The 136,469-nt window shown below is 38.3% G+C and overlaps 1 protein-coding gene and 1 long non-coding RNA gene across 4 annotated transcripts; one reads left to right on the forward strand and one right to left on the reverse strand.

Moving 5' to 3' along the window:
• Window positions 1–24,979: 24,979 nt before the first annotated feature.
• On the forward strand, window positions 24,980–32,362 carry LOC127467612 (uncharacterized). The gene is made up of 2 exons (XR_007903219.1): window positions 24,980–27,750; window positions 29,821–32,362. It is a non-coding gene; the product is annotated as an uncharacterized LOC127467612 (long non-coding RNA).
• An 18,140-nt stretch (window positions 32,363–50,502) lies between these two features.
• Window positions 50,503–96,325, reverse strand: NDFIP2 (Nedd4 family interacting protein 2). Of its 3 annotated transcripts, none has more exons than XM_051779744.1 (9): window positions 96,188–96,325; window positions 77,235–77,391; window positions 75,687–75,814; window positions 71,865–71,924; window positions 68,969–69,056; window positions 60,476–60,600; window positions 57,367–57,433; window positions 53,980–54,085; window positions 50,503–52,056 (listed from the first exon to the last, which is right to left on the reverse strand). In XM_051779744.1, the coding sequence occupies exons 1-8, from the start codon at window positions 96,221–96,223 to the stop codon at window positions 53,982–53,984; spliced, it is 765 nt and encodes a 254-aa protein (XP_051635704.1). In that variant the 5' UTR covers window positions 96,224–96,325; the 3' UTR covers window positions 50,503–52,056; window positions 53,980–53,981. The 3 variants fall into 3 exon arrangements, with proteins under 3 accessions (XP_051635704.1, XP_051635705.1, XP_051635706.1); XM_051779745.1 differs by having other exon boundaries at window positions 50,503–52,060; XM_051779746.1 differs by lacking the exon at window positions 71,865–71,924.
• Between the last annotated feature and the right edge of the window lie 40,144 nt (window positions 96,326–136,469).

A 136,469-nucleotide genomic window follows, 5' to 3' on the forward strand; every position in this document is an offset into this window, starting at 1 on the left:
TGCCTTCTTCATTTCAGTTGCATGCTCACTCTCTCCATTATTAAGCTAACATAGTCCTTAGGGACTGTCTTCAATTATTTTGATGCTTACCTCTGGCAGCATGTTAAAAAGCAAAACATCAGAGTTATATAGATAATAAGTTAATAGATATGAGTTACCAGCTTCGTGGGAAATACTTCACCCTTATAAAAAAAAAAAAGGCAATATTGTTTGGCTTGATTTAGTATAGCTTTGGTAAGCTGAATAAATCATTTGCAGCTGGCTTACCCCTGCACATGCTCGGGGGGTGAGGAACACATGCGTGTTATCAATTCATTATTTATGCTGCAGTCCGTTACCACTTATGTGCTGGACAGCGACATCACTGTCTACTCTACATCTGAGGGTATAACAGTAATGGTAATAGATATCAAGCTGTTGGGAAGAAAGCAAAAGCTAGACTGTGGTTGGATTAACATTTGATTGCCTAAACAGTACAGCTTTGAAAGCATGGGAAAATTCGCCTAGTGAGCAAGCTGGATTTTTTTTAAAAAAACATAAAGCCTGCCAAGCTCCCAAACCTAAGGGGAAAAAAGAGCTTGTGGAGAACTTTAATTAAAGTAAATGGAGAAATCTCCCCTCCTTCTTCTGACAAGAACATAAATATGCTATTTTGACCCTGTACTCAAACCGGCTCTATTTCTCTACCCCAAGAAAAGGTTAAGCAAGAAATTTTCACAAGCGTTTTAAAGTCTTTCAGTTCTTATTTCCCTTTTTTTTTTCTTTTGCCTGTTATGGTGAAGAGGAGAAAGTCTGTTCAAGTGAATACTGGCCCAAATTGTTCCAGAAGACCTAGTGTTTCTCATAAATATGCACATGTACCAAGTGTTTACTCAGTTTAGTCTACTTTGGAGGCAATATGTTGTTTTCTCCCACTCCTTGCTGTATGGATAGAGACTGTTGAAGTGACTGTACTAAGGATGCCCTCTACTGAGAAAAAAAGGATAGGAGTCTAAATATGAGAGCTACAGAGAATCTTCACTAGCCAATACAAGTAAAAGAAGACTGCTTGTTTTCAGGTGTAGAGAACAATAAGCTTTATTTCATTTTTCAGTTTGAGAACAGTTCTGATGAGGGTGTGGACAGACTGGGCCAGAGAACTACAGGTTATGACTATACTAGCAAATCAACCTGGGCCTAGGAATGTTCCCAAACAATTTGGCTTGATATTGTCCCTGTTCAGATGCTAGAAGGGTCTCCACACATCTTTGGATGACATCAGTTAGCAGCTGCCCAAACAAATTCTGAGCATGGTTTGGCAGTTGGCACAGCCCAGTGTCCATCTTGAGTAGGGTGGAGCTGGTCACCTCATTTTGGGTGTCCAAGGCACTTAAATATTATAGATAGACATTGCTCTACACTATCTGCAATCATGTCAGAAAATGATTCTAGGCAGATTTAACTTATCAGTATAGACGTAGTCTTAGAAAACAGGGATACGGGGAGCCTGACAAGATCACTTGCTTCTTGCAGTGGGATAGGTCTTGCATGACAAATGCTCGGTGCACCTGACAGATGTTTGTCCATATAGTTCTCAAAAACCTCTAGGGACAGAGATCACATAATCAGCACTGGTTGATCATTTAATTCATAATCATACTTAGTTTTATTCAAATCCAACCTAAATACACCCTACAGCAATGTTAAGCAGCTAGTGCTTTCCTATCCTATTAGTCTTTCATTGACTAATGAAAGACTAAGTTTCTTTTGTCTTTTCAGATACAATTCAATTATTTGGGATTATTTGAGATGACAATATATGGTTTCATTGTTTTCTTCTTAAGATTAAAAACACTCAATTATTTTAAAGTTACTTATCTGCAATGGTTTGCAGATCTCTAATATCACATACATGTATGAGATATTTAAGTCACCATATTGACAAGTAACAGAGCATAAAAAAATTCAGTCAGTAAACTGACTCACCCTCTGCTGTCAACGTAAAGACATATACAGCCCCTGAGGCTGGGTCATCTCGTGCAAAAACAGCTAACCGAAGTATGATGAGTATGTTCTGAAAATACCTCTTTCTTTCCACTGACAGCAGAATGAGTCCAGCTTTACTATTCCTACCAAAATGCTTTACAGAGAATTTCTAAAACAAGAGCTGGAGAAAGAAGGGTGATCTATTATCACTTTATGTGCCAAAAAGTCTATCAGCAAATCCTGAACTCTTGATAAAACCACACCTATGACATATTGTTGTAATAGCCACCACAGGCACATAGACAGATAGCTTCCTGACAGTATGAATAATTTTATTCTTGCTCATAAGTTTTCATGTTCAATAGTTCTATTGCAATCAGCTAACACACGGGCTGCAGACATTTATGGGAAAGCAGTAATGCTCTGTATGCTGGGCATGAGGATCTGATCACCACAGTATTTGTGTTCAGAGGAGTCTCCTGAGGGAAAAACTAACATTCTGTCTGAATGTGGTCTACCTGGTCTTTTATTATTGTGCTCTAGGTGACATACAAAGTGCAGGACAGTACCAACCATTTATGAATGTGCCCTCAAAAGTGACTTTTTGACTCACTGTAAGAACTGTCTTCCTGGAGCCTGAATATCTTCTACAGTAATAAGGAAAACATTTGCAATGGAAAGCAAAGCAATTTTTTTTGCCAGAAGGAATGCAGTACTGGGAAAATTATTTTTCAAATTATGTTACCCACATGCATTATTTACTAAGTTTTCTTCACCCTATCAAAAGTAAGCCCTGTTTTACTCCTAATTTCTGTGTCAAAAGTGGCCCACTCCTCCTTTAATGTAGGAGGAGGGGGCCCACCAGCATTTTTTCACTGACATAGTCTGTGTCAGTGAACAGGGGACTCTCCTGAGTCCCCTCCCTTTTCAATGGTCTTTGAGGTTTTTCCATGTCTTTTGATGCCAGACAAGATGGAGTCAGACAGGCAAATGCTTCCCATCACTTGATGTCCTAGCCACTGTTATCCGAACTCCTTTGAAGCTGGGAACCTGAAGCTCTTATCTGTGCCATTGTCTCACCTTTCCTGTTAACTTCTGCAGCCTTTCCTTCTACAGCTTCCTTTGCCTTTGCAGAGCATTCAGACTGGCACCAGTATGAGACAAAGCAGAACCACACAGAGCCCCTGAAAGACTGCACAGTTTTCCAGCATTGCCACAGAGGCGAGTTCAGGACATGGAGGAACACTGCATTTTTTAAGAGAGTCTGCCCAAAATATCACAAGAAAGTGATTTCTTAGTGACTATGACAAATCACACAGGGTGCATGTTGGATGTCATTCCCTGATTTCAACAATGAGTGCCTAGAAGCTGCAACACAATGGTGTGAGACTGCAGGTCCCCAGAGGTGGAGGCATCCTCCTGCTAGAGTCACTGGTGACAAGGAGCCCTTAGATACTAAGTTCAGGTATCTGGGATTTTTTCTGTGGAAGGATATTCTGTAATCTAAAAGTTACATGTCTAAAAATGAATGAAATCAGTGTTATGTTCTTACTTCAACAGTGCCGATTTTTCTGTACGACATTCTCACCATGTGACACAGAAATCTTCAGAGTTGCTTGAACAGTTGGTTACCTGGTAAGGCAGCTAGGATCAAGATTTAAGTAGATATTTTGCACAGATTAGTTTGAAATTACTTAATAAAGTGCCTAAATTAAGAGATTAGTTTCCCTTGCATTCCTGTATTGTCAGTGGAGAAAGCTAGAGAGGCTCTCCAAAATAGTGCCTAGAAAATATCTCTCTCTAAAGTAGTATTTTTTTGTAATGATAATATAAAAAAAATACAGGTAGGACAATATTTGCAAACAGAGGTAATATCTGTTATTTTATCAACTGATGTGGGTAGAAGAATTAGACAAGCAACTAAAGCTTTGACATCTGGATTTGAAATTGAATAATATATCACTGTTAACACTTTTGGTATGTTAACACTTTTGGTATGCAAAGGAAAAAATTATCAATATGAATTGTACTGAAAAGGAAGGCATCCTTAAGAAAATATATTGTCAAGAAAAGAAGGACTGGTTGTAATTGCTGGATTTTTTTGTTTTGTCTTAACAACTTTCAGTTTTGTTTCAATGGTTTCACATAGTAACTTAAAAAAAAAAGAACAGGCTTCTTATTATTTTTTCATAGTACTAGTATTTTTCTAGTGAAAGCTGCAATCTCAGCTTTTTCTGGTTAGGACTGGAACATATACAGAGAAATAACAGTCATCTCAGAAAAGGACCATATGAATATTCATATTTTTGTTTGGTAGAATAACAAAAAAGAACAGAGAATGGAAAAGTGAAAACAGTTCCAAAAGAAATAAATAATCCAATTAAGAGGTTTTTTGCAAAATAACCAATCAAGCTTCTGAAAGAAGAGTTTTGGATCAATATAAAATACTTCAATTCCCAATGAAAGGTCTCATTTGTAGTTTAGATAACTTCATGTCCATTTTTTAACTTTTTTTATCTTTTTCTTGTGGTTTCTTTAATTTAAGTCACTACTTAAATTACAATACTGCTTTAAAATGAAAAATTAAAAGAAAAAATTGTAAATATGCCAAAAAACCTATAGGTGGTCCCCTGATAGTCTGATAAGTTTATACCAGAGATTACCATTTTAATTTATATTGTGTGATTGTTTTTATTCTTTATAGGTAGTCTGTTTTAAACTCTCATGTCAACAGTCTTTTGCCATCTCTGTGTTTCTAGAAAATCCTGCCTTAAAAAAATCCTGGTTTGTGTGCAGGGCTCTTTGAAATTGTAGCCATACATATGACCTGCTAGAAGTCTTTTCATGGAACTATTTTGGACAGAGAAAGGTGATTAATCAAAAATGAAATATTTCTCAGAAATTACATGAGGCCAACAAAGTTGTGAAGAATCACACATGGGTTTCATAAACTGCTAATTCTGAAAGTCTCCACCCAAAAGCTGACTGTTCCCATCCTTTCGCTTGGCTTGCTGATAAGCCACTGAGTAGAGTGCTGAGGAGCTAAGCCTGAAGGCTGCCAGCCTTTGATCAGCACACGTGGTAGACAAGTAAACAACACTGTGAAATATATTATTCTCAAAGACTGATGCCTGCACCCGGTGCCACAGGGTGAACATGCTGCTAGCAGTGTGCACCCAGCAGTGCGCTCCCAGCAGTGTTGTTCAGCTTTAGCCTCTCTGGAGAAGACGGTGTCCGCTTTTCATAGTGTTACTAAGTTATTTCTGAGCCCCTTGTTTTTGCATATTCCCTAAAACACTATTTGCTGAACACATGCTGACCAATAAGTCCAGAAAATCCCTGGCACTTCAGAGAAAAGCTGGGATTGCAATGGAGAGCATTATTTTGCAAAACTGTCCAAATGCCAGCAAGACATTCATTGTTTAGACAAGAAAGATGGCAACACAAGGACTACCTTAAATGACCTCTCTTAAGTGGAGTATTTGCTTATGTCACACCAGAACATCAGTAGATCTTAAAAACAAGGGGAATATCATTAATTTTAAACTGAACAGATGCACAGGCTAATACAAGGTCAGAAACAAAAACACTGACACTGTAAGTAAAATCCAAGCTAAAGAAATGACATTTATAAAAGTGAGGCATCTTTCAAAGTTGGTTTTATACCCATATGGGGAATTTATACAGCGGATGTGAACAATATATTTAGAAATCAACATCATTCATCACACTTTGAGAGGAAGGTCCTCCCCACATTCGGTGTTAAAGTAAAATCCCAACAACACATGATCAAAACTGAGTTTCTAGATTGGCCATTGTGAAGTTCCCTTTCTGCAAAATCAGAGGATGATTAATTTCTCTACAAATCAGAGAGTAAATAAAGGAGACCAAAAAAATGAGCCATTGTAGAGAGAATAGATAGACTTATTCAATTGTATAGACACAGAACAACCAATAAATGTAGAAAAAGATAATATGGTCTGCAAAGTAAATTTTTTGCCATATATCATTGACATAAAATATTTTTCTATCCTTGGAGACATAGCAGCATGTTTGTCTATATTAAATGTTATGTTCTGGAAAAATAAGCCACCATCTGGCTGGTATCTGGTAACAAGCTTTTTCAATGAAAATAAAGTAAATGTTCTGATGATAAGACAACTAGTAGGGTCTAAGTAAATAGCATTTTTTTTCCCTTGGGAAAGACAATTGAGGACCATAACTGGTGAATCTGAAGTTTTGGAAGAAGACAGGGATATTCTGCTAAACAAAATTAAAATTTCATAATAAACAAAACAGAAATTCCATCAAACAACAACAACATTTTGGGCAAGAACCCAATAAAGGATGATGGAAATCCTCTGTTAACCTGGTTACTTGGTTTGTGCTTCCTATCCAGCCAATAAATGTGTGCCAAGTACAAAATCAGACACACCATCAGTTACCTCTTCCTCCAGAGGGGATGCAGAAAGGAAACCCAGGTAGTTTATAAGTTTGTTGAATTGTCAGTGATAATTAATAGTTATTGTTATTTCTGTATTTCATAAGGAATAAAAAATATGAAGAAGCAGGAATGTAGGAAACACATTTATAACACAGTAGATTCATCACTTTCACTGCCAGTAGAACAGCTTGCAAACAATTTTCACTCAGGAGTGACTAATTCACTTTCAAACAGCTTAAATCATTCAGTCTTCTCCAGATAGTGACTCAGGATTTTATTGATCTTGCTGTATACTGTAGCATTTAAACATGGGCTACCCTTCAACTAAACACCCAATTAAAGTTTTCATACTCACTACATTTTTTTTAATGGAAGTTCCCATGCTTCTCCCCATGACCAAAGATCCATAAGCACTTTTCTTTTTTCCCTTCTTTTTTCAGATCACAAAGTTTTCAGTGCTCTTAGAAGAAAAACAGAAGTATCTTAATGAAAATATCAGATAATACCTGTCATTTTGCCAGTCAAGGACTCACACTGTAAAACTGTTACACTAAGCAAGTTGAAAACACTTACAAGAATGGAGATAGGCTTTAACTCTATTCATCCATGCTGTTTGCAAGCAGAAAATTATTCTGATATTTCAAAGAGGTTGGGGGGGGTGAAAGAAGTCAAGACAGATTTTCGCACCAATTTTAGTTTGATTTTTCTTTTCAGAATGAAATAATGTAAACTGCAGTTTTTATAATTCTGCAAGAAGTTTCCTGGAAATAGGTGTGCACTTAGGTTTGATGAAACAGTCATTAGTAGAAAGGGAAAAAAAAAAAAAAGAAAAATATTTCAACCTCCAAAATTAAGAGAAGCATATCCATGAAGGTTTTACTGAATTGTGGTCTAACTCTGTCACCATCAGTTAATCAATATTAGTACTATTTATTTTTTCGGTTATCATAGCACAGGACAGCAAATGCTCTAGGAATTGTAGAAAGCAAGTACAACTAATCAGTTATTAACCAATGTTATTGTGTCTAAAACTGAGCCGGAGATAAACATGTATTAGAAAATTCCATGTTGGAGCTGCTAATGTGTAGACTTTAGTATTAAGCATAATACTAATCTGTGACAGAAGAAACCATGAGTATGTATATTTTTAGAGCTATAGGAACGGTTTGAACTCAATCTGACTAGACTATATCAAAAATACTCTCAGAAAGGATGTTTCTCAAGTTACTTTTAAACTCATGATGTTAATGATTTAAGTCAAGCTGGTGAGATGCTATATTTCAGGGCATAACAAATGAAATATTTAGTGTATGACATTGTGTTCTCTTTCAAGCAAAGATGTCTGATGGTAAGAAAAAATAATTTCTGGTTTTGAGAATTACATTTTTGGTGGAAAAAAAAGAGAGAAGATGAAAGAAAATGAAAAAGGAAAGTTGAGTTAAAAAATCCATGAGCATCTGTAATATATTTTTAATGTAAAAAACTTATTTCTCGACCCTCTGGTCAGGTTACCGTGTTTTGCACCTACTAGTCAAAGTGTAAAAAAAAGGCAAAGGGATCAGTCAGAGACTTCACTGTTTGAGATGAGAATACAGTTTACGTGAACAGTAAATATGTTGGAAGGGGAATTCTGGAGGCTCAATTCTGGTTCTTTGTATTAAACAACGGAAACATTTGAAATGTGGACTTGTCTTTCTCGATTTAATTAATTTTCATACAGTGTATAAAAACCCAGTGCAGTGCAAGAGTTCCCAGTGAATGTAGTTATCAGAGAATCAGTCTTTTTTCACTAGTTGAATTTTAAAGAATTTTGCAAATCAAACATACCTTCCAGGTAACATTTTCTATTTCTCTGCTCGCACTTCAGAGATGCAAGTCTAAGCCTTAAGGTAGGTGTTCAAAGTACTGCTTTGATAGGACAGAAATTATTTTTTCAGCTTTTTCTGGCATACATTAAAAAAGAAAAGTAGTCATGCAGCATAGGAGGAACATAAAGTAATAAAGAACAGTGGGGTGTGTAGTGCACACTGTATTTTAAGATCAAATTTTATGCAAGAAACATTGTTTTGACAACGGACAATAAAGAAGTTTGCAAAACCATTAATATGAATTAATGCTGAAACTTATATATGTAAGACAAACTATGCTTGGTGTGGTCTCAGAAATCACGTTCAGCAATAGCTCAGTTACTTTTACAACAGGAGTGTGAGGGAAGCAGGCGCTTTGTACTTGGAGCATAGCTGCAAATACATGAATAGGTCAAACAAAACATAAACTATATTTGCAGAAACTTATGGAACTTGACCAAGAATAATGTCCAAACAGTACTTATTATTTAGTACTATTTGGTTTAGAAGAGAAAGTGTATTTCCTGACTCAAGAAAGGTAGAAGCTGAAGAGAACATAATTCAGTTTTCTTCCCAGCATGTGGTCACTCAGCTTTTACTGAGAAGTTGCTGTTAAACAAGTCTCAATAACTCTCCAAGAAACTCATTTACTTCACAATTAACTTCTGAACAAGATAATGGGGTGATGGGAACTGGAGGAGTGGATGGACCACCATCTGTGTCAAGTGACAGGGCACAGCCACTTTCATTGTAATCAGATGATAGGTTCTGCCCCAGAATCATTCCTTGAGATGCAGTGGGAAGATCAGTAACAGGTAACTGATCCATGCCACAGTATTTCTTAGGAAGAGGGAAGCTGTAGGGTCCCATAGCCCCCAAGGTCTGGATGACTTGAGGCAGGGGTCGGCACAGGAGGTAATGGAGTCCTAAAGAACCTTACCCTTCCTCATCCTCACCCCAGATACAATAGCATCAGAAATAGTGGTTATAAATTTCTGAGACAGAAGTCAATATAGCAAGTGTATTTATACATTCACAGGAGAGAGGATAAAGAACTTGAGTATTATTCTTTGCCATTATTTTCCTTTGATGTGTTATATGCATACATATTTGTTGATGTCCAAAGTTTGCAGGGCATGCACAATTTCCTTAACATATAAACTCATTGCCAAGGAATGTTGTTATATTCAAATGAATTTGGTAAACTTGGATTCTGCATTCATTTGTTACTATTTCCCTTTTGTTTTCTTTATCTGTAACAGAATTACTGATTTGAGTAGTTCTGATGGTGTCATTTATCATTTTGAGCATCTTTGTGTGTTTCAACCCTCTGTGATGACTGTTCTCAGTGTTCATTCACTGAGGTTAAAGAACTTCAGTCATATTCGCATCCTAATGTTCATGTAACATTCAAATATTTGGATTTAGGCCTTGAGGCTGCAATGTAATGGACACAATGCAATGGCGTTTGATTGTTTCAGAGTTTACCCAAGAAATAAAAATGAAAGGCACAATTTTATGGGTTTTTTTTTTGTTTGGTTTGGGTTTTCGGGAGGTGTTGTTTGGTTGGTTATTTTTTATACTTTGTTTATCTCTGCAAGGAGATCAAATGGGTTAACTCACCTGCTGTTGTTTGGTGAAAATGGGAAGATCAGTTCCTACAGTTCCTTTGCCACTACCGCAGTTTTATGAATGTGTTGTCATTTAAGGGATTTATTTTTTTTTACCTGTAGACAAATATATCGTACACGTGAATGATTTGTTTGGTATAGTATAAGAACATATGTACTGTGATTTTCTTGAGGACAATAATTCCAAGCCTGTGGAATAGTGTTGCAATTTAGGAGTATTTCAACCTTGATTAATATTTGTTTCTTTTTTAAAAAAAATTTATTCACTTTTCTTGTAAATAAACCCTAGAATAGTTTTTGTCAAAATTTATATTAACATTTTTCAGATCTTGCAAATAAAGGCAAAAATTTCTACTCCCCCAGGTAAGTCTTAGAAAGAAAGGAAAGAGAAGGGAAAGGAAGGGAAAGGCACAACATTTTTATTTTAGGAGCTTTCTTTGGTACAATTTCTGTGTAGCTTGGAAAAAATTGAGAAATTGAAGGGTAAAGGACACCATTCTTATCCCTGCTTCCAAGTCAGTTTTTGTTGTTTATTCATTGATAATCTAATAGAAAAGGAATGCACACTGCAGTTAGCTGGGTCCAGTTCAGCTCCACTAAAAGCTCTAAAAGGTCTTTTGATGAAAGAAAGATGCTAAATAGCATTTCTGTTCTGTTTTCAGTTTTCTGTCAGTGTGCTAACCACCCAGCATCTCCCTCCTTCTATCAGCATGCAAGACATTGCTAATCTCTAGGCACTGCCCAAGCAGCATATGGGCAGTGTCATTGTATCAAATGAAAGTAATCATTGGTTTGATGAAACCTCATTTTTCATTTTCTTCTCCAAGGGGTTTGGGCAATGTTTGAGTGCCTATCCTCCTCAGTTTGAGTCCCAAACTGCTTTAGATGACAGACAGACACCCATTTCCTAGCAACAGCAGTCTGAGTGTTTGCAGGTGAATCAAACCAGGAACTGAAGGAGATTTCAAGGGTTTAGAGGCTTAGTGAATTTTAGGTGTCTACAGGATGAAGCAAAACTGGAAACTGAGTGACTTTTAGGGACCTACATCACAGCATAGGCAGGGTTTTGCATACCGGATCCCACTCCACATTTTTATCATCCAGTATCTTAAATGAAGCGAGTCAACCACCTACAGCAGCAGGCTGATTTCATTGTTCTTCCACCTTTTGTGTCTCCTTAACAGAGAGTCTTCACCAGCTTTTGAGCTGAGAAACACACTCGTAAATGCCTAAATAGATTTTATGCAACTGCATTTACAGACTAAAGTTCAACAATCTGGGCCTTCAACACTCAGAATGTAGCCTGTGTAATTGTGTTTCTTTTCCCATGATTGTGAACCAATGATTATTTCAAAGTCTCAAGCTGACTCCAAATGGAATTACTGTGAAGCATTCCCTCAGAACTTGACAACAGCATTTACCTTATTTGACACATTTTAGTGCTGTTGCAAAAGTTGACAACACAAGAGTGGGAGGCAGGGGACGAGGGGGAGAAAGACATCCCAGGGAATGAGCAGCAAGTGCTTGCACAAACCTTTCTTTCAGTTCTTGTGAAGTGAGATAAATGCTCAAACTGCAGACATACTGTACAGAGCAGGAGCCAAAGGATGCTACCTGGATTGACAGCTCCAGAAACCATCAGCACTGGATCCTCCCAGCAATTACCAGCTCGGAAATGTCCTTCCATTGATTGTGATGGACGTAAACCAGCTCTCTCAATAATGAGAGAACAGAGGGAGGAAGAGGGAGACAGCAGGACAGAAACAGTATCAAACACTGGGACCAGCTGTAGCTTGCAGGTCACACTTCCATGTCAACAAAAAAATGTTATTTAATATTTACCAGATACCGAAGTAATTCATTACAAGGTATAAGTGGATCTATAATGTCTGAGATCGCCCACTAAAGATAACTGGATGTATCGCGTTTCCAGTGCAGCAACTTAAATGGGAAACAAAATAGCCTGAGTCTCATAGGGAAGGCACTTATTCATTCTCTGCAATAGCAGGGTTCCCATGCTGATCAGCCTCTGCCATGTGGTTTAGGAAATCTTCATGCCAGAACATTTGTATGCATGAAGAACAGTGCTAAAGCTGGACAGTGCCAGCCTGTCAGAATTCAGCTGATGTGAGTATCTGATCAATTGTAGGCAGCTGCCTTGATCCAATCTACAGCCTGTATAGGACAAAATTACTGTGAATCACCAACTGAGAGTGGAAGAGCTTGATTATTGTTTAACCATAGAGACAAACTGGAAATAAGTGGTTCACTGCTGATGGGTTCCTGTAAAAATACCTTCTTTTGCCCGCAGACAGTCTTCAAATGGACACCAGGCTTCTGGCCTGTCAGAGAGGCAGAGTCACAGAAAGCCACCTGCGCTCATATGCTGTACTCACTTTGCACAGCTTCAAGATTTTGTAACAGAAAAAAAAACCTTTAAAATACACAGTACAGAGGGTAGTCCTACACAGACTCTATAGAGAGATGAAATTATGCCACATATTCCAAAGTATAGATGAAAACAAAAAAGTTTGGAAATGGCTTTTAATTTCTAGCTTATTACTTTTTAGCATATCTAACTCAATTTATCTGTGTCAATTATATCTAAAAAAACCTAATGAATATTAATTCAACCCAAAGAGTCATCCAGCAATGGTAATGACTGACATTTCTGTTCCCTGTCTTCTGATTGTCTGCATCCCAGTTGGACTCCAGCACGGTTGACATTGCCTCAAGAAAAGAGAAATGCTCAGGTAGCAACTGTGGAGCAAGACAGTTCTGACAGGAACTGCAATACTTTCCCCTGTATTGTCCCTTCAGAACTGTCCCTTCCCACTGCAAGTATGAAAAGGTAGTAAGCTAGCAAGTTATGAACATTCCCATAGTTATTATGCTATAACTAACTCATACAATATAGAAGAGTGTTTCTACAGTATAGTATTGCACAGGATTTCCTTAATAATTGCTTCAGGATCTATCCAGGACTGTTGTGCAAAAGCTGTAATTATGCCTCTAGAAAACTGAGTAATTGTAAGAGGTTTTAAATAACACAATTAAGTGTTTAATATAATAAAATTTATCAAGGTCAGAGGTCTCATCACAGAGTGATGAGAAAGTACAAGCAGTGTTCTTTTTGACACAACATTCTTCCTAGCACTGCACAGCATTAGGTATGTGGGCTTTCCGGAGAATCTTTTTGTACACTATAAAGGGTTTGTGTCGTGGTTTGAGAGCCCCAAAATCCAATTCTCGAGTCCAAGCCCCCCTCCCACATCTCAACCCAGTGTGAGATGGGTTTTCCAGGCACAACATAAGACTCAATATGGAGGAAAAGGGAATTATATTACAATCACTGTACAAATAAATATTACAATACATCATATACATAATCTTAACTATCTCTCCTATAATAAATCAGTATTTACAATGGATCAGGTCTCTTCTCCCTCCAATAAAAGCCCGGAAGAGAAAAAGAAAGATCCTTTCCACTTTCAGAGCAGCAGCCTCTCTTCTTCCATGCAGCAGCTGTAGCTGGACTCTTGTAGATGGATCTCCTTCCATTACACACAAGGGGGTCTCCTCTCCCCCCTCTCTTCCATGGACTGCGATATCAGGGACAAGCTCACGTCACCACGTCATATCACGAAGTGCAGGGGTCTTCATGACGGTCCCTTTCCTCAGGGGATTCAAGCTCCCTTGCAGAGCTCCCGTGCTCTGTCTCAGGCTGCTAGCTTAGCAGCAACAGCGGCGGGGGGGAGGCAATGTCACCCCTCCACATTCCATCTGGCCGTCCTGGTCCAGCTTTCCAGGACACTTGAGCTTCTCAGCTCCTCTCTTTGGTGCATGCTGCACTCTAAGACTCCTCTCAAGCCGGGCTCCATCTCCCTTATCCTAGGAGGGATCTCAAAGGGATTTTGGGGGATTTGGTTCAGTTCTTACACCAACCCTCTCTATAGAGTTTAGTCTTCGCTCTCTCTCTCTTCATTGGAGATCTCTGTGTCTTCCCTCCTTGGCTGCAATGCCTATTTGCTGCTCCTTATCTCCTTCTGGCTGTTTGCCACTGTTTTCCGTCCACTGCTGCTCTGTTGCCACTCTCAGTGTCTCCTGCTGCTGCTCACAGGGGAGAAACTCCCCCCAGCTCTTGGCTACAGATACCTGACCCAGTCTAACACCATTCCAGGTTCCCACAGCCCCCCAGCCGGGGCTGGGAGGTGCCCAGCCCTCAGTGGGACTCTGGGCCCCTTCTCCTCGTGGCCTCAGAACATGGCCATTCTTCTCCAACAACTACAACTACTACCTTCTTTTCCAGTCTGGTTGTTCATATGCTTATATTTAGCAGGAGCACTCATTGGCTCAACCCCAAGGGTCACCACCCCCTGGGGGTTACCATTTTTAAAACTCCAGGGGGAAAACTTTTTTCCCCCACCAAAGTGTGCAAAACTTCCCCTGATTTCCCTCTTTTTTTTTTTTTTTTTGGTTAGAATCTTAGAGGCACGTTTGCTGCTGCAGCAAACACAAGACTCAAGCTTGTGCACAGCCTCCTTTGCACATTGAGGGTGTCAGTGCTTTCTGCAGGCTCAGCTTTCATTCAAGGCTGGCCTCCAATGAGGTTTTGTACCTAGATGCCTGCCTTCTAATTCCTCCCATTCCACTTCCCCTCTCTGCCTCCTTCCATTACTATTATCCTCCTTCAAAATTTCCTTTCCACCTAGTAACCCTCATTTCTTCTATCACAGCTTTCTAGCTCCCCACCCTGTTTATCATTTCTGGGGTATATCATCTATTTCCTTCATATATTTTTTCTTCATTTGAACATCCATGATGCAAATACAACTGTAGAAGATTTTGAGATTCTCCAAGACATTGGAACTTTGTAATTAGAAGTCAAGTTTTCCCAAGACAAATACCTCTCAAGGTAGTGAATTCCACAAGTCATCATTCCCAAGTCTAATTAATGTGTAAAATTAACAAATGGTACTGCATACTCAGTGTGGATCCCAAGCCCTCACTTTATACTTTCACTCCCCTTCTGTCATTCTCCCATTCCAGAGTCCACAGTGTTTTTAATTGAAGCACTAAAGATGTATGACTCCATGACTCTTTTGGGAATACTGATTAAATGCAGCACTCACATGCCACAATACCAGAACTTCCATCACACTGCAGAAGTGGGTTCATGTGCCCTACTGCAGGTGCCCAAATCTTAGAGGAAAAAGAACAAGTCTGAATACAGCAGACAGAAAGAGGCCAAAAATCCCCTCAGCATTTAATCAAAACCTCTCATCTGACCCCAAAACATTTATTTTTCCCCCACAATGTTCCTTCAATACATTTTAAAATTATGCATTTCTACTGAGAATAAGGTTCAGTGCTGACAGTTGGAAAGTCTGGTACAGCTTTTCCCTCTGTACTCATCCAGTCAGCTGGAAAAGCACTGCCAGAATAATTTGCTTAGAATGAAGAGGGAGAAGGACATGCCTGTTCTGGTTTTCATTTTCCATTCTTTTTTCATTATGTTTAAGAGCTCTCTCATTTTTCCAAGGGCAGTATCAAGGCCTGTCAATACACATCTATCTGAAACTGGAACCCTAAAAAGCAAGAAGTGATGGATACACAGCCAGTAAAATTTCAAGTTCCCTTCTGATAAAATTCCATCTTTCAACATTTTTTAAGAGTTAGTTTTGCACTGGAGTGAAGGAGAGGTGGCAACGAACATTCCCTGATGTATTGTCAAACAAAACAACCTCTCTAGCAAAACGGTTTGTTTGAATTCAGTTTCATGTAAATTTGAAATATTTATGCCCTTTTTTTTAGAAGCAGACAGCATTGCCCTGCATTTTTGTACTGCCCATTATACTTAACAATACCCTCTCAGGGTAATGTACCTGCCCAGCTGTATTTAACAGAAACCAGTTCAGCCCCAACATAAAAAAATTCTGCCCTAGAAGTCAGATATATTAATTAGTTAATAAGTGAAGGGCTGAAGGAACAAACTTGACAAGAAACTTCCAAGTGATGTTGTCAGGACAGCGACTTGTCTCAGCATGATCCCAGCAAAAGAAAACACCAGGGAGAGAGAAAACTCCCTGCCTAACACACAAGGGTTGGATATAGCCAAAGCTTTCAGCACAACAGAGGAGCAGAGCAGAGCAGGACTTTGCCCTGCCTGAAGCAGATGTGAACTTTTGATCATTAAAAAGAAAAAGAAGGATGACTGACAACTGATGAAATCAATTTCCTTTATCAGAGCTGGAGGTCTCACAATTAGCAAAGCTTAGGGCAATTACCGGACTTAACGCTCTTCCCTTTTAAGTTGTGTGGGTTAGTTTAGGTATTGCTTTACATTACTGTATTACTCCAGCACTTTTCAGCCTGAAATGACTTTTTGGCTGTGTGCTGAGATCTTTGTCCTGCAAGCCAATCTGTGCAGTCAGACCAGAGAAGATTTTGCACAGGCAAGGAACTTTGTTGGAGATAGAGCTCCCCAAGATGAGGGTGTTGGGATGCCATGGTGGAAAGGGACTGTGGAGGAAGCCAGTTGCTACCCAGGAAAGTAAGTGACAACTGAAAGAAAGGATAAATCCTTGAATTCAAAAAGGCAAGAAGAGATTTTTAATTGACAAACAAAAAGAAGAAGGGATTGATTTTAACACCGCTGACACGTGAGAGTGCAGAACACCACTGCATAAAATTAGGAGCAGCTCTAAAAGACGTAAGAAAGTCTATCATGGGGAAATCTGTTACGAGATTTGGGACTGTCATTCCTGTTCAAGCTTCTCCATGCAAAAAAAAAAAAAAAAACCCAAACAAAAAAACCCCAAAATACAACCCACAAACAAACAAAAACCAAAACAACAAAACAAACCAACCTACCAAACAAACAAACAAAACCAAACAAAAATCAACTCAAATTGATCTTTATTTGTCTTTTTTTGAAAGACAAAAGCATAAACAGGTGATGTGTCATTCTGTGTAATTCACGTATTTCAACATTTTGAAATAATATATGATATTATTTGTACTGTTTGTGTCCTCACAGCATCCAAATCACCTCAGAGGCACACTGTGCTATGCACGTTGTAGAAGCCAGTCCCACGTGTCATGTCCCTGCACACACACACACACACATGCACATGCACATTCACATACACACACACATAAACACACACACATTTCTAGTCAAAATAAACACAACAGACAAAAGGTCTGAAGAGAAACCACTAATACAGAGCCAAAATGTCCTTGTTTGCAGTGAGGCAGCATGTTGATGGTAATTCCATCCTGACATACCATGCTCAGCTCCACCAGGATCCTTTACCAGATCTCAATCCACTAATGAATTTGGGAAGCCAGGTCTTTTCTTCAAAACTGAACCCTCCTTCCTTCCTTCCTTTCAAGAGATGGACTGGGAGGACTTTCCAGTTCTGTTCAGTAACACGATATTTAAGGCTCAGTTCTGATTTGTGGGAAGTGGAGGAATAAAAGGAAAGAAAGCTCTGCCTTGTCTCCAGCATGTTTGTTTCATGCCACTGTCAAAACCCTGCACAAATGGAGACACAGGTGAGCCCAGCTCACTTGGCAAGTAGTTTGGAAGTGCCCACGTTAGGTGATGCAGTGTCCAAACACCTGCCTTTTCCCATGAGTCCACATCACAGCCTTTCTGGTTTCTTAACCCCACAAGAAATTGTGGAAACAAAAAACTTCCTTGTTTCACATGGTGTTGTAAATACAAATACATGAAAGACATAAGATGCTTGGATCCCATATTAAGAGAGTCATCCTTCTGTTCTGCAAGAATTGTTTTAGCAAAAAGCATCTCTCTGTTACCAATTTCAAGATGGACTTCTTTAAAGTGCCAAAATGTGTGTACAAATGTATTTTAGGAGAAAATTTGATACACATTGTCCTTTAAAAAGGACAGATCCTTCTCTGTGTTGAGTTTTTTAAAACATCCTTAAAAAACAACAACCTGCTCTTCACCACTGCCACCTCCAGACTCTTACCCAGAGCCCCACTATGTGCCTAACTAATCAAAGTGTTGTGTTATGATTGCCATAGCGACTACAATCCAAGAGTTGCCTTGACATTTCATGTTCTGCTGATTTCAAAATGCTTTCTTTTTGCCAAGGAAAACTTTTCACAATTTTCAATTTTTTTACTACGCACTGTTCCCTCCACTTACAAAATAAACATTTAAGAAAAAAATCAGCAGAAACTGCCTTGATTCTAACCACATATTTTGCTAATTGCTTTTATTCTTCTCTTGAGTAATTTTAAAGGTTTCTGATGCTGTACACTAAAAAGTTTATACTTTATTTTGCAGGTAAATTGATGATTATGCACTACTGTGCAGGGCCACCATGCATGGCCAGGAGCCACCTCCAGCTCCAGGGTGCAAGGGCTGCTGCCCACCCCTATCCAGCCTCCTTACAGGGATACACCAAACCCTTCCTTACCCTCTGAGGCACTCAAATCTAGCCATCTTACTTTGTTGTCTCCCACTTTTGCTGGAAGACAATTCTTTCAGCTCTCAGCTTTATCAATCATGCATATTTCTTATGGAACTTTAAGGTTGTTGCCACTTCTCCTGTCTTTTGAGAAAGTGAGGAGACAAGATAGTAGAGAATGTGATTAAATATGCAGGTTTGCTCCTGCCCTAAAAGAGGGAAGGTTGTGCTTTGCAAAGCACCTGGTTGGTGTGGAAGGCCCCAGGAAGTGCTTTGGGGAAGCCAAATCGGGTGGAAGACCATGATCTCCTGCCATAGGGTTTAGCATCTGAAATGGTTATTTTTCATGTACAGACAAGGAGAAGAAAGTGCCACACAGATTTTAAGTACATATAGATGAGCTCTGCTAACTGATAATTCATTTCACTGCTACTCATTTCACAAACAAGAATTTTTTTAAGCTGGTCACTCCCTTTCTTTTCCAAAAAGAGGGAAGGTCATAGCTTTCCTTTGAGCAGCCTGGGACATGTGAGAAAGCACCTTCTCTGCAGCCTTTAAAAATGCTTGCCCCTAAGATGCTTTCCCATCTTAGCCTGCACTTGAGAATGTCTCAGATAGACCGGTGCCAGGAAGGTGTGGCTACAGACCTGCTGGGGCATGGAGATGTGTACAAGACATATCAAAAAGAAATTGATTCAAAATACCAGTAGGTTGGATCATCTGCAGCTTGGCCAAGGTAGGAGACGCAGGATATATGTGTGTGCGCACAGGCACACGTGTGTATGTGTGTGTGTGTTGAAGGGAATTTGACAATGGTAAAAAATAAGGTTAAAACTCAGAGACGTTTGAGCTGAGAAGGATTAGGGTCTAAAATGAAAGGTTCAAATCACATTTTTACAATTTTTCTTTAATTACGAGATATGATGACAAATTCAAATTAACAACCCTTACCTGAAAAGTATGTATATTTAACAGGAGGAAGAAGGAAAAAACCCTTCAGAAGCATCAAAATACCTTCAGAAGCAGTCAGCTTCCTGCCTTATGTTTTTGAAATCCAGCTGATGGTTCACAGAACAGATCTCAAATATGTATATATATAATCCCCACAGCTAAAAGTCATCTACTTTAAAAGACAAGTGTTTGCTCACACGAGGAACATTGTACTCAAGCATTCTGACTTTGTGATCCATATGGATTTCATCAACTTGTTTGCCAGGAATTTGGGAAAAACAAACCTTACTCATGTTTCTTAGAGAAATTAATCCAGTTCGTGGCCTGCACAAAAAGAAATACAGATTGGGAAAAAAAAGCCCAGGGCATTCCTGGAACTGGAAAGTCAGAGAGACAAAATAATTGATCCACTTTTAATATGTGAAATGAGTGACTTGCAGTGGCATCTCCATCAGCACTGGAAGTACATGGTTTCAGCTTAGAAGGTGATTTCATGTCCCAGCCCATAAAGGACCCCCAAATGTGAAGTGCTTTCACAAGCCCTCCTAGAACCAGGCATTCCCACTGCTCTGAGAGCAGCATTTACCTTCAAGTCTCAGGTTCTCATTTCTGCTCTTCCTTTCACTTGAGAATCACTGAAATATTTTCTGGATGGTCCCTGGGTTGTGACATAGGTAGAATTACATGTACTTTCTACACTATGAAGCAGATTTAAAAGGGGTACTGGTACCAGCACAGACTCAAACCTCATCTTTTCAACCCCCTGCCCAGTCTCCTGGTCACTGCACAATCAGTATATCCCTTCTCTCCTGACGTCACTTGGGTCTCAGGATTCCTGCTGTCTTCATGTAGTCATGGACAAACTTCAAGAGAAAACTGGAGGCTTTCCCACCTCCCCAGCCTTGATCCAGAGCACCATTCAAGGATGTTTTTTGAAGACATCTCAGTTTCTCTGGCACCTGGGTTTTCTACTTCCCAAGACAAAATTATTCAGGAAAGGTTGCTCCTCCTGTACGCTTAAATGAACAGAAAACCTAAGAGCTTGCCACTGTGATGATACAAGAAGAAGAAGGCTAACAAATACTAGAGAAAAGAGTTCCTGAAAGAACAAGAGGAAGCTTCCAAGTCCAACCATTGCATGAGTTTTCTCCTTGTGTGTGTCCTTTCATGATACAGATCTACCCCAGGAGATGCAAATGACTTGTTCTTCCAAACCTAGGCACCTACCGCTACCTAAAATGTACTTCAGATGACTTTGTGGTATTCTGACTACGTGCTTCTTCTATGTCTTTGAGGGGTTTACTTCACATAAAACCTTTTTTTTCCCCCAAGCTCCTTAACTTTCATGTTTCTTCCAATATTTCTAAGCAGAAAAAAAAATAAAACCTGTTTGTCTGATTTGCTGTTACATGTTTAGGTGGAGAGAAGAAAAGAGACAACTTAAAATGTGAATTTTTTCAATTATCTTAGACCTTCAAATTAAACATGGGGTATATAATCCACTAGAGGTACATGTGCCTGGAGACCAACCTTTGGGAACTAAAGTTAGATGAGATGAGATCTTTTCCAAATTACCCTGTAACTTGCCTTGGTATTTCTGTTTGTGTGTAAAGAACTTACTTGTATAACCCTAGATTTGATTTTCCAAGCTTGATGAAAATGTATGGACCTCTATGTAATTTATCAGTATTTTGTTTTCCATATCACAAAGAACGGGTGGCATCTGGAAGATGTGTTAACATACATTGCTACTGCAAATAGAAACACTTATCTTCAATGACACTTGCATTAAAAGTACACTCTGATGCAGGAAATATAAATTCTGATTCATTCTTAAAGCAAATAATTATGCAGATTAATCTCTATACTGCCCAAATTTATATAGTCAGTTTAAAATTAATGCATTGCAAATCTTTATGGTTGTGACATTATAGGATGCTATCTCATCAACTTTTAAAGGAAGCTGTTTTACTGCTCTGCAAGGGGTTTGTTACATTGAATTAATGTTGCATTAGCACCCTTTTAGTAAGTCAAATTGCATTATTCATTCATATAGCATTCTTGGCAAGCCTCAAAAAGCATTTTTAATACTCAGGAACTGTGAAACTGTGCCAGACAGTGATTTGATGTTTAAAACAGGAGTAGGCACCTTGTATCAAAATTGCAGCAGAGGTAAAACAAAATACAAAAACCCCACCCCCACCCCCCAAAAAAAAAAAAAAAAAAAAAAAAAGTCATTAGGTTCTTAGGCTTAAAACACCTACTTTTGGTAAATGTTTCTACAAACCCCTGCATCCTGAACAGAGTAGAGTAATTTACCCTTTTCTTCACATGTTACTGTGAAAAATATGTTGTGAAACCACAATTATTCTTCAAAAAATGCTGAGAAAAATCCGTTCTTAGGAAATGAACCTGATGCATTTTAATGGAGTGTGGGGGACCTGCACAGCCTGGTGTTGGTAGGGAGTCCCCTTCTGTCGCCAGCAGCATCTCCTCCGTCCCTTTCTCTGAGCAGTGTAAATGGACCAAATCACATGAGCAAATCCATGGCTACCCCTGTTTAGCATTCAGATGATGGCACTTGGCTTGCTTTTCTCATGGCAACAACCTCCCTCAGATGCATTCAACTCCTTGGCTGTACATCTTTCAATGACTCTTCAGGTGGCTCATGGATAGATGCTAAGAAAGTAAAAGTTCTGCACATCATGGGTTAATCTTTATGCCAATGATGACTGTATCTGTTTACTTTTTAAACAAATGCCTGATATACAGTGCAACTGGCTGAGTGCACAGCCAAAAACAGACCACAGGAAATCTCTTTGACAGCCAGGAAGGCAGAATTCTTACCATGGGTCTGCATTACAGTTAAAAAAAAATAATTTAAGTTAAAAATAAAAAGGATGTGATATCTCACAGAGAAAAGCGGATGCTACAAAAAAACCCACCACAAAAGGCTGGTTTCTAAGAGACATCTATTAATAGCACAGGCATAAATAACTTTTTCCATTTTATCTGAAGTATTATTGTGGTTTTTTACTTCAGTGGAATTAAAGATGACTCTGTAATACCAAGCAAATACACCAGCCTAATATAAAATGTTCACTGGAGATAAGAAAACACACTAGGTTATTTATTGCTATATTTTTATATTTTGTTTCTGTTCTCCTATGATCTGTGTTAACACAGGCATTAAACTGACAGCTTAGGGTCACAATACACTCTACAGTATTGAAGGCCGGTCATGTATAAGGGAGTATCAAATTGTTCATTTAGAGCAAGTTACAGGTTTTGATTAATGCAGTTCTTCAGGGTCTAGCTCCATCCATAAAGATAAAATGCTTACTGGGTTTTTAAAAAATTAGTAGATAGATAAACTGTGTGCACTCCTGTTTTCTTAAGGTGTAAAACATCTGCAGCAGACATCAGGGTTGATTCTACTTCCAGTTACGGTGGTGTAACAAGAGTTGCTTCACAGACGGTAGAGGAATTTCAGCAGTAAATGAAAAAAGAATAAGGCTCATTGTGCTTTTACTTTTGTTTCATGTAGGCAAGGGGGGAGAAAATTGATTTTAGTCCCAATCTCATACATGTCACTGATGCATTTTCAACCCTTGGAGAATTGGTGAATGTGGGAATACAAGCTCTAATACAAAACACTTGGCCTGTTTTCAGTTCCTAACACATACTCCAGAGTTCATGTTATGGTTATCAGAAAGAATCTATGAAAAATGAAGCTGCACACAACTGCAGACCATCAGCGTGGCTTAACCTCGTCAGGCAGGGATGAAGCAGGAAGTGCTTTGTGACACTGACTGGCAGAAATACAAACTGATGAAGAAAACACGCGGCAGGAAAGAGGGTCTTAGACAGTGAGTTAGAGCTGAGGACATTAACTACAACTATACTCTGCCAGGGCCAAGATCAGAGGAGCTTGACATACTTGTTAAAGGTTTCATCAAAAGGATTAGTTCCAGCAGCTTTTTTTAACCTTTCCTACAGCACAATTTACCCAAAGGTGGCCAAGGGCAACAAGGGTTGCCTTGTGAGATAACATTTTTAATTGTACAAATGCCATTCTTGATGTCATAATCCCGAAGTTAATGTAGTTGCAGGTCCTGAACAGATGTGGTGTAGGCAGCCCTGTCGTACAGAGAAGTGGCCACACAGACAGTGAAAATGACCACAGTTCAGTGAGGAATTAAGCAACCACCCTGGGGGTTTTCCTACGTTTCCCCTATGCACTTTTGCACTCTATTAAACATTCTTTGCCCATATGTAAAGCAAACAAATAAACAAAAATATCATTCATACAATGTATTACCAATTATCAACAGTCAAGTATAGCCACTGCCTAGTGGCACAACTCTTGGACAGGGTGAGGCGATCTGTGAACGGAGGAAAGAAAAAGGGGAAGAGCCAGAAAGCATCTGGATACCGCCATGCTAAATCTTAAGCCTTGTTGTACTTTAGCAGTACTGATGAATAAAAAATAAGTTTCAAAAGTAGAACTTTATCTTCTGTTAAATTCAAATACACCTGTTAGATTTTATCAGAGATCACATTTTTCACATGGGGAGAATTTTTCAGTGGGTTTCTGGATGATGTGTTCTATTCCTTAAAAAACAAACAAACAAACAAACAAAAAAACCCCAACCAACAAACAAACCCTTAAATGTTCACACCACACAGTTCAGAGGTAAAAGTTTTCTTCACTTTTAAACAGAGCAAATGGTATGCTCCATGTGCTAAGCTCTTGACTATATCACCAATTCCCAAGCAGAAAAGCATCTCATTAATGTGATACAAACGTGCAAGGATTGCAGTTCAGTTAAGCAAATTAATCTGGGCAAATTTTATATGGGACCAGATTGAATATTTCTTCAAAAATCTGCAGCATGGGGCAGAGCAGTTCAGAGACATTCACATCAGAGTGGGAATGTTCAAAAAGCAGCAGACGATGACACCCTCTAAGAATAGGCAATCTCATTTTGGTTGTCAGAATTTGGGTTGTGTGTTATTAGGAGGTGCATCAAGTTGAGTTATTGTCACATAGGATTTAGAAAGGCTGCAGAAAATCAACAGCAGGTCATATTCTTGTTCTATATGTCATCTGTGTGCCTACAAAAGAGGATTTGCTCCCCTTAGATGTGGCAATTGTGATCCAGCATCTTCTGCCCTTAGAGCTCAGTGTTATCAGAGGTAATTCTGTGCCTCACAAGACTGAAGGGTATCTCACCATGGATCCACATTTCTGTGCTAATGGCCACAATCTTGTACCTCACATATGACTGAGAAGTTAAAAGATCATGGGGTGATGCTTTGATTATCAAGGACATGATTTCAATTTTGGACTACTAGGTTATTAAATCCTGTCTTGAACCATTTTGGTTCTACATACCAGTTGGACCTTAAAATCTTAGGCCATGTCCAAACTTAGATAGCGTGGTACTAATGCAGTTTACTCTTGCAAGGCATTGCACAGAATACGTCTCTTTATGAAACATGACTACATAGTCATTAGGGTTGAAATTTCCACACAATTCCCATCCTGAACTGCTCTGCATCATTACATCTTGCCGCATTTGGCAATGAAAACCTAGTATTTGCAAAAAATATGTGAAAAGAGGATTATTCTTCCTGAATACTGGATAAGATAGGAATAAAGAGGAAAATGATCATACGAGGAAAGGATTACTTAGTGCGGTAGAGCCAAGTTACTCAAGAAAACAGACAGAACTGCAAAGGGAAGGGGTTATTTCAAATAGGATTTTGGGGAAAACTAACAGGTGCTGTGGAGCACTCAGGTCAGATGAAGACATCTGCTAGAGATGTCAAGAGCACAAAGGTAACTCTGTGTCTGGGAGCAGAGGGTGGGATAAAAATGACAACTGAACAGGAAATGTGAAAAACTGGGACTGCAGAGGTACATCCCAGCAAAGCAACAGGGTGTCAGATGACAGAGTAAAATACAAACAGACACACAAAACTGTGAATGCAGACACTTGTGAGAAGCCTGGGGGAAAAAAAAAAAGAAATTAAAAAGAGAAAAGAGGAACAGGTGCACTAGAATGTCTGGCACTGAGCGACGATGGTGACATAAAAGCATTTCTGAAATGTGACAGGGTGGTAATATTAAGGCAGAGTGTCCTTCCATCAGTCTTTGTAAGTGAATGAGATGTCTTTTGAGACATTCTCTAGCTCTTACACACGATACAGACTTGAGTCAAAACTGCTGGCTGATCTATGGGCTGCATTACATAGGAGATCTGATAGGATGTTCTCAATGACTCTGTGACTAAAATATAGAAATGAACCAATATAAAATGTAACAGATGGATAGATCAGCTTACAGAGATGAAGGAATTTATATCAGCAGTTCTCTGAGATTTTAAGTTATTGAAAGTTGATCTTTTTCCTTTAACAAATATGTGACTTCATTTAGTTAAATTATGGTAAAGCACAGTGAAACATATGTATTCATTCATTTAAAAGAGTTAAAAAATAAACTGCCAGAGTTTTTATGCAATATACTTTCTTTTAACAGAACTCTTTCAGTTAATTGCATGTTTGATCATCAACATCTTGTCTTTTGCAAGTAAATACTCCCACGTAAGAAATTCAAATGAGGCACTTCTGAGCATAGAAGTTTTCAACTACTTTCAGTTTATTTACCTAGGTTATTCCACATGTTCAAGATTGTCTTTCTCACAACAGAACTTAGAAATAACCTGTGTGATGAACTTTAATAAAAGGCAATAAAACCAGCCAACAATGTAAATGGAAAGCAAACACATAAGACCAGTAGCATTGTATGACACAATAGGATTTAGGAAACAGCTCTCATCAAAACACTCGATTAGGCTATTCTTTAAAAAACATCTATACCTAGGCCATGTGCAAATTCACACTCTGTCTCTAAGAAAATTGTTTCTACAACAGGTGAGCACAGTTTTGCTCCTGGCTTCTCTGCAAATAAGTGTTTATAAGGATGATCCATTTCCACCAATTCTGTGGCAAAAATTCCCATTCGTGGTAGTGGTACAGGACAAGGTAACCACCCAAACACTACAGAGGTGTCCCAGACATCTCAGCCCAGAGGCAGGAGTACCTCCTTTCTGCGGGTGATTCTTGTTCTTTCCATTGCCCACACAGGCAAAGCAAAGGTGCTTTCAAATTTAGATACTTCTTTTGATTTCTGGTGCACTTAGGCTGCAAGTTATCAGTTTCTCAGGTTTTGAGTTTTAGGGGCTAAAAGCAAGGTCTAGAAGAGCTATGGAGTCTATCCCCTGTGCGAATAGAAATGGTACTACAGGATAGGTAGAAAAGTTCATAACTCAGGTACTAAAACACAACAAAGTGAGTCACTTGCCCAAGGCTGGCATAGACTCAGATGGTGGAATCTGTTACTTAAGAACTGGAAGTCCTCTAACCCCTGCAGCCTGGAATTCATGGCAGGTAATACAAGTGAACTCTGGTAAGGACTCTAAAAGAGACCACAGGCTAAGCTCCATGTGGCCATACAGAGCAGCTACCAGGACACTGCTTTTCTACATCTCTAAAGACAAATCTGGATTTCAAATTCTCCATCTAGACACCACGTCTCCTTGGAGGGTCCCAACTGTTTCTATAGCTTTTTTAGTTAAACTTTCTTTGATACCTAAACATCTTTCTCCTAAGCACAGCCACAACAGTCTAAGAGTTGATGGTGTCAAGCAAGCTGGCCTTTAATTCACATCTCGAGACAGGCAATTCACAGATTACCAATTCCTCTACCTGCAAAGGCTATCCTTGGAGCTCATTTTGTGCCACACCTTTCTACATCTCTATAAACAAAGTAGGCACTGAAGTCTGAAAGACAGTATGCATCCCTCCATGTGGAATTCATCGCCAAGAACCCTGTCTTGGATGACTGCTATTAAACCAGCCATTTCTCACAAGTGGCAGTCAAAAAAGGAAAGAAAGGCCTCATATTTCTGACATAGCCAGAGAATACTTTAACCCTGGTTCCTGTGTTCTTCTGGCCTTTATGACAACAGTTGCACTAAGGTGCATCCAGCTCTGGGAGTTGTTTCATAGCTGTGACCCTGATCAGCACTAGGCATTTCTCTGGAACCTTAAAGTTGGTGTTTCATTTTCAGAAGTAGTGCCTAAACCACACTATCTCATAAGTATTTCTTAAAAGCTAGCAAAGTTTTTCCACTCTGTGCTGCCTTCTGTGGATCTGCTTTCTGGCACTTTCTCTCCTTGTGGTTTGATTTCACTACTGGTAAAGACATAGATTCTTCTAATCTAAAGTCAGCAGTCAGAAAGATGAATGTGTAATCCAAGCTGGCCCTCTAGGCTCCCTCTACGGTAAGCAAAGAGGAATTGGTGTTTCCACACAGAGTCACAGCCCTTGCCAGAACAACCCTATCTCAAATGCCAGGCTGGATCCACTTTTTAAAGGAACTTACAAAGGAAACAAGGTAAAATGAAACTGTGAAATATGGTACCAGTTACAAAAGTTTCCTGGTTTCTACTCAACAACACTAAAAGATTTTTGAAGGCTTTACCTAAATCTTTAACACCAAGTAGATGTAAATCAGTCCGTTCCTATGACTGTAGAAGCTGAATACATAATCTTCCAACACAAAGCTATATAAGGCTTTCCAGTCCCAAACAATGAGTATTAGAAATGGCAAGAGCCCATGTGAGAGAGCGAGCCGAGCACTGACAATGTTTGAAGTCGAGCTGAAAATACAGCCCCTTTCCAGATCCCAAACAAGGCAGGTAACAAATGCAGATGGTTATAGGGGATACAGTGGCAGGGATGCACAAACACATGCACAGCAAGACACAACACTATACCATCAATTTTTTCTCATGCTGCCTTCTACTTCCTTTCAGTGTATTTCCTGGAATTTCTTACAATTCTTTAGCTATTATACATTCATCCTGAAAGATGTTTTACCAAGTTCACAAATTCACATCAGACTGGGCTTGGCTGCCTGGTTTCCAGGTTTGTGTCATGTAACTCATTAACTCAAATGACTTTTCATCAGTCCTTATTGAGTAATGCAGTGCCCATTCAGACTTCTGTTATAACCCCTGTATTTGCACATTCTTAGCACAGTGTTAAAATTTCCCCCTAGTCCAGAGTCATGAGTTCAGTCATTCCCCAATCTTGTATGAGACAGACTGCTGCTTTAACTCTCCTTCCTTTGCAGCAGCAGTAGGAATGAGACTTCAGTGCCTAGAGGTCAGTATTAGGAAATGCATTCTGTAACTTCAGAGCAGGTTCATCTTTCTTCAACTGATCTTGTTTCTTTACGTAAACTAAACCAAAATTTGTTTAACCTCTTATTCAGAAACATCTAGTGGCAGATTTCCATGGCCTCCTAGTCTTGTTTAGCATTTAGCCACCCCTTCTGTCAGAAAAGCTTTTGGTCAAAATCATCTCCTCTCCAGTTTAATGAAATAACTGAAATTATTTATTTTCCCAACAGACCTGAAAATAAGATGAATTTCCTCCTTTTTGAGGTTAAGTTTAAATGCTATAATCACCCTCCAATCTTCCATTGCATCTTCTTATGTTATGCTGGGAATCAGCAACTAGTTTTGGTGAGTAAAAACTGTCATGTATTAAAGGTGGAAGCACCATCCAGCTTTTAAAGAAGTCCCATGTGTTGCTTTTTGCAGTGGAATGTTTTGAGGAACCATTGCAAGTGTTTCTGTATTAACCTGAGCATTCTCTGGGTGCCTTGACTTTCGGCTGAGAAATACCTTTGTTTGCTTATGGAGGATTTAGCTCATCTAAATGTTAAGCATTTAACATATAGTCAGCTAGCCTAAATTACTGCTTGGGCTACTCCTGAATGAAGGGAGAGAAGAATCCATGGAAAGAGAAAAGAATCCTCATTTCAGACCATTCCTCTTGTGGGATGAATCCATCATCCCTGACCACAGAGGAACCTTAAAGGATGAGTTTAACTTGGAGTGAGAGAGACCTGAACTGTAGCAACTAACTCTAGGATCACAAATTTTGCTTTTACATGTCTACTTCAGGAAAAAAAAATTGTAGTTTTCAAGTGCAGATTTTTCAGGAGACATGATAAGAAAGTTTTTACCACTTTTCAATCAACGTCCTATGTGATGCTGTAGGACATCAGCAATACAGCTTGATCTTACCCAAAGTGTGTTGAGGCCCCCATCTGTTTAAGGACTGGTTTTGCACAACTTTGCAAGTAGCCAGAAAATAAACCTTTTAATTGGCTCTGGCCTGGTGGAGTCCATAAGGTTAGAAAATGTTTGACCATACTGGTACACGGCTTGCTTATTATAGTCTACAAAAAAAAAAAAAAAAGAAAAAAAAAAAGGATATTCTCCTGGCTGATGTTCAGATACACTTCCTGGCACTGCACCCTGCAATTTAATTTAGTGTGAAACTGTACCTTAAAGCCTCAGTCTATCTCTGAATAAAGACTAGGGGATATGGTTTTGTAGCAGCACCAAGAGTTTCTTTCTTTCTTTTTTTTTTCTTTCTTTTTTCTTCTTAGTACTGAATGCAGAGAGGAAAAGGCAGGCAGATGCGTGTCATAAATAAACTCAAAGCGAACAAAGAACAGATGTCCTGAGGAACTTGCTGTCTCAGTATTTGGAGCACAAAGAAATGAAGTAAGCACAGCCCTTCATAGAGGAAGTCCTTCACTTCCTCAAGAAGTTTGAACATGCTGAGAAAGCAAAACAATTTCACAAGGCCAGAGAATATAGGCTTCTAATCCTGTGAAAGTAGTATATGCTCTGTCACAAACCCAGAGTCAACAGAGCTTTCCTTTAACACAGGTACAGCATAGTTAAACCATGGCCCTAATAGTAATAAGGTTGTTATCACTTAAGAATTCTATTAGAAAGTGTCAGGAGGTTTTTTGGCAGGATTAAAGCAGAAATTAGAAAAAATTATCTTGCTTTCTCCTTTTTTCTCCCTTAGCTAAATCAGTGTATTATAACATAGACGGATCTTAACATTCTTCAGGCCTAGGCAACAGCATGAGCACGAGGAAAACTCATAAGCATTTTAGAGCAATGTCTGCTTTAAAACTTCTGATTCATGGAAATTCATGTACTGTAAAAAAACAGAAAAACAGCATGAAAAAATATGCAGAACTCACTACACTTTGCAAAGAAAGGTTGGTAGGATCTGCTCTATTTACTCTGTGTTAAATGTAATTGTTTTATTTCCCCTTCATCAAACCCCCTAGTAGCAGACCTGTGAATGAATGCAACATTAGTGACACAGAGCGGAGCCAGACATCTCTCTGCTCCTGGGGCTGTGCCACTCAGCACAGGGGCTGTAGGCCAGCAGCAGCGGGGCAATGAGGAGACAACAGCTGAGAAGGGAGGGAGTTGGAGGAAGAAACCACTCCAAGGAGCACAGCTCTGGCCACAAATATTTACTGATAAGTGTTGCTGGAGTGATGATGGTCTAGGAACATAAGGAAGAATCTGGAAGGAGACATCTTATCTTTTATTGGTCGTAACCACTGAAGAAAAAAATAAAGACAAGATTTCATGACCTAAAGTTGAGCTACTATATCTGGAATTTGTCTATTTTTTTCAGCAGTATCAGTGTGCCTAAATAAAAGACATTGCTTCTCCCTGCAGCTAGGTCATGGTTCGTATGTATTTCCAGATCAGTGGTTTTCACTATTACATTTCTAATCCAGCTTTCCAGAAAGCTGCTGGAAAAATAAAAGCTCCCTCCAATCACAAGTTGGAGGGAGATGCAAATAAATAAATAGACTGGAAAATTGTTATAAGCCTAAGAATCACATGGTTCTTGCCAGTTGTAGTTACTGAATGCAGGCATATACCTGTTTTGACAGCTCTAAGTTTTAGCATGTGCTGAGGAAAAGAAAAAGAAGCGAGGTGGTAGCTGAAGTTCCCTGCTCACCTGTCATGGTGTCACAGCAATTGACAGGCTGGAACGCAGACAGAACCGGATTCCACTTCCAACTATGGTGGAAGATGGCCAGGAGGGACAGTAAGGACATAGGATGTTCAGTGCACAGCAGAGCCATGACTCTGAGGTGTGAGGCTGGCACCAGTGTTACAGGCAGCACCTCCCCTTGCACCATATGTAGGAGCTCTGTTCTTATTTTCACTGGACTGACACTCAGGTTTGTCACCACATCCCACTTTTGATCTTGTCCTTATCTTGCCTTCCCTCTGCATCTGTTTCTGTGCTCCTCTGCACTTCCTTGCTCCGCTGCACTGCCAGAAGCCCCTGCCCAGCTCTGCTCTTGTCCCTCTGTCTCTTCCTGGGATGTCCTGCCCAGAGTCTTGTTAGCTCCTGCTCCGCTCAGCCGAGATGAGAGCTGTTGGGCCCACCCAGAGCTCCTTCCCCACCAGCATGGCAGCAAACTGTCCCCAAGGTACCTGTTGTTGTGACAGAGGATGGAGAAAGATGGCTTCTCATCTGCAGGGGATGGCTCCTCCCAGCCACAGTCCTGCTTACCCCTCAACCTATGCATTGCCAATAGTGGTGGGAGGCTGCAACCAGCAAAGGGAGACCCATTGATCGAAAACATATTAGACCATGGACACCTAATTCCAATCGGACGCTTTTTGTCTATGCAGCCCAGATTTTCTCACAGACAAAGATTCTCTCACATCACCATGAGCAGGGAGCATTGTGCTGCAGCAGGGAGATGATGTGGGGGATCATGGGGACCAATTCATCCCTCTGCGTACAACACAAGAGGCAGGAACATGCTTCAGTTTTGTAATATGCCCAAGGAGAAACTCAGGAACCGTAGTATTCTGAAAAATCACATCTATAACTATGTGACCCTTTTTTCCCTTATTCAAAACTCTGTATCATCTTTTCCCCATACACACGTCTTCTTATGTATTGTCACAGATGAAATGACAGTATTTGCCCTACGAATGCCACAGAGAAAAGCTACAAATAGTGTTTATTCTTAGAACATTTTTCTATTTCTCCTGGTAGAATTTAAAAATTTTTCTGCAATTAGATTTCAAAGAGTTAACTTACCATGTAAAAAAAAATAATAAAATAAAAGCTTACAGCTCCTGAGATAGTATCAGCCCATTAAACATAGGTAAGAATATGAGAGGCAAAGAGAAGGGAACAGATATTATATATGTAAGGAAAATTAAAACTCAGGATGTTGGGTGTGGGGAGAATGTGCTTTGAAGTACAAAAGTTCCATTGTTAATGTGGGACAAAACCTCCCCAGTATGGGACAGAGATAAAAAGGAGGGAGTTTCTAACAGATCAAGGTCAACCAAGATATATGAATAACATAAATGCTATTAATCTCGTACAGCATGAATCAGAGAATTGCAGCAGGGTATAGCTGTGTGGCGGAGTTCATGGCATGAGTGTTTTATGCCACTTTGTATTAGATAATGAGCGTATTCATCACAGACTCCTACACATCATCCAAACTGGCAGAGAGGGAGCTTTAAGGAGCTTGAGAGAACAAATCAAAGAGCTGGATCTAAAGCTCAGAAAGGTAATAGGGATGTTCAAATACTGCCCCAAGTTTACATATTTGCAGGCATTCATACAATCTGACTCTGCAGGAAATAGCGTGAGAAAGAAGCTGTTAGTTGGATAGCTTGCTGCTTATTGCTGCTTATTATTTATGACGCTGCCTCTGTTATAACAGCTGATTTTACCAATTAAAAAAAGCCATAGAGCCATACAGGAAAAGACACCACCACATAAAGTCTTTTTTTTTTTTTTTTTTTTTTTTTAATTCCCATGGTTGCGGATTCAGACACATAAAGAGAATCAATTTTCATCTTGGAGGGTTTAATCTAAACATTGTTGGGAAGCAAGGGACTGAGCCATATTGGAGTCAAGAAGTACATAACCAGATGTAATTCTGATTACACATGTTGCATTTCCACACATTTTAGTCTCCTGAAATTCCAGAGACACGTGTTCCACAGGAGAAGCTTAAGGAATAATTTATCTTGGGAAGGAAGGAAATGAAAATGTATACAAGTGTGTATATAATTCTGACAACAATCTGCAACCAGATTGTTTCCAGTGGTTTGCACTTCTATTTATTTATTCTAAATAAACATTTTAACTCAATGACATGGATCTATGTAGCATGGTTTTCCTGATTGTTATGCTTTCAGATTTTTGAAAGAAAGTCGAAATACAGTTGGGACCAAATTAAAATTCCAGAACCGACTAATTCTTTCTCTCTGAGGACAGCAGGGTTTTCTCAGCATGAACCTAGACTTGCATTCAATTCTACATTTTGGTGCCATGTAATCAATGGAAAAGGGCAAGCTCCATAATGGGGCCAGCTCTCTACAATGAGCACATCCAAACCTAAAAAAAGAGATTTTGAAATAGGGGCTGGTTGTTTGTATGCAGTAGCATCTAGAGGCTGTGCTGCATTTGGAGGTTTTCTGTGGTACTCTATATATGCGTATATATACTTACACATATAAATAGATACTCTGTGTGCATACGTGCACGCATGCATTGTACATGTACATTCATACAATATAAATTGCTTCTCTACCTGATCTTTAGGAGATATGTTATTTGAGCTTAGTGAAGGGAAGTTGGAGCAGGGGAGAGGGGGGAACAGAAAGAGAAGAAAGAGCTGGAATGGTTCAAGGTAAACCACCCCTCAGCAAGTATCTCAAGACTGCTCAAAGGCAATGCCAGTATTATTATCATGAAAAATATCTCCAGCTAACTTACAAAATGGTCTTGAGCAGGACAGGAAGAACAACAGGAGATCAAAGGAAAAGCAGTAGATTGGTTTCAAAACTATCAGCAGAGTCAGCAATTTGTGTAGGGAAAATCAGGCAAAGGCACAGGGCAAGACTCAGATCACAAAATTCTCCTTGAGGTTACCAATGTCCAAGTAGCCAAAGGATACTGAAAATCTATAGTGGAGAGTAGCATCAAAGCCTGAGGATCCTAACTCCAACAGAGCTTCCCTGGTGAACCTGGGAGCTTCCAGAGCCCCTTGTCTTGAGCACACTCCTCTCTGTGAAGAGGCACCCATCTTCCACATAAGCTCTGCAAGCTCCTGCTTCATGTCCTGCAGACTTTATCTATACTACTGAATATAACAGACCCGGGAAGGCAAAATGCTCTGCTTCTTGAAATAGGAGCATGCTGCACCCAGAGTCCCTTCTGAGTGTAGCTGTCATGCCCTGTGTGCACAATGTCTCTGAAGAAGGCATTTCAGGCTTCACCTACAAGCCCACCTAATGAGCCCGTGGTACACAGAAGTACCTTGCCACTGTACTACTCTGGCCCCTGGACACCTTACTTGGCAGGACAGGACATCAAGAGTGTGAGTTGGAGGAGAAGGAGTAGGCAGGGGCAGAGGAAACTCTACAGGCTCATCTTCATGGCATTCAGCTGAGAGGGGAGAGCTAGAAATATGAGACCCAGCTTACATAGTTTTTTACTCAGTGCATGTCTTAGATAAGACCTATCCCCAGTCTCTCTCCATTCCCTGAAAATTGCCAGCTACATTAAACAGGTACCCTAAGGCAGCTGGGCTGCTCTAGTATGGGCAGACTGAGGCAGGCTCCATTTCCACAGAGAGAGGAAGCACCATGAGAGGAAGCACAGAAAATGGCACATTTGCATGAATAACTGAAGTGTGTCAGAACATCTTCTTTCCAGATATGAAGAATTAAAATACAAATGCTTCACTTCTGACAGCAGCCCCACAAAGCTGGGAAGGCAGCAGAGAACAGTTCCACCTTCACTCCTACCCCACCATACAGACATTCAGACGGCATAAGAACAAACAAACAAAAATGGTAATATTCATAGTTGCATGGAGTTGTGAATGTAACGTTGGGGTTTTTTTCAGTGTAATTGCTACATTCCATTTATTTGGGCTTGTGCGATTAAAAAAACACCTCTCAGAAGCTTTTACCTCATAGTTAAATACAATGGTGAAGCAGTTAACATAGTTTTATGCATCACCGTGTTGGCATGGGGTTTTTATCTTTTATTGGCACCATTTTATGCCTGGAGACAATAGGAGATTGTTCTCGCTGTGTGTAAAAAGATCTTGTTCTGGCAAGTAGGGTTCTCCCAGTCAACAAGTTTAGAATCCTTGGTAAGGGAGATATACCGTGTTGGGACTGGCCTGCTAAGCAACTCCTCACCACAGCAATCACTTTGCCATTAACTGCTCACGGGGCTGCTGCAGCACTGAGCCTGTGCTTGCAGCCAAAGGAGGGTGAGGTGAAGGAAGGAGTACCAAACCCACAACCAACTGCTCTGCTGTTACTACAGAGACAGGGCAAAAGAGTTGATTGATCTTCTCTAGACATAACCTATACCATAAGTTCTAGAAACTATGTGGCAAGAGCAAAATATGTGTGCTTAGAAGCCATTTTCTTTGCTAAAAACCACAAAATCCATATAAAAACAAAGGTTCTGATTCCCTGCTTTGAGTGCTCTTGTGTGCCCCAATATAAAAGATGTACAGTATTTTCTTTTTTTATTCATCTTTTACTGGTTGTATAAATAGTGCAATACACAATTACAGCAGTCAGACGCATTAGGGATAAGAAGGTATTTACATCAGAGATGTACATACAAGATTATGTGAGAATGGTAAACTTTTATCTCCATCTTTAAATAAATATTATGTTTCATCCACACCCAAAGTCTTGAAAGAAAGCTGTTTTAGTGAAAACAAATTACTTCCTGGACAATTGTTCAATTTTTTTGATGACGTTGCTGAGAAATTTAGATTCTGTACTGTAGAATGCAGCTTACAAATTTGATCAGCCAGATAATCCACCTCAAAATCACCCAGACACTGGAGTTTATTTGCAGTCATACCACAACATTTGGCTGGCCTGGTATTTCAGTTTCTCATTTGTAGAGGCTGGAAAGTGATTTGGTTGCTACCAGGTTTGTCAGCAATTAGGAATACAAGCAGGAGCAATGGCAGCCTCTGCTGTATATTTCATGAGTGCCCACAGCTCAACCCTTCTGCAAAACATGCTCAGATCTCAGATTATATTGGAAAATAAAGTCTTTAGCAGTTGGAGCTGCAGTCAGCTTTCAAAATGTTTACCCAGTGTAAGGCACTGCAAAAGTGATTACAAATCCAACCAAACCCCCGGGCTCCACAACGATATGAACCGCCCAGAAGGTCAGAGATGAACAGAGATCCTATAGCCATGACTGTTTTCCAGATGAACCGAAATTCATCATCTTGCGGTAGACAGAAAATGAAAAGCTATCTCTTTGCCCTGCAGGGATCAACCTGCAGCTGCATTTCCCTCGCTGCCTTTTCTCTACAAGGCCCAGTGAGTTACAGATGTGTCAATAAATTCCTTGGGTTTTTTCATTTTACTTAAGTCTAGGAAGTAAGCCACTGAAAAAAACTAAAAGGCATTTTGCAAAGCAAAATGGATCTTAGGAGCAGTGTTCTCAACAACACTAAACCAAACTAAGCAAGTTGTTTCAGGGCAAACAAAACGTTCAAGTGGCTGCGCTTCAGCATCATTTGCAAAATGAAGGCAGTAGTGCTTTTATTCAACAGCTTGCAGGCAGGATTTGGGAGATACTGGTTTGGGATATGGAATCCTCAGCAGTCATCTCTTGGGAGAGGATCCTGCCTGCCCTGACAAAGCAGCCCTGCTCTACCAAGCTCTGCTCTTGGAGCTGTTCCACTCCTTTGTATAAAGTAATTACTTAAATATACATTGAACAAAGAGAGAGGGAAATTACTTTAAGGCCTATCAGTTAGGGCGCTCTGTTGGGAGGTAAAGCAAACCAGTAAATAATTCATTAATGATGTTGCTATGTCAGTGACCTAATAAATCTTTATTGGGGAAGAAAAAAGTTGTCATCAAGGACTGGAAAAGTAGCCCCCAGACACCTTGTCACATGGGAGTACTGTTTTGGTGCAGGGTAACTGTCATGTTTCAAATGGATATGGATTAAAAAATCCCCTGCAGGTGAAATGAGAATTGAATACTCCCCAGACAGGTGTTCTAGTGACAGAACTTTTGGACAAAGTGGGAGGTGAGGTTTGTTTGTCTCAGAGGCTTGAAAAGGTTCATATCTTAAAAGAAAATAATTACAACCTAAGGCTTTTAAGGAACTCAAGTCAGACCACATACCACATCTTTAATAAATTAAATAAACTTAGGGCTGAACTGCAGAGTTCCTGAGCTAATTGTTTTAAAAGCATCCTCCCTGCTTTATTTGGAGGCTCTGGATTCCAGGCAGGGTGCCTCTGGGTCCCACCAATGTCTATCACAGCTCCTTTGTTTCCTGGCACCACAGCCCAGAAAAAGCTGGAGGTGCCAGCTGGGCGGGCAGACGGCCTGAGAGCAACTTAAGACACCACAAAAACTAATAATAAACTCCCACATTTCCTGATATATAAGAAAGGAAGAAGACCGAGATGCTTGACAGTGCCACATTACAGGCCCCAAGTCTTGCTGAAGCAGGAACTGGGAAATGCAGCTTAATAAACCAAGTTTCATCAGGAGTAATGACCATGTCTGTCAAGGAACTTTGTGCCCACAATATCTGCAGCTTTGAACCCCAGTCAAGCAGAGTAGGCTTGCTAAAAAAAGTAAGCTAATGCAACACAAAGTATGTTGTTGGAGGACTTAGACACTTCTGCTGTAAAAAGTGGTGAGATGGTGCCCTGAGAAGAGCTCCTTGTCCCACCTCTTCCTGGCCATGGAGAAGCTTCCCTCTGCCTTCCAGAGCCTGAAAACTTTGCCCTCTGTTCTCACTTGAGAAAAATGCCCATTTTATCTTTTCCATTTGTTTTAAGTTGTTTTTAAACAGGAGAGGCTTAAAATGCAGGCTGTGCAATAGCATACAATACAGTTAATTTCTCTCACCATCTAATGTTAACAACATATGGAGACCGGCCTGTGCTGCCAAGGACATAAATCTATCCTTGCCTCCTGGTTTGTTCACTGAATCTCAATTTTTTATTACTGTACATTCCTCTCCAGGACTTCACCAAAACACCTGGTGTGGACCTTCCACAAGAATGAGTCTCACCCTTTTCAGAGAAGGGACTTCTCTTCCCACCACCCCAAGAAAACATCCCATCCCACATCAATTTTCTTTTCCCCAAATTCATATTCCTGTTTCCATTGATAAAGTACACTCCATTAATAAAATTGATTCATGTTTACAGTGTTATACAAATGTCTACAATGGTTTTTTAATGTTGTTTGACTTGTGGGTAACTTTAGAGCTCCTGATGTCAAGGGACATTAGCATTACCAGGAGTAAAACAAATGGCAGGCAGGTATTGTGCCAGCTTCTGCATCATTTTGCCAGCTGACCTCACTCCTGACCCACCAGTTGGCTGCTGTTCCCTTCCCAGGCCAAACTATGCAGCAGTTTTGAGATGCATACAAATAAACTATCCAACATGCTGAATTAACCAATGTTTGAATCTGAGTTTCAGGATTAAGATACTTTTACAAACCTTGAATTTCACTGCAACCAAATTTTGGCATTTCAAGAACACTTGCTCAACTGGATATCAATCTTGTAGCTTTTATTAGTTACTGTAGAGAAATAGGAGCTGAAATATTGAGATGCAAACTGTAAGGACAATTTCATACAGAGTTGTAGAAAGGTCTAAAGATCAGCTCACTGGAAAACCACAGGAACAGGGAGCGACACTGCAGACTTGAAATGGGCATTTTTCTTTCACTTTCCAAGTACAACTTCAAGACAAAAATAGATTTTTTTTTCTTCCTCCCTGCATACAGCATTAAACAGTGTATGCAGGTACCACAGACATGAAGGATGGACTCTGCTTGCAACCGACGTGCATTTCGTCTCTCACAAAGCCTGTATGTGAACACTAAAATGGAACCAAATCTGAGATGTGAAACCCACATCTGCCTCAGGTGAAAGCAGATGTTAATTGATGTTTGCTTTTTCTCCTCTTTATGTATCCTGTCTCTTTACAACTTACATAATGTACATATTTCATCTTCACTGTAGCAGTATGAATATTTTTCAAGTCTGTCAGAGATGGAGGACTAAGCTGTCATCAGTATAGACCATGAACTCCTTTCTGTTCAAAGCAAAAGTTATGTAATTAAAGTTAACTGGTGGCATTTTCTTTAAAAAGCCTTTGCTAACTGTCTGTGGGACAAATCTGACTGGAGTTGTCCATAGAAGTTCACTCAGGACTATTTTCAAAAAAAGTACCTGGCTTCATAACCTTGAGCAAAAATTCTCTTTCTCAGTATTTACTGGAATATCATATGATGAACTGAATTATTCCTTATAAACTTCTTCTGACATATTGTCTTATATTGTATGAAGTCACCTGGATTTCAAAGAATGTGTGAAGTTACCTCTTCACTTTTTCAATCATTTCTGTTGATTATTTTGATCTAGGCTTGGGGCTTCTCCCCAGTTCTAGTTCTTAATCTCATTTTCAGGAACACATTAAGCCTAATCAACATGCAAAAAGTATTATTTCAAGGAAGTGTCTTTTCTTTTTATGGACAAATTAATCTAGAGTTCCTTATGTCTGTAGAAAAACTTCAGAAAAACTTCCTGGGAGCAGTAGGTAGAAGAGGAAGGGCATCTTATGCCCCATGGAGACAGATGCTGGAGTCTCTCCTTGCAAAGCGCAACATGCCAGATCCTAACCCATTGCATTTTTTGTGCTTGGACACACTACACTTTTCACAAGCAGTGAAAGAAAGGACACTGTACGCTGCAAACTCTATTTTGTCACTATGTCAACAACAGTATGGGCCCCAGCATCTAGCAAGAGCTGTTTGCATTGGACCTGAGAAGTTTCTCATCAGCCAGGATAGACAGTACACACCACCAGTTTCACAAGGTCACTGTTTGTTTTGGTGTTGATACAGCAAGGTGCAGAAACAGGGTGTCCAGTTGCTGTATTCCTCAGCTAGCGAGTTCGGGTCAAGCTCTTGCTGCCTCAGTTAGGCCCCACGAAAGGGGACGGGGAGGATGGCATGGCCATAGGGCAGAGAGCATCCCTCCCATCCCCGCTGTTTGCTAATGTGGAAAGGAGTCTCACAAATTGGTCACTCATTAAAAGTTTATATAGATGAATTGAGGAAGCCTCCTCTCAGTAGAATAATGATAAAGCAAAAAAAAGAAAAAAGGTTTTTATGGAGCCTTCTGGGTGGGCACAACCACCACGGCTGAAGGTGAAGCCTAGGTGAAGCATTACCTTCCAGATACCCATCCAGCCACTCAGAGAGCAGCCAGTTATCCTTTATGTTTGTTTGTGTCAACAGCTTTGTCACCCTTTCCATATATCTTGACAGAAATCCAAAGAAAGAAAACATGACTAAAATATTAAAACAGGTCACATTTTCTGTGTTTGTTCTTTAATCAAAGACACTGATTGAGATTTTTTAAAAAACAGATGAAACTTCAGTCCTAGAAAGAGAAGTCTCTCTTTTAAACTCCCCCACTCTTCAAGAGCAAGGGGACCACTTACAAATGCCAAGAGACTATATGCTAACATTGGCAGGATTTGAGGCCTTACAGCTTGTGAAACCACGAAGTGTGGTCTCTCTGTCTGGGCAGGGAGAGTGTATTCAGTAACACACCTTCCTTTTATAGTTGTTTGGAACCGAGGATATTTTCAGAGTTTGCTGCAACTTCCTTCCTTTGTATGGAAACTTGCCTGCCAGAAGATGGGATGTGGAGTGGAGGGGGGAGCAGGGAGGCACTCCTACATCATACAGGATGACAATTAAATATTAACATACACCTTCTGCTACCTGCCTGGAAATCACACAGTCACAGTATTTTAATTTGTATAGCAGTGGTAAGTGCAAGTTTGAGCTCAAGTCGTGTTATACTCTCCAGTTCCTCAGTGGCCACAGTCATACACTCCTCAAATCCTTCATCTTACTGCATTGTTTTGGATCACTTCTCATTTCATACAAGAAATCGAAATGTTTAGGCTTGACTTTCCAATTCACTAGAAAATCTTGCTTATTTTGGAGCAACCGAATCAGTTTACCAGACCTGAGAGGGAATCTACACTACTTCTTAAACAATATGGAGGCTTCTTACAAGCTTTATTTGATTGAGCTTGCAGCTAAGTAAATTCATGGCATCATGAAAACAGGTTTTAAGGTTATGCCACATTGCTCAGTGAAGGTGTCATGGATTGAACGCAAGTACTGGAGCCCCAATCTTCCGCACAGAGGTGCTGTTAGGTTGTTCTCTGTTGCTATTTTGCTGAGTAAGTTCCCTCCCCATTGACTGAACCTGGATGCAATTCGGGCAAGAAATTACTCCAGAGGAGGCTCCCAACAGGCAATATGACTAATACTGCATCAGGTTTGACTCTCATTCTTCTTCTACTGTCTCAGTTCTCCAAACACTATCTCAGAAGCCTTGGAACCATTTGAGCACATATATGAAGTATGGATGCAATCAGTCTGCTGCAGGTCTGCCAGATCTGTGCAGATGGAAGCCATTCTGCACCACTGGCCTGCGTGTCAAGGATCCCTTTCTTTCTGTAGCAGCAGAGCACTGAGTGTCCCAGGTTGTCTCAGAAAATTTGCTTAATTTGTGTCAGTGCAAGTCCCTAAGCCCCATCTAGAAAGTGCTGCCTAGCTGTGGAGTAGCAGTCCTGCAGCAGGATTGTAATTCTTCATGCCAAGTGTCTAAGACTCAGAACTGGTAAAGCTCTCGCTATCACAGCAGGAGGAGTCAAGAATCAAATGGAGCTGTAGGCCTCGGAGTACTTGGGAAACTTCTCAAAATCACTCAAGTAGCAATTAATCCCAAAATAACTAGAAAGACTGTTCATAAACTACATAATTGAGCTGGGAACATGACAGTCATTTTGACTAGCAGCTTGCTGTGTGGCATACTTAACACACCTTGCCAGCTCTATCATGAAAACATACAGCCCCCACAAGCCATACCAAAAAGGAGCCTCACCATGTAAATTGGTTTCTTTGGTCTTTGTAAAGAACTTAGCTACTTTAATCACAACAAATACCAAAATACTGGGAGAATGAGTCCCACAGCTCAATGGTATGTTTTGTGAAAAAAATTCGACATCTACATACTTGGTCCATTATGTCCCAACACTTCTTGGATCAGAAGGAGTGAACAGCTGATCCTTATTTTCTTATGAAACATAGTCCGTAGGAAAACAGGATTTCACAAAGCCCAAACCATTCCATTCAAAACACCACAGACTTAAGTCTATTGCCAAATACAAGGCAGGATCCGGAGGGAACCCATGGGACTGTCAACTCTGGAAGTCGTGGTATCCTCAGCCATAGGACAGATGGTCCCAAAGGGCAGGAACACTGGAAGCTGGGGAAAATTGCACAGCTGAATTTCACAGAAAGAAATAAACGAGGAACTCTTCAGCAAGCTCCATTGTGACCAAAAGCTATTGTTTTCTTCCTGCAGGGCATGTTTTTATAAGGTACTGAAAAGTGCAGTTTGCAGTTCCAATACTTTTCAACACTGATTCCGTTGACTCCATTTTGGACATACGGTTTTGGGTGGAAAAAAACATCATTTGAAGATGCATTTCTTGGTCTGACTACAGAGTAATCCTTGGTGACTAACTAGACTAGATGACAAATGTGAACTTTTAAGCAAACAAAATTAGATTACATGAGTCCCTCAGCAAATGATCCAGGTACTTAAACAATCAGTTAGTCTGAAATAGGAATCACAGAATACCCAGATGCCATGTACTGAGGAAGAGGCCTTGTGGGGGAGATAATTTTAGGAATGATTCAGAGTACTCACAGCATCCAGTGCCCTTAGTGTTAAGATGCTTAAACAAGTTGGCAAGAAATAGTGGAAGACCCACCATATCTTTTCAGTGTTGGAAATGTGAGCAATTCATTAGAGGTCGGACACTTTCTCTCGAAATGCTTTCTCCCCTTTGTCACTTGACAGCAGAGCAGTTTGCAGGGCTGCTCAGTAGCTCAGAGACCCAAGTTACACCCCTGTTCATGCCAGGATTCACCTGTCAGGGGAGAGTTTGGTACACCAAGGTGTTGTGGAAGAAGGCCCTGAGCATGTGCCTCATCAAAACTCGGTCAGTGATGACAACGAACGAGGATAATGAAACACTGGGAGAAGTCACTCAAGACACATGGGAAATTATTGTGCTCTGGGGTTCTTAAGACCCATCTGACAAAGTCTTAAGCAATGTAGTCTGAATTCAAAACTGGCCCTGCTTTAAACAGAAGCTTGCACCAGATAACCTCCTGTGGTTCCCTTCAACCCGAATACCTGACTGTGCACTTTGTGTGGAAACTACTGGTCCAAAGGAAAGTATGTAAGAAGGTGTTGAAACCTGGAGTTGGGATACCCGGGAAAGGCGATTTTTATTTACACCAAATGTAGAAATAAACCTGAAAGCAGGATTTCAGCTTCAACCTGTTGTATAACCAAGTAATACACCTAAAACGGGTCTCATAAAGGAACTTAAGTGCAATATACATCAGTCTGAGACTAATTTCTTACTATCATGAAAAAAGAAGGTAACTTTTCCAAACTCAACCCTAAATCAAAGCTCTTAGCAGTGTGGTTGCCGTGACTAAACAGATCAGCACAGACCTGGCAGCCAAAGAAGACCAGTACAGGTGTCAGGCTGTGGGATTCACCAATTCACCAAACAGATAAGCTGCCTCTGGATAGCTGAGAGTTAATTGTATGGTATTTCTCATTTGAAAAACAATTCTGTACTAATTAGAAGTACAAATACTACTGGATTGCATCCTATGCATTTCACAAGCCCCAAATCTGGATTAAATCACACACATGAGCTGTTTAATCACTTTTGTAACACAGATGGTCTATAATGAGCAGCTCTAAAAAAGATGGGGAGTGGGGACTGTATACTAAACACTGCACAAAGCATTAGCACAGGCAACAAAAACAGAATAAGAAAATATCAAAGGAAATAAAGACAGAAAAATTGCCATTATCACTGCAATTAACAATTTGGGACTGAGATGCAGAAGTAATAAATGGTCTGCTGAAACTTCTAAAGCAAACCAAAAGCAAACTTCACTAGATTTATTTTTCAAAAATACCTCCCACACTATTTTTTCTCTTGATATCATAACTGAAATGTATACTGCATGTACTTAAAACACAGTAAATCACTTTACAGGCATGGACCACAGAGAGATCAAATTCTATATATAGTACTTATATAGCACAGATACAATCATGAGCAAGACTCTATAAAATCTGCAGAGAAAAACCAACAAACAAAAAAGGTGTGTGATAACATTTAAAAACAGCTTGTTGTCAGAAACCTTTAAAGGTTATCTAGTCCAAACACCCTGCAATAAGCATAGACATCTGCAATTAGATCAGCTTTCTCAGAGCTCTGTCCAACCTGGCCTTTAATGTTTCCATATATTGGGCATCTACCTCTCCAGGCAACATGTTCCAGTATTTCACCATCTTCATAATAAAAAAATTTCTTCCTTATATCTAGTCTAAATCTAATCTTGTTCAATTTAAAACTGTTACCCCTTGTTCTATTGCAACAGGTCTTGCTAAAAGATTTGCCCCCTGTCTTTCCTGTAGGCCTTTTTAAGGTACTGGAAGGTCACTATAACGTCTCCCTGAAGCCTTCCCTTCTCCAAGCTGAACAATCCCAGCTCTCTCAGCTTTTCCTCACAGGAGAATGCTCCATCCCTCCAATCATCTTTATGGTCCTCCTGTGGACTCACTCCAACAAGTCAATGTCCTTCCTTCCTTTGCTAGGGTCCCCAGAGCTGGATGCAGTGCTCCAGTGAAGTCTCACCAGAGCAGAGTAGAGGGTCAGAATCACCTTCCTCACCCTGGTGGCCACTCTGCTTTTGGCGCAGCCCAGGACACAGGTGGTTTTCTGGGCTGCAAGTGCTCATTGCTGGGTCACATCCAGCCTCTCATCCACCAGCACCTCCAAATCCTTCCTGCAGGATGTTCTCAACTCCTTCACCCCTCAGCCTATACTGCTGAATACTGGAGGTTGCCCCAGTCCAGGTACAGGACCTTGTATAGTCATCTGACTTTCTGAAAGCAAAAAGCAAATAAAGAACAATGTATCTTCCCATATTATCAAGTTATTAATTTTTATTTTACAGAATCAACAGAGTTGCAGGATCTTCTTGTATTATACATCTTTGGGAGAATTGAGGTACACAAGAATCGTTATTATCCTGTATCACACATACTGCTCAGATTTAACACATATACCCAGTCTTAAGAACTGTACTGGCTTCATGACATCCCACTGAAGAGCATAATCATGGAGGTAAAAAGAAAATCCCAACAGTACTTTACCCAAGACATTTCTCAGCAAATGACAAGTGCACAAAATTTCAAGCTAATTATTATCATAGAGTAGATAGCTTCTTCAACTTTCAAAATAATTAGTTTTCTTTGTAGGGAATTTTTTTTTTTTTGCTTTATTTCTTGGGTGTACCTCCTCTATCAATTTGATTCTTAAATTCTTATTGCTCTTGAAACCTCCCCAAGTAATTTTCAGGTTTTCAGTTCAAAGATGCACAACCCTTTAAGGACAACCAAATTAAGTAACAGCCTTTGAGAACTGTAATACTCACACTTTAGCTGTCTACATCCTCCATTCACATTAAATGTGAACATCAAAGTTAGAAACAAGTAAAAAAACACTGCAACATAAAAATTTTAACATGGTACTTGAATTTTTTTACTCACTGAAAAACAATCTATTAGACACTATTACTAAGAACTATTATTGTTCTGACTATGATCCCCCTCCAGCTGTTGCTGTTACTGGATAGATAACATTTCTAGTAAGCAGCAGTTTCTCTTTAAAAAGTGCAAATTTTATGAGTAATTCCTAAGCAGTCAGTCACAAATCTTAGTAACCCCTTTGCACAGAGGTCTGCTCAGGATATTAGCAGACCTGAGCAGACCTCAGGAACAAGTGTTAATGAATGCATCACATTCATCTATGAGATTTTAAAAAGCATGCTGGGAGGGAACACACCTTTTTCAACCCTAAACTTGTGTAGGTACCACACTAAAAAGGGTAGAAAAGGTACTCAACATCATGAGATTTGTGGCAAAATACAAAGTTGACAACACTGATTTCTTCATTAATGTAAATTTCAGTGTTGAAAGAGCCGAGAAGGCTGCATATGCCACATAGATTGTACAAAGACAGGGTTGCAGATTGCATTCTTGCTGGCAAGGCAGAATAACATGGAGAGGCGTTTCCCGTGAGGCCACCTAGGCTAACAACTGCTGGCCAAGTACTGTAGTTGACAGCCAGCTGGGACCTCCTTCTCCCTGTCCAAAGATGGAGTTTGCTGTTTCAGTTGTCTCAGAAAGAAAACCTGAGGGTCCCTTTCACAGATTACACAGGTACACAAAGTGGCTGGTCAACTGGGGAAGAAGGGGATGAGGACTGCACTCAGATGTACTCTGGTCATCTTACCAGAAACATCTGCTATGACTGCTGTTGCAAACCCAGGGTTAAAGGTCCAAGCAGTCCTTCTCCCCTTTTTTCCTCTTTCTCCCTTCACAGTGAATCTCTGCTGAATATGTAGCAATCTCAGCTTGAATCTATGACATATCCAGAGCACACTGCATCATTATGAAGGAGGAATTAGGCAGAGAACTGAGCCAAGTCATATGTAACCTGCCAAGTCCAACAGGTCACGTCAGCTTTCAGTCAATTCAGAAACATATTAACTCCTGAATGTGTAAACTAACAAGTTTCATAACCACAGGATTATGTGCCCACATTATGATGAATACCAGCAGAACTGATGCGCCTTTACTACAAAATAAAGAACTGCAAAAAACCAACAAACACAACATCAAACCCCCAAAAACTCTGACTTCTCAGGGGAAAAATAGCAGCACTTGAGAATCCAAAGTACAGTAACACTACAACTGACTGATAACTATTTAGAATAGAAATTCCTGGTTTTTGTTTAACCACAGTGAGACTACGCTCAAAGTAACAGTTTCTAAGTTGGGATCTGATTCACATTTCAGATAGAAATGGTTTATTGATTTAATCTGCAGAAATTATTTCCATTGTTCTGTGTATACAGAGAAGTGAATTGATAGTGTTGTCTTCAGAAGTTCCTTGTTTAAAGAGGTACAGAGCTAAATTTAGTCCATAAAAAACAATTTGTCATTCTTTAAGATGAAAATCCCCATAAAAACCTCCTATGAAAATTCTATGAAAAAAAGATAGTGTCAAATTAGTTAATTAGAAGTCAAAGAATCAAAGAATTATAGAATCATATATAGTTTGAGTTGGAAGGGAGCTTAAAGACCATCTAGTTCTGACCGTCCTGCCGTAGCCAGGGACACCTTCCACTAGACCAGATTACTCAAAGTCCCATCCAACCTGGCTTTGAACACTTCCAGGGGTGGGGCATCCACAGCTTCTCTGGGCAACCTGTTCCAGCGCCTCACCACCCTCACAGAATTTCTTCCTAATATCTAACTGAAACCTGTTCTCTCTCTTACAGTTTGAAGTCATCATCCCATGTCCTATTACTACACACTCTTGTAAAAAGTACCCATCCAGTTCTCCTGTAGGCCTGCTTGAAGTAAGCAATGGTCTCGCAGGTGCTCATGCTACCACTTACATGATGATTCACACTGGCTTTATTCCAGTAACACTTCCACCAGTAAGACCTGCAGACTTTGCTCTAACACCCGCACAAAATACACCCAAGACCTCAGACCCCAGGAGAAAGCTCTCACCAGCTGCATACAATAAGAGAAGTGGACTGATCAGAAATGGTACTGCAATCATATTAAACGAAAAGACTCAGTTAATGAATGCATCCAACTGAAGCACACTTTATAGTTATTTAACTCATAGACAGCCTACAGCAGCAGGAGTCCATGTGTAACTGGGCATTTGGGAGTCATGGGACTACACCAACCTAGAAAACTAAGAAGGACTGGCATCTGTGCAGCTATGTATAATGAAGAATCAATGAACAACTTCTCATAGTACAACAAGGATACCCCCACAAACACACAGTTTCTTTGATCACAAGAAAAATTAAGAGTGAACACTAAAAGTAAAAACATGGGGATAACTGTGACCATCCCTCAGTATGAAAGAACCAAATAATATTACTTTTTTTTTGAACAGACACCATTCTGGTTTACACATTAAAAAAAGGAACAATAGCTGGAGAGCTGATGCTGTTTGCAATACTTCAAAGCCTCACTGCGTGCCAGTTTCCTCACACAGAAAATATACCACAGGTAAAAATCCAGGAAAACTCACTTTGTTTCATTTTAAAAGGGTTGTGGAGGTGAAGGCAATTATGTATCAGGGAAACATTTCAAGATCATCTTAAAGGTCTTTTCCAACCTAAATGGTTCTACGATTCTATTCAGACTCATATGCAAGACAAATTCTGCCATCATTTTAATTCCACTTGTACACACAATGCTTACAACAGGTGGATGGCACAGTTATGTATTTTAAGCATTTTCAGTTGTCTGAAAGCCATTGATTTTAAAAGTTCGCTTACCTGTAAAATATGGATTTATGAGGACACAAACCATCACTGCACAGCACAGAAAAACCTCTTCGGAATTGCTAAGTGCTTTATTTATTAACTGCAGTCAACATGCAGTAGAGAAGCCTTCTGCCTATCCTTGCTGGATGTATAGCCAGTGGACAGAGAAAGGAGAAGGGATGTGGAACTGGAAAGCATATGCTAATTAGAGGATATACAGATGGTAAAAGTATCCTCAGAATTATATAAAAAAAGGTAAATATCTCGGGATGGTGGAAAAAAACAATGTACACAGAAGAAACAATACACTGGACTCCACTGTTTCTGGGCGGAATGTGCACATATGCTAATCATGTTTTAGCATGATAGGAATATCTCTTTTCCTTATTGAGAGATATTTGTTTCCATACCAGAGGTTATTCACCTTCTCTTCAAAAGTCCAGGAAGGTATAGTTACTCCATGAGATGAACTTTTTTGCTTAAGTGAACAAAGCAAACAACAACACAGGAGGAACTAATGTAGAGTATTATGGGAAAACATTCTCAAAATGTGGAAGAGATTAAAAGGTTTCTGATGTTACGGTAGCACATGAATAAAGCCACTTTTCCTCACCTGCTGTCATTGTTCAAAGGGAGGGAAGCAGATACAGAAAGAGTAGGGTGTTGAAATCAGGTTAAAAGGTGTTGCAGGATGAGGACTGTGTCCATACTCTAGGATGAGACAGCAAAGCGGAAGCTTGGAGACAACCTCTGCTCTGTAAGAAGACTGAAGTGTGAGTCATGGATCATTTCTGAAATGGCCCACAGGCTATCTAAATCATATTTAAGATGTCAATCTTCCTGTGGTGTCTACATCAATAAAAGTAGGTGACAAAACTAGAAAAATTATTATAATGCCTGTTGCTCAAATAAAATGGAATTTTCTCTCCTCACTTCCCCTCCTTCAGCTGTTTTTGCCCCAAGTTTCAAAGCCTTATTTATTTGCATTGATACAAAATCTGTTTACAGTCAACTTCACTGTGATACTGGAGCTTCTCCCCCTGCCCCCAACAAGACACAAAGAAAAGCTGGCCAGGTGTCTCTAAACCACAGAGCCAGCTGCTCCAAACCGAGCTCACAGGAAATAGCAAGGAAAATATGCAGCATTTGACACATCTGGAATAGATTGCAGAGTCTTTGAAAACAGTGTCCCAGTTCCCTTCCTCCTGCTGATGAGATTTCAGGCTTCCAAACTGCTGCATCAACCAGAAAGGATTAGATAACATGTACGTTTTTAACTCTACATATTCTTTCTGTCCAAATGACAATTTTTCCAAGGTAGTACACGAAATATCTGTATAAAGCTTTCTGTAGAGTGCAGTGGACCAAACAGAAATAATTCTATCAGAAGTCTGCTACTTAATAATATGGGAAAATTGATATAGTTGGAAGATAGTACTAGTTGATATTGGTAAGCACAGAAAATGAGGCGATACTGCATGCCTTGCAGAGTCACATTAACTTCTTAAAAGAAACATCCTAACAGTTTCTTCACATAAAATATGAGATGAGAAAGAGAAGAGAGGATTGGTCAGCACCTATTTTGCCAAGTAATTTTTCTATAATTACATGTTGACACAAATACTGCAGTGTGTATTTTTCAACATGAAGTACACAAAAAATCCCCAAAAACATTGTCTTAAATAGCAAAACAAAGCAATGCTTTATTATCCATTTCTTTTTCATCTGGACAGTGAATGCAAAGTAACAGAGAAAAACAGATAAGTTTAGAAGGAAATCCCAATAGGATACTGAATGTAATACTTAACTTTCTTCTTTCCCTAGAGAAGTAGAGGTGCCCCTAAAATTTTAGTCACTATCTGTATCTCTGAAAGATTAGGAAAATAATGTGACCAGTTTACATACATATATTTTAAACATTCATTATAGATACAAAAGTCAATACAGAACTAGCTTAACACAACAAACCCCACTGGTTTTAATGTTAGTAATAAAAAGGTAGAATTCTAATATAAAAAGAAAAACTGCAGGAAAGTATTTGTATTTTTTCCCCTCAAAGGTGCAACCAACAACCAATGCATTTTTGCAACTGAGATTCCAGTTGTACAAAGGACTGAGAGATGTATTCTCCTACTTAATGAGACGCATAAATTTCATAAACTTTAAAAGAAACCACACATGCATGAACAGTAGACAGTACCCCTTAAAGAGATGATATTTATAAGAAAGTAATGGTATACCTTAAATGAATACTGGGAGAGGTGCAACACACATTTTCTACTTTCAGAGCTTTGAAATATTTTTTCCTCTCATAGATTATTTCCCAAATTACCTTGCATTTAAACTAGTTTATTCTTATGAAATGGCAAAGTATTTACTCTAAACAAGCATTATAAGATAGCGATATGATTTTTTTTTTGAGAAGCCCTCAGTGTGGATGTTGTATTTATACTGAACTCAAGAATGCAAACCTCCCAAATTACATCTAATAATAACTATACCCTTAATAGCCAATTAACAAAAAATATGTATATAGCTCTAAGATTAAACAAAATTTAGAGAATATGCTGTTACAAAATATATTTTGACATATTTCCTAAGAAGCAATTCCAACAGTCATTTATGTAGAGTTATTTACAGGGAACTCAAAGTCTATAATTTTTGAGCAAACCAGTATGTTGTTTTGAATTTGATAAAATACTGGTGAATACGAGTTTGTGACAACAAGGAACTTTGGGGTTTAGTAAACTTAAAAATGTTCTATACAATCATTAGATGAATCTAAATTATATAAAAAAAAAAATTGTCTGAACTGGTTAATCTGAATCATTTAATGCATTTCATTGTACTCAAAAGTTCAGATCACCAAGTCAGTGGTACATAGAAGCTGTGAAACAAGTTACCACTTAAATCTTTCAGACACAACAAGCACAGATTGAGTCTGACTGTACCTAATCTATACTTACAGATAGTTTGTTCTTACTTCAATATTATCTTTTTAATAAGCACATATACAAATGTGCTAAAAAAAAAGGCAGCAATAATAAATATTTACTAGAATGACCAGAACCGGTATTTGAGCATAAAGCATCCTGTCATTCATTCTTAAAGCCATATCTTCACTAATTTGTCTTCCTGTTTTAGTAGTCTTCTGTCTTATTAACTTGGAGGGTTACACATCATCTGGAAGTTTCACACCAGCACTGGAAAGGAATGTCTGTTCGATGCTGTTTAGAGATAAAGAAAGAGTTGTACTTCAGTTCACCACCAGGATCCACTAGAATAGCATTGCTAAGTGACTAGCAAACCTGAACTTCAGCAAAACAGCAGCCTACCTACTCCCCCATGTCAAGATGGGAGAAAAAACCCAAAACTTTACTGTTATTTTGTTATGATTTCAAAAGAATAACTGAGAATATTTTCTAACTGTATTTGTTATTTATTAAAACTAATAGTCACTGTAGAGGAGTCACTGTAGATGAAGCTACCTGTCTGTGCAAGATAAAGGACATTATAGTGTGATAGCCATTAATTTGAACTTCCTGTTTCAGTACTTAAGATGCTTCAAAAACATAATATTTATAAATATTATAAATATTGTAAATATTGTAAATATCAGCTCTACAAACACTCCACAGATCTTATCAGCCCACAACCCATACATCTCAGTGGTGGTGACAGGTAAAGGAAAAACTCAAAGCCACTGAACTTAGATAGGACAACTCATTAACTTCAGTTTATGCTGGATTAAAGACTGTTTTGTCCCAAAGCAGAATTTTAACCGCAGAAGAGCAAGGAATCCCAGAGGACATTTTCCTACACTCTCATTATTCTCTTCAAGCTATAGTTCTCAAAGACCGTTTAGTCCCAACAACTGTTTTTTAAAAGTAGCATTTTAAAACTTTATTGTACTGAAAGTTAACAGATATTTTCAGCCTTGTCTCTACAAATTTCAGTATTCTGAAGAGATTATACACAGCACTAAGAAGTCATATGTAACTATTGCAAGAAGGAAATACTTCCATGTAGTTGCTAATTTAGATTGGTTACTAAAAGGCAATATATGCCTCAGTTAATTAACTTACTACATAATTTTGACAAAATGGTACATGAAAGAGAAATATTATGCTATAGTTAACAGATTTTTCCATGATCAAGTGCATATTGTATAGCACAGATACTCATCATTACCTGTTTTTAAATATATATCACTGTCTTATATAAAAGGAATAAAATGAACTAGGTTTTTTTAGACTTATACAGTCCTTTTTTTTTTTTACATGCTTCAATGTGTTGTTGGTTAATTACTATTGATCCTGTGATCAATCCTGAAGAAAATTTACACAAACTTTTTTTTTTTTTTTTTACAGCAAACATAGCTTCTCAGGTAAGTCAAAACAGTCTTTAAGCATTTTACAAAGTGCAGAGCAATGAAAATGCTGTAGTACTTATTTCTAAGCTTAAATTTATCTCATCATGCAATTTAAATAAAAAAAGTTGAACATAAATAAAGACCCCTGGTTGAAGTTACATAGTGAAGTCCAATAAATCCACTTAACAGATAAAAAGTATTAAAAAAAAAAAAAAGTGGATATGTGCCAGACTGATTAGTCAGCTACCTGAAGGATACATAAAGCACATTGTTGCATACACAATAATCATACTTGTACATGACTGTCGTAATCCAGTCGTGTAAAGAGAGACAATGCTCATCTATTGTTTGCATGTTCAAACCCATGTCAATCAGATTTAATATGCAAGCAGATTAGTGCTTCCAAACTTGCTGACAACAGGTTGACTACTAAAGCCAGTTTTCCAACACAAAGGACAGTATCCTGACAGGCAGCAGATACTGTTTCTTGCTTCGGAAAAAAAAAAGTGTTCCTCTTCATTTTTGTTACTGAACATTAGTTCAAGGGAGGACTGGAGGCAACAAGATGCATTATTTACTTACAAATAAGAGACTTCACGTACCTCCGAGTCCATGAAGGATATATGCAGTATTCATGACAAATGTTAAAAAACATGTAATTGCTGTTTTGTTTATTTATTTTTAATATTTCATTCATTTTAATATTTAAATATTTTGTTTATTTATTTTTAATATTTCATTCATCTCCATTTTCCTGGGAAAGATAAAAGATGCTTACCTTCAGTACAAGAAAAAAAATCTTGTTCTGTGAGCAGCTGCCATGCTTTCAGACATATTTCTGACTTTAAGATAATTAACAAAGCCTCGAAAGAACAAGAGGAGTCCTGAAAGTGTAGAAAATGCACAAAATAAAGTATATTAACATTAGTACACACTATCCATGTTATTTTTTAACATAATTTTTTTAAACCTAGATTATACAAAGTAAAGCAAGGCCTTTATGTATCGTTCACAAATTCAACAAAAAAGTCAGCTTTTATCTTGTGATGAGGATTCAGTTTTATGGAAAATTTTCCAGAAATTTTACAGTTATTCTGGGTTCAACTATCATCTGCTAAAAAGACTGTATGAAAATACTTAGAATGAAGAAAAAAACCCTGAAAAACAAAAGGATATGATTTGCACATTCTTTTCAATTAGAATTCTCAAAATAAATTACTAGTGTGTTAGAAGACTACCTGAACCACAAAATGTACCTCCAGACATGTGTAAGATAAACATCTTGCAAGTCAAAAGAGTTTAAAAAAAAGAAGACAGAAGGTAGGGATTGCTCTAGAAGCAAGCCAGTACTAAGATATGGTAGATTATGACTTGAGATTTAACCATTCAGGAAAAAACACTTCTCCAAGAGGAAGAAGAACAACTTCAGAGAAAATTACTCAAAATGTGTTAAGACAACATTTTTTCTTAACTCCACATTTACAATTGTTTTAAAATACTTACATTTAACTGCATTTGAAAGCAAATTTCAGCTAAGAAATGTACACAGAGAAGTTCATTTGCAACAACAGTATCTTGGAGATATATGCCTATGTGTATAGATACACATATGTATTAAGATTCCAAAAGTTCAAAGGAAAATTCAAACTGAGGTTTAACAAGTTTAGCAAAGGATTTAATTCTTTCCTCTTTCCTACATGATGCTATTTCTTTCTGCTGTCCTGGATGAGCCCCTGATTTTCTGCTATGATAATTTCTTTTGTAAATGCTTTTTGCTTGCGATTTTTTTAACTTTCCTTTTGGTTGTTTTTTTTAAGCCAAAGTTTCATTAGGACAGACAGAGAAACAATAAAATGACAGAGAATGATCTGCTAACTAGGGGAACTTGACCTAAGCCAGACATGTTTCTGTGATTAAGGTGAATTCTGCACAGAGAGGAAAGCCGTAAGATGTGGATCACAAGTCTACTGGAAAAGCTGCTGCCCAGACATTACCAGAGGTAGTCCCACATTCAACTGAAAAGCAGCTGAAACAGCAAAATGAGGGCAGGCCGCTCTTAAGGTGTTTGATAGCATATTTTCTGCATTACACATGCTGGAAAACCAGTCCAAGTTCAACCCATATTTTATATTTCTCTCTTTAGGGAAGGAAAAAAAACCATCCCACTTTACACTGTGTTCCTCAAAAAGAAACACTGGCTAACATTTAAATTTGAAAATTTGAATTGTCTCTCTCCAATTTGTTCACTGTACATGACAGCTCCTAGGAAATCGACCACTTCGCTTTTCTGTGACATGTTAGCAGATTTGGTCAGATTTTGAAAGAAGGAAAGGGAATAGAAACCGATGGGTGAACACCAGAAGAGAGGAGATGGCAGTAGGTGGGCTCAAGTATGTCAAAGGGCTATAAAAAAAGACTACAACTCATTCACTTCTGAAGAGATGCTGGACATGCTACTTCACGTGGTCTAATGGAAAATTTATCCGAACCAACAAAACGCAGATCTGGCTGGCAGTGTTCCCATGGCATGATAATAACTCCTTCATGTCCTGCTAACTAGCTTTGTTGGGTCAAATCCTTCTATGGTGTTCCAGCAATCTTGGTATATCCACTTTATCACTTTAAAAACATTGTTGGTGTATTTCATGCAAAACATTTGTAAGACAAGGGAACACTGACTGCTGGATGAATACCTTTTATTACAAAGTATATCCTAAACTTCATGATTTAAAAAAAAAAAAAATCCTCAAACACTTTAGACTGAAAAAAAGGCTTTCCCAAATTAAAGTGAGCTTCTTTCTGAACATGTGCTGCAAAAGACTAGTGAAAAGAAGAGCTATAGCTTTTTCCATAGACATGGTGGGGGAAGGTGTTGGGAAAGAACACACTATTTTCGTCCTAGTGGAAAAAAAGTGTCAAACCTCAATCTCAGGCACCACAAGGTTTGCTTTTAATCAAAGTCTTAACTGGAGATGTTTGTGTCTGCAAAGAGTCATTTCACTTCCTACTTCAACACAATCACCTCAAACAATATGAAAGCGTTCAAGGGACTGATGCTGTGATGTGTTGAATATTTGCAGTTTCTACATATTTCAAGCTATAAAGTGCACAACAGTAGAGTAAGGTGAGTATTAGAAAGTTTGATGAATGGCCTCAAACACTACTAAAAAGGCAGATAACGGTAATGTCCTTTAAGACTTCTGGCATTTCTTTCAAGATAAATAAGGAGTCATAAACATTCAAAATCTCAGTGTTGGTTGTTTTGTTTTTCTTTTTTAATTTACTCAGCATTTCATTCTAACATTCACTATTAGCCATTTAAGTCAATTGACTCAAAGGGAAGAGTGCCACCTACTGAATCAGCAACAGTTTACTGTGCTTCCAGAGCTGGAAACAGAAAATAAAACAGATAGTAGCATTCATTTCTGTAAAAGAAAATAACTTCAGATGCCATATTCAAATTACAAAATCCACAATAGGAGAAAAGGTATAGTGCTTGGGGTTTGGTATATCCTCACTAAAAACAGAGAGAAAAGCAGAATTTGATGCACATAAGACTTTGAACACGAGAAGACAGACCTCTTAAGAGAAAGCTGACATCATGGGAGCACTGTGATCAGCAAGCATGAAGCCATTCTCTCATCCTACTGAGAAATTACTGATGCAGTATGCATTTCAAAGGACTTGAAAAGGACATTTTGTGACCTGTGCACAAAATATCAAACTCCACCTTCCTGAGATCAGTCACAATTCTTAAAATTTAATACTTGACATACAGGTTTATACATTTAAGTATATATCGCTCACTTTTCTCTATGTACTCTACATAAAAAACAAAATTTTGTTACACAGTTCTGCACCCCTAGATCAGCAGAAGCAGCTTAAAAAGCATAAATTACAAGTCTCAGTTATATACATAATCACTTATGCAGAGCAAAATTTTTTGAATTGAAGGTTATTTGAATAGTCCGCAGTTCACATAATAACACCACTATGGTAACCAATAACCTTATGAATACTATGGAAATAAAAACAACACACAAAACTATCAGCAGGTAAAGAAAAACACATAGCTAAACATGTTACAGAACTCTTACTTACAATGACATGATTCATCTTTGAATACTTCCACATCAAAACATAAATGAATTCAATTGCCACTTACCAAGTACAAGAAATATCCACCAAAGCCAGTACTGTCCATTGAAATATCCAGTAAAATAATCTGAAAACTGAAATTCATACGAGGCTTAGCAGCAGTAAGACAGATGACTAAGACACATTTAACACACTACACAAATACATAAACCATGGAGGAAAGAGCAAATTTAAATAAAAGGCATCCTGCTAAAATGCAAAACTGGTATTTGTGCAGCAGTTTAATACACAAAGAACTCATCCAGCATCAGTTGGTCTGTGGCAAAGCTATTTAAAATGTCTAAAAAACGCGTGTTTGTGTGTGTGTGTATATAAAAGAATATATATATGAAAAAAAACCTTGTATTACTTGCTAGTCATGTTACATTTTCTGTTAAAATGAATTGCCACTTGTTGATTTTCTTCTTTTACTCCCAGTGCCTACCATCCCAAACACATTACAGCAGCCTGCTGCTTTAGATATTAACACGAAAAGCCACATTAGTTTAATCTTATCAGACAGGGATGTTCTTCTGACCCCTCAAAAGAAGAGCTTTTGACCTTCTGTATACCCCCTACTGTTAATCGCTGCCAAGAATACCAGCCCCATAAAGACCCCCAACTCATTAAAGTCTTTTCATTTTCAAACCAGCATTCAGTTCCCAGCAGTGAGCTGAACACAACTAAATGAACCTTGAAGTGGCATTTCAGCTGTTCCTGTTAGTGACCATGGTAGACAGTTTTGTCCTCCCTGTGATGTGCGAGGCAGCTGGAGGGCAGGGTGTGATGGTATTGGAGACAGGTATCTGTGCCTTTACCAGACTCCAGACTTCACGCTTCACTGATAAAAAGGCTAATCAAATGTCTCCGAAACTCACATAACGAGTAGAAAAGGAGAGATGTGTGAAAAGTTGCCAGAAGGAATAAAATAATCTACTTAGTAGCTCTGTACATTTTTCATATGCTTCCATTCTGATATCATTCAGTATGTTTACTGCATCCTGCCAGAGTGCTTCCTATTTGCCATTTCTAGGACACTTCAGTATATCAACCAAGAAGTGGGGGGGGGAAAAAAAGGAGGGGGGGGGGAAGAAAGAGTGGATACTGGGCCACATATGCAACGAGATAAAAATCCAAGATATTTTAAAAACTCTAGATATAGCTGGTTTTTTCTTCAATTAATGCACATGTTTTCCCTAGAATAAAGCCAGATCATGTGAATTATTTGAGGGTTTGATCCTGTATTGTATTCATTTCTATCATCAATCCAATAAAAAAATATGAATAAAGAGAACTATTAAGTTCAATTAAGGAGTTGGTATTCACATTATCCCCATATAAATACTCAATTCCCGGGATTTTGATAACAACATTAATTCCATCTTACTTGATAACCAGTATTTTCAATTCTCTCTTTCTCTCTCTATATACACACACACACATATATGATGATCTCGAAGGTCTTTTTCAACCTGGTTGATTCTATGATATATATATATATCAATACATTTTTTTAAAAATTACAACTTCATTTAGTTGGAAAGAAGATTTACTGTAACAATCAAATACTGGTCTATGTGCATTACTCTCACACTCTCTGCGGGCAGAATCAGCTATGGTTGCAGAATTTCCCCAACAGCAAAACTGTGCTTTTATTCTCCAGGCTCTCTCCATCCATGCCACACCCAGTAAAAACTGATAGAGAGAGTATACGTGAACTCAGGTTGTTTAGTCACTATAACGTTTTGTACTACTGAACCTGAGTGAGAAAGGGCAATACAAGCCTTTGGAGGAGTTTGAAACAAAGGAACAAAGTCACTTTGTGCACATATGCTTGCTTGCGTGTCACCATTAAAACAACTGTCGACATACACCTCATCAGCTTTCTGCTATTGTCTCTAGGAAGGGAGACAACACAGGAAAACGGTAATCTTCACTATGAGAAAAAAACATTATAAAACATTATATAAAAAACCCTATTTAATTACAGTCTAGAACACAGTAACTCTTCAGGAAGTTTAGCACATATTAATTTTTGTGTTTGTTATGAGCACATGTTCAAGCAGAGAGGAATAAGAAAACTGACACAATGAGCAAGTTCTGCCCTCTGATTAGTATGCTTCAAGGCAAGCTAGAATATCCCCATGAATAGTTGAAAAATTCATGTCTTTTCTTTCCATTAAGATAAATTCCATCTGAATTCCAACAAACACACCAGAATTACATCTGGTCCAGTAGCATTCCCCTGCTCCAAAGGACCAAAAAGGAAATTAAAAAAAAAAACTCCAAGAAGGATGCAGTACATGTCCTGGAAGGACCACATAATCTCTCTACTATCTTCGTACTATCGTGCTAAGACCAAATCAACTTCAGTTACTAACACACACAAAGGGGAAAAAAAAATTAAAAAAAAAAAAAAATTCATCACTGGCAGAACATAAAAGATAACTAAGTTATCCAAGATCTCTTTCTTCATTAAAAGGGATGAGATTTTAAATGTTGTGTCTCAGATACGCAGAATTCAGGCTCAGAAAGAATCATTACATTTCGTCTAGCATCCACTTAGTCAGCTAAGTAACTTCCATTTGGCTAATGCACCTTCCAGAAAAGTATCTAGTCTTGCAGTGAAAATATCAAGAAACCCAACATGTAAGATGGTAAAAATGTGACTAACTTCAGATTTAATTTTTACTTGATTTGATGGGTATCTTACAAGGAATAGAAGAATCAAATGTAAGGAAGAAATGTTTTGTGATATTCCTTCCCAAAGGCCAAGACATTTATAAATCTTTCATATAGGACGCTATAATACCAGTGATATTTTAGGTACTTGCTCCACTTCCTCTAGACTTTTAAATATTTGTGCAAAGAATGAGTCATTCTGCATTTATTTTAGTGGAAATGTGAACATCAAATGCTATGTCAGGTAAAAATAGATTAAGCTTCATCTTTAGTAAGCATATATTATATAGCAAGTAAATTCTCTCTAAAGACAAAGTTAGGAAAATTCTAGGCACTCTGTTAAGCACTAGCATTTAACATACTGTTTTTTAATTCTCTTATCATATAGCCTTGAATAAATTGTGATGGGTTTGTTCTACAAACAGAGTCTGTACACTGTGAATCAAGAAACGTACCCGTACAATGAGAATCCATTTGATCAGGGAGAGACCAAATCCACAGATTGCACCATACCTTCCAGCTATAGTATTTGTTATACAGAAGGATAAACAAAATCCAATCCAGTTGAAAATAAACGCCACTATAAAATAAAAGAAACAGTAGCTTATGTTAATCTGTATAGCTAAGCAAACAGACTTAACAGTAATTTCACTTTTAAACTACTAAGGACATGCTTACACAGTTAATTCCCTTCCAGTAATTCAGGCTTTCAGAGATTGACTTTGAACCCAGACATTCCCCAAGGTGTAGTCACTTAACGACAAAGCAAATGGTAAACAGGCTGGAACCTACTGCTTTACACAAGAGAAAATGCCAACATAAAATAAAGCATTACATTGCTACACACACCTAACCAGACTACACTAGAGATGAAGGGCAAATTCACACAAAGAATTTTAACATACAAGATTCAAATTAAAACAAAGAAAAAAACCCTCACTACATTTTTATAACCAAAAATATAGTTACATGCACACATACGTGCATGTACCAAGGCTGTATATTCAGCTTTATTCAGTTTGGATCAAATGAAATAAAAGTATTCACTCTTGCCCTGTTTAATAGCGCAGAAATGAAGATAAGGTGAGAAGCTGATGTTTCATGGGTGACTGTCTTCTCCTTTAGATCTATATTCAAGCATAAGATATAAGAAGCCTTAGAAGTTCTACACAGAAGCTCAAGAAATCAAGGAACCAAAAAGAATATTGAGCATAACTACCACTATTGCTCCAATTAACAATTTTATACAACTCCCAGCAGTTTAATAACTTGAAGTTTCATATCTGCACATGTACTTGGCAATCAACATCATCATCATCTGTATCAACTTCAGTTTGCACGTATTACATCAAGGTGTGGGAATTCACAATTAGGGTAATGTCCCAGCTCTGGGAGTCAGTGAGGGCATCTGAAAAGAAAACGACCAAACAGAAGAACTGCAGGAGCTGTTGTAAGAAGACAACTCAGGAGAGTTCTGGAGAGAACAAGACACTGGAAAATTAAAAATCGTAGGGAACTCCACAGTAAACACAAAAACCACAGAAGAAGAAAGTAGGAATGGAAGAGGGGCAAAGGGGAACAAAACCCCTGCATACAAATCCTTAATGTTTTAAATCCCCAAACTTAGCCACATAAAATTCAGACATTAAATCACTACAGGAAAAAAAGTCTGTCTTTTCAGTTAAAGTTTGAATGCAGAATACTAAGAACAGAAAACTGCTCAGTAGTTTTCTTTAAGTAAATTTTGAAGCATAATCTATAAACAACCACTATTTTTATAATTTAAAATCTTGTTACAACTCCTCCAACAATCCATGTGAAGATGGCATGATTTGCCCACAAATGCAGAATTAGTCTGTAAAACTGCAGTGGAATTCCATGAACTGTAAAGACACTGAAGTTCCAAGAGAAGTTTTAGAAGACTTCACATCAACACAGTCATGTAGTACAAGTGAGAAAACATCTTGCTTTGGTCAGAGCCACAGGCAATAGATGGTGGCGATGAGAATTCTTACTTTTATACTAATTACTAATCTTAAAAAAAAAAAAAAGGAGGGAGGGAAAACCAACAACAACAACTTTAAATAAATGCTGATCCAAATTGGTATTAAAAAAAAAAAAACTACAGAGCAAAATTGTGACCCTAACGTTTACCTATCTTTCCAAAACACAGATAAAGTACTTATATTTGAGAAAGCCTGATTACGCTGTTTTAAAAATAGGATTTCCCTATTTTAAGCAAGCTCTCCAAACGTTATTGAATGCACCCTCTGTTCTTGTCTCAGCACAAGAGTTCACTGCTCTTTCTCCCCACTACTCAAGCTACAAAGGGTGACTGTGATTATGGTTCCAAAGACATGTATGTTAAAAAGGACAGAAGACAGATGTCCTTCAAATGGACTACACAGACTAAAGAATATGTACAATTTTAATAGTTATATAACTAATAATAAGTTATAATAGTTACATATTAAATATTCTATATATTTAATAGTTATATATTAAAAAATCTATAGTAGCTGAACTCATTTGTACATGCCTTATAAAAATTAGAGATTTCCCAATCATAAATACATGAGGGGAGAAAATTAGTTCTTACAATCTAAGTCAAACACAATGACAATTTTACTCTCCTTTCAACTTGAGCTAAAGGAATATTCAAAATAGAATCTACAGCCACTGGAGAAGTATTTGATGGATATTTAACACTCAGTTATTTGCCCAGCTCTTGAAAGAAGAGGCATCAGCCTGTTCCAATGTTGTTCAGAGTAAGTTTTTTTCTCCTTTAATCAGTGTGCTGTTCCATCAAGTTATATAAGCAGCCAACATAAGCAGACAAGACAAACTACACGAAAGTTGCAGACTATGGAAGTTCAAACATCCCAGTAAAAGTGAGGCATACGGCAAAGAAAAATCTCATTATTTAAGTTTTTATTTGTAACCATCTGCTAGAAAAACTGTACAGTAAGGACCTATTCAAAATTCCCTGTCTTCAGCAGCATAAGGAATGTTACTTTCACCTCTGTAAAACTCAGACAATACATTAGGGAGATTCTCCCAACACTGCCTTGCTGTTGCATCATTTTAACAAACTTAAGATTGGCAACAATAATATCTACATGTTTCCAGTCTTTCCCATTACTTCTCCCTCACAATCCACATCCTGTTGCTACTCCAAAAATCATCCTCCTTGTCTCATTCTGGTTGCAAAAGACACTATTTGCATTCAGAAATGCATCTCCTGCTTCTGAGTAGACTGAAATTCCTTCCAATTACTTTTCTCTACATCAAGATTAACCTCATTTGCCTATCTGTATATCTTTTTCCATCATGTGTATCCATGTGTATCTTCTGCCAGCCATGTAAATTCTCTGAGCTTTACCGCTTACACTGCACCTGGTAAGAGTTACTACAGTTAATTCCTGTCTCAACTGATCATTAATTCTTGCAGTTAAAGTTGTTCATCATTTTCATCCCTATGTTGCTATAGAGAAGCTACGGCACAAGTTTCCCTTACCAAGTTGAGAGAGAAAATAGACTCTAGAGGACAGTGACTAGTAAAAGGAGCTACCTATTAATTTCTCTAAAATTACCAACTTGTTTCTCTATCTACTAGGAACAACTAAGTTGTACAGCTGTAACAAATGTTTGACATTATTTGTCTGCAACCACTCACTTTGTGAAATGTAAATGACACTGCTCAGTTGTTAAAGAGATGACCTCATCCTTCATATCACTTCAGCTCCCATGAGATTCCCGCACAGACAATATACCTGCTGTGACACTAACACATGCTACCATAAGGAAAGCCATTCTTAACAACATAAAGCCTAATGAGCTGCTACAACCACATCATGGTTTTATCTAAAAAAAGCATTCTTAACTTCTGTTAGCCCATCGTCTTCCTGAAGCCAGGTTCTGTGTGCATCTTCTAGACACCCACTGCAAAACACACCACTCTGCAACAAGAATGGTTTCTTATCCCAAGAGTGATTACATTCCTACTTGAGCCCAACTTTGAACTACTGTTGACTTTCCATTAATGAATTTCAGACATTTACATGAAACTCAGGTTGACTGCACTGGCATCATGATTTCAGTATCTTCCTTTGATACTCTACCACCATACAGACAAGTGAGACTGATAAATGTATCATTTTTGAGTGTCACTCCTGAAGTGACACCGATAGGAGAGAGTAAATCTATATCAATGTAATTGACATAAGAAGAATATAAACAATAGTGTTATTTCCTCATGACCACAAAACTCATGATGAAACACAGGTAAGTTGGATTTTTGGGAGGAGGGTTGCACTAAAGGCTTCTTTTAATAAAAAGTCGTCTTGATATCCAATGCAGCACTCATATTTATGCTGTATTTCCCTTTAAGGTTTTCAGCCAAAATACAAAGCATAAGAGTTTTGAGTTGTACATATTGAAATTCATCAGGAGATGAAACAATGTCAAGCATACTACACCAAATCTGCTTTTCCCCCAGTTGTTCTTGCACTTCACTTGCTGATCTTTTTTACTCAGCTTTCCATAGCCACACAGTTATCACCTACCTTAAGTTTGTATTCAGCATCATGAAAAGAAGCCAGCAAAACTAGTCTGAGGACTTATGCTGGTTCCAAATTTTATCCATGGCTAAAGATTATATTATAAGATTATAATGGTAATTACATATTCAAAAAGCAACCATGCTCAGTTATATTCTTTATTCCACAATTTGTCCAATTGCTTATTATTTGAATATATAGCAAACACCAAAGATCTTAATGCTTCATAGCTGGCCTAGACTTACTAAGTATACTGCAACAATATATAATACTCTCCAGATCTTCATTCACCACTAGAAATTATTCTTCCCATTCCTGCACAGAATTTATTCCATTCTTCAACTGTAACATGTTTTTGATTCTTCCTGAGGGCTCACCTACATATTGATGATGATCACTAGAAGTAGTGGCTATCAGCTTCCACAGATAACAGACAATTTTTTTTTCTACTTAGCGATTAATGTTCAGAAACTTTCCTAGTCAATTTATTCCTATTGCTTCATTACCCTTATTGGTAAGTTTGGCTTAATGCCCAACTAGAAGCTTCCTCATTCCAATTATTTTGTATTGTATCCAGTGCATATGGAGAAACTATAAGTCAAATTCTTTCTACAGTAAGAGATGTTAGGTGATTGTGTATGAAGGTCAGCCAGGCTCTCCTAATAACCAGAGAGAAATAAGCACTCACAGAACAGTTCCTTTATCTCCTTCCAACATCCAAAATTTTAGTCAAGTGACTTCTCCTCAGTTTCTCTTGCATGACTAAGGGAAACCTGCATAACGTTTGGGATGTAGACATATAGAAGTCAGGTCTCCTTAATTCACACAGAGGAATCCTCCCACAGGATATTTAACCACACTTCCCGCTCCTCAGGAAGCATACACCAGGAGGCTATGTTCACCCTAAGCTTGTGCAACAACTCTGCCTTCCATCTTGGGCCCTCTTGAAACCCTCAACATAGGTATCCTAGTAGTGTGAAGTTTGTTTCAAGCATCTAATAGCTTTGAAAACTGTATGAACATTAGTTTACAAAATCTCGGTATGATTATTATCTGTTCCAATATAGCATCTAGGGCAACATGTACATTTACATTTCCCCATGAAAGACCTTATTGGTATGAGTTGTATACAGTGCTTAAATTGCCCAGATGCTCAAAAAGAACAAATCAGACCTCTGTATGAGAACTTCGACTTCGGTTGCATGACTGACCAATTTTCTCCATTTCTTCCTCCTTATTAACCCATCTGTGGAGTTCAAATTAATATTAATTTTTCCTACATTACAGGGACAACCCAAAACTCCCTTACATGGTTTCCAAGAATCCGGATGAGCTCTGCAATTCTTCTTGGGGCCCACAGGAAAAAAGGTTGGTTGATATTTCTAAAGCATTCCTTAAATATAAAAGACAACCATATAAGACCTTTATTAATATCCAAAAGGAGCTCCTTCAGATAATGTACCAGGATGAGCCTATCAGACATAATTCAAAAAACTTCCACTAAAGGTAGATTAAGCATGAAAACAAACCCTTTGGTCATGACAGTTACTTGTACTATCACAATTACATCTGTGTTCAAAACGGAAAGAAAGAGCTCAGAAATTCCTCTCTTTTGTTGTGCATACAAAAAAAATTACTCCGAGAAACTCATCTATTAATCATTTCCTCTGGCATTCTGGAAAGTTTCTACTATGCTCTATAAGGCACAGGTCACTTAAAAATACATAATATAAAAAATATATGAAGTGGTCTGATAGCGAACTTTTTTTGCATTTTGCATTCACAGTAAAATGAATATATTCACTAAAATATTTATTTACATCAAAATGAGAAACTGACAGACACCAGCCCTGACCATTAGAGAGGAGTCTCACCAACATAACCAAACTTCAGAGCAACAACAACGAATAATTGATCATAATACAATTTTACCACATATTACAAATAAAATGGGTTGTTTTCCACGTTTTAACAGCAAGTTTCTGAATCAAGTAGAAAAAACCCCAGCTGTTCGCACAAAGGACTTTTATTCTTTAGAGTATATTGTCTCATTCTCTTTAGTTATGCTAAACAGAACAGTACTTTATAACTTAGATGGGAAACAGGTTTTTAACTCACATGCACTGGCTCCTAAAACAAATAAAAAACCAAAAAAAACCAACAAACAGACCTGTCCACTAGATGGCCTCTAGACAGCAATTTTATGCAACTTGGGCAGCTACCACTAGATGGTGGCTACATATCAGTAAGTGGTTGCAATACGCAGGTAAGCTCAGTAAGAAGTTTATCTTACTATATTTCACTTGAATAAAATGAAATTAAAGAATATTAACTTACTGTTATACTTAAAGGCATCTCACCCTCCTCCCAAACCCTGAGATCTTTCCACCAACGCTGTACTTGACAGTCAGCAGAGAAGGTGGGAGTACACATCTGGAACAAGCCATTTGTTCATGCTCCTCTCACTAGAGAACAGTTCCTGATCCAGTTCTCCTACATTTTAGCTAAGTGAGGGAACTTATTTGGGGCTCCCTGTGATCTGCCACCCCTACTCACAGCATTTAAACATACTCCACCCTGAAAAAAACCAAAAAAAGATAGCCTTACTGTAAATTTCATTTTAATTCCTGCTCTCGTAATTCTACATACATCAACGTTATGGAGACTTTTATCTCCTTATTGGAAGGATATGAATATACTATCTGCTATTTACAATATACCCTCATTATGTTGAGCCCATTTTTCATCTAGTTCTCCAACTTTCCTAAGAAAAACTACTGAAAATCAGTATTACAGGTCTAACTGCCATGAGTTTTTTGTGAACTCCTCATACTATGAGAACAGACAAAAAGCAAACTTTATCCATTTCCATATGTGAGTGAAGTTTGCAGTAACAGTCTCAGAATAATCAAGACAAAGTACGATCTACAGAGTATTTTTGTCAAAAGTGTAAAATTAGTGCTCTCTGCAGTCAGACTCAGCTAAACATTGATTTGAAGAGAAAGCTGCCAGTTTATCCATGTAGACATCTGCATTCTTGAAGGTAGACACAAGGTTCTCGACATGTAGATTTGGACAACTGTGACTTTAAGGACCTAAGACACATTAAAGCCAACAATTCCCTTGACCTCCAACTGCAGTGCTAATGAAGGCCTGAACCAGGATTTAAGAGCAAGACCAAGTTCACACAATACAGAACCTAAACGGGTTAAATACAAAAAGTAATAGCACATAGGAAAGCAAGGGGGGAGGGAAATAAAGGAAAAATAAAAATGAAGTCATACCTCCCTTTGCCCCAAGAATATATCCTCTCTGTGGTCCAACTACAGAAAGAGGTCAGTCTACAAAATCCACTTTGTTAACCTATAAATGTATTTATAGATTTGCTATGTGAGGCAGACACATATTTTTATCCTGAGATGCAAACACCACATTGTCCCAGTACATCATATGCCAAACATGAAAAAAAACTTTCATGAAAGCTTTGTAACCTGCATCTGTAACAGTTAAACAGAGAGATTGCAAAAAACATTACAGAAAAAAGAACTAATATGAGATGGGTTGAAAGACATAAAGGAGATTTCAGTGGATAATCAATCAGCTTTCATCCTGATGAATTCTAAAAAGAACATATAGATCCTCAAGACCAAGATTCCATCCAGGCTATCAAGCACATTTATTTCAGAAAGGGAAAATATCCTTACAAATCAGAAGGAAATAAGCAATTGGACAAAACAGAGGTAGCTTTTTTCTAGAAATAACTTCTAGTTGCTAAATCTAACTTTGCTTAATGCATCATGTAAGTTACAAGACATGCACACGCAGTATCGAACGAAGTGCTACAGCAGGGCTGCTTGCAATCAGAGGTTACCTGAAGACTGTGCATTTTATATGCCACTGGTTAGTTCAACCTGAAAATGAGTATGGTTGGATTTCTTCCAAAAATCCACCATATGGATGGATGGCTATTTAACTCACTATGCTAACACCAGCAACTTTTATACAGCACATCACCACTCTCAATTTTTTTCTAGTTAAAAATCAATTGCAAGATTTCTGTGATCTAGCCTCTAATTCAAGTTAGTGGTCCAACTAAAAGATGACAGAATTTCACAATTCACAGGTAACAGTGCAGCCTTGCTAGGCTTCCAAGTATTTACTATGATTTTGCTTTGTCCCCTTATCTGTCACTGATGCCACAAAAAAAAAAAAAAAGAAGAAACATATTTGCTACATCTGGAACACAAAGTGTTTATATCTGGGTACAGGTAGAAAAATGTGTTCATTACAGTACATTAATGCAATTTATCACAGCTCTCTTTAATATTCCACAGAAAAAAGGTACAATTAAGATATACCTCAGTAGGTCTGGGATACAAGATAACTTACTGAAAAATGCCAACATGAAGATGCCATCATTGCCCACTCTAAGCTGATCTGCATCACTGAAATCATCCCGTGGTGGATACTCTTCTTCCTGGATTTACAGGTTAGTGATAATTTAGTGAAAAGTTTAGAATAACTATCTATAGGAGAAAGTATTAATCATGTTTCTAAAGCTAGAAGAAAATTGACATTTCTGTAACATGTCCACATCAAGGAAGTTTAAAAGAAAAATAATTTATAACTATAAAACAAGTCTTATTTGTTGCTAATATTGACAAAGTCCAAACTGTCTGTAAAATTTTCTGTAGAAGATACGTACATATTGCCTATTCATCTTAAGTGAAGCTAAAAGTTATTTCAGATTAGTACTTTGACAGTCAAAACCAACATAAATCTTTTTTTTAACTGTAACTGTCTTGATATGTAGCCAAGTTATTAAATATTTTTTTTAAAAGTCATCACATAGTACAGTCTATATATTTCTTGCCATAAAAATCTTCTAATGCTTCCCTAAATAAAGAATAAAAGTTTTAGAAATAAATTGCTGATGCAACAGCACGGCACTAAACAATTTTACAGCCCACACAAAAACATAAGCAACGCAAAGAAAACCTCTAGGGTCACTAGAGGGCGCAAGCATCTTAGAAGTGTCTAAAAGTCTTCCGAACTCAAAAAGCACATTACTTAAGCCAAACAAAAGAGAACAGAGATGTCAGTCAAAATGATTCAAAGATTTCTCCCATTGTGTTAACATACTGGGTCATAAAATACTGAAAGTAAGAATTTGTTTTGTTTCTCAGGACTCGATTTTCAACAGAACTTGGCAGACATTACATATGTCAGTTCTACGCACAGGTGAAACATTGCTCTGACTGCAGACTGACAAATGTAAAAGTTTGCACAATAACAGCACCTACTGAAGAGAGTCTACTGAAAACTAAGACAAATTATACAACGTTTTTATATTTAAATGAGTAACATTAGAACAATGCAAGATGACACAAGTTAAATAATGCTGTCAGTAGCAGCAGTAATATGGTTTAAACAGAAGCACAAGTAATATTCTTTTCTTATTTTTTGCTCAAATTAACATTATTTATTAGAACTGAGACAAGAAATTACCTATAAAAACAAATGAAATCAAGAGAGATAAATTCAAGTGAAATTTACTTGTCTATTTCACCCAGAAGCACTTACTACTGAAATAACATTCATGACTAAAATTCAGGGCATTAAACAATCACAGTGATCTAAAGCTCTGCCAAGTGATCCCCATGTTCCCTTTTGTCAACAGAGCAAAATAATTTACCAGAGTATAGAGATTAAGTAAAAAATGTCCTACAACAACCTGTAACAACTCAAGGCAATCAGCTTTACCCTGAGTAACGTGGCTGTGAAATTCCAGCTGTGCTCTGTATTTCAGATTAATTAATGAAGACACTGCATCAGGTAACTTACTTTAAAAACACTGCTATTCACATAGACAATTCCAATGAAAGCACAACAAGCTAGCTGAACAACAATCTTAAGGGACTATAATTCAACAGTACATAATTTCAGATGTCCCTAAATGGTCATCATAAGTGACTATGAAAGCTTTAGTTTATTTAGCTCAACTTTGCTGTAGCTACAAGACTGATGGGGGGGAAGGGAAGGAGAGGATGGGCTGAAAAGGCATTAAACAAAGAGCTGCATTTGAATGTGTTTATATCTGAAATGCATGCCACAAAATTTCCTTTTTTAAGTCAGGACAACAAAAAATATTTTCAGTTTTCATTTCACAATGTCTACAAAACTCCATATATAATAATTCTGGACTTTTTTCTAAACTGTCTGCCAATTACTGTACTTCATACTGGCATTTCCAAAACAATTTGTGAATTATACTCCATGCAAAAAGCTGCCTCAGAGATAAGAAAATTTTGCTCAACTACGGTAACAAGTTAAGCAGTTTGCTCTGTATGCACAGGCTTCTTTAAGGCTTACACATATGAGAAACACAGGTCAATACGCAGCCCACAAATATAAGAGCAGACATTTGCAAGTAGGCACTGTTGTATTAAGTGGAAACAAGTTGTAATTTATCACATTCCATGTCAAAAGGGAGCAGTAAACTGAGTCCTATTTACTGTCTCCAAAAACTAGCATACGAAAATTATCAGAACATTTCAGAAATTAAATACTTTCCCGTGCTTAAATCACATTCAGCCTATACCCACATCACTTGAGACTATGAGGTTTCATGAGCAGTCCTGCACACAGAAAACACTACCTGACCACTGCTCAAGTCCCACTAATACTGGCTGTCTTTCACAGTGCTCTCATTTGATCTAGCTGGTGTCAACTGCCCGAGTCTTTCTTCAACATATAGTTGTTTGTCACCATGCACTCACAAATGAAAATGGGTAATGAAGAATTACTGTCCTCTCTGCTGATGCTTAGAGCTAAACATAATTTAATAAAATACTTCTATTTTTTTATGTGCCTTTTTATCAATGAGATTGCATATTTTACATTTTTTTCTTCTTAATGAGAAGAATGTAACACAACACACAAATCTATATGGTATGTAACACTGTTTCATATTGCAGTATTTCTTGCTTTCTAAATAAGCTGACGTGTACAAACAGAATCTGGTATGGCATATAGTGAGACAACCACCTTTAATCAAGTAAAGAACCACTAAATTGATATAAGTCTTCCCAATGCAATGTTTACAGCAAAAAACTTCTACGAAAGGGTCAAATTACTTAATAAACCCCATAAATGATACCTTGAACATACAAAACAATATGGAGAAATTAACAGTAGGGGGGAAAAGTGAATGAATCCCAGAAGCATTTGTTTGCCAGCAGGAAAATTCATAGCGAAGTCTAAACTAGAGAGAACTATACCATACCTCTGGACGACTGAGGAATATTTCATCAAAGAGACTCCTAGATTCCCTAAACTGGGCGTGCTAAGCATGTAAAAACAGAAAAACGTAAGACAAATGCAACTGAAAAGCATTAAGTAAAAGCCATTCATTGCAACGTACAAACAAGTCATTTAACTGTTAGCAATACTTTTGTCCATTTAAACTGACCTTTCAAAACTGACTTTGATAATTTGAAAAGGAAAACCCGGGATAACTAATGCTATCGCTACTGATGACACAAAGCTGGTACAATTTCTTTGATACAATGAGACATTTGGGAGCATTTGAAAGGAATACACGATCTCTTCCTGTAAGATAAGCTACACAAAGAACTATAAAAACAAGTGCTGAAACTTTCAGTAAAGGTTTAGATTGTTCATATTATATGAATATATTATCTATGATATCTGTGAATGCAGGGCCTATGATGAAGTATATAATATGATCACATTAAGATTTTTTTAAGATCCTTACATGATTTGGGGGGAAAAATACAAAAGTTGGATATTAAATGTGCTGCCCTTTCAAGCCATTTTCCTCTTTTTTGCTCAGTGAGTAGATTTGTAACATTCTTCACTGGACACTTTGGACTATACCATGAAAATTATCAGCTTCATGTATCACTCAAAGCAACAAAATGACATTTAAGTTTTTCCAACTGTTCACATTATTGCAGTAAAGAAGCAATATATCCTCAGTTTACAAGGAGGAAACCAGAGCAACAGAATACTGCAGAGCTCAGATTTGTAAGAGCATTAATTTCATAAGGCTGAAAATAAAAACTGAAAAATCTACATTGTATCATTTGTGTATGTTTTACAAAGTCTGTAATGTACAGGTCAGATACTGTCTGCAGTTGTTACTTGTGAAAGTGAGAAAACAACTATGTAACAGTAGTGCACAGTTTAAGTCACTTATCTGTTATTCCGCAGGTATTCAGAACTAAATCCTTCCCCTAAAGATGGCGAGCCACCACTCTAACCATAACAAGACCCTTCTTTCTTATTCCAGCCATCTGCCAGTATAAGACAGTTTTATTATACAGTCTTAGTCCATTTCAGTGTAAGTCCAGAGTTATTAAATAAGGCAGGGATTTTCTGGCAGTATCACATGGTAAGGAAATTAAAATGGTAATAATTAAAACTGCACTTGCACATAATTTTAATATCATCAACAAAACTGAAATTCAGTTTCAGTATTTCCTATTTTTTCCCCAAATCCCAACTTTGTGACCTTAATACTCTTTCTTTGATATAGCCTGTGTGTGTGTGCATGCACTTGCTTAAAAAAAAAAAAAAAAAAAAAAAAAAGAAAAGGAGCTCTTCAGCAGCCAGCAAGAATGTGACTTTCAGATACACTGTGCAGACTAAACTACTGATACTAACTTAGTAATGTCATTAGTCTAGAACTTTTTACTCAGTTTCTAGTTTGGGGGAATGATAGTGTGTTCTTACGGATTTTTCATAAGCAAGTGAAATTCTTGTGGTGTCAGCACGCAGTTCTTGAATGTCAAGTTCTACTGTATGTTCTAGCAAAGCAGACTGTGTAAAAGTTTACTTCTAACTCCATCACCGTATCCAACTCTCCTAGAGCCTCTTAACTCTAGACTTCTTTTCTCTCCCTACTCCTCTTTTCTCACACACCAGCTTCAGTTCCTTTCCCAGTACCACACTTTAGCCCCACTCGGTCCTTTTCTCCACCAATCCTTTTCCCTTCTGTTTCTCATTTAAATCTCTGTACTCTGTCCATACCACTGCTCTCCATTCATCCTTGCCTCTTCTTATTTTGACTTAGACCATCCTCTCTGATCGCTGCCTGTGTCCACTTTGAGCCAGTTACCTCCTTACTCAACTAAAACCAATTTCCCACAACACATTAGTTTCAGAGGGTTGGTCAGCTATTGCCCTTCTCTTCACCTACCATTGATGACAACTGAATCAAGTGGTTTTCCCCTTCAATTCTAACTGAAGGGCAAGAATAATAAAACTACTTCAGAGCACACCAGAAATTGCTATTTCTCAGTTCCAATGTTTTCACCAAAAACAGTCAAAGCAGCCATAAGGTGCATCTACTTTTAGTTCTGTAATCCCACTCTGACACAAAACATTTGAGAATGCTCTCTGGGAACAGCACATCTGAAGTCCCATCCCCTTCAGAGCTATGAGCAGCCTCAACTTTTTCATGCAAGACAATCTCCACACATTCACCAAATTTGAAGCCATATGTATCAACTGAGGAAACTCACTTTTCAAAAATTTGTTGTTTGACCAAAACCAGGCAGACTGTCTGAAGAAGGGTAAAAGATGTTTCTGTCACACTGACCTGAACTTTTAAGAAAGAGTTCTCCAAAGTAAAAATAAAAAAGCTTAAAATTACAAGATAAAAAAAAACATTTTTTCTTTGTTTTTTTTTTTTGCTTAGCTTTATTTTTTAAATTGGCTGAACCCCAGGTTGAGTTGTCAAGAAAGATTCCTTGTATGTCTGAAATTTGTGCTTCATAGGACTCTAGACATATGAAGTTAAAAGCAACAAGAATCTTGCGAGAGCTGCACATCCTGTCTGCCGCACCACAGGTACTCTAGAAGTTAGGTGTGGGTTGCTAATGTTCCAAGTTTGTAACTTCAGATTGAGGGTTTCACTCAGACCAGTATTTCACCAAATATTTTACTTATGTATTGAACAGTAAGGAAGGACAGACTACATAGCAGTTAAAATGTTACAGCTGGAGATCATCAGCTCACCGCTGAAACGTGGCAAGCAGCCATTCAGATCTCCCTGGTTCCCTACCGCATTTAGTAAAACAGATTTGTGGGACACCTTCACTGACCATGTTACACAAATCCACTTTTAGCTTTAGCTGTGCATACCTTGAAGTGAATGAGTGTTGTGCACTGAGTACTGTGCTGCAGTCAAGAAAGGAACTCACCCTCCTGCTGGGTGAGCAGAGGGTTTTTTCCAGTCACGAGCACTCTGTAGCCAGTAAGATTTTAAATATATATCAAACGTAATCACATTCGATCTCAAGGAGATTTTTAGTGAAAGCACTAGAAGCCTTATTTGGGTATCATATATTATGGTCAATACTACCGAGCAGCACAATTTCCACATTTCAAATCTTAAGAGAAAAGAAGAAATTTGCTTACAAAACTAACACCTATTACTAATTGCAGATATCAGTTTTCTGTGTTGAAGATTGTACTCTAAATAAGGTTAATTCTTTCAAAACTATAAACACCGAATACATGCCTATTACTTAATTTACTGTTTACGATAACTCGTGGTGTATGGTTTTTTTGTTTGGTTTTAAGAACTTGGAGCATTTCTTTGAACTTGCATGGAACAAACAACAGGGACCTTTCCTTTTAAAAAAGATCTACATCATTTAGGGTCTTGCCCCTTCCACACTGTTGGAATTAGCCCTTCCTCTCTAAAGGTCTTTGGTCATTTTTTTTACCATACAAAACACTAAATGTCAACAATAACTCTACAAAGTAACATTAGCAGTGGATACCTCATTAAAAGTTGACAAATTACTGGATAAACTATTAAAACAGGGTAAAATTTGGCTTTTAAAGTTGTTTGGACAACAGCTACATCTCAGAAGAAGGTGAATATGATATGCTTTTCACAGTACTTTACAACTAACTTACACTGTCTATACAAAACCTAAGCATCCAAAATATTTAAGTCATCAGCTCACTGTTATTTTAGTAATAGGTCATAATATGGGCTCAATTGTTATAAATAATTAACTATCTTAACATGTTTCACAAAACTGAAATAAAGCAGAACTATATCACTTACTCGTTGGGCAACTTCTGCTGCAGCAGCTGCCATTGCTGCAGCTTTGGCCTTCTCTGCTTCATCATAAGTAGGAAGAGAGGTAGCTACACTGTATGGAGGTGGTACAGGATAAAATTCATTTTGTGTTTCTGTTCAAAATAAAGAAGTTATGTAGTTATGTATTCTTAAAACAGAAGGATGTCAAGAATATTAACTTTTACATGCACATTCATCCTTGAAGTATTTTTTTTTTACAGAGACTGAAATTCATGATATTTGCATTTCAAATAAGTTCGGGGGGTTTTAAATACTTTCATAAAAAGTAGTGCAGCTTGATGGTACTTTTAGCTGCTACTCAAGACAGAAATTTTAACATAGATGCTGGCAAAAAATTTATGAACAAAAATCATACTATGTCAGTTATATCCCTGGGCATTCCAACCAAAGGCTTTTTATCAAATCATACAAAAGACATGCACACAAACATCCTAAAAAAAAGAGCCTTTAAATATCAATATCAATGTTACTTCAGTCTAGTAAAAATCACGCTGTATTCTTATCAGTGTGGCCTTGTTGCTAATTCCAGTTGCTCTGTGAAAATCAGTTTTTCCAATTTCAACACATTCTTTTAAAAATGTTCCTTCCATCAAAATGGACCACAGACTTCATTCTTCTATGTTGCAAGAGCAAAATATCATCACAAAGAATTATTTACAACATTAATTAAAAAATACTCAAAATACACCTTGATCTTCCTCCTACAGCCAGCAGTAGCTTGTAACAAGATTGCTTAGGAGGTAAAGATTTGTCAGCACAGGTCACATGGTCAACAGATTTGTCAGCACAGCAACACAAGGATGTTATATATAGGGATAATTCCGCACAGCTATGTATTATATTTGCAAATACTGTCTCAAAGGACAGGGACAGGAAACTGCTCTTTTAACCAACATTAAAAACATTAGGCTGGCTATTACTTCTAAAATATTTATTTGGCACATGGGAGACACAAATCCATGCAACTTTACTAAAACAGGAACTCGGATGTAGCCTGTTTTTAAGTCTCCCATATCCCAAAGAAAAGTGACAATCTCACTGAGAAAGGGAGCAGTGAACAAATGGATAAAGAGACTCCTGTTCCTCATTTTTCATGAGAAGTTTTACCAAGAGCCTTTAAACAAAAATTAACCTTTTCACGGCAATATTTTCATGGAACAATGTTACATACTTAGAAGTTTGAGGGTTTTGTTTATAAAGAGGTAATGAAAAGTGCTAATGAGGTCTAATAATGGAGCACTACTCAAAGATGTAGATTAAATGTGGAACAGAACTAGAGCAGACTTAAATAAAACCTATTATACTAATTAATGAATATCCATTAGTCTAGCAATTTAGAACAATCAGTGTAATTTAGAAGTGTGCTTCTTCTGAATAAACCACAGGACTGTGCATGAAAGGATATCTTTTTACTGTGATTGTGTGCTTAGGAAAAAAAAACATGTACCAGTTTGAACCAAGTACTGATTCACACGCGCCCCTCCCTGACAAGCTGTTATGTGAGTAAAATACCTGAAGCTGCAGCTGCTTCCACAGCTATGCTACAGTAAGGTGGAGGGGAAGTATCTGCTTCAGATAAGGCTGCTGTCTGGGAAGTCTGCGTAGTCTCTGTAGACGTCGAGGGCTGCTCAGCTGCTGAAGATTCTGGTGGGTCATCCTCATTGTGAAGCTTAGAAGAAAAACAAAAATTTCAGAATTTCAGAGGCATTCAGGGAATACTTTCCACGACAACCTAATACATGCAGAAGCATGTTCAAAGAGAGAAGATTACTCTCATCAACAAAACAAAAAATATTTACAAACCAGCATGTGACTACTTCAAGTAGTCCAGCTAAATTCTTTTAAGCAAACAGCTAAAGATAGTCTTAACTGCCTTGCTTTCCCCCCCGCCCCCAGAAACGTATTTCTTCTCATCAGAGATGTTCAGAGAGTCTTAAAAATCTGGAGTTTTTCAATGTTTACTATAATGGAAAATACTATTATATGACTATTTTAACACCATTACATTTTTGTTCCTAAATACATTCATAAAATGTCTTAACCCATTTTAAAACAAAACAGGTGAGAAATATTATCATTTATTGTATTGATCTAGAAGAAATAAAAATTTAAGACACATTTCTAGTTCTGTAACTGGGATTTTCATTCTCTTACAACTTGTCAAAGAGCTCCTCCATGCAAATTCTAAGACTTTTCAAAACATTCTGCTTTTCTTTACACCCTGAAAACAATCTTTTCCCTATAAAACTTTAAGCTGCTGGTTGGTTTGTTTGTTTTATTAAGATGAAGTTTTATAAGGACATGCCCAGTTAAGCATATACAGAAATAAAAATTTGGATAAGCAAGAATGTTGATTAAAACTGTGGAATTCAGATCCAGCAACTAATATCTTTTCTTAAAGAAGGTCTTTTTGATTTGTAGTGCTTAAAATATGAATCAAACTTTTTAAAAGAGTGTTAGAATTAAACAAAAAAATGATAGTTCCTAGTAGTGCAAACTACAAGATAAGATACATAGAAGTCAACAACTGAAGGGTCACATGTAAAACCCAGACCAGAAGTTGAACAAATCTAAAAGCAGAATTCTGTAGCTTCAAATTGATGGTTTCTATGAATACCCGACAGAAAAATACCATTTCAATAACAAAAATATTAAGTCTATAACTACATTAATTTCCTATTAGGCAAAGTGCAATCAGATTATTGGAAAAAGCACATTATGAGAAGAAAGAATGCTAAATTTCTTGTTAAGCAGTGTAACATTCACACCAAAATTCTTTCAACATGTAGATTATATCAAAGTTCACAGAATGGTTGAGGCTGAAAGGGATCACTGAGGCCATCTAGCTCTATGAGGCCTCTCAGCCCCCCCCTGCTCAATGAGAGACACCTACAGCTGGTTGTGCAGGACCACATTCAGATGACTGTTGAGTACCTCCACAAGCTCTCTGGAAAGCTTGTTCCAGTGCTCAGTTACCCTCTCTTTATTAAAAATACGGAGGGGGAAAAACAAAAAAAAAGAAAAAAGTTTCCTAATGTTCAGAGGTCATCTTCAATGGAACTGACTGGAGGTTTTGAGGGTTTCTGGGTACTGAGCAATCAGGTCATTTAACGGCTAATCAGTGATCCAAAAGTAGCAGTAATCAGAGAACTATGAATAGCCATTTAGAGTAGTTAAAGCCAAAGAAAATAAAAGTACTTCAAAATAACTAAAATATATTTAGTGAAAGAGAAAACAAGTGAGAATACAAATCACTCTACTCTAAAAAGGTCAAATGGGTCAGAAGAACAACCTGAGAACTACAAATGTTATGATTCTAAATTCAGTACATTCACAAGAAAAATCTAATATTGCAATGGACAAATAAAAAAAAACCCCTCATTCTTAAATAAAACTGTCATTTGATTAGAAAAGATACAAATAACCAGACATTACTGGCACAGTTTTTTACACTGATGCTGTTACACTGACACTCATATGGGATATGTGTGTAGTTCTGACTACCCCCCAACAACAACCTGGTCTACAGGCAGGAGAAGCAGCAGAGGCAAGTTAATTGACATCTGTCTGTTACCTCCATTCTTCCCCTCCTGTCACCTTCCACTTCAATCCCTGCAACTTTTTCTCCCTACCAAGCCAGTATGTACTGTCACTATTCTGGAGACATAGAGGTCCTCTAGCATTTCATTGGTCAAAAAGCATATTACTGCTTAAAAAAACCCCACACTTTGCCATTACAAGAACTGTAATTTTATGTCTTCTGCGTACTTTCTTGAAAATTACTTTTCTCCATATTATCTCTAATATAGTAACAGTGGAGCAATTTAGGAACTGATGAAGTTAACGTGAAGATCGGACAAGAATATGCACATGAGACTTCTTGTTTTCAAAGACAAAGTCAACAAGTCATTCACTTGTTATAGCAACTGCAGTTTGGAAATGGAAAAAATCCATCCTAAGGGCTCCATACAAAAGAGTCTCATTATGGTCTTTAGTGGATTCAAAAAGTCTTTATTTTGCAGGACTCATATTCAGAAACCAAGTATTTATCTTCATCCTCTCTTCTATTATACAAGCCTCTCAGAAATTCTGAAAGGCATCAAGGTTATCGTAATGCAGTAATTTAACAAAAAATCCTGACTCCTTTACTGAAAAAAAAAAAAAAAAATCACAAGAACTGGATTAAGTAGCTTGAGTGTTCCCAGCTACAATAATAAACACAAGTTGTTCCGTGAACAGAAACCAGCTTTTGTTAGTTCTCACTGTGTCCTGTGTCTCCTAGTTTCTCCTCAAGGCAGTAATTTCAGCTCTTCTCAGGGGACTAATCCGCTGAGGTAAGAAAGTAAAACAACGACAGAGTTCAAAAAGTGTTTGGATGATACTCTCAGGCACATACATGGTGTGACTCCAGGGGATGGTCCTGTGCAGAGCTAAGGCTTGGACTCAATGATCCTTGTGGTTCCCTTCCAACTCAGCATATTCAGTGATTCTGTAATAAAACCCCACAACTGCAGCAGAACTTGCCCCAGCAAACTGGAAATTTTGCCCAGGCCAGCAGGGTAGATAGCAGTGGTTTATATCATTTTGTCTTGTAGCAACTCTGTCTCATTTTCACAGGGCACTGATTCTCCTCTGTGGAGTCACCAGTTTGCTTAAAACCAGTAGGAATCTGTCTACCTTTGAGCTTCCCATTTACATTTAATTTTGGCTTATACTGGCTGATAAATTTAGAAGTTATTTTTGGAGACAGGGGAAGAAGAGGCCTGACACTCCACACAGGTTTCATTGCCATAGAAACCAAGATAAAAACACCCAGAATGGAACAGAAAACATCTGTTTCAAGGTATTACTTAGGCTATGTACTAAAATGTCACCTGAAGAAGCATTTAACATGAAAAGTATACAAACACTATCCAAGATTTTATTTTTCCAATAGTAAGACGATTTGTCTACTTTTTAAAGGACTAAGGAGAACTCACAGTTCATCATCCCAGTCCCTCCCAAGCCCCAACTGAGCCATTATTTAGTTCAAAGCAACACAACTGCTTTTGTCAAGATTATGGTCAAAATAATTGCCAAGACCTGTTAAACCACAGACAAGTGTAAATTAGTACCTTCCCCTGATCCCCACCCTCCCATTTTAAAAGCAAGTCACACACAAATTTTTTTTTCCTTCACATCTTAGTCTGTACTTACAGTATCCAGCTGACTACATGGAGCTTTATTATTAAAAAAAAAAAAAAAAAAAGGAAGTACTTTGTTATTAGACATATTACTCTTAAACTGTTTATGTCAGTATTTCAATCCCTGCTTTTGCAGCCCTCAACCTACAGAACATTACAGGCTCATATTCTCAAGATGTCCTATGTAAGGACATGTAAAATTCAAAGTTCAATTGAGGAGCAATGGTTATTCTGCCACCAATGACTCAATCTTATGGTAACTACTAAAGGGGGTACAGTAATATAATAATTACCTTCATACGATTTTTTTATCATACACAGTCTTCGGTTTTCTTCCTAGCAAAAGGTCTACAAAACAGTGATTTGCTACTTCATTTCAGAAGAAGTTAAAATCAATGCCAGACCTTTCAGCACCAAAATACTGTGTAAAATACAGATACCTTTCTTTTCTAACTACTTTAACAGTAATAATTTCTTTAAAGAAGAAATTATTCTTCTACAATTTATACAATTATTCATTCTAATACTTCCTTCTAATTGATTTCCTTAAGCCTGTTATTTTGTTTGTGTAATTATTCCCAAAGGAATCAGATGCACTGTCTGAAATCAGCTGACGGCCTACAAAGAAACATGACTCATGAGAAAGTGCTTAGTACAGAAGCTTTTACTGAGGGGACTGATGCATATACTTTAACCATTTAGGCTTATCAAAATAAAAACTTAAACTGGAAGATCTCATTCTCTACTTTTCCTTTACCTGCAGATAGTAACTTTGTTTCACCCACAAAACTCTGTTTTCCTAGAAAAACAAAGTTGGTTTCATTTCTGATGAACTGACTGTACTAGAGTGGCAATACAAGCAGGCTATTAAATTATGTCATTTTAAAAAAAATCATGGGAAAAGGACGTCTTATATCATGTCTACCATACGTACACCAGATTAGAACAATGTTTTCTGATAAGCATATTGAAGTAGCACACTAATCTAGTCATAGCATAACACACACACACCCCCACTCACAATTTTTGCCACCTAATTTTATGCACATTTCAAAAGCTGCTCTTTAATCCTTTCATAAAATATGACTTAGGGAAACCAGTATATTATAAAGTTATTGCAACATAATTAAGAGCATGATATACATTTTTAAAATCCCTTTGTCATAAACATATGCTTTTTTCATGCTCTTTATATAATTTCTTTAGCGTAGTATAAAATTATGCATACAGGTTTAAAAAAAAAACAAAAAACAAAAAACAAAAAAAAAAAACCAACCACAAACCCCCAAACAACTAGCCAGCTTTCTTTTCCTGCTTCCTTTAACACCCTTATTACTAGTTAACCTTGTCAAAATGTGACTTTTAGATAAACTTCTGTTGTAAATTTTAGCAGTGATAGTTCTGTATGGGGCACCATAGAGCTATACAGAACTCTAATTAGCAATCATAAATTACAAAGCACTTTTAACAAACCCTTCTACCTTTCAAATGATATTACATTTCTGAAGAAGCTTTGACTCTTCTAGTTTTGACCTCATGCTGACCAGTTCATGGGTTCTTCCAAACTGCATTTTAACTAATATAATGCACAGAAATTCCATAATGCTGAACTTAATACTCTGCTTTAAGTAATGCTATGGAGACAACCAAGTACATCACACAAGTTCAACCTTTCTATGTACAGTCCATTGATACAGTTCCTTCACATAAAGCAACACTCTTGGCAACAGAGGGTCATCGTCTTCACTTTGCACAAGTCACTTGGGTTTTCTATTATCAATTTTTCAAATAATAACAAAAGACCAACCGAAAATATCCACTTATTGCAGCTTCTAGTGTGGGAGAGAAAGGCATGGCAGACTCAAGACTGCCCGTGCAGTGCACAAAAAGAAGTCTGATGTTTCTGCATTAGATTCCTGACATCTTCCATACACAGGTATTTTTTCCACAGAAATCATACTGTTTTAAATACAAGAGGTGTAACCAACAGCAGGTTAAAAAAAAATGCTATTTTCTTCATTAAGCTTAAAGAGACCTTCTCACCTCTCTGTGATACACCCAATGTTTTCATTTATTGAAAAATTCTAAGTCCTTTTACACCTGCCTACTGGTAATGATTTGTAAGTTTAACTAAACTGCTCTCTACAAATGAGGCATGAAAGCATAGATTTCTTGCTACATAAAAATAATTTCACTGAAACAAATACAGGCTGCAAATTAAATGCTTGTTTTGTAACCATATATTGCATTTTTCAGCTTTACTAGTCTAAAAATAGATTAATTTCTCTGTAAATAGCAAAATCTTAATCTTGGGATTTTCAAGACAAAACAAAAAAAGATCCTGAAATAAATTTTAATTCTGAACCTGTTACAAAAATACTTCATGTTGAAAATGGATTTGACCTCTGTCTATTCACCTCTCGTTTCTGAATGCCACCTAATCGACTATTACTTTATTTTTAGAAAAACCGTAAAACTTATACTGTCAAACCAGAAACACCATCCACAGAATCATAGAATGGTTTGGGTCAGAAAGGAGCTTACAGATCATCTAGTTCCAAGCCCCCAGCCTGAGGGAGCTGCGCCAGGTTGCTCCAAGCCCCATCCAGCCTGGCCTTAAACACTCCTAGGGATGGGGCATCCACAACTTCTCTAGGCAACCTGTTCCAGTGCCTCACACACCTCACAGAAAAAAATTTCTTTCTAATATCCAAACAAAACCTATCCTCCTTCAATTTAAAGTCATTCCCCTTGTTCTATCACTACACACCCTTGTAAAACATCCCTCTCCGGCATTCTTGTAGAGCTCTTTTAGGCACTGAAAGGCTCCTCTAAGGTGTCCCCAGAACCTTCTCTTCTCCAGGTTGCAAACCCCCAACTGTCCAGCTTTTCCTCGTAGGAGAGGTACTTCATCCCTCTAATCATCTTGGTGGCTTTCCTCTGGAGCCACTCGAACAGGTCAGTGTCCTTCCTGTGCTGGAGACTCCAGAGCTAGATGCAGTGCTCCAGGTAGGATGTCACCAGAGCAGAGTAGAGGGGCAGAATCACCTCCTTGCCCTGGTAGCCACTCTGCTTTTGTTGCAGTCCAGGACATGATTGGCTTTCCAGGCTGCAAGTGCACATTGCCGGACCATGTCCAGCCTCTCTTCCACCAGGAATCCCAAGTCCTTCTCATCAGGGCTGCTCTCGATCCATTCTCTGCCCAGACTGTGTTTGTGCTTGACATTGCCCCAGCCCAGGTACAGGACCTTACACAATTGGCCTTGTTGAAATTCTTTTTTGCACACAACCACTTCTCAAGCTTGTCAAGGTCCTTCTGGATGGCATCCCTTCCCTCCAGCTTGTCAACTGCACCGCACAGCTTGGTGTCACTAGCAAGCTTGATCTTAGCACTTGCCCTCAGCAATCAGCTCTAATTCGGGTAGCCACTGAATTTCAGTAGTCACAGAAAAAAATCAAAACTAAAACCAATAATCTGTAATTACACTCAGCAAATAATCTGAAGAGCAGAAGAGAAAAATCCTGCCGCAAAAAAAATGTTTCATTTTCCTGTTTATTTGGAAAAAAACCAAACATATCCACATCAGTCTCTGAAAGAAATATTTACAATTTTCTAGAATCCAAGAATTCTTGAGAAAATAAGCCCAACAAACCACATTGTATTGTAAGTTACTAGCTTCCTCTTCACTATCAGTTTTTTATCCTTTACCAATACGGTAATTTACATCATGCCCCTTTTTTTAAATGCCTGTTTTAACACCAACCTACCACAAACCTGTGTAGTCCAACTTGTAGGAAGGCAACTCTTCGCAGTTCAGTACCAAATGCACACTCTCCTGAAATATAGACCTGGTCACAGCCACAACACTCCAGACAAACAGCAACCTCTAAAGACTAGCGATCCCTCAGATTAACAAATACTGAAGTACTAAGCAATTAAGCTCATAAGGCACTTCAGTATATTCCAGTACAACTTTCAGTTACTTTTTGCTTTTATGTATTTAAAACTAAGTGACCAGATTTGATTAGAATCTCTGACTGCACAGAACAGATGTAGATCCTATTTTTTTTCCTCAACTTCCCCTGAATTGGCAAGCATCAACTATCACACGCCTGGATCTAGCAATGTCCCTTCATGATAATGGAGTGGATTGGTTTGTTTTGTTGGGGTTTTTTGTTTGTTTTTTTTTTTTTTTTTCCGAGGCATCTCTGCAGACAGTTTTCAACCAGAGTTAATATGTCAGAAGGTCAAAGGTGTAAAATCTGCACTAGAACCAGGGAAGAACAGAAATCCATTGATGCCCTTCCACAGCTGTGTAGAAATACCAAGTGTGTCTGCTAAATAAGGATTAGGTACCATGGAAACCCACAACCTCTGGAGGCAAACTCTGACTGAAAAGAATCCAGAGAGATTTATACTAAATGTTGGTGAAAAATAAGTTGCAAGAGAATGGCTTTTCTACCAGAATGAATCTCCTGGTATAAAAATAAAGTATTCTGTAGCAAGTGAAAGTGTTTTACATGCACAAGTGGGTTAAATTATTTTAGTCAGATCTCTTTAACAAGGAATCTTTAGTCTATTGGATTTCCCAAGTTTTTTTCAAAAGAAGCTTATAAGTCTCATTAAAAACAAAATGAAGAACAATGATTATCAACACTTTGTGAAGGAAAAAATAAAAACATTATAATGTGTGTCGACAGATGTGTCTCTCTGTCTCTTCATCCCAATGGCTATGTTATATATAGCATTTTGCTTGTTCATTTTTTGTGAATTACGATCCAGATTGAAACAATTAATTATACATTTAGCAGCACAGCATGCACATTTGCATTCATTCCCTATGGCTTCTATTCCTTCCAATCCCCCATATTATTGGTAAAAATGGAGCTCTTAGTAAAGTGAATATGAGAACTCTTTTAGAAAAGTAAATATTCTAAGACTAATGCCACTAGAAGTGTGGTCTTATTCTTTAAATATATCCATTTCTCTCAATTTTTTTTTAGGTGTCTTCTCTACTGAAGAATTATTCAGCAATACTTCTTAGTACTGGAATTTTTGTATGATCCAAACGGGCATATGCTTCATATTGATTGTAAAATTATAAACTGGACATCGTTTCCTAGAGTTTTTCCAATTGCATAGTTATACGAATGGATAATGAAATTTGTCAACAAAACACCGGTATCTCTAAATACTAATAAAGACTATGGCTGGGCCTAACATTTTCAGATCTTCACTCATAAGTATAAAAAAATTCTAGAAAGAAGTTGTTAAAAGCTTACTCTAAAGCTTGTACACAACGAGGTATCGCAACTCTGATCTACTCTAGAAGTTACTGAAGACATTACCACCCATCACATAGCCTTCTTTTTGTTTACAGAACTGAAACCAGTTCCTCAAGCTGTTCTCAAGTCATTGTTTGACAAAGTATAAAATGAGGCTCTCCTCCTTGAACGCTTTCTAGATAGAAGTAAGACACTCACTAAAAAACAGAAGCATATTACTGAGACCAGCAGTCAAAGGAAGTGCTTTGTCTCCAACACAATCATCAAGAGATAGATGAACAGCACATGAGCCTTAGTCACTTATTTGCCACCTATTTTCTTCAGACTCCCCACCATTCACAGCAGTTATACTACAGCTGGAAAAGTGTGCATCTCTGCCAATGCCATTTGCATCTGGTATGGATTTGACACATGTGAATTTGTTTTCCTGAATCTGATAGTATTATCTACCTCTAAAATCTTATGTATTAACAAACTGCATATGTTCACTTCTCCTTGCATAATTTCTAAATCAAACCTCAGTGAGTGCTCTCCAGTTTTACAATTGCACACTTTGGTGAATAAAAGTTCCACAACTGCTCTATCCAGTGCCTTCGTGACTCTACAAGCATTGATCACTTCCAACTCCCACCACCCATTTCAGACATCCCTTTTAAGAAGTCTGCTTCCTTTTACCTTCTGTAGTTCCTCTAGGCTCCTCTTATGAGAGGCCAAAACTGCATACAGTACTCAACATGGGCAGGTCCCATGTTTCATACAATGCTTCCTGTTCATTCTCACTATCTTCCTTAATGATGGACAATGTTTCATCAGGATTTGTTGGCAGCTGCCACTAACCAACAGCTTCAGCAAGCCACCAGTGACAGAACTGCAAGTCAAAAGGTCATGTCTTTACTTACCAGAAGCTTTATGAAACCAGTACAGAAAGTAGATCCCAGTCACTCTGAAGTCACACAGAACATATACAACATATAAACTGTAAAAGTAGAGGGAACAGGAAGGCCTGTAAAATTAAGAAATGGGACAGGGCTGTCACCAAGAGTCAATTCAGTATTCAACAGTTAGTTCCAGCTTCCATTTTAGCCTACATTCATTTCAGCTGCAAAATTCAACATTTGAATTATTCTAAATATATTATGCATACTTCACTTAAGGTAGAGCGGGAAAGCTCAAGTACAAAGACAATGCAGGAAGATGCTAAAAATGACAAATGTACAAGGGAGTAACAAAGATAAAGAGCAGTTTCTTCCTGAAGAAGTATCATGGAAACTGAACTGCAGAAGCAGCACACAGTTTCACCTTAAGGCCTTGATTTGAGAGAAGTAGAAAAAAAGGACTCAAGTTTGTGTCTCCTGTACCATGTATAAGTGCTCCTGAAAGTTCTTCAGAAAAACTACGAAAAATTTCAAAACTCTCAAGTTTATCCATAACCCAGGGATTTATCCCATATGTACATAAATAAAGCCAGTCAAGCAGAACAATTTCCTACTCAACAGTACACAGTAGCCCAAAATGAAATCAATAATTTAATAAAATATAATTCAGAGGATATTATTAATCAATAAGAGCAAGCTTTATTCTTATTAGTGGGTCAATCGCACTTGACTTTTTCAGCATAACTCATTTTCTTAGTAACTGGAAATGGAGTACCTGAGGTCCTTGATTTACTGAAATAATACAGACACAAATTTCAACAGCTTAAAAAAACCACACACATACACAACACTAGTTAAACACACTTATTGTGTATTGCAAGAACAGACTCTTCTGAAAAGATTCTCTTTTTGATTTGCAATCTTCTTTCCCTTCCATCCATTGTGAGACTCACAGTTTTAATAAAGTTAAATAGCAATGACAAACACAACTCACAAACACCAATAAACATTAAATGCCCTATCTTTAAAGAAAGCATGTTTATGTGTAATCAGGTACTATGGAGTTTTTTCAACCCTGTTATTAAAGAGTGCTGACTCATCATTTTAAAGCAATCCTACAAAATATGTGGCCAAAAGAACCACTCTCTGGACCTCTCAATTGCCAGATAGATGATGCACACATTTGAAAATAGGTACTTTCCAGCAGATTGTTTGATTATAAGGCAGCTAAACAAAACCAGAATAACAAAATAAAAAAGCAGCAGTCCAGGAAGTTCACCTCTCTGGAAGACAGCAGAACATGACCAAATCAGTGCTATTGCTAAATCATAGGAAGCATTTTAAGGAGGGGGAAAAAAAAGTAGTAGAGGTTGAGGCACACAAGAAAGGAACATATACCACAATGCTCAATATCAGTTGTGGCCCAGCACTGCAGCATGGCCAGCTCAGTTGTTCGAATTATGCACACAGAGTTTGGAACAGGTTTTAAACAGTAAAGAACAAATCTTTTTCCTAATCATTTATTTCATGCATTTGATGCAAGCCAATTTTGTAACCACAACTCCGAAGATTTCAGTTAAGAGCGTTAATGCTTCAAAAATATCTTAGGGACTTTTTCTATTAAATTTCAGAATATGACAATCAATTCAAAGTACCAGGATGAAAATAGACAACTGGCCTCAGTATCACCCAAGACACTTATCCCAATTGTTTCATGCTTTACCAAAGGCACCACCTATTCCTCAAAGATGACAAGTGTTAATTACACTAACCATCACAAAAGCAATGTTTAACCACGAGCTCCTGCTCCTTTAAAGAACCCTTAACTTATTTCCGGCAATGAGGAGATAAGACCATGCTTACAGTAGCAGTTGTCAATAATAATCTTTCCTCAAGGCTGTTCTACATAACCTTTTCAGATTAACCCAGGAAAAGCAAAAGCACATTCAATAGCTCTAGCTATATATACATCTACCAAGGATATGATTCTGACCTCTCCTACATCAACAATCAGTGAACACTAAGAGGATTACTGTCAAAAGGTAAAATACTGTTCAAAGCTAAAACTGACAAACTATGTTTGTGAATATGTTACCACACAATAGTGAGGAGACCAAATTTTTTCTTTTTTTTTTTTTTTTTTTTACTGAAAATCCATGTTTTACAAGAAGGAATATAACAAATCTCTGCCAAGCACCTAGTAACTCTAAGAAAAATAGGTTTACAAACAAAAATAAAGTCACATACAGCTTATTGACCAGATTTTATTTTGTCTACACCACTCAAAGTTTGGAGGACTTTTTTCTAAATTGTTCTGTCCATTCCAAACATAGCTGGACACACAGCCAGGGCTGAGGCTGGGGGGATGACTCAATATCTAATGTTTTTGCTATAGAGTTACTGAGGAGTAAGTTAGACTATCTCAGTTTTAAGCTTATCTTAGCCTATAACAATGGAAATGATGCTTAGGTGGAATAAACAGCTAAATGTTAAAATGGAAATATATTTTCCACTTCCACTGTAAATCTCAGACCTCGACGTGCTCTGAGTGCAGGCTGTGCAAGCCTGACATGACTTTAACACAAACAGAAAAAGTTAGACATTTTCATTAAACACAGCTGGTGAAGGGGGTGCTCGTTTTACTAAAGTCAGCTAGTTGCAACAGTACTTGCCCAGGAAGTGGGAGATCTAAGCCTGAGGCAGCTCAAACCCATAGTCTTGGCTGTGCAGTAGTTCAGTTTCAGCAGGAAAAGCTGGCAGTGCCTCTCCAACCTAACCAATTTTTTATTCTTTTTTTACTCATAATCTCAGGCTTACTTTTCTTCTTTGTTTGAAAATGGCTTGCCTAAATTGAGTGTACTGGCATACACCGATTTGGTCATTCCCCTTTCCAAAGTAGTTGATGTACTTGAAATTTAGGAGGAGGTTCGAGGCTACAAAACTTAACACAATACTCAAATCTATAACTGTAAATTGAGCACTGAGATCTCACAAAGTTAGGTGCAATGACATAACCAGTTGCCACATCTTCCTTGTTTTGTCAACACTGTCATGGGGCAGAAAGCTAATTCTAGCCTTATTTTGAAACTTTTTCTCAAAAGTAACTCATTTTCCCCACCTAGAAGACTGCTACTAACATTTCATATTAGCATAGTGCTTGATTTCTGGGATTATCGTGATGCTGTTCCTACCACATTTTTCACATATGAACAACTTGAGAGCGGGCTTACAGTTTCTCCTTTTTAAACTAGCATGAAAAGAACATCCAGCTTGGCCACAACACAGCTGAGAGGTTCTTCTGCTAAGAACCCTGCTATTTGAAGCCATTTTATTCATGTTACTGAACTTTCCTAATAGGACTGAAGACTTATAAGATATAGCATGCATGCCACAGCATGAAGCTGCCCTTTTACATTACCTGAATTCACATAACTGCACAGATCAGGTACCTCTTTCTTTGGGCTTTATGCATCTTTCAAGAACCTCAAAATCCCAGTTTCACAAGACAGGCTTAGCCACACCAACAGCTTGCTGCCACCACAAAGGCCACTCCTGTTCCTAACCTTTCCTCCTGCACTACCCTTGCACAGATTCAGCCTTAGATTTTGGCCTACCAGTACCTCTGGAGAAAAACCCAAATGGAGTAACCCAGGCGTGCTTTGCTGGTTCTATGTACTCTTTTTTTTTTCTGTTGTTCAGTATGGTAAAACTGGTATTCTCTATAACTAAATCAATTTGTGTGCAACATAGCTTATGTCCTTGTGTGCTCACACCAAAAAAAAAAAAGGAACTGCCCACATCCCACAACCTATGCCCATATAAAAAACCAGAAAGCTATTGTAACATTGATATTCCTGATGTACCAGTAAGCCAGTGTTATTCCCATGAATCAGTTGCAGAGCTGGATATTTCATGTGTAGCCCTCCAAAAGAAATTCAAAAATTCGTGATGGCAACGCACAAAGTTAAACCACCCTGCTTAATTAACAAACAAGAATAGAGAGAAAGGATTGTACCTGTCCAGTACACAGAGATTTGAGGTTTATTTCCTTGTTTGTATAAAATGTATTAAAAACAACTAAAAAGTGAAAAAAATTTAAAATGTATTCCATTAAGTATTAACTGCATCACTACTGTATTTGCAAACATATCTCAACATTTCTAATTTTTCTTCTTCGTCTGTAGTAGGATTCTTCATTAAAAAAACACATTAAAAAGTTGGTGAAAATATTAAAGGTATTCCTTCAAGAGTAAAACTACTGTTTAATAGACAAATTTGTTACAGATAAAATTTGTTACAAAAATAAATTCAGAATTTAAAATGTCTATTCTTACATTCCAAAAAAGCAACTAAGAAGCATGGGCAAACCATTGTCTGAAAGCATCATTTATTTCATTACAGGAGATCCTCAGGTGCTTTTCTAAACTATTAAAAGTCTATGCTAGGTGTTTCATATGCAAATAGTCAGTGCCACAAAAAATTGTATCTTCAGTAACTAAGGCTCACCAAAAATATCAGTGCAACTGTCACAAGCAGGTTACAGTAACGTTTATCAGCTAATGCATCTTTACTCAGTATTTTTCAGTACTATAAACTTAGTCCTCTAGATGCAGTATTTTATCTACCAGTTACATCATCTCATGTCTGTGTAAAGCAACAGAATTTCCCTAACATAAGCTGGCTTGATCTGTTCAGTAACACCAATGACGTAAGAGTTTTCCTAAGACAATAAATACTGTAGAAAATATGCTAGATATAAGCTAGTGGTCTTATTTAAAAGGCATAGAATAAACTATATTTGTGAGTTTATTTGCCAATCACTATTAGGTTAAGTCCTCTGAAAAGAAGGGAAGGAGGAAGAGATTGTTCTTTGTTCACATTTCCTGTGTAGGTTGACTTTCATGAGAGCTACAAACACAATTTGACTTTGATAAAGGTTTTTAACCAGATAACTTTGCGAGAGTAAAGTGTCCGCAACAATGGAGTTAACAGATACAGAAAATAAAACCTTATCTGAGTTTCTGTTTTGCTATAAAGTGTTTACAGTACAAATTTTCACCTCTTAACCCTGTTTCTAAAAAGTACACACAACTTACATTCATACAAGATTAACACGCCTTTAAAAAAAAATAAAAATAAAAAAAAAAAATCACAGTTTCTTTATCCCTGTACAGTGCTGTACAACAGCAGGCTGTCATCTCAGTCTTGCCTCACACATCACTTACAAACCCCACCAGGTCCAAGTGCTACAGCAGCATGGCAACTTCAGCAGCAGCTAAACTGACATCCTGCCTTTGACTCCATCCAAACTGGTTTGTTACCTACCCATTTTATCACTCACCTATCTAGCTCTGACAAAACCCTAAGTCAAAGACTCATGACTACCTGACCCCAAATTGGTTGCCCAAAACTTCAATCAAGAAAGACTGTGGGGAGCAAAGAATTTGTTATAATTCTTGAGCAGCACAGCATATAAGTCCTGCAGCCTTCAATACGACTTCTGTGCCTGAATCACTCGTATGCACGTGTAGTCTTCCCTCATGACTCAGTTATCTGGAAAACCACATTTCACAGTAAAAAAGGCAATCCTGAGCTTTAATGCTCGGTTGCTCACCCAGTTTTTATGCGTTGGAAAAAACAGCTGCATTTCTTTTTCTTTGTTTCAGTATAGATTCAAAAAGCATCATTCCAATCACTTTTTGGCAAACAGACTGGACTAGGAGCAGACATTTCAAACAAGATAGTAATGGACAAATTAAGGTCGGATGACAAAGAGCTAGAAGGTAAAAACAATCAGGAGAATGTCCACTGAAGAATTTTTATTATAATTTTCCTAAAGTTGATGCCTTATGCAACAAAAAGCAGAATCGGAGAAGAAACAGAAAAATACAACAATAAGGAAATGACACAGCTGAACTGACTATACCTGCAAGGAATGTGGAATGCAAAATGTTTACCAAGGTTTACCAACAGGATTGCAGTCATGCAACTGTCTAAGGACGAAAGAAAAGGAAGTAAAGCAAGACAAAGGCTGGCTAATTTACTTCTAATGTCACATTCCTGCAGGGAAGCATTACAAATTCTTACCCGTCAATTAGTTGTCTTTTCGTCCTATGAAGAGAGGACAAAAAAGGAGGGGCAGAAAGCAATACAAATCACACACGCCCGCGGCAAATAGTTACGTAATGCTGACGTACTGCCTGCTCTTGGCTCACAACACTTACTTTGCTCCAATTCCAAGTACCAGCTTTTAACAGCTGCCTGGTTTGAACATTTTTACACTGCTTTGTAAATAAAATGCAGACACCCCAGGAAAAACAAGATGTTAGAATGAAGCTTCAGAGCTATTTCCGACAGAGTTTAAAAAAAAAAAGAGGGTTAGCTTTATGATCAGACATTTTCTGTTTCGTAAGAAGTCATAAAACTAACTTTTAGTGCTAAAGCCCAACACCAAATTGCCTGCCAGTCTTTAAGTCTTTAAGTTACTTGAAGAAACCACAAACAGAAAGAGAAAGATAGCTCCTTCAGCTTCTCTGAAGTGCTACTGTCACTGCTAGGCACAGAAATCTTAAGTCAGTAATTCTTTCCATAATAACATACATCTGCAATTCTTTCTATTTAGATGAGAATTTACCCTGAATAGAACCAAGCAGATCAGTTAGAAGGAAAGGTAGAATGGGTACAAAGAGAACCAAAAAAAAGGTGTTTATTATTTTTCATGGGAGGAAAAAGAAAAAAAAAAAAAAGACATTCAGGGAGCACAGGAGAACAGGCCAGATTCCACAACCTTAGCACTAGGGAGCTGAATAGACATAAAACTAAATTCATAAAACATTCATAAAATCTGGTATTAGTTACGTTAAATCGTCTTTTTCTTCTATATTTTGTCCTTAACAACTAGGACACAATCACAAAATCTGAAATGATCTATTGCTTAGTACCTATTACAGCCATTATGTAAGCAAATACACCACAACACTTAAGATCACATGCTTGAATAATCAGGTGCTAATTAAGTATACCTGCATTTGCTTTGTTTCTTCCATTCTCTGACCCAAAACAGTAAATAAATAACATAACAAAAATCTCAATCTCTAGCAGTCAGATATAACCAAGCAAATAAAACAACATACTCTTTCCTATGGGACAGTAAGTAGGAAGGTTTAAAACTCTGGAGTACATCAGACTGATTTACAAAAAATTTGATGAAACTTCACATGCTGTAACTGTGAAGGCTTCAGAGAACATTTCCATAACAAAATTCATGCCACAAATTGACCACGCAGTTTAATATACACAGTGAACTGGGGAGGCCAACTCACGCAGTCAAACATTAAGATAAGAACTTCTGGAAGGCCACATCAAAGCACGTTTACCCAGAGCTGGACACCAGCACTATCACTGGAAGTTCCTAACAAAGCTACCACAGAAATATTACAGAGGTATATTATTTCTTCATTCCACCTCACCATGTTTTTGTTAACTCCTCTGAGGAACTGAATTAAGGTTTCACTTTTATCTGCCTGAAGTTTAATACCATATGCTTTTAAGGCCTTTTAAAACATACCCAGGTTACTTACTAACACATACGCAGGCCTCAGGGAAGATAGCGGAAGATAGCGTCAGTAGGCTCTTGAGAAAACGCTCCGCCAGCATTTTCGTTCTCCGTTGCAAGAAGGAATGACTTAGAATTCCTACTGATTTCAAGTTACGGAAGCATGGTGCAGGAAAAGAAGTGTGCTAGAAAGCACTGACCCGTAAAGCAGTTGGCAACCAAGAGGCAATCTTAAGGCACACATCACTCATGAGAAGTCACGGGGTGCTTGGTGTGCACATCAGATATATGACAATCTCTGTATATAAGTGCTCAAAAGCACAGAGAAATTTCCAATGCTGTAAGACTATCCAAATAAATATTCCAAATATAATAAAGGGTTTTGCCAGTATTTTTTCTTAAATCTTAACCTAGGAAGAATCTGAATACAAGTATTTACACATGCACAGAAGTAAATGTGATTTACTTTTGTGGACACTCTTTTCACTGCTCCATCTGTAAAACATGAACGCCCCAAGATAAATAAATCAGGATTTAGCTAGAAGGTTGCAATAGACATTCGAATTACAGACAGCAGCAAAGATTTCAGACTTCCATACCTTTAGATCGACAGCAAAGCCATCAAGTACAAGGAACTAAAGGATAAAATTGAAGCTTTTGAGGACACTGACTGCACCTAAGTCATTTTTCCACCCAATAATCAAAGAAGTTTATATATTTTGAGTATAACTGACATTAAACTAATTACTGCAAGAAACAACCAGGGCAGTCAATTCGGGCGGGAGGAAAATCTTTACATCCTAAATGATTATTTCTGGAGTGAAATTCAGGAACGAAAGAACGGGCATTTAAATTGGTCTCAGTGAACTGCAAAGCACTGAAGACTGTTCTTAAGGCAGTGTGCTCGTATATGTGCATACGCACACAGACACAGAGCCCGGCTGAAGGTCAGTCTCCTGCATTTTACAGCTCCCTCAATCCAACCTTCATCCAGGCCTTACACTCTACCCTACGCCAGACAGCTACGGGCTATTAGAAAGCACAGGGTTTCAGAGCCTCGCTCCCCGGCACGTACTAACCAGAGACAACTAACGCTGCCCTTCCGTAGCCGCTCCGCACCAGCCCAGCGCGCATCGCTGTCCTGCTCCGGCCGCTCTCCCGGGAGCCGCCACCCCCTCCCCGGCGAGGGAGGCGCTCGGGAAACCCCGCCGCCCCCGGGCCGGGACCGAGCCCCGCGGAGAGCCGCGGGAGGGGACGGGGGGCGGGCAAAGGCGGTTTGCCGAGCAGGCCGGGCAGCCGCCCCCTCCTGCTGCCGGGGGGCGGGCGGGGGCAGCGCCCACGGCCAAGCAAGGCCCGGCTGTCAGACCCCGCCGCGGGACGGGGCCGCGCTCGGTCCCGGTCCGGCGCTGGAGGAACGCCGGAGATCCCTGCCAGACCCCCGAGCATGGGAGGTGCGAACCGGGGGCCGGGACCAAAGGGCGCCCCGGCCGCACCGCGCCCGCCGCGCCGGCCCGAGGGGGCGGCGGGAGGCGAGAACCGGGGCCTTCCCGGGGGCTCCGCACTCACCACTTGGTAGCGGCTGGCGGGCTGGTGGTGATCCATCCTGGTCCGGCCGCAACTCCTCCGACCCAGCCCCGCGTCACTCGGTCCTTCTTTCCTTCCCTCCCCCGGCCGCTCGCCCGGCGCCGCCGCCGCCCCGGCCGTGCCCCGCTGTGCCCGCCCCCGGCCCGCCCCCGCGGCGGCGGAGCCGGCACAGGCACCGCCCCCCGCCCGGCCCGGCCCGGCCCGCCGGAGTGACGGCCGCGTTCGCTCTCCCAGGGCTGGGGCGTCCGTACGTCTCTGCTTTCTGCTTCTGCTCCTTCTCTGCCTCTTCCTCCTCCTCCGCACGGCCCCGGCGACGCTCCGCTCCCCGCGCTTCTCTCGGGGGTGCGGAGAAGGGGTCGTTGTCATCTTCTTTCCCGGCTCTTCACGCTTCGGCTCTGTCCTGTGAGGGCTGTTGCGTCCCAAGCCCAGGACCTTGCCTGTATATTTGTCATCACGGGGCGAGAAGAAGTACGATATGGCACAGAAGGCATCTTGGGGACCCGGAGAAGGATTTTGAATAGGCATCTACCTCAAGTAATTAATGGTCATGAGCCCGTTTGCCTGCTGTTCTTGTGAAGGCAAAGCACCGTTCTGTAACAAGAAATGTGATTTTCTTCTCTCTTCCTCCTAAAACTCTAAATGTTTAGATGCTTATGGCCTCCTGGAATAAAACCAGTGAAAAATGCCTTCAGCCATAAAGGTATATTAGAGGAGGCTGACTCATTTCTAAATTCCCAGGCTGCCAGATGTGTAGCTGTGGTAGGCAACAATTTCAGAATAGCCATAGATGCAACTCTTGGCAGCAGTGGAGTGTTTGTCTGTGATGCAGCATAACTGATCTTCAAGGCAAACACTCTCATGAAAGTGGCTTCTCGCTCTCTCTAATGACCAGCATGCAGAACTTTACCTTGCAGCCCAGGTCATCACCTTTACGTGGGCTGCTTGCCAGCGTGGAGGCTGACCTGAGCAGCAGGGTAAAGTGGTGGTGTACAGGCAGTCATCACTGATGAGCTGGCTGAGGCCTTGAGAGAGTGAAGTCCCAATATGTGTGCGTAGGAGGGCAGAGAAGTGGAGAGTGAGCTCACAGTTATGTTTCTAGATGGGGGTGGGACTGAAGATAGGATTATAAGGGAGGAGGAGGTGGAAGCGTGAGACTTTGTGTGTGCCTGGGACCTTGCTTGCAGCCTGTATCTAGCTAATGCAGCAGTTACTACAGCTATGAAAAAAAAAGTTCGAAAATTTCAGGCTTATCCTGTTTGTTGCATTTGCTATGTTCCTGTTGCACATCAAAAGCCCTAGCAGTTAGGAAACAAACTTGGCATAGAAATATAGGTTAGAAATGGATTAATGTTATTATTTTCCTAACAGGATTTTCTCCTTTTGCCTCTTTACTTCTATACATAATGAATGTTTCTATGTTTAATTATTCTGTCTTAAAAGGAACAGTTATTAGTAAGGGTCATCTTGAGTTTAAGAAAGTTTGTACAGAGTATTGCAGTGTGCTTCAGCTACCAAATAGAAGAAAATCTCTTAATTATATTGCCAGATTTCATGGGATGTGAAAATTGGACCATTCATGTAATCAGTGTAATCAGTTTAACTTCTAGCATCTTCTATATTGTTAGCAACAAATATCTCCAAAGTAAACTGTTTCTGAAGTGTTACATGTGACATCTCAGCCCAACAAGTTGTCACCTGATCTCCATGGGTTTTTAAGTGGTGTATCTCAGTTCTGTGGAATACACTGTCCTAGAAACTCTGACTTGGGCTATAGTTAATAGCTGCCAAATGGAATTTGAGTCTGCAAATGTTGGAATACAATTGAGTCAGCATTTATTAAGATGCAACCTTCAGTTCTGAACTTGTGCAATTCATGTCTTTTAAGGGAAAAAAGGACAGTTGGCAAGAACCAGAATGTATTTAATAGGGAAATTAGAAAATATTCCATAGTGCTTGGTAAAAGAATCAGTGGAGACAGGGGTAGATTTAGAAGAGATACTGAAGTTGTGTGTGGAGAGCGAGTTTCATACTTAGGGACAAATTTTGGATGGGTGATACAGCTTATATACAGAGACTCAACTTCTTTTTCTTTGGGAATATTATCAGTGTACTTATGGGACATATCAAAACAGGCCATGTGACTAATTTAGGCTTTAAATATGTCCTTCTTTGGTTCTTATTCTTTCTGGAACATTTCAGGGTTTTTTTAAAGTTATGTAATTGGATAGGAAGTTATGTCATTGTACTGGTAAAAGGCTAAAAGAGGAAGGTCATGCATTTCTTTCAAATCTTTGTATTTTCAAAACAGTGTTATCTGTATATTTTAACTGGTTCTAGAGGTTTTGATTATGGCATAATATTAATCCATAATGCAAAGTAATTGGCAAGCACTAAGGCTCCTTCAAATCAAAGAACCACAGAATCACAGAATGGTTGATGTTGAAAGGCACCCCTGGAGGCCATCTGGTCCAACCCTTCTGCTCAAGTAGGGATACTTAGAGCAGGCTATCCATAAACAGAGAGGTTTTGAATATCTCCAAGGATAGAGACTCTACAAGCTCTCTGGGCAACTGCAGTCAGTGCTCAGTCACCATCACAGTAAAAAAAAAAGAAAGTGTTTCCTGATGTTCAGAGGGAGCCTCCTGTGTTTCTGTGTGGGCCCATTGCCCTGGTTGTGTCACTGGGCACCACTGAGAAGAGCCTGACTCCATACTCTATGTACCTTCCCTTCAGGTATTTATATCCATTGATGAGATCCCCTCTGAGCCTTCTCTGCTCTGAGCTGAAGGGTCCCAGACCTTGGAGACTTTCCTCAAGGAGAGATGCTCCAGTCCCTTCATCACCTTGGTGGCCCATTGTTGGACTCTCTCCAGTAAGTCCATATCTCTCTTGTACTCTCTTGTACAGAATATATATTGAATGTAAGAAATGTTTCTTTCAGAACTTTTCAGACTTTATTACTTAGATGAACAAGTTCTGTTGACTAAAACACTAATGCTAGTTTTAAGATTTACTTTTTCAGTTTGACCTTCTTAAACCTTAAGGGTCTGCAATGACAGTAATGGTTAGCACTGTTTTCTGGATCCTGCAGAAAAGTGGTTTTTTGTCAAAGAACTGTATTTAAAGAAACAGTAATAGTGCTCTAAATAACATGTAGTCAAAATAGTTTTAAATTTACATTTAAAAGAAAGTATTGCTTCAGATTTGTTTTAGGAAAAAAAGAAACTTAATTGCTGTTAGTCAGCAAGTTTACAACAGTTTAAATTTTGCTCCACTATGAAAATGAGCCAAGAAAAGAATCTTCTTGGTAATAACAGTTCTTGCAAGCACAGTTCTGTGAAAAGTTGACTTGAAGGATGGGATCTGAATTCAGACAAGTCTGAACGTAATTGCACAAAGGCAAGCAGTGCAGGATTGTTAGCAATTTTAATCTTGTTTTTCATTCATTATTGAATCAGTGGCCAGCAAATAAGAAAGCAAGGTATTTATCTTTACATTTATTCACCTGTAAAAACCTATTCAAATTTTTAAAATTTCTTATGGAACTTCTAGAGTAGATAGATTTCAGAACTAGGTTAATTTTATCCTAATAAACATACATAAAACCAATACTGCATGTTTATACTATTCTACAATTTTATACTATTTTAAGTAAATGTTACATTTACTGTCATATTTTGCTTGCTGTACCATATAAAGAATTTAAACTAAAAGCTGTACATTCCTATCCAAAAACTGAAAAAAGAGGAAAATTTCAGGTTCCGTAGCTTTGTTTTACATCTTTAGCATTTTTAAACCTCTAATACAGATGATGTAATTGGGAAATAAATACTTTTTTTCCTGGTGTAAATCTAGTGAAATTAATGTACCTAATTTACTCATGGGCAGACCTGAAAGCAGGCTGTGAATTTACTGACTGTGTTTGTTTTCCTCACTGTTTTCAAATTCCTTTCTTAAACTATTTGGTTTTAATTCCATGTTCTTGGTTACGTAAACTGCATAAAACTTGTGATCTCTGTATGGGCTTAGATAGTTACCTTAAGCAGGAAATTGGCTTAAACAAACCACTGGAACTGAATTTCTTAGTAAGAAACAGGAGGAGGTTGGCTTGGTTTTCTTCATCTTTTCTTCTCCTTTTTTTAGGCTCTGTAGGCAATGCCAGAGCCATCATTAACAGGAACACTGGGCTATTTTTAAGATTTCATAGCTGAATACAGATTTTTGATTATATTGCCATCATCTTCGTTCAGTGTCTATATACATGTGTATAGTCTTACAAGTCTGGTCTTTGGGTACGTCCAAACACCATGCAGATGTATCTGGATGAGCTCTAAATGTCATTACTGCAACACAGAGCTCAGGTTGGGAAACATCTCAAATATTTTCCTTGGTCTAGGACAGATTTTGCAGCCTGCATGGACCTCTATATGGCCACAGCTATTTCCTGTTAAGTCACAGAGATAGTTTTGAACTAGTTCAGGTATATTCTGACAAGCTCCTCATAACTGTGCATAAAACAGCTGTACTGTAAGCTAGTAGCATAGATCCCTTTGTCTCTGTTGTCTCTCTTACAACTTAGATTAATTACCTTTGCTGACCACAAGCATGATTAATGCAGGAGACCATAGAAGTGAAGTAACATCATCTTCCAAAAAGGCATAGCTGTGCTTCAGACAAATTCGGGGAGCCAATACTCACGTTAGCAGCAGTTATAGCTTCTTCAGTATAGCTCAGTGGTTTTGCAGGGGAAAAATAAAGAGCATAACAAACTGCCACTGCAAGATGATTGCTTAGCCAATTTTGTGGAGTAAGCAGTGAATCTAGAGGAAATGGTACAGAGTCCATAAATAAAGACTGGGGCAGTGTCTTGTCTTGGGAGTGCTTGTCTCTCCGAGTGGATTCTTCTTAAAAAGTTGTATTTCCACATAATGTGACACAAACTGGGTTTTGTTATGAAGAATGAATGCAGAGGCTGCCAGAGGAAGGTCTAACAGTGACTAAGAAGGATCTGCGAAGTCCCACCTTTTCGGAGAAGTACGTGTACTTTGAGAGAAGTCAGTTCAAAGCAGATGAATCACAGGAGTAAACACATCAGTGTGTACCAGTTTGACATTGTTTTCTTTAAAACTAATTTGTCTCTTAAAAATCTATGAGTTTATAACAATTTTTTTTAAAAATCCCTTGTAAAATAATATAATAATTTAAATATTTGTGTGTAATGAACACTGATGGTGGACACTACCTAAAAAACCCCTAAATGTAAAAGATGAGAAGTAACTAGAATTTTTTAAAATTTATAAGGCCTAGTTTTTTCAGTGTGTTTTCAGCTACAGATCTGATGTTAAACACCTGATCTTGACAGTTGCCAACAGGTGCTATTATGTAAATATACACTGTTTAACAAACAAAAAAATCCCCATGTGGCTTTCAAGTTTCTGTTTAACAAGTGGGGTTGAATGGAATGTGCAGAAATCAATCAGTCAATAAAACCAATGACAGTAAAGTTGAAATACAGAATAAAGAATGTAAATATACACCAAACTGTGAAGGAATGTGGGAAATATGTGAGAAAATACCTCCTGTTAGAAAACAAAGAACAAGAAAACAATCCCCAAACCCTTGAGACATGTTGGGGGGAAAAATAGAGGAAATGGTAGAAAATACAGACTTCTGTAGGTTTAGTGCACTGAGAGTCAATACAGATGCAAGAAGAAATCCAATGCTGTTATGAAGTCTTATTTGGACAAGACATTTCCATTCTGATCTTGGCGATACTTGTCATTTTTGTAATATCACTAAGGTATGATTAGGTAGAAAGCAGTTTTAATATGTATTCCTTAGGAAAAAGGATATTCAATCCATTAATCCATTTATCTGAAAGCTATGTTGTTTTTAAATTGGTTGTACGCAAAAAAAATCTCAACAGTTAAGACCTTGATACTCTCTGAAAATCATTTTTTTATAGAATTAGAAGAGGAAAGACCAAGTAACTCCATGCTCTTGCAGTGCCAATATTGCTTTAAAGTATTAACTGCAATGCATTGTTTCTGTCCTACAGGAAGAGAGAGAAGCAGAATATATATTCATGGTAAGTTACTACCAGGTCACGAAGTCTAATGTGTTGGCATTTCTCCTAACACTTATAACACAATATAAAAATCTATTGGAAAAAGATATAAAATGAAAATTATCTTTTCAATGTCAAAATGATGCTGATCATTCAAATTAGGCTGTGACACTGCCCTGCACTGCACTGACAGTGGTTATGTTCTAAATAACTTTCAGTCTCCTCATCATTGTATATGTTATCCATATATAGAGCTCTTGAGCGGGCCTTATGCCAAAATTGATTTTCTTCTATATAAAATAAAACTGTATAAATTATAAACCTCCTTTATTAGGAACCACCCTTTTATTCTGTGTTTGTAATGCAACTACATTAAAAAACACAGCGTGGTTACAGTGCTGTTGAGCTGTTACACTGGCTCCTTGTAATGCTAGCTTAGTCTCCTTTGAACATAAGTCAAAATATAAACAGAAATAGAGCAGAACATAACAGAAATGTTGTTAACCACCGTATCATCAGCCAGACCTATCCATCTGCAATGCTAACTCAGCCTAAATTCTAAGGCCCCATGCCTTGAGTTTCCTCTTGAGTAAGCATTCTGTATCTTGGTTCAAATTACTTTTCAAATGACTTTTAGAGGATTTATGATGTACGTAGTTTTTACCTATTAGCTAGACACATAAGCTTAGGTGGCATGTGAACATGACCACTTACCTCAACAGATAATTTGTTAAACATGAAAAAATTGTTCTTTTTCACTAGTCCATCATGCTAGCAGTCACACAACATTGTGTCCCACTGTCAGAATACAGTGTACTATTTCAGCTAGAGGCAGTTGCCTAAAGAATTTTGGGTGGTTGTAATATAGGTTGGAGTTGGACCTCGTTGGGTTATAAGGAGTATGTAGAGGGTATAGGCTGTGTTCTATCCAAACACAGCTCAGGAACTAACAATGTGCAAACATATAGTCAAAACTGTAATTAAAATTGCTCAAGTCTTTTCCATACTCTTGTTTTCAAAAGCATGTAGGTCTCTGGAAAAAATGCCTAGTTCAGTGAATCTGAGTGGAAGTGTCCGTCAACATCTGAGCTGACCCAGGGCTGCAGTGGCAGAAAGGAAAAATAAATTTTGAGAAATAATCTTCAGTGGTGATTTCCTCTGAAGCCAGCTTTTGTTCAATTGTGTGCTGTGTGTAGGTAACTTCAGGCATGATATTTCAGCATTCCTGCCGGTTTTGAGGCAAAAAAGGCAGTGCTATGTTTAAGTGTCTTAAATGCAGCTGGGAATGTACAGAAGTGCTCTAAACCAATCAGTTCACTAAGGGTTTGATCCTCCATGTGGTGATGTGAGTTCAGCTAAATGAAAGGAGGAATGCTTATCTTGAAATATTTGTCCTCTGTGTTGCCTAGATTTATTCTAATACAGAGCAGTTAGCTCACCTAAATTTAGGTGTCTCTGTCACAAGTGTCTGCATCAGATCCAGATATCCAGATATTTTTAAAGTGAGTACAGAAAAACAGGCACTTTCATGATGTAATTCATCTCATTCTAAGGTAAACGCTCCTGGTCCTGTCACTGGGCACCACTGAAAAATGTCTGACCACCTTTTCTTCATTCCCTCTGTTCAGGTGTTTATACACATGTGTGCTAGTTAGAACAGCTGGGACCAGTTCATCACTCTGTGGGTGTAACCCAAACTGTGTATTCTATACCCTCTATGTCATTTCCCAGAAACTGTTAACAATAGATCATTTGCAGCAGATGCCCAGAGCACACTTGACCCCCTGGCTATAAGCTGGGTGTTAAGAGGTCTGTGAGATAGGAGGATATTCCTGTCCTCACACCCAGGACTCACAATCACCCATTGTGGAACTCCCTACCCTGGGGGAGGTACTGGGCATTCCTGCCTAAACCTGCGGGTATATAATCTTGAGGTCTTGGGACTTTTGGTACCACTTGTGGGATCCAGAGGAGGACCAGAACCTCAACCAGACTGAAACCACCACTCTCACCAACAGGTTTTTCCTCTCCTTTTACTTTGGACTCAGGGGGACCACGTGGGGCTCCGCATGGGGGCCAACAAACACCATTCTGTTCGTGCCCCAGGGTGCCAGGCTAAAAATCTGGGTTTTGTAGGTTAAAACCAATTGTTTGTCTATATAATTGTATTTATTGTATTATTTTTATTAAATTGTCAGTCTGATTTATAATTTCTTTGGATTATTATATCTCTTTGGGTTCATTTCTCCTGCCAGTTTACCTTTAAACCAGCACAACAAGGATGGGATCCCCCTCAGCCTCTCTTCTCCATGCCCAACTGTCTTAGCCTCGAGGAGTCAACAAGGAAATGTTCTTTCCTGGACTTGATAGTTACAAACAAGGAAGAATTGGTCAGGGATATGAAAGTTGGAGCAGCCTTGGCTGAATGGCCATATGACCACTGGGGTCACATGATCAAAGAGAATACAGGAGGAGGAGTATCCAAAGAGGAAGAAGCAGGGCAAAAATCAGGACTGCAAATCTGCATTTCAGGAACTCAGACTCCAACTTCTTCAGAGAGCTTCTTGGAATAATCCCATAGGATATGACCCTGCATAGAAGAAGGGTCCAGGAGAGCTGGTTGATATTCAAATATCACCTCCTTCAAGCTCAAGAAAGCTCCATCCCAGCAAATAAGAGATCAATCAAAGGCAGCAGGAGACCTGCATGGATGAGCAAGGAGTTCCTACATTAATTCAGACATAAAAAGGAAGTGCACAAGATGAGGAAGATGATAAGTGACCCAGAGAGTGGGTGGAATATATCTTTAATAAGGGTATATTTGTCAGAAAAATAACAGAAGGTACTTCATCTCAGTGTTGGAGCTCATTTTATTTTATTTTATTAGGATATCTTGTTTGATTAGCCCTTTCTATCTGGAAAGTTGAGGAAAAAAACACTTAAGGGCTAATTTTGCTCACCACATAATAAGGGGAAAGATGAAAGAGGGAAAGAATATTTAAGGGTTTAATTCTAGGTATAGGAAACACGTCTAATGTACTTCTGGAACTTTGTTCACATGACAGCCATATTCTCTTGGAGGTGAAAACCTTGCGGGGATCAACCATGCAAGTTCTGCAGTGTGGCCATAGCAGAAATAGGCCAGACGTATATCAGAAAAAAGAATGACTGACTGAGAATCAGGACCATGGCATGTTCCAGCCCTAAGTCTATAAGTACACTGAGTAAGATTTACATGAGCTTATTTCTCTGTCATTTGGAATACTCTGCAGTGGGAGCTTCCAGGAGTGCTGGATCATGTGCTGACAATACTGCTATTAGGCTGTTTGCATTGACAAATATAATAATAAGCAAGATGGTGGGGACTGAACATGGAAGCCTCTGTAAAATCTGCAGGCAATATTAAGTCTCAGAAAGAAGAGAAGCCACCAGACAAGGAGAAACAGGTTAAAAATAATTGGCAAGAACCTTTGGAAACTTAGAAACCAACAGATGGGAGAAACCATATTGCTGAAGATGCTGGCTGATACTTTGAGAGAGTTTGACTGGATCTAAGAAATAGAGCCAAACCCAGGTATCTGATATATGTAAAACATACATATAGTAGATTTTGGTATAATATGAAATTGTGAACCAATGAATAAGGAGCAAGCAAACTGTGTTAGCAAGTACATAATAATGGCTCTAAGCAGACCCAAGAGCAAGGAGGAGGAAACCATCGACACCAACATCATATTTTCAGTAAAGAGAAGTAAAAAGCTGCCCATATCACACCATGAATGATTTGCCATGACACCCTCCCCTCCTAGATAGAAACCATCAACCTTAGGACATGATCTCTCTGTTGCCAGAGCAACAGTGGAAGGGTGAGCATAATACCATAGAAAAGGACAATTACTATAAAGTTTGAGTATTTTGATTTTCACTATATCATTACAGGGATGAGCTGTATTGATTAGACTATGAAGATTTTAATTAGACTAGCAGTAAATTCCCAGTTCTTCACCCACATAAACTGCACAAGTTGTATTGCACCAAATTGGCAAGGGGGACATAAGCTGTAATTTAAATATAACAAATTAGTAATAAGTTTAAGGAGAACCTAGTTTGTGGGCAAGCTGTGTTCTTAAACCTTGGTGCAACTACAAACTTTATTGATTTGATTTCCACAGACTTTTAACGGGAGCTGGGGTGGCAAGCTCATCTATAGGCATCTAGCTATACCCTGTGTCTTCAAAAAGATACCAAATGTGTGTTTTGACATTCTCATTGTATAACTGAAAAGATCCCAGGTACCAGCAGTAGATTCATGGATGCTAAACACAACAGTCAGAGTCACAGAATCATAGCTTGTATGAGACATGCAGAGGTCAACTAGTTTAGAACTCTCTGCTCAAAGCAGGCCCAGTAAGGTTGGGTTACTCAGGCCTTGCCCAGACAAATTTTGAATATCTCCAAGGATGGAGAGTCTGCTTCAACTGGAGTCCACATTAACTCTGTTCTCTTGCTTGGCTGTTAGAAGGACTTCTCTGCTGGTGCATGTGTCATCATATGTGCATTGGTGTCAGGGAGAGGATGCTGGTCTAAATGTTTGTGGATCTGACTCAGTCTAGTTATAATGCTTTTATACAACCTCAATTTTCTTACTCCTTCAGAAGTTTTTGGAGATACAGTCATAACTCTGAGGAAGCACTCAGATGGAGGAAAGCTCCTCTCATATAAACTCTTCATATATTTTTTAGCAGAAGAAGCCAATGGATGCAAAAAAAAATGGAATAATACCAAGGCATGAATATTTATAGCACCAGATGTTTGAATGAACTGGAAGACCCTTAACTCCATCTGAACCAGGTGCCCATATGTGGTGGGTTCACCTTGGCTGGACGTCAGGTGCCCACCCAGCTGCTCTATCACTCCCCTTCCCAGCCAGACAGGGGAGAGAGTAAGATGGAAAACAACTTGTGGTTTGGGACAAGGCAGTTTATTAAAGCAGAAGCTAGGCGAAAGCTTGTGTATGCAAAAGCGAAGCGAAAGATAGCAGGGTTTATTTATTCTCTACTTCCCATGAGCAGAGATGGTCGGCCACTCCTGAGAAGCAGGGCTTCAGTATGCCTGAAGGTTTCTCAGCAGGCAGCCACTGGAGACAATGATACCTGCCTCCTTCTCCTTGCCTTAGCTTTTATATCTGAGCTGACGTCATATGGTCATATCCCTTTTGTCAGTTTGGGTCAGCTGGCCTAGTTTGGTCCCCTCACAGGATCTTGACCTCAACTGAGGAAGGAATGTTACAGTGCTGATGCTGTGCTCAGCAGTAGCCAAAACACTGGTGTGTTATCCACACTCTTCTGGCTGCCAATGCAAAGCACAGCACTGTGAGGGCTACTGTGGGGAAATGAACTCCAGCTCAGCCAGACCCAATACACTGTAAGAACAGAGCTAAGAGGGGGAAAAAAGACAGCTTTTCAGGCTTTTTTTCCTTTTTTTTTTTTTTCCTGAAAAAAGAAATGTGCTGCTTAAAGAGGAGATATTTTTATCATGGGAATTTAGGGATCTGTCACATAATTAACCTCTACTAATTCTGAGAAGGCTTCTTATCGCCAGAGTACAAAGTTCAGATTTAACAAAGGACAAAGCAGTATGGATTTTTGCTGTAACTTAGTTTCTAACTAATAATGTTTCTAAACATTATACCTGACTTATATTACTGAGAAGTGTAGCAATTCATACGTTAGAATAATAGTGAAGTAGTCAGAGAGAATAATAGTGAAGCAGTCAGTATTCAGCAAATCAGTGCTGGTATCCCCTATTTTTGAAGTTGAAGAGGCTAATACCACTCTCTTATACTACTCTCTTATACTACTTCTCTCCAAATCTGGCTGCCAAATTAATATATTCAATAGATCAAGTTGCTAATTCATTTCACTATTAGTATTGTTGCCACTAAAGGTAAGTAATTATATTTAGTGCCCTTATCATCATCTCACAACCAGGCTATAAGAGCTCTGAAATCTGAAAGACTTAGATTAAATACCTATATCAAGAAAAAAAAAACACTTCTGATGCAGAAAACAAATTACTAAGGCAAAACACTGTGTTGTGACTAGGCTTCTTTTATTCTTCATATCTTCAGTACAGAAGTCTGGCAATATTGAGGACACAAGCACAATCCCAACAGACACTGCTAACTAGAATATGTCTTAAATATGTGCACTATGTACATCACAGCTGGAATATTCATAGCCAAGTGCTCCAGTTTGGTTCTTCAGCAAAATAAACAACTATATGTTGACTTTGTATTGAATGTCATGCATAGTTCAAGATTTGGAGAATCTGCCTCCAAATCTGTGACTTATTTATGTCCACAATAACCGGGAAAAGATGCAGATCTTAAATCACTCTGCTGTTTTCACAAAATGAAGCAAACAAAAGTGTGTGTAATGATTGCTTGTGATTTTTGAATAATCCCTTCATGATTCAATATCTCTTGCAGACTCTAAAATCTGCCACAATTCTATCTTCTTTTTACTTCAAGGTGAAATCTATTTTTCTTTCATAGTAGCACATAGGCAATGATACAAACCGACCAATTGCCCGTCATGAGAGGAAAGCAGAAAAAGTATCTGATGTGGAGCCCCGCAGCACCAGTTATCTTGTCAAGAGGATGGCAATGGGTGCAAAAAGACATAAAAAGAAGTTATTTGGTGTTTTAGGAAAGCACAGAGTTAGTTTATTAAGCCCATAGAAGGATCTTATATGTCTTTCTTAATTTTAAGATAAATAAACCCATGTAGTTGGCAGCAATGAGAGATTAAGGTTATTTCATAATTGCAGATATATGTAGTGAAATTGTTGTTGCTGTTGCTGTAGGAAATTCGTAAAAGCACAGGAATGAAATCTTTGTGAAGAACTGTTTCCTTCCTGTAAATTTCTTTGGAACAAAAGCATAATTCCTGCAAAAGCTCTCATTCACCTGAGTGAGAGTAGAACGGGGTACACTTAAAAAGAAAAGAGGATAAAAACAAGGTTATATAGCAGCTAAATGTAAGGGAAAGTATGTTTTCCCTGGCTACCTCAGAACAGCTACTGCATTGTCTGGCAGTCCCCTGAAGCAGTGTTCTTGTCTGTACAGAGGCTGGATGAAAGCTCTTGCATTGCATTTTATCAGAGGGAGGCACAAATGCTGAAAATGTGCCAAAGTACACATTAGTATTTGATTTTTTAATAATACCATTGTGTCCAAAGCTAAAGAGCAAATACAATTTTATATCTTGGTATAATAACATGTTGTCACTTAGCAAAGTATGAATAATTGATCCAATGAGTCATTATAATTTCTTTTTAAATTAATCTAGAGTAAAATAATAGTGCCTTTTGCAACAACAGTAAGTACCATAATAGTAGAACTTCCTATGTTTAAAATAAGCAAGGCTAAACTAAACATCTCTGAACCATAAGGGCCAGATATGTACCTGCATGTCCTTAACTGCTTTCATATGCTCAAAGTCATGAAGCAGCTTTAAAAACAGGATTCGTAAATCCCAATGAAATAAATTCTCAGATGTCATCAAGCTCCTACATTGCTCCAAAACTTTTTTTTTTTGAATTATTATTTTCTGGAATAGAGTTGCTATCCTATGAATCAGAACACAGATTACTGGAGTTTAAACATAGCCATAAAATAACTTGTGGCAGTTATTAGACTTGTCCCAGTTCCTGGGAAAGTAAGGCTGGATGACTGCAATTATTTCCTTTCATTGTCTCCCTTTGCCTAGTTGTGCTACACAGCTTACCAAATCAATTGGAAATGGTAGATTAAAAACAGACAAACAAACAACCTGATCCCCACCCTTTTCCCATAATTTTAGACTCTAGGTGAGGGTCATCTGAAATTTCTTGGGACAGTCAAGCATATCCCAGGGAATGGGATATGTCTTGGAATATAGGGCTGGCTGAACCTAAGGAATACCTCAGCTTTTTGTGGTGTCTAAGGGCATCTATCTGAGAAACCTGCAGGCCTCTGAAATGGCAATTGAAAGTTAAGGCAAACAAACCAATCTTTTGTATCTTTTCTGTCTAATTCTCTTCCTTCTCCCCACTCAGCTCAGGAATCCCACAGAGCAGCCTCATAAGAAATGAAGAAGGAGGTCACAGGATCAATTAATTTTTTTAATTGATAAAATTATCTTTCTGAAATATTTTTTTTAAATTCTCAAAGATTAAAAATGGACAAGCTATCTTAAATTATCACAGAAACAAATCATTAATAAGTGAAACAGAAACATGCTAACAACAAAGGCACAACAGATGAGTAAAATACAGTGTAGATCAATTAACAATGTGCTAGTAAAAGAAAAATGCCCAGACAAGTAATGGGTGATTTTATATTATGCAGATACAGGAGGAAAGGTGTGCAGGGAAAAAGAATATCCTGGAAAAAAAGTCTGTTATGCCTGCCTTTTTCCCAGATCTAGCAGTTATCTAGTAAGTTAGAGTCTCTCTGCCACAGATGTTGCCTCATTTCTATTTATGGGTGGACTATCACAAAAATCATAACACTATTTCCACACATATTTTATAAATCAAACAAAATGTAAACTCTAGAGGAGACAGAGCAAGAGATCAAGAATACTGAGAACAGCCAGGACTTGAGCTGTCAGAGTCTCTTTCCTAGCCATTATCTGACTCTGCTGGAAGATAGCTTTTTTCCTGGGATTTTTTATTAGACGATAAAGTAACATAGAAACTTAGAATGGTTTTGGTTGGAAGGGACCTTAAAGATTATCTAGTTCCAAGCCCCTTGCCATGGTCAGGGACACCTTCCACTAGACCAGGTTGCTCCAAGCCCCGTCCAACCTTGCCTTGAACACTTCCAGGGATGGGGCATCCACAACTTTTCTGGGCAACCTGTTCCAGTGTCTTTCCACCCCTCTCAGTGAAGAATTTCTTCCTAAATACCTAATCTAAACCTTCCCTCTCCCAGTTTAAAGCCATTCCCCCTTGTCCTGTCACAACATGCCCTTCTAAAAAGACCCTCTCCATCTTTCTTGTAGGCCCCTTTCAAGTGCTGGAAGGCTGCCCAGAGCCACTTTTTCTCCAGGCTGAACAACACCAATCCTCCCCACCTTTCCTCATTGGAGAGGTGCTCTATCTCTCTGATAAACTTAGTGGCCCCCCCCAGGACTTACTCCAACAGGTCAATATCCTTCCTGTGGATAGAGCTGAGTGCAGTGCTCCAGGTGAGGGCTCACCAGTGCAGAGTAGAGGGGCAGAATCACCTCTCTTACCCTGGTGGCCACTCTGCTTTTGATGCAGCCCAGGATACAGTTGGCTTCCTTGGCTGCAAGTGCACATTGCTGGGTCATGTCAAGCCTCTCATCCACCAGCACCTCCAAGTCCTTCCTGCAGGGCTTCTCTCGATCTGTTCATCCACCAGCCTGTATTGATACCAGGGGTTGTCTTGAACCAGGTGCAGCATCTTGCACTTGACCTATAATCATCTTGTGTTTGGTCCTATAATATTTCTTCCTGGAATCTGACTGGGTTGTAATCAAGTATTACTGAAAATTAAAAACCATGGACAGTAATTACACTAGCCTAATAGCCTCTACTTCCCAAGCGTTTAATATTTAAGGAATATCCATAGCTTGCATTATTCATAATGACTTCTTTTCTATATTAGATATGTAGCATTTACAGATGTGCTTTACATATTCAAAATTATAAGTTCAAAAGATACTTTGAAAAATTATGATGCCAGATGGTGGCCACTTAACTTGTGTCTGTCAGAATACTAATAAGGGAAATTAACTGTAAATCTGTAAAGCACTGAAAGGGAGTGAAAAAAAACAACAACAGACCTTTGGCACAATAAAGAATGGGAAAACAGTTGAGTTGCTCATAAAATATAGTGTTTTAGAGGAATTCCAATAAAGATAGGGATATCATATAATATTAATAAAATAGACTTGTGGATTTTAAAACCGTGGCAACATTATGGCTGATCTTGACACTGACAAGGAGGCCATCATATGGTATGGCAAGTGAAATGATAACGAACAGCGTTTTCATAAAGGCTGGAAAGAAAAACTGAGAACTGATATGCCTCCTAGATCATATGTCTTTGGAAACAGAATCCCTGGCAGATGAGAGGCCAAAGGTCAGCTTTGGGTTAGGGTTAGATTGGCCTCTAGGTCACACAAAATGTCCCACTCCCTCCAGATCTTGCTCCCAAAATCTGCCAACAGTAGATGCTCAGAGAGGGGGGTAAGAACAAGACAAGCATATGGTGACACATCACAGAATAATTGCCCAAGTCTCAGCAGCCTGTAGCTTGCAAAACATATGCACAGTCTTTGTATTTAACAGTTCCCATTGTATTTCCTTCAATACATTTGTTCATTGCTTTTTGAACTCCTGTGACATTTTAATATTCCAGTGCCACATGGCCAGGACTTCTACATTGTGTGAAGAAGTATTTCCTTTTCTGAATCAGCAGTTGATCTCTACTCACACTCTCCACTCTGCTTATGTAGACTGCTGTTATCTTTCTTTTGGATCTTCTCTTTTTCAGACCTCCAAAACAGTGAGGAGCTGATGATAGAAGCACTGCCTATATTGATCTGAAGGACATGGAATGGGGCAAAAGGAATAGGGGAAGATACTATCACTGCAGTGTAGAAGATCTGATGGAGAGTGAAAATGGGCATCTTTTTATTTCAAAGAATACAGTTACAGAAAAATTGAGAGAAGAATTAAGCTTCTTAATTATGTTATAAGCACATAGCTTCTTCTGGAAGCTAATATGGCAGAAGTATTTTTTAAAATAAACAAGATGAAATCAGGTTTCTTGGGAACAGCAAAATAACATACTGGTAAATCTCTTGGTTAATTATGAAATGAAAAAGATAACAAAAACCAATAAGCTAGTAGTCTGAAGGTATCTCTGGAACAGATGAACAGTTACACATAACAACTTTGGAGAAAGCTTGACGAGATTAAATTGGAAGATTATCATGGCATCCCTATCATTAATGCCATCTTCATTACATCATTCTCAAATCAAAGGAAATGAGAAGGGAACATCAATATGAGATTTAGAAGAAAGATACTCCTGGGGGATCAAATATTTTATATTTGTCAGCTACTCAAGAAAAACATGGAAAATAATATTAAATATATTTATTTTGTAAAATCGGGGGGGGGAGAAACACATCATGACATTCTGTAAAATAGCCTTGAGTTTTGATGAAAAGTTAGGAATCTCAAAATATTTAAATGATAAAATTAGATGTTTGAAGCTGAAAAATACACTATATAGATAAAGAGGGAAATCTCTTCACTGTATCAGTTTAGGAATACTCTGGGATGTTCTGTATCTTCTTTAAAATTACTACTTAAAATGATTTAAAAGAAGATAAAATTTTCAGAATATCACAAGTACAGAAGAGTTCCACCATCTCTTTAGACATGTTAATAACATGGTTATGATACAAGATATTTAAGATGTGGAAAAAATAATTATTGGATTTGAACAAAAGAATTTAAGATCAACAAGTAGAAGAAACTTATTATTGTAAGCTGCCAAATTATATTAGCCACCAGCCTGTAAACATAAATATCAGTAAGTTAAAGCAATTTAAATGCCTATAAGCATTAACTGAGAATTGTTTGGGGACAGCGTATATTAAGGCCTGGGTGCAAAGACAGAATGCTTATAATTATTCTTCAGATAATTTCAGCACTAAAAATTAATTGTGAAATACTTTCTATATAAAAGATACTTAAAAGTGTTGGTTTTTACAGATGGAACATTTGAGTAAGAAAGACAATTCAATATGTTATAAAATTAAGTACCTATTTATATTTGGGTTAGTGAATTTTGTTTTTCATTAAATTTATAGGAACATAATTGTCATTTGAATTTTCCATTCCTTCTTTGAGAATACCTTGAAATAATAATTAGGTTCAAAAGGAAGAATACACTCAAGTGTCATTTTCATAGGAAATAGGCTGGTTTCACTTTCCCTAAACATTTTCCACTTTGAGTTTTTGAAGGATCATCACCTCTCAAGGACCACTGAAGATTCAATGTTGTTTAACAGAACTAAAAATTTGAGACAGTCATACCAACCAAAAAAAATAAAGTAGCAGCGTGTAATGCAATGCTGTACAATACTGATGCAGCTGTTTTTCTTACTAAAGCAATCTGAGGACTGATGAACATCGAAATACTGAGTTGCAAGTTATCCCTTTGATATTGTCACGGTTCATTGAAGCTGAAAGAAGCCGTGCACTTCAAGGAGTGAAATCTGTGCAGTCTTTTTTTTTCACCCTTTGAGCATCTAACATGAGGATATTTGCAGCCTGAAAGTTGTTAGTTTATCAACTAGTTTTTAGACATGACCTGCTTGAAAATGCAGTGCTGTAACAAAAAGAGTAAAGAAGTATAAGCAAACCCAGTCAAGTAATTTGTGTTGCTCTTTTTCTCAGAAGTATTTACTGATGATAACCTTAGTCTTTTTGTGTGCATCAACTATATACAAATGGGCAATGGAAAGAGCACTTCTGGGCATTTACTGAGCAGCCAGAGTAGGGGAAAGCCAGTACAGTGCTCAGGAGTGATCCAGCTGGCAGCTGGCATCTGGCATGTGTCCTAGCCATCAAGTTTCCTCCTGCATTAAGGAAGAAGTCTTTGTCCTGTACTTATTCAGTTATTCAGGCCAATGTATTTTTAAAAATAGGTCCTAAAAATGTATTTTTGAAAATTAGGCCCGAAATCCATACATTCAACTTAAGGAAATCGAACTTTCTAAATTATTAGGCATCTGGAAATTTCCCCATCAGCTGGCTGGACTAAATATTAAGAAATAAAACGTACCAAGGCTGTTCTCTGGAACTAAAGGTAATTGGCATGGAGCAGCCCCCACCCCCACAGCTATGAGACTAGGCTGTCCAGAACAGGGTGGCCTGACCTAAATTGCCTGTTGGGAATGGTCCCTTACCCATGGCGTTACCCAAACCATTCCTGGGAACTGTTAAAAAGCTGGCAAAGTCCAGACTTCTCCAATGGATTGTACTTGCATTTTAATGATATAAAGCATTAAATTAAAGTGCCTGAGTATTCTCTCCAGTATTTTTCAATGGCTATCACAGACATGGCTAGTAAGTACTCCTAGGTGCTCAGGATTTCTAAACACAGAGCCTCTTGTTTGATTTTTTTTTTTTTTTTACTATTTCACTGTTCCTGTTTGGTAAAGATTAGCCCAAGTCACTTTATTAATTTTCTAATCTCAGTGAGAAAAAACCTTCTATCGTATCATTCCCACTAGACTAGGATGTTCTTTCCAGCTTTTCACCACCTCACTTTCTCAGATATGGGGTTAACATTAGCCTGTGAAAGTTAAACTTTAAGCAGTCCTTTGTGGATTCGGTCTTGTTCCATGTACTGTACTTTTTAGGCAGGCAGACCACAATACTCTTGCTTGTATTAAACAATATCTTAATCTAAGTAGTCCAGTGGCATCAGTGTGTTTGGTTTTGGTGGAAATAAATAACAGTGGTGAAAAACACTGAAGTAGTTCCTTGGAGTGAATCCCCACCTTATTTTCCATGGGTTTATGATTTTTTCTGGTCTCCGTCACAAGCAGTTGAAACTTGGAGCTTTCACAACGCAGTAAATCAGTAAAGAAAAGGAAAAATGGATCACAGTGCTGGTTTAAAAGTTTAAAATATTAAAGATGTTCACGGTTAGACTGAAGCTATATAAAAAGGAAGAAAGATCAGACAGATAAGTATTTGCATCTCTTCGTGCTTGTTTAAGCTTTCTAGCAAAAAAAAAAAAAAAAAAGTAGATATTTGGTTTGAAAGACAAAATGTCATGAACTTCCCAAAGACAGCTCTTACAAAGTTACCTTGGTGAATTGCTCAGTTTCCCTGTTAAGCAGAAATGTGTCCTTAGTTCCTCAATTATCTCCAGGCAATGACCAGCATGAGTGGGTGGCATGAGGTGTACTGGTGGGGGCTGTGTACTGTAAGGACAGAAGGACTAATCAGAAGGAAGCTGCCATCAGGATTATATGGAGGGAAACTTAGGGACAGGAAAATTCTGTGATCCAGTGGGCATTAAAGAGTTGTATCAGAGTCTAATCACATGTTTTAAGAAAACAGTATTCTTTCAGACCTCAGGTTGTTTTGAGGTTCCTTCTTTTTAGTATTTAAAGCCTGAGAAACAGAACAGTGGTCTACCAATATATAAGTCTACTGTCGTATAGTATGCCATCGAAAATGGCAATGGGGACATGTCTATTGATCCTGTAGCTGACAATTATAATCTGAAAGTTGACTCAAACTGAGTTCAATCATTTTAAATCAAAATTTAATTAAAAAGCTTTCTTATCGTCTATTTGAATGAAAACTAAAAGGATTCATAAAAGGACCTCCTATTCCTCCTGGTTTACTATTAAATAAAAATGTGTTTTGTCAGAGATGTCTACTTCTGGTGTCAGCTAAAGGAGGGAATTACCTACACATGAGATCTTGAAACTATGTTTTTGGGTTCTACTATAAAAGAGAGCAGCCATATAGCAACAAAAGCTAAGATGAAGGCATTAGTTTCCTCCATAAATAAGTAAAAAGACACTGCTCCCTATTGAGAGTACAGCAAGCCTTTCTCTCCTCAGAGAGAGGAAAAAAATTCTTAACAAAACTTTGAGAAGAAGCTTTTAAGCATCTGGTACAATTATTAGAGTGGCTTCCTATTGTGCTTACATCTCCAGTGGAGTTGCCTCAATACATCAGCTGTGCAAACACAGATAGAAAAGGAGGAGGAAAACATTTAGTATATTTTTCTCTGTTCTTCAGAGAGGCTTTTGGTCTTTTCTTTTTCTTTTTTTTTTTCTCCTCTGAGATGGCAGGCAGGGTAGAATTCATCCTTTCATTATGCAAGTGAAATAAAGAGTACTGGAGAACTGAACTGGAGATTATTTTTCCCAAAGCATGTAAATATTTATTGTTTATACCGAAAACTTCCTTATAGGATATGCTGTGGTCAACCAGATTAATGAAGATATTTTATCTTATAAGAACTACAGAAATCTTGATTCTCATTTTTTTGTCTTCATGTTCAGGCTGGGCAAAGGACTGTACATTGATTTTGAGACTCCAAACCCCATTTGAAATGTTATGTAATACTCAAAATGCATATGTGACATCAGTAACATAATTAAGAAAAGAAAAATAGAAAGGCATTACAGATTGGGCATAAACCTGTGAGGGGCTGGGAGTTGGACTCAATGATCCTTGTGGATCCCTTCCAACTTGGCATATTCTGTGATTCTGTAACATGTTCTCATATAACCACAGTATTAATTTTATTTTTTTTATTTTTTATTTAGCCATCATCAAAACACGAAATATGTTATTAGGACCTCTTAATGGAAATTATAAATGACAATCACAGTCATTATCTTTTCTTTTTCTAAAAAATGAAACAAGCAACAATCTGGTATGATTTTTTTTTTTTTATTCTCCATAGCCACACCAAAAAAAAAAATCTGTCTAGTTACTCCAGATTACTGTTTAGCGAGTTTTTACATATAAATCAGGACTGAGATCCATGTTTCTAAACATCTCTCCTCTCTCAAATAGTCACAGGACTTCAAGTGATAGTGTCCTGATCAAGGATCACTTTCTATTTTATCATAGCATATTTTTTGCAGGAGAAGTATAGGCATAATTGTTTGCATATTTGAGCAATGTCTTCTTTAATTACTAAGGACATGAATATCAGTTTTAACAATCAGGCCTTTAATGAAAAAATATAGAAGGCTTGTAGGAGAGCACATTTTAATAGTATTTATTTTAACTTTTGCCATTCAAGTAGGGGATTATTCAGCGTATATCCACAAAACATACTGACTGGTTCAATTTAATGGAAAGAGAAGCTGCAGAGTTCCATATCTAGAGATAGCTCAAAATTAATTATTGGAGTGAGTTCAGTAAAAATCTTGAATAAAGAGTGATCTGTAAATCTTGACAGTTTTCTCTGTCAAGAAAAAATTTAAGAAAAAAATAAAGAAGAAGAGAAGTCATTTAATCCTAAATGGATAATTATAACAATACCAGCATGAAAAAAGTAAACGTAGGCTAACAAGATCTGTCGTAGGCCACTCATGTCAAAACTAATATTTGAAAGAAAAATTCAGGTGACATAATAGTGATTAATTTTGCTGAGTGATAAATACGATTCCTACAGAGAAATTGTGACTCTCCTGCAGCAACCCTCAGGCAAATATCTGAAATATGCTAGTACAGAAAGATTCCTGTGTATGGCAGATGTTCCAATGAAGACCTTGCATTAATGTTGCCAAGTAACAATAATAAAAAAAGATAATTATGAACAGTGCTTGCTTTCTATGACAGATCTATGGCATAATACAGAAGAATATCTTATGACATATAATGAAGCATGGGTATTGAGTGAAGCAGGTAGGAGGGAAATTTGTAAAATATAGCTCAAATATTCTTTCGGGTAATTCTTCATCAAAACTTATCCTGCATAACTTTTCCCAAGAATAAATTTTACAGGAGAACATTGAGATGTCTGAAATGTAAGAACATATATAAGTGCTTTCAAGGTTGAAGACAGAAAAATAGAATTATTTGACTTTTGAAGAATATAATTTTCACAAAGTGAAAGTGAAGGCAACATTATTTGATGGGTATTTGAGATGTAATTTTATCTACTCAGTTGTTAAAGGCTTGGGAGGGGTGTTTATGTTTACATTTGGTTTTAAAACAATTCTTTGCTAATTTTATCTTTCTGTTCGTTTTTCTAATAATAAAAATGGGCCCAAGCAAACAACTTCTATGCCTTTCAACCTAACCCAGGATAAAATACACTCTAATTCTAGAGACATATGCATCTGAGTCCAAGCAGCATCCTAACTCTAAGGAAAGCTGAACACATCTTAAAAGTTCTAAGCATTCTCAGTTTCCTATGTATGTAACTAGTATTTAAAGCAATGCAAGTACTCAAGCTAGCTAAATCTGAGACTTGGTAGGACTACTTGTATTCTTGAATTTAAGCACCCACTTAATTTCTGTGAAGTCACAGGAATTACATATTTTCACAGAATCACAGAATATTCGGAGTTGGAAGGGACCCACAAGGATCGAGTCCAACTCATAAGTGAATGGACCCACAACCTTGGCTTGTTACCACTGTGCTTTAACCAACTGAGCTAATCTCAGGGTTTTCATCTGAAATACTTTTCATTTAATCTACATTGTATATACCAACAAGCATGGTACTTCAATGGATATATTTTTTTACCAGTTTTGTTATTTAGGAGGTATTTCCCTCATAATAGATTAGCAAAATAGATGCAAAGCAAAATAGATGCAAAGCAAAATAGATGCAAATCAGTCTCTAAATTAGAGTTTTCTATAATAGTCTAGTACAATACTAATCTGTCAATATGTATGAAGTCTACAATTTACAATAATTACGGAAACAAAATGTACATGTCTGTCAATAAGATGCTGAAATAAAAGAATGGTGATCAGTCCTTATTTCTGCGCTCAGGAATCCTGACTCTGCACCCTGTTGTGAATTAGCAGTGCAAACAAACTTCAAAAGGAAATGCACATTCCCAAGTTTCAGCCACACGTGTGCCTTGGGGCGCTAATGTTTGAAGACAAAATACACCACATAGCAGCCAGAATTGTGTCAGGAAGACCTGCATTTTCAAATGCAGTATCATATTCTTGCTTTGAATTACTACAAGCAAAGATGATGATGTTCCTTCAATCACAAAGGAAAATGGTACTAATGAGCAAAGTGATAGAAGAAAAGCAACATAAAGTGTCTTGGTATAATGAATATACATGAAAAACAAGTCAAAGTTCATAAAGCACAGAACATTAAAAAGGCATGAAAAACCATGGTTATAGTTAAGCTAAAGACATGGTTTTGAAAAGTCTAGAAATCAGACTGATATTGACACTCCATGGGATTTGTGAACTCTTTGTAATAAAATTAGCCAAGAATAGCAAGGGTGCTTCTAGTAAGCTTAACTCTGGGATATTTTTCTCCTGTATAGAAGATCCACACAGTGAAATGGATAGAAAACTACTGATCTTTTTCACACATATATAACCTGAATGGAGTATTCAAGGGAAAAATCAACAGTGTTATCCCTATGATAATTTATTGATGTACTCAATTGTATTGTTTGTTGCCAACACATTACTAGTAACATAAATAAACATGCCGGTGTTTTTTATGTCTATATTGACAGCTACAAAATGTATATATAAACAGGTTATGTTGACTTACTGTTACACTGGTAAAAAGAGCTAGATGCTGTGGTAGCATGAATGTTATTTCTGCATCCTATTTACAAATTACAGGAAGAAAGGTATTTTTAAGCAATTGGATTTAAAATTCAGACTGTGTCCCTTTGCCAGAAATCAAAGTCCCAGCAGAGGCACCTAAATGAGCTACTAATAATTTTGCTGGTGTCAAGAAAAACTGGTAATAGGCTTAATAGCAGCCACACATTTCCTGAGGAACAGGGAGAGCTGGTCCTGTGGTTTGTTCAGGAAGAAGCCATAGCTCCATGGAAGAGAGGGCAGAGGGCACGGCCCTGCGCAAGGCATAAGGAGCCAGGGAAAGAAATGGTAAGAAAACAGACAGAATTAACAGAGAGATTGAAAATTCCATGCTATACACATTATTAGTTTGGTATCAATGAGGTTTTGGATCAAAATATAAGACTTTTGGGAATACAGTCCAGATTTCAGATATCTTTCATTTGGAGCAAGTGTTGTAACTGCTATAACACTGTACAGAAATGACTTCTTCCTTCCCTCCCTGGTATCTGACTGGGCCCTTCAGGGAGCACATACACCCAGATGGGATCCACCTGACCTAATTTTGGACACTTAACATGTTGATAATTAGATCTCAGTTAGCTGTCTTCATAATGAAGAAACAGTTGTACAGCACCATTCCTCTCAGTTATAATAAATACTCATAATAAATAGGTCACATTAATCACTTCCCAGAAATGTTGTTTATCATAAAGGGAGACCAAAGTGACTAACAGAGACACAGATCATAAACACACAGGATCATTCAGGCTGTAAAGGACCTTAGTAAGTCTCCACTCCAACCTCCTGCTCACTGAAGTCAGATGAAGTTGCTCAGTGTTGTGTCTAGTCATATCTTGACCACCTCAAAGGACAGAGATGGCACAACCTCCCTGGACAGCCTGCTCCCCTGCCTGACTGTCCTCATGTGGAAAAAATTCTTTCTTATTTCCAGTCTATTTCAGTTGTGCCTGTTGTCTCTTCTCATCTCACCATGCACTACTGTGAGGAACAAGGCTTCATCTTGCTCACCTCCCCACAGGCACTGGGGGCTGCTGTTATCCCTGAATCTATTGCTTCTGCAGGCTGAACAAGCTCTGGTCCTCAGCATCTTCTCAGAGGCCCAGTGCTTCAGCCCCAACTACTCTGGTGGCTTTCCACTGAACTCACCCCAGTTTCCAGTACTGGGAGTCCAAAACTGGATACAGTATTTCTAAAATCATAGAATGTTTTGGGTTGGAAGGGACCTTTAAAGACCATCTGGATCAATCCCTCTGCCATGGGCAGGGACACTTTACACTAGATCATGTTGCTCAAAGCCCCATCAAGCCTGGCTTTGAACACTGCCAGGGATGGGGCATCAGAAATTCTCAGTGTTACCCATCAATCAGTGTGTGCAGCAGGAAGAGGCTAAACAGTAGTGAGAAAACTAAGGGACTTGAGGACTAAGTGATGGCAGGAAAAGCCTCAATTCAAAAAGTGTTTCTGCTTAGGATAAGGCTTAAACAGCTATGTAAGTCCCTGTGTCTATGTCTAGCCTGACCTGCTGGGGAAAACTGGCATGGAGGCGTCCGTGGCTCTCTGGTTTCTGTCTAGTTTCAGTGCCTCTTTCTTTCCCTCAGAAATGAGTAAGGTATGAATGCCACCATCTGCCTCTGCCTTGCAACTGGCTGTGCATCTTTCCTGAGGAATAAGAAAATGTTCCTGGGTCTAATAATGTAAACATCACCATTGCAGTCTCATGCTGCTCAAGTAGTGAAAATCCCAGTTTGGTCAGAGAAGAGAAATCCCTTAGTACCGACACCAGTGTGTCATGGCCACTTCCAGCTAGGAATCCTCAACTGCCAGTTGCTACCAGGGAACCTGAACCACTCAATGGCCAAATGATGGACACAAAGCTTGTTTTGCACAGAAATTGTGAAACTGAGTTCAGGCCTCCTTGTATAACTTTGACCGACTGCTGCTCCTCACTTGGAAAATGGGGCTGTTATTGGTATTTTCTGTTTAGCTTTTAAACTTTTCTGCTGCTATCTTTCACTATGTATTGACATTCTGACTGACAAAGTTCGCAGCATCAGCTGTAATTTGTAGGTATTTTAAAAAATGGAAACAATCAAGTAGAAAAACAGCAAGGTAGCATTTGTTGCTGGCAACAACAGTGCTTCAATACTCGAGATGAAATGCTGACTAAAACAACAAAAAAACCCCCTGCAATATATAATTATTTTGAATGGCTGCAAGAATCCTCTTCTTATCCATTTGTCCATTACACCAGGACCATGACCTTGGATTTGCCTCACCACTATGGACTTGCCTGGAGATCACTGGAGGGTGGCTGACCTTGGTTGCTGTCACAGACACAATGCCCACCCACTGATCTGACTTTCCTTGACCCCAGACCTGCCTCATCCCCATGGACATGTCCAGCAGCCTGGATTGCTGGCTGACCTGGTTACCATCACCACGTCTCCTCTTTTCTCCTTGTTTGGGTGATGGGGATTGCTGCCCTGCCAGCCCCACCAACACTCACAGCTCCCAGCCCCACTGGCTTTGTGGAGTATCCCACGGTTGATGCTCTCTGACAGAGCCTGGCTGTAAAGCTGGCAGCAAGCACAGCTGTATATTGAGCACCAGGAGATGCATGTGGGTAATTCTATTATAGATTGTGCTATACAGATATTTAGGGAAGTGTTTGTAACGTTATGAACCAAATAATCCTCCTTCCTCATCCAACGCTCTTCTTGTGTCTTCATTGTGTGTCTCTCTCTTCCCCCTGTATGGCCTTGTACTTTATTGCTTTGTGTATGTCTCAAAGTATAAGTAGCTAATGTTGTGGATAATGTTTAGGCATGAACTTTCTATGTATTTGCACAAAAACAAACATGTGTTTGAGGATCAATAAATAACAGAGAAATATGACATCAACCAACTAGAAAATGCCAGAACTACAGTGAAAAAAGGCCAAGTGTAGACGGTATATCTGGCCAACAACTTTTTTATTGTCTAACTATATGAAAGTTCTTTATTTTCTCTTCCTGCTCATTATCCTTTAATACAACAATTATTGTATATGTATGGGATTATTTTGGCTACATAGATATTGGGCTATTGACATGGTATCTATCCACAGGCTTTCAAAACCCTCTTCAATAAATAGTGAGGACTGCTGTTTTTTAAACCAACAAGATTTCAATAAATGTTGACAGGAGTGGGATTCTGGTGCTGAAAGAAATCCCTTTGTTCCTGTATCTATGCTTTCATGGCAAGTAAATTTAAAGGAATTATTTCTGTAGAAGTTCTGTTATAATCTGTGACTGTAAACTGCATTATTATCAGCACTTTTCTACATACTGTTATCCTTAAAAATATTTTTAAAACTTCTGATGTAATTTTTATGTGTGAGTTTTGCCAAAGCTATCTGAATGTTAAGGAAACCTCCCTGTCTGACCATCCAGGAGCCACTCTGGCAGTCACACTCCCACCACCAGACTATCAGTGCTGGGACAGAAGGCCCTTTGCTATGGGCACCTCCTGTGAGCCGACTGGTACCCTACTTGACTCCCTGCACACCCCACACTGACAGTCAGACCAGTTTGCTTTACTGGCTCAAACCCAGGTTTCCCATAACACCGTCCTAGACATCTGAATCCTTAAAATAATCACGCACGGTGCAACAACAGAAAAACAGCTCAAGCTGATGCCTCCGAGGAGGAACCCTGAACAAAGGGCTCCCTGGGCTTTTATACTCTCACAGTCTGTGCTGGTAACCTCTGGTGTCTTCCAGCTGAGCCCTCGGCTCCTGCTGTGTCTCTGGGTTCAGAGTCAGGTCCCCTGGGTGGGCTGGAAATCCCTGTGCCCTTTATTATGCAAAGGATCGACAGTTCAGGGCCTCTTTCCTGGGCTTCCCCACACGCAGAGCTCAACATTCAGCTCGCACTGCAACTGCAACCCGAGCTACCGGCACCATGTATGTTCCTCAGCATGAATATCAAAATAAGTTCTAACCGTGATTTTCTGATTAGAGATCAGCATGGAAACATAAAAAGGATTATAGAAAACAATTAAATTATTCTTTATAAAACATTCTTATCTCTAACTTCATCACCTAAATTTTAAAATGTCATCAGTTATTTTGAATGAGTTTTTGGAAACCTCACCTGAATTATAAATGTGTCTGGTTTTGAGAAAATGCTATAATCAGAAAATACTAAGCAATTACGCTCTGAAAAGTTGCCCCTTTTCAAGTATCTCAGACAGAAAATTGAAATTTAGATACTTCAAACCACAGGCTGATATTATTAACTATTAGAAGAAATTCAATTGCTGTTCAAATTCTTCCTAAAATTGATTGACTTATGTAGGGATGGTATTGTACAAGTTCTTAATGTAAAAGTTGCTCAACAAACAAGAAACTTTGTTGTTGATTTTTTTTTTTAATCAAAGCACAGTATTAGGGAATTTAACTAGCAGAGAAGTTTCCCTTGAACTTCCTTTTCTATTGATCTTCCTCCATTCAAACCTCTGTCCTTTGGTTTGTTTATGTATACTTCATTACATTAAACTATTCCACATGTATCTTAGTATATTTATAGGAAATATCATTCCATCATGGATACCTCTTGCTGATGACAGTAACTTCTATTTTTAGTTGAACAACATATTTACTGAGCACTGGTGCAAGTGTTTGGCTTCAGATTTGTAACACAGTCAAGGTTTACTGAGCCAACAGTTTCATGGACATATTACTGCAGATGATAATGAAGATATAAATACTTGTGTAAAAATTGTGTTTATTCTTACATTTACAAAAATTATATATCAAAAATTTTGCCAGCTTCATTCCTCAGAGTGTGCATAAGGTGTTTTTTTGAATAAACCCCCCAGCAAATATGTAACAAAAAAAAAACCCAAACAAACCACACAAAAAAGAAAAAAAAAAACAGGAAAAAAAGGGGAAAAAGAGTAAATACCAATATAGAATTCTTTTTTTCAAAACCTGACAGAGATTTCACTTAATTTATTTAATTTTATTTATTTTATTTCACTTCAATTTATTTCACTTCATGGAAGGCTAGTCTTTACCATTGGCCCAAAACATTCCTATAAAGGCCTGTTTAGAGCAGAGGAGTCTCGGTCCGTGCAACCGTCTCCCATGAGCATTTTGGGAGAGCCCTCCCCCTAGTGGGAAAATAGGAGAGTTTTTGCAAGAGTTATTTTTCTATCACACCACATGACTGATATACATGATGGGCCTGTGCTGCAATATGAGAAGAGGAAAGAAAAAAAGGCAATTTAATAAGAAGTTAGATGCAAAAAGAAAATAATCATTGTAGACCAGGTGCTTTATGGAACTGTATAAGAAGTGATTGTCATCTTCAGCTTTTTGCAGAGGGGAAAGATAAAGCAACAAAAAAAAACCAAACAAAAGCAGGTTTCTTTTATCAGATGTACTGAATCTTTTATTTTCTTTTTTTTTTTAAAATATATATATTTAGAAAAATCCTGCAGAACTTTGCATGACAGCAGGTAGAAAATCCTTGTATAGTCATTGATTATTCTAGGAATTAGTCCAGTTTCAGACTAATCTCTGAGAAAAATCTCTGTTCTTGCTGTATCAGCATTTAACATACGAGCCTTACTAAAATCCAGAAAAACTACATCCATTGCCTTCCCTTCATCTACTGTGATTCATCCATTCTGAAAAGGTTCATCCATTCTAATAAGGTAGATGCACCTTCCTCAGAGGCTGCAGAAGAAAATGTAAACATAGTCTGGAAAAGGTGTTAAAAATGGGAAACCTTCATTCACTTCATATTACTATACCAGCCATTCCCTACAACCCTTTGAGCCCTGCCATTCAGCCAGTGCTTCACCCAGCACACCATATACCTGCTCATCTCACAGTTGGACAACTTGTCTAAAAGGATGCTATGAGGGACAGTATCAAAAGCCTTACTAAAATCCAGAAAAACTACATCCACTGCATTCTCTTCATCCATGAGGTCGGTGACCTTGTCATAGAAGGATATCAAATTATAGTCAAACAAGACTTTCTCTTTGTGAGCTCTTGTTGATTGTGCCTGATGATTGTGTTATTTTTTAAATGCCTTTCAGTAGTACCCAGTATGATCTTCTACATAATTTTTCCAGAAACTGAGGTTAGACTAAAAGATCTCTAATTCCCTGTGTCTTCCCTCACTCTCTTTTTGTTGATCAGAATAACTCTGGCCAATTTCCAGTCATTAGGGACTTCCCCAGACTTCCAAGACCTTTGGTAGATGATCAAGAGGAGTCCTGCCATAACATCCACCAGCACCTTCAGAACTCTGAGATGAATCCCATCAGGCCCCATGGACTTGTGAACATTCTGCTGATACAGCTGGTCCCTTACAATTTTGGTGTCCACAAATGGAGAGTCACTGTTCCTGCAGCCCTCTGACTCAGGTGACTGGGCACCCCAAGTTTTATCAGTAATATTAAAGACTAAGTCAAAAAAAGCATTAAATGCCTTTTCTTCATCGCCATTTGTCACGTGACCAGCTTCATCAAGTTTCAGCCCAGTATTTTCCTTAGACCTCCTCTTTCTAGGAATGTACTTTAAAAATCCCTTTTTATTGTCTTGACACAACACTGGCCAGTTTCAACTCTTGGCCTTTGGTGTTTTCTCCCTACACATGCGAACTACAGTTCTGTGATCTTCCTGCGAAGTCTGACCTCACTTCCAGAGAACATATGATTTCTTCTCCCACTCGAGTGACAAAAGGAGTTCCCTGTTCAGCCAAAACAGTCTTCTACCCCGCTTGCTTGACTTATGATACCGTGGCATGGCCTGTTCCTTTACTTTTAGAAGGTGGTTCTTCAAAACTGACTTACTCTCATAGACAGTCCTATGTCCTCCTAAAGGAGGGGTATTGCAAACTAGCTCCCTGAGTAACTTAAAGTTTGCTCTCTTGTAGTACAGGGTAGGGACTCTGCTGACCTTTTTTCTCATTACACTGAAAATTTTAAAAAACTCCACCATGTTATGATTCTTTTGTTACAGAGCATATCTTCATCCTACAGTTCTCAATAGGCATTTAGAAATCCTTTCCTGCAGGTTGCAGTTCCATTGGCTCTAACTGTGCTAAAGCATGAACTTTTTGATTGGGGAATGTGACCATCCTGAGGTATCAGCACAGGAATATGTCCTCAAAATATAATACATTCACTAGCATATCCAAAATAGAGTGTAAGTAATATTCTCCCTATGTTATTTTGATGCCAACAAAAATAATTCTATTTGTGGAATTTTCCTGAGTTAATGCCTTTGGGACCTCAAGTTCAAACCTAGTCAATAGGATCTGTAAAATTAATTTCAAATACAAATAAACATCATTAATAATCTGATCACCCATGGCAGTTCTGCAAAGAACACTGAAATTAGGAATAAATTTGAAGGAACACGTATGGTACTATTTAAAAGACAAACATTGGCATGAAAGAAACTAAGAAAAAAAGCTGGCTTCATTAAAATCTATGGCAAAATCTACTCACATTTCTGTGATGTCAACACTCCATTCATTTACTATGGTGTAATTTATCTCACAGGGGGTAATAAAAGAGCCAAAGTTTGAAGAGTAGCTGCAGTACTAAACTACATTTATTCAAGAGGACAAGACCAAGATCATAATGCTACACTTCCCTTGCAAATGTCTACTCCCACAAATCCCACACAGAAGCTAGTTCAGGCAAAACCAAAGGCATAAGAGTGGATCTTTTTTTTCAGTATCACAAAGCCATCACACAGATTATACACTTGAATTTTATTTGGGGAATTCTTAAAAAAGCTTAATCCAAGTCCTGCTACAGGAAAGCAATGCAACTCTCCTACATCAACAGATTAAATGGTAGAAATGACTGTCAGGGTGAAACAAGGCATTTTCTGATGATCTTCTCTATAAAGTCAGGAACATTTAAGTGGTATAAGAAATTATAACTGAGAAATCTAAGAAATTATGACGGAAGTGAGATATGGAGATTTCCAACAATTACTATTAAAAAGTTGGAGAGAATTTATGCACCTTTTGTATCTTTAAAATAACGTTTTTAATACCTGAAAATTACTAAGTAAATATATGAACTGAAATTAGAATAAAACTATAAAAACACGCTAAAAAACACTTTCTAATACTAGACTGAAATGATTCAAGTTTTTCTGCTATATTTGGATTCTGGTAAACTTCACCTTTCTCCGTGGCTGCAGAAGAAAATGCAAAAATACTCCTTAAAAATTTTAAAAATCTTTAAATACTATACCAGCCATTCATAAAATTGCAAACATTTTTTTTCTTTGATAGGAATTGATGAAAATATCAAGTTTATAATTTCCTCTAATTAAATATTATTAAAAAAACTTGGGGGGGAGAAAAAGAGAAGGAAAAAAAGATTCCACAATGCCTCCTCTAAAAACAGATTTAGTGGTTTTCCTCTGGGAAATAATCCAAGTTGCCTCTACAGCATGACCAAGAAGCGGCAATGCTGTGCTCCCTCTCCTGGTTCCGCAGCAACATTGACCTGAACAAATCCTAAACAGGCTGACATCAGAGCCAAGGCCTGTGAAGAACAGAAAGGAGTGTAAAGCACCATACAGTTTCAGCGTTCTCAAAAAGAAAAATAAAAAGTTGCTTCAAATAGAAATTAAAATGGTTAAAAATTTTATTTCCAAGCTTTCTGAAAGTTTTTTCCAAGATCTGACAGTTGAAAGATATAAAATTGCCTTGCACAATGGACAACAGCCCTTTTTTCCATATTTGTAATACTGCAGTATTTTTTAGGAATCCATTCAGTTATAGAAATCCTTATCTCCCTGGTGGGAAATCTGAAAACTTTAATAGTTTATCTAATAAGTTGTTCACAAAGAAGATCTAAATAAACTTTTTAATGCTAAAATTAGATCCTTTCTAAATGTGTAATTGTAAACTCGGTAACTCCCCAAAACCAAACAGTAACAGAAACAAAAAATAGCCTCATCCCCTCAGGAGTAATTGATTTGTATATTTCTGTAGGAAGAACTCATAGAACCAAGAATTTGTTGCTTCACCATACATGATTCTGTATAGTCTATTATGAAGAAGAATAGTTAGTGTGAACAATACAGCTTTCACCTCAAATATAATAGAGGGTATCCTTTAAAATTCTTTGCAGTGTTTCTACTACATTGAACATGGAGTTCTTACATCTGTAGTATGAAGCCATCCGTGCTGGGTTAGTCACCTGACTTTTCAGAGCTGTCTTTAACAAAGGTTGGCATTCAGTCTTAACTGAAAAAAATATTTATTTACAATTAAAACTAAATTAGTGGTTTCAAGATAAATGGACAAAGTTCATTATTGCACTTATTTTTTTTCTTAATTTACTACGATTTTGATTATGATCTTAGATAGCTGAGCCATCTCAGAGGCAAAGGAGGTTCCTACTGTGGCTCAGGGATGCCTTATTTCCAGCATGGTGGACCCTGCACAAAAACTCAACAAAGCAATTTTCCTCTACTCTTGTTCAACAGGAAAGTGGGCTGGGCATAAGACGTAGCAGGAAGGGCAAAATCAAGACCCTGCTTACTTCTGCCTATGGTTTTTGTATTATTAACATCTGAAATGGAAAGGGTACCATGTCTTCTATTTCTGTGTAGGATTTGCAAAGCAAAATACACTAGACAGCACCAACCCCAAATGTGCCATTCCAGGAATAAACTGTCCACATGCTGTGCAATGTGGCCCAAAACTGTACGCTTGAGGTCAAAAATGGGACAGGGCATTAGGTGGTGTGTAAGACACACAGTTGACAGGACTTTGAAAATAAAATTTGGGATGGACCAACTTAATTACTAGGGAGCCAGCCTCTCTCCCCTAGCAGTAAATCCCACACACAGCACATGTGCTCCATGACATGAAAGCTGAGACCACAGCACCATCAGCAGCATCACGGTTGCCTCCAGACTCACCCAGCCACTTCCTTCACAGAGGTTTGCCCGAGGGAACTGGGGAACGTGGGCGGCCACTTCCCCCACATGCAGGCACAAATTCAGGTGTGGCTCTGCCCCATAATCGTTTGCTCGTGCAAACCACAATGACACAGATGGTAGCTGCTGAGTGCATTAAGAAGATTTCTGGAAGATGAAGTTCTGCTGGTTGGTGTGTGTCATAGGGGCAGAGTTACGAGCTATGTCTTTCCTTTCCTGCTCCACCGAGATCTCGGAAGAAGAGGAAGTATTAATTACAGCTTAGGTCCTTTTAGAGTCATCCTTCCCATAGGCACAAGCAGGGGCTAAGTTTAATTTTGCTGCCATTGGCAAAGCGGAGCAATCCTGCCCCTGTGTTAGTACAGGTTAATGATCAAGAACACAACAAGCTATCCTTGCATCAGTACAAATTAATGACGTTCTACAACACCAGCATCTTGAATTACAAAACTGACTCTTTCTACTTTTTAAAACACAAGGCCATTCAGAGATACACGACAGAGACTTAGCATAGTGTGACTTCAGAAGTGTGATGTATTTTCTTTAATACCCACTAAATATGCACTACTGGTCTCTATATTTAAACAATAATTAAAACCACAGAGTTTGTAGGTTTGACTTTTGACCGTAACAACTTGTTATGACCTTGGCTTTCAACAAAACCTGTTGAACAACTGTTAGGTCATTTCAAAAAAGCACTGCTCAATTCTATAACTTGCAATCTCAAGCTAAATGCTACATGCACCAGCTCCAAAGATTTCAAACACTCGTGGCTTTGAGACACTCTGCCCAAAGCCTTTCATAGAATTGTGGCAGGATTGAGGTTGGAAGGGATCTCTGGAGGTCAACCCTGCTCAAGCAGGGCCATGTTGAGCCCTTTTCTCCAGCTATATCACTTATCCGCTTCCTGCAGCAAGAGAAAGCAGGAGACATACATAATCCCAAAGTTAAGGTCTGTTGTATAGAAAGACCATGGACAAGGAAAGTTGTCAAATGTCCACAGCTTATTTAATAATTAAATTTTTGTGGTTTCAAGATTAATGGAAGACATTGACATCTTACTGACTGTCTGCTCTGAGAGCTTCTACAGGCCCCATTTTTTACGTGGCAATGGCTCTGTTTGATTCAATTCACTATGTAGGAGTCAACGATAAAAAAAGCAAAGGACTAAACATTCATATAAACATTGATCTTTTTGGGGCACAGTCAAGTAAGAGTAGTACAAAGGTGACCTGCTGCTCTGTGGAAGCACTAGTAGGTGTATTTATGGGAAAAGGCAGAAGTGCCTCAGCTTTCAAGAAGTGATAGACATTTGCTACTTGTGAAGGATGGAAGGGGGAGTATTCAGGTTTGGATCAATTCTGTGACATGATCCTCAAAACTCATACTGATGCCTTCTGAGATGAAACTCACTATAGACAAGTAAAGGAGTATCAGGAGGAATATCACTTGACCCTTTTACACAGAGCAAAGGCAGTACATCTACAGATGTGTGCCCATACATGTCTAAATAGCAACTAATAGCAAACCCCAAAACTCTGTGAATGCACAAACAAAAAATGTGAACAACATACGGGAATGTTTTTGTTGCATCAGTCCATTCTGATGCCATCCAGTTTCATCAGCCCTGCTGTTTTAGCCAGTGTGTTGATGCTAGGGACTGTGGGATGCTGCAAGGACGTGGAACTCTCTATGTCCAGATCATCCACTTGGTCTATAATGCTTAAATGCTTTCTCTGGGAGACACTAGGAGCCCCAAGTCTGGAACTGGCATATTATATCCACTATGCCAAACCAGAACCACATTTAATACTGGAAGAAAACCTCCAATCAGAGATGAACATTTAAATCCAATTTCAAATGCAATCACATTTTCCTAAATAAAAAGGTGAAGCATTAGAAGGATAGATTGATGAATTTCATAATGCCATATACCAATCTGGCAGCTTCAAAGTAAAATTAAACTCACTAAAAATCAAAAAAACCAAACCAACCAAAACCCATGCAAAGAAATAAAAAACAAGAAAATTTAACCTTTTTTCCTGCATGACATAAACACTGACTGATGAAGGTAGGATAGGTTTGGCAAAAAGATGAAAGTGTCTGAAAGTTACTCTCTTCTACAACTGCTTTTTGTATTAAAAAATGAAAGAGACAAATATGAGTTAAAAAGAGATCCATGAACATTGAAGACAACGTCAGCTTTCAAAGAAAAATCTTTAACACTTAAAAATTGCAACTTTACAAAGAAAATTGCAAATTGACAAAGATTGTTTATGAGCACAAGTATAATGGCTTTAGAGAGGATTCAGTGAAAACAAAATCTCAAGAAATGTAGGAAGGATCAATATCTCCAGCTTTGCTGGCTACATTCAGCTCTCACGTGAGCAGGTGATACAATAAAAACGTGAATAAATACAACGCATTGTTTGTAGACATCAAAGGTCACTACATTGAGTTAGATAAGATTACTGCAAACTAACTGCACACCAAACCTATAAACTTTGGGAGTTATATGTGAAAACATCCATACTACTCCGAAGAACTCAACAAAGTTTTTATAAACCAAAAGGGCTGTTAGGGATCTGTCATTGTGATGCATGAATAAATAAGAGAATTAGATTTGTATTACTTTATTGACAAAACAATTTATTTATATTTTAGTTTACTGATGTTAAAACGCAGTTTGTATATTAATCCACAGAATATATATGTCTATTTTTGTAGTTTTGAAATTTCTATTAATTAGTTACTTAGTTCTTATGAAATGTTTGATATCCATAGATCATATCCATGATACAGAATATCACTATCATTTATCAGCTGGAACTGATTTTTTAAGTGAAGGTGTCAAATTGTTGAAACCTAAGGAAGTGTATTCAGTTCTTCTTTTGTTGCTTTCCAATCTTTTCAAAGATCCATTTTTTTCCTTGTTATCTACTTCAGGGCTTTAATTGTACTGGTAGGGATAAAATCTAGGGTCTGTTTTATTTTCTCTTGGACAGTTTTTGAGTTTTACATTGAACAGCTACAGGGGAAATAGATACTTATTTGTCTCTCAGAAATATGACAATCACAGAAGCACAGAATATTCTTCGTTGGAAGGGACCCACAAGGGTCATCAAGTCCAACTCTTAACTGAATGGCCCATATGGGAACCAAGCCCACAACCCTGGCATTATTAGTACCATGCTCTAACCAACTGAGGTAATCTCAGGGTTGTAGAAGTTAATAATTACTTTGACCCTTTGCACAGATTCTCCATTATGTTGCATTAAATGAAATATGATCTTCATGATGAGTACATTTTTATTTAAGTAAAGACTATTTCTTTTCTTGTGTGTTTTAGAAACTGCTATTAAGAACCTAAAGATGTTGTGTCTTAAATAGAAACCATCTAAGGTATAGAAGTGACTTTATATTTCAGAGGAAATTATTTCCTCAGATCTAATAAATGGTTTTATTTTGTACTCCTCTAATTCTAGCTGTGAAATGAAATTAAATGAGCCTTGCACGAAAAATGCTACAAAACATTGCAGTCACTTCTGAAGATGTGAGATGTAAATATTTATAAGGCTTTTATTATTTCAAGTCTGCAAACTCAAGAACTGGGAATATTAGCAGCATTTATTTATTTATTTATTTCAGTTACTCTGAATATCACCACAGAACTATGATAACAGTACACTTCTATAAAGACAGAAATGTTCAAAAATTACCACATGCAGACAAGTCTTATCCATTGCATAAAATGTATTTGTGAAAACCTTTTGGTGATCACAAATTTAATTTGCTTACAGCATTGTGCTTCTGAATGGCTGAAAAGCAGTATAGAAAATGAAATATCAAACAGAAAAGTTGCTACTCTGATTATATCTATACATTTATGTGGGGAAGCCTTAGAGAATGTGTTTTCTTGCTGCCTGTTGTATACTCAGGGATTGATGGAGTTACAAAGATGAGAGTGGACTGATGCAGTGCTTGCCTGAATAATTTCCACTAGACACTGGTTTTTGCAAAAGATTAAGGGCCAGATCCAGAAACAAATTAAGATTCTCATCACAATGTCTATGTGCCTCTCCCTTCAGAGACCCCTCAGAATCCCAGACTTAGTGACCTTTCTTACATGTTCACGGGGAGTTAACTTACAAGCTGGTTACTATGAGCCAAGGACTTTTTACATGTCTATAGAACAGTCTCCAGAAAAATTCAGGCTCTGATGATTTTCTGTCTCCTGACTGGAGGTGCTGTTCACTCTCCACTATGCAAGAAAACTGAAGTTTATCTTGTAATTGGGAAGTCCCCACCGAAGTACCTACTAAGCTTTCAGTTTATTTGGTTGTCTTGCTACACTCTCGAGTTTTCAACAAGCTTTCAAGGATGATAATCAAGCCACAAATAATTATGGGTAGGCACCTTTAGCCTCCTCCAGCTCTCATTTAGCTGTCTCAGATCCTGGATTTCTTGGCAGTCTCTCTGCTGAGGTCAAGTGGCTCTCGGTGACATGGAAAATTGGAAATAAGGGTAATAGTTACCAGTGACCCTTGCTCCATTTCAGGTGCAGCAAACTTGAGCTTTTTCAAGCAGAAGTAAATAGTAGTGGTGTGTGGTGGGTTCCTGTGGGCAGGATGAAGCTAGGGAGAGACCTTGAAGGAGTTCCCATGCCCAAAGAACAGGTAGGTATCATACCTTACATCCAAACACGACTTCTTGCCTTCATCCCTGCTCCCTCAGTCTCCCTCTGCTGTTATCCTGACACCGCGTGACAATGGTTGGACTTCAGGATGCTCATAAATTGACAGGTCAGCCAAGACCATCGCTGCTGTGTAATCTAAGTGAATTATCTGAAGTTCATCTCTCTCTGAGAACACCAGGCAGGCAGCTTGAGAGTCATCCACTCTGCCCCAGGAAAGGCAGAGTGAATGATTTTCTTGAAACACTTGCCTTTGTTCCCTGTCTGTGCAGAATGGTTGGCTCAGGAGCTCAGGTGTGGTGCAGGTCCTTCAGAAGTCCACCAACAGACTGAGGCAAATTCAATGTGGACATTTTCTTACAGCACACAGTTAACTCTGGGTACCAGTGAAAGCAGCAGAGTATGAAACTGGGACCCTCACATCAGAAAGACACGGGACTTCACTGCCAACTCCCGTGGGGGAGTACTGGCTGTGCCTCCCTTTTGGCTTGTGAAGGGTCCAGTTCCTTACTGCAGCAACTCCCCTGGTTACCCAGGAGGCCAGGGAGCCACTCTCCTATTGCAGGAATGCAGTGTGTCCTTGTGTTCATGAAGACCAATGGTATCCTGGGCTGCATTAGGAAGAGCTTTGCCAGCACACTGAGGGAGGTCATCCTCCCCTTCTTACTCAGCCTTGGTGAGGCCACATCTGGAGTGCTGTGTCCAGTTCTGGGCTCCTCAGCACAAGAGAGACATGGAACTCCTGGAGTGGGTCCAGGATGATTAAGGGACTGGAGCATCTCTCTTATGAGGAAAGGCTGAGGGAGCTGGGCCTGTTCAGCCTCAAGAACACACAATTGATAAGGGACCTCATCACTGTCTCTGTCTGAAGGGAAGGTGTCAAGAGGATGGAGCCAGGCTCTTCTCGGTGGTGCCAAGCAATAGGACAAGAGGCAATGGCCAAAAACTGATGCACAGGAAGTTTCACCTGAATATGAGGAAGAACTTCTTTACTGTGCAGGTGACCGTGCACTGGAACAGATTGCCCAGAGAGCTTGTGGGGTCTCCCTCACTGCAGATATTCAGGAACCTTTGGATAGAATCCTGTGCAATGGGGTCTAGGCTGATCCTGCTTGAGCAGAAGGTTGGACTAGAT

This window comes from Manacus candei, unplaced genomic scaffold, assembly GCF_025592945.1.
Source record: "Manacus candei isolate 608988 ecotype Guabito, Panama unplaced genomic scaffold, ASM2559294v1 h1tg000014l, whole genome shotgun sequence".
Lineage (NCBI taxonomy): Eukaryota > Metazoa > Chordata > Aves > Passeriformes > Pipridae > Manacus > Manacus candei.

Bases quoted from the DNA above. Each gene is read 5' to 3' on its own strand.
- NDFIP2 (XM_051779744.1), bottom strand. From the start codon at position 96,223: ATGGATCACCACCAGCCCGCCAGCCGCTACCAAGTG. The intron at 77,392-96,187 runs GTGAGTGCGGAG...TTTTCTTCTAAG, and splicing joins CCGCCAGCCGCTACCAAGTG to CTTCACAATGAGGATGACCC. The intron at 71,925-75,686 runs GTAAGTGATATA...TTACATGCTTAG, and splicing joins CAGCAGAAGTTGCCCAACGA to CACGCCCAGTTTAGGGAATC.